The sequence below is a fragment of the Patagioenas fasciata genome, chromosome 27, assembly GCF_037038585.1.
Source record: "Patagioenas fasciata isolate bPatFas1 chromosome 27, bPatFas1.hap1, whole genome shotgun sequence".
NCBI classification, from domain to species: Eukaryota; Metazoa; Chordata; class Aves; order Columbiformes; family Columbidae; genus Patagioenas; species Patagioenas fasciata.
This window is the reverse complement of record NC_092546.1, coordinates 6,715,721-6,855,067: the sequence shown is the minus strand read 5'-3', so window position 1 is coordinate 6,855,067 and position 139,347 is coordinate 6,715,721. Positions and strand designations below refer to the sequence as shown.

General features: G+C 54.6%; 4 protein-coding genes across 28 annotated transcripts; all 4 read right to left on the bottom strand.

Annotated features, from left to right (window-relative positions):
- Nucleotides 1–2,565: 2,565 nt before the first annotated feature.
- Nucleotides 2,566–13,550, bottom strand: MEX3D (mex-3 RNA binding family member D). Of its 3 annotated transcripts, none has more exons than XM_071799526.1 (3): nucleotides 12,961–13,064; nucleotides 12,286–12,551; nucleotides 2,566–3,983 (listed from the first exon to the last, which is right to left on the bottom strand). In XM_071799526.1, the coding sequence occupies exons 2-3, from the start codon at nucleotides 12,503–12,505 to the stop codon at nucleotides 2,713–2,715; spliced, it is 1,491 nt and encodes a 496-aa protein (XP_071655627.1). In that variant the 5' UTR covers nucleotides 12,506–12,551; nucleotides 12,961–13,064; the 3' UTR covers nucleotides 2,566–2,712. The 3 variants fall into 3 exon arrangements, with proteins under 3 accessions (XP_071655627.1, XP_071655630.1, XP_065714302.1); XM_071799529.1 differs by lacking the exon at nucleotides 12,961–13,064 and adding an exon at nucleotides 12,711–12,954; XM_065858230.2 differs by lacking the exon at nucleotides 12,286–12,551 and having other exon boundaries at nucleotides 12,961–13,550.
- Nucleotides 13,551–21,268: 7,718 nt separating this feature from the next.
- On the bottom strand, nucleotides 21,269–39,817 carry MBD3 (methyl-CpG binding domain protein 3). 6 transcript variants are annotated; one of them, XM_071799749.1, is made up of 9 exons: nucleotides 39,427–39,817; nucleotides 39,208–39,349; nucleotides 33,833–33,889; nucleotides 31,497–31,656; nucleotides 29,711–29,848; nucleotides 28,175–28,265; nucleotides 27,560–27,737; nucleotides 24,727–24,924; nucleotides 21,269–23,106 (listed from the first exon to the last, which is right to left on the bottom strand). In XM_071799749.1, exons 4-8 carry the CDS (start codon nucleotides 31,596–31,598, stop codon nucleotides 24,732–24,734), a joined length of 702 nt encoding a protein of 233 aa, XP_071655850.1. In that variant the 5' UTR covers nucleotides 31,599–31,656; nucleotides 33,833–33,889; nucleotides 39,208–39,349; nucleotides 39,427–39,817; the 3' UTR covers nucleotides 21,269–23,106; nucleotides 24,727–24,731. The 6 variants fall into 6 exon arrangements, with proteins under 6 accessions (XP_071655850.1, XP_065714084.1, XP_065714086.1 ...); XM_065858012.2 differs by lacking the exons at nucleotides 39,208–39,349; nucleotides 39,427–39,817 and adding an exon at nucleotides 38,436–38,518; XM_065858014.2 differs by lacking the exons at nucleotides 39,208–39,349; nucleotides 39,427–39,817 and adding an exon at nucleotides 38,008–38,141.
- A 128-nt stretch (nucleotides 39,818–39,945) lies between these two features.
- On the bottom strand, nucleotides 39,946–44,602 carry UQCR11 (ubiquinol-cytochrome c reductase, complex III subunit XI). Of its 2 annotated transcripts, XR_010652968.2 has the most exons (4): nucleotides 44,538–44,602; nucleotides 43,467–43,601; nucleotides 41,980–42,075; nucleotides 39,946–40,531 (listed from the first exon to the last, which is right to left on the bottom strand). XR_010652968.2 is itself a non-coding variant. In XM_065858016.2 (3 exons), the coding sequence occupies exons 1-2, from the start codon at nucleotides 44,585–44,587 to the stop codon at nucleotides 43,481–43,483; spliced, it is 171 nt and encodes a 56-aa protein (XP_065714088.1). In that variant the 5' UTR covers nucleotides 44,588–44,602; the 3' UTR covers nucleotides 41,836–42,075; nucleotides 43,467–43,480. The 2 variants fall into 2 exon arrangements, 1 of the variants encoding a protein (XP_065714088.1); XM_065858016.2 differs by lacking the exon at nucleotides 39,946–40,531 and having other exon boundaries at nucleotides 41,836–42,075.
- Nucleotides 44,603–45,342: 740 nt separating this feature from the next.
- TCF3 (transcription factor 3) lies at nucleotides 45,343–116,280 on the bottom strand. Of its 17 annotated transcripts, none has more exons than XM_065858002.2 (20): nucleotides 116,212–116,280; nucleotides 113,369–113,464; nucleotides 106,712–106,784; nucleotides 80,209–80,282; nucleotides 79,081–79,177; nucleotides 74,701–74,768; nucleotides 70,887–71,016; nucleotides 69,339–69,388; nucleotides 63,736–63,838; nucleotides 63,387–63,526; nucleotides 63,111–63,237; nucleotides 62,172–62,230; nucleotides 61,719–61,797; nucleotides 60,621–60,694; nucleotides 59,836–60,039; nucleotides 58,518–58,641; nucleotides 57,450–57,612; nucleotides 56,515–56,753; nucleotides 53,012–53,156; nucleotides 45,343–52,308 (listed from the first exon to the last, which is right to left on the bottom strand). In XM_065858002.2, exons 2-19 carry the CDS (start codon nucleotides 113,441–113,443, stop codon nucleotides 53,014–53,016), a joined length of 2,022 nt encoding a protein of 673 aa, XP_065714074.1. In that variant the 5' UTR covers nucleotides 113,444–113,464; nucleotides 116,212–116,280; the 3' UTR covers nucleotides 45,343–52,308; nucleotides 53,012–53,013. The 17 variants fall into 17 exon arrangements, with proteins under 17 accessions (XP_065714074.1, XP_071655775.1, XP_065714075.1 ...); XM_071799674.1 differs by lacking the exon at nucleotides 116,212–116,280 and adding an exon at nucleotides 116,127–116,198; XM_065858003.2 differs by lacking the exon at nucleotides 116,212–116,280 and adding an exon at nucleotides 115,693–115,916 and having other exon boundaries at nucleotides 79,081–79,174.
- Between the last annotated feature and the right edge of the window lie 23,067 nt (nucleotides 116,281–139,347).

Genomic DNA, 139,347 nt, shown 5'->3' with positions numbered 1-139,347 from the left:
GACCGAGTGACCTGAGGGTGGTTGCCGTGCCGTTCCTGAACCAGGACACCTATGTTGCAGGGTGAACCAAAACACCTAACCCTAACCCTAACCCTAATGACGCTAACCCTAATGACCCTAACCCTAACCCTAAACCCTAACCCTAACCTTAACCCTAACCCCTAACCCTAAACCTAACCCTAACCCTAAACCCTAACCCCTAACCCTAACCCATAACCCTAACCCCTAACTCCTAACCCTAACCCCTAACCCTAACCCCAACCCCTATACCCTAACCCTAACCCCTAAACCCTAACCCTAACCCCTAACCCTAACCCGAGGGGCCTATACAGGACACGCCCCTCCGAAAGGGCACAGACTGTCAGGGGCGGGGTTGGGGTGTGGTTTTTCTCAGGCCACGCCCTTAAAGGGAGAAACCAGCCTGGATATCACTCTATAAAAAGTTAAAATGAACTGCTATTAATCAGATGTATTTTGCTGTCTTTTTATTTTAACTCAGAGATAATTAATACCTGTCATGTTTTTGCACAACCCCAAAAAGCTGTGGTTAAATTTAGAGAGTCATCACTCACTGTTTTCTAAATTCATTTTACATCTATATCTTTTAATGCTATGTTGGGAATCATTACCGCCTGGGAACTGTTTCATACCTCCATTTATAAACAGCCACTATTTAGTGATTCCTTCTTATTTCTCTTTAAAAAACAAAAGAGTCTAAAGTTTTGACTCTATTCGGTTCAGAGCTTTGCTGCCTCCAATCTCACTCATGGCTCTGTTATAATTTAAGAACTCCCATTACTTTCCAATGCTATTTAAAAATCTAAAGCTTCTTTACTTTTTTCCTATACAGCCACTCATGTCTGTAGTTTACTTCATAGCGGTTGTTCAAATGTAGCTACTAATGACTCCTAATTAGTTTTCTGCCTTTATCATTTAAAAGGCATTACAAACTATGCGGTTTTTTTAAACTATGATACTGTTTGGGAATAATTACTCCCTAGTTCACCAAGTAATAGCTGAAATTAAATTTAGTTATTACTCATACCTAAATAATTTCATTTATTTACACTTCAACGCTTTTATAATTACCTTACTACCAAGTGGATTAATCTTGCACACATTTCTTATTATATATATATAAACGAGTTTTTTTTTCTCTACAGGTATTACTTCAAGTTAATGTTCCACTATTTATATTCCACTGTTTTTAGTTTTATTGTATAAATTGGTGGTGCCCCGTTTCATGGTAATCCCGGGTAATCTGGGCCAGGCTCTCACCACCTTCAGTGTAAAAATGAGTCACCTTACCACTGCAGGGGGCGTCTCCCCAGAGCGGAGCAGAGGGGCAGAACCCCCCCAAACCTGCTGCCCACGGGGCTGGGGATGCAACCCAAGATATTATTTCCAGGCTGCAAATGCACATTGACAGCTCGTTCTAATTTTCATCCCCCAGCATGCAGGGCTACTCTCCATCCCTCCACCCCAGCGTGGATTGATACGGGGGGGTTGTCCCAACCCAGGTGCAAGGCTGCCAAAAAGCCACCCCCCAGCAGAGAGACGGACAGGCAGACAGACAACCCAAAAGCAGAGCAGGGTGTCCGGTCCCAAGGACCGTGGAATGGGCAGCGAGAGGCTGCGGGGAGTGAGACACTGTAGGCAGCACACGAATTCATATATAGTAAAAAGTCTTTATTAAGAAGGCTTTGAAGTCAAAAAATAAAACTCTTGATACAATTTTCATAACCGTCAAGTCAGCTCAGCAAATATATAATCAGTACTCTAGCCATGTAAGGTTAAAGGTCCGTTATTTTCTTTTTAAAATAAAATATATTTTAGTTTTTAAAATTTATTCAATAAAGTACATATTTTCCTATAAATTCCCTACATATACATAAAGAGGTAAAAAATAAAAAAAAATAAAACCTAAAACAAACAAATCAAAACAAAAAAAAACAACCACAAAATAAAAAGAAGATGGAAATTTGTCTGGTTTTTGTGACATGGCGTGTTAACCTCGCCCCCTCCACCCCACGAGCTCCCCGGCCTGGCCCCTCCAGCCAGGACCCCAACCTCTCATTACGCATTTCTGGGCAGTTTTCACATTGGCAAAACAGAAGATAGACCTGCATTACAAAAAAAAAAATATATATATATATATATATATATTTATAGAACCATCGAGAATCATCCAAAAAAATAACTACGTACAAAAAGGACAACAACAAAAAATTATAATAATAATAGAATGATTTTAAAAAAATAAAAGACAACCCTTGCGTGTCCTAAAATAAAAAGTGCAACCGGACCTTTTCTTTCTGTTTATTTAACTTTGCAAACTGAATACTGTTATTTGGGAAGGACTGTTGAAGAACAGCTGGGCTTCCTCCCCCTGGCCGCCACAGCCAGGCGAAGAGTTAAAGCTATTCTGTAAACATCGGAGATGCCTCCTCTCTGCAGTTTCACACCCTCTTCCTCCTCATCTTCGTCAGCCCCCTCCCCCACCCCTCCCGACCCCCGATTTTTTGGCCACCCCCCCGCCCCGCCATCCTCTCCAGCCAGCACACAGCAGCCTCTCCATCCCGCCCCCCACCCCCTGCGCCCACTGGATCCGTTATTAAATAAAAAGGTTGATTTAAACAGTTTTCCGAGTCCTTAAAAATAAGTGTTGGGGTGGAAGGGGAGGGCTGGCAGCCCCGGCAAGCCGCGGCCTGGCTAAGAGAAGATGTGGATGGCTTGCGTGGCGGGAGTGTGGCATGCGGGGCACTCGGGCTCGGCTTTGCCGCAGATGCGCATGGCGCATTCCATGCAGAAGAGGTTGTGGCCACAGGGCACCAGGGCAGCAATCACCTCGCTCTCGAAACACACCATGCACTCCCGGGAGCTCTTGCGGGGCCCATCAGAACTGCTGGAATCGGTGGGCGAGCCCGAGGTGGCGGAGATGCTGCCAGGCAGGGAGGAGGAGGAGGAGTAGCCGGTGCTGTGGGAGAAGGAGGACAAGGAGCCCTGGGTGGGCAGCCAGGACAAGGTGCTGACAGGGTCGCTCTGGATGCGGCGAGCTAAGGGGTGCTCCAGGGCCCCCCCACCACCACTCTCAGGGAGGGTGGGCGAGTGGCGTGGCGTGGCTGTGCTGCTGTTGCGTCTCTGCGAGCCGTTGATGGAGGAGCAGCTGCTGAAGGCTTGCAAGGGGTTGCCCGAGCGTTCGAAGGGTGACCAGATGGTGGTAGTGGGTGTTGTGAGGTCGAGGGCCAAGAAGTCGAAGCCAAAGTCGCACTCCTCAGAGCCCAGTGGGGCTGGGGGCTCGCTGAAGGTGAAGCTGGAGCTGGTGCTGTAGGGGCTGGTGGGGCTGGCATCCGCCACCCGCCCGCTGTAGAAGGACTCAGTCGAGGTGCTGCCCAGGGAGCTGAGGCTGTCGTTGCGCAGGGCGGCCGAGGGGCGGCGGGCAGGGTGGGGGGCTTTGGCCCACAGGCCACCCGTGCTGCCCTGTAGGTCCAGGCAGACGTCGGTGCCGTTGGAGTGGAAGTCGTTGTCGGCGTTGACATCAATGAAGGAGCCTGTCCGCATGGTGATGTGCGCCTCGATCTCCTCCCTCGCCCGGTCCACGTTCTCGGGCATGCCCGTCACCTCAAAGACGGGCTCCTTGTCCCGGCTGGGTGTCACAATGTAGGTATGAGTCTGCTGCTGGATCCGCTTGATGGTGGCTCCTTTGGGCCCCACCACCAGCCCCACCACACGGTACGGGACCCTGACCTGGATGGTGGTCTGTCCCGGCAGGTTGGGCGGTCCCTGCATCGCTCCCGTCAGCCCGTTCACTTTGTTGCGTGTCGCCCGGATCACAGAGAAGTGCTCGGCGGCCGAGAGGATCTCCCTTTTCGCCATCTCCACATCCTCCTTCCTCCCAGTCACAATGAAAATGGGCTCCTCGCCCCTGACCGGCGTCTTGATGTAGGTGTTGGTCTTGGCACGAAGGGCTTTGATTTTGCAGCCTGCAGAGCAAGGAGAAAGAGAAAAAAAAATGACACATCAAAGCTGAGAGCTCGCGCGGTCGCCCTGTTTGCCCAGGATGGGGAGATGCGGGAGCAGCCGGAATCAGCTAGTCCCTTTTGTTCTGCACCCGCGGCACAGACACCCTTGCAGAGAGGGGTCCCTCCTGCCCCAAAGGCAGCTGGGGGGTCACAGCTTGGTGCTGGGGGCTGCACCAGCTCATCTGAGACATGTCAGGTTCCTGGCACCAGCCTGACCCTCTGCCATCACTTCCTCTGTGCTGCTGTGGGGACAAAGACCTGCGGAACACAGCCTGACCTGGCTCCCGAGGCCTCGGAAAGGCTGGGGCAGAGAGGGGACAGGGCAGGTAGCCATGAGGGCACTGCTGGGCCACTGAGGGGATGGGAAGCCAAGTTTACTCAAAAAGTGTTTGAGGTGCAAAGAAAAGAAAAGACACTGAAGATGGAAGGGAAGGAAAAGGCTCATTGGGGTCCTGCAGGTTTGTCAACACCTCTCAGCCAGCAGATGAACTCAAGAAACAGCCCTGGCTGTGCCCCCAACGGCAGCAGTGATGGCCCCAGAGGAACGGGGGATCCAGGGCTCCCTACAACCAGGCAGCACAGGCCCCCCAGCCCTGAGGGAGGAGACCCCAGGCAGAGGTTGCAGCATCCATCAGGGACAAAGGGGCTGCTGGGACATGATATAGCAGGAGACCAGGGCTTTGATACTAGCTCTGCCCTCACCTGGCACAACGCTGGGCTCAAAGAATGTCCTGAGTTGGGAGGGACCCACAGGGATCATCGAGTCCAACTCCTGTCCCTGCACAGGACACCCCACAGGTCACCCCGTGTGTCTGAGCACGGTGTCCAGTCTCTTCTTGAACACTGTCAGGTTGGGGCTGTGACGCCTCCCTGGGAGCCTGTTCAGTGTCCAGCACCTCTGGGTGAAGAACCTTTTCCTCATGTCCCACCGACCCTCCCTGGCACATCCTCTGCCATTCCCTTGGGTTCTGTCGCTGGTCACCGAATCCCTGCCCCTTCCCTTCCATGTGTGAGCTGGGTTCCAGCAGAGAGTCCCTGCAGCTCCCATCCCGCTCCTGCTCCACCCGGACTGGTCACTGTGGCTCTCGTCGAGGAGTCACCTGTGGCCACAAGCGCAGCATCGATCCCTGGCAACCCCAGTGCTGCTAATTGCACCCATTCCACCTGTGGTCCAGTGCACAGGCTTAATTAAATTCACATGAGTCAGGTGCAGTGGGAGCTCAGCCCAGCCGCCCTCTGCTCCGGTACACAAGGGCAAGGGATCCCCCATCTCCCACCCCCACGTATCCCCTGAGCTCTGTGGGACACCCAGAGCAAAGCTGTGAGCCTGCAAGGAATGAGGCTGCTCCATCAGAGGCCTGAGAAGGTCCCTGAATGCCGCAAACACCGCTGCTGCAGATCCACATCGACAAACAGCCACACACGGTGAGGGCTCAGCTCCGTGCACGCACGTGGTCAAGGTGCTGCAAGCGCACAGCTGGCTCCTCCACAAACAGCTCGCTCGGGCACTCCTCATCATCATCCTCCTCATCCTCCTCCCAGCGCGCCCTGAGGAAGGGCAGACAGCTCTTCCAGCTGCCGGGCTGAAGGGAGAGGCCTGAGGAGGATAAAGGGACTCAGGATGATCAGGCAGGTTTGTCCCAGTCAGGGAAATTGTCCCATGCTCGCAAGCAGCTGGATTAGCGAGCAGAGCTGTGACGGGGCCATGCTGCTCCTGGCAGACATGAGCATGGTGGATTTACCAGGGCACTGAGAATCATGAATAATCAGAAGTAAAAAGCTGTCAAAATAAGTGACTAGCATCTCTCCTGGGTGTCACAGCCCAGCTTTTTGGCAGCACTAACCCCTCCGATAGCCACACCCAGGGAGCCTCGGTGTGAGGACACCGTTTTCTCCAGACATTTCCTCCAAAATCCTCAAAAGCAGCTTGTACCAGCCAGCGTGGTCCCTGCCCGGCGCCCTGCTGCTCCGGGTTGCTGGCAGCTCCACATGTGCCCTGCAAAGGTCCCAGGTTGGGGAGGATCTGGGGGGGGAACCAGCAGATAAACAGCCAGACAGAGACCTGCTGAGATCTCCCTCCTAAGAGGAGAAACCCTCTGGATTTCATACAAGCCAGGCTGAAAGCATTTGGCAGCCACCTCCAAGCACTTGTTGCAAATCAATCCAGCGCTCCTCTCACCTTTCATTGCCCCAGGGATTCACTCCTGGCTTGAGGCAGCGGGACGAGCCCAAATTCAATCCAAATTCAACCATTTGTGCAACCAGCTGGGCTGCGGACAGCACAGAGCTGCCCTATTACCCAGAGCTGGGGAAGCCACTGAGGAGACACATGGAGGAATGTGGGTGGAGAAGGGTTTGTCCAGGCTTTTCCTAATTTAAGACAACAACTGGAAGGTGTATTTATGGCCTGGGGCATATGGTGGGGACAGCAATGTCCAGTGACTGGGGCAGGGCAGAACCAGCAGCCATCAAAAAGGTGAATTTTTTTTAAGCATGTCCCAGTTTCTGCGAGGCTGCCCAGAGTGAGGTGCCCACGACTCCCACATCTCCCTCCCCAATTTATTCTGGTACCTGCTATAAGTTCATACCCTGCTCGGCAAACAGGGACGCAAGCGCTGGCATCGGGACAGGGCGTCACCATGGGTTCTGCCGGTGCCTCCCACAGATACCAGCATCGCATCCGAGGTCCAAAAGTCACCCTTTGGAGCAGGAAGCAGCAATTTCAAGATCCAAAGGTATCAGGCAGCTGCCAGAAGCTGCTCAGGAGCCATGTCCCATGGGGGTACAGCACAGCAAATCTCTTCTCGCCCTGCTCCACTGGTGAGACGGAACTGATGCTACGGCAGCGCAAAATGGAGAAGTTGCTACTTGTGAGCCCTTCCTAGGGGCAAAGTCAGAAACCTGGGTTCAAAATTGAAGGGGTGCCTGGCTTGGGCAGTTCCGCCCTCCTCAAACAAGCAGAGCAGGAACAACACACACAACCCACGGTTGCTGGATGCTGCTGGAGCCACCGCAAGGTCAGAGCTGGTTTTATCAATCCTGGTATAAAAGGACAGTGACAGGTCTGGGGCAGTGAGGGAGCTTGGTCACTACCCCACCTCGGGGGAAACATCGGCCAGGGAAGCTGCTTGCCCCAGGCCATGTGTTGGTATCTGCAGCAGGAGCCTCAGCACAAGGAGCCTCCATCACCCTGACGCACCGGTGACAGCTCCGATGGGCACACTGGGGACAGAGCGACGACAGCACCAGGGTCTCCCCAGGGACCAACCTGTCCTGCTGCTGCCGCCGATCCCAAACTCCACCCAAGTCACCCCCCGGGCTGCAGGGACTCCCAGACAGCAGGTCTGAAATGTCCCCAGTGGGAAGGATAAGTATCCTCTGGCTGGGATTCAACCAGAAAAGCATCTAAACCCAGATGGGCCAGTGAGCTGCAGGTCTTCAATGCCAGAACTGGGGAGGAGATACAACCTCCTGGCAGCACAGCCCCTGTCCCCATCACACCCATGTCTCCTGGCCACAGCTGCTCCTGCCCATGCCCAGGGACACACTGACACCCCACGGCCAAGCTTCCCAAAAGCCAGACATACTCAAACGGCACAACACAGGTGGTTTAACCAGCAATCTGCAACTGGCGGAATGATCCACACCAGTAGGAGATATTTCAGGTGAGTCTCCACAAGCCCCCACCCGAGCATGCAGTGAAAACACCATCCCTGACAGCTGCCCCCCTCTGAAATTGGTGCCACACAACCTCGCTGGAACGAGACCATGGAGAGGACCAGGGGCCACCTGGCACTGCCGGTGACCCCACCACAGACGCGTCCTCACCCCAGCATCACCAGATCAAACACCGTATCCCAACCACACAGCAGAGGTCGGTATTCCCACGTTTTACCTTGCCAAGGGCCGGCGCACAGCATTTCAAGTCATAGAATCATTTAGGTTGGAAGAGACCCTTAAGATCATCTAATCCAAACATAACCTAAATCTAGCACTAAACTATGTCCCTAAGAACCTCATCTACATGTCTGTTCAACCCCTCCAGGGATGGTGACTCCATCGCTGCCCTGGGCAGCCTGTTCCACTGCTTTACAACCCTTTACATGAAGAAATGTTTTTTAATATCCAATCTAAACCTTCCATGGCACAACTAGAGGCCATTTCCTCTTGTCCTATCAAGAGAGGAGGAAAACAAGGGGTCAGACTTTGCTACAAGTCTATAAGCAAGGTGGCTTTAAAAACACTTTTCACATTCAAAACAAAACATCCCCAGAAGTGGGGGCAGACCCAGGGGTGCTGCAGCCCCAGCAGACCCATTCTCAACACCAGAGCCCAGGAGCGGCTCAGTCACCACGTTACAGCCTTTGTCACAGCTCCATGTCCCCACGGGCCCAGACGCATCAGGACAACCTGAACATGACAAAAAACAGAATCCCAGGGGATTCTCCCCAGGATGATGCGGTGATGGAGGCAGCAACTCTGGAAAAGTGGCTGCTCTCCCTGAATATCCTCTCTTGGTACCACCAGAGAGGACTTCACCCTCTGCCAAGAGCCCCGGTCAGACCAGGGCTGTGACCATTGCAAGAGCTGATGAAAACCAGCCCAGCACAGGCTGAGGCGGCGGGCAGGACGTGTCTCTCCATCCTCTGTGCCCCTGCTGCTCCCCAGGCAAGAGAAGAGCCCTGACATAGCTCAGCCCACTTGCTGATCCCCAGCACCTGCTCCGACATCAGGAGTTCTCCTCCATGTGAGGACAAAGGCAGCAGACCCGATCTCGGCCAGATCGCATCTCTCCCCAGGGAATTCTGTGCTTGCAGCGCCCAGCTCCGAGCTGTGAAAACCCAAGAAAGAGCAAACAGAGCTTTTCTGGAGAAGCCTTTGATGGCATCAACCAGAACTGTTCCCAGGACCCAGCTGATGCCTTGCACCCAGCCCTCTGGAGTGTGCTAAAAAGACGCGGAAAAGACGTTACCCTTCCTAAAAGGCTGCAGAGGAGACATTACCCTTTCGAAAAAGAAGCAGAAAAGATGTTACCCTTCCTCTTTCCCAGCTCTGCAGCATCTCCTGGCCTCAGATCCGGCGTTACGGTGCTCCCAGTCCCCTTTGTTCCAGGCAAATGGCACAAGACGCACCAGCACTGGAGCCAGCCGTGGAGAAGAACACGTCGCATCTCCATCGCATTCACTTCCCCTTTCGTGGAGTTCTTCTTCCCACCTCTCTGCAAACAGTAATTAATTCATCCTCACAACCACAATGTGGGAGAAAAAGCACATCGCAACTTTGTTTCTCCTGCAGACGCTGGGAGAAGCCAGGCAGCTCCCGGGCTCTGCGCCGCAGGCGGGAGAGGAGGGAAGAGACGTGAAGGCAGATACTCCAGCGATGCGATCGATCTGCGCCACTGACTTCAGGAGTTTCTGGCTCTGCTACGACTCGGAGGAGGGAGGAGGCAGCCAGGCTGTCCCCGAAGGACGCGGCGTGATGGGCAGAGGATGGCAGAGAGCAGCAGCCCGGAGCTCAGGAACACGAGCGGATTCATCACAGCGCCAGCCATCCACTGCAAGTTTACAGATGCTCGGACTGGCGCAGAAACCGAGGCCCGTGATCTCCCCGTGCATCCTCCAAGCACCAAAATGCTGAGCTCTGGATGGGATGAGCTGCCGTGTTTCATCCTGGATCTCCCCTTCAAGCATCCCAGCGTCTGCCACAATGGCAAATTTCCCGAATCCTTCGCAAAGCTGCCAACAGCACCTGTGTGCTGCAGATGGGGAAGCGGAGCCCGGGAGACGAGTCACGGTGGGTTCCATCCCACAAGAGCCTGGGGCTCTCGGCTGCACCGGCCGCCTGTCACCCTCTTGATCTCGTTTGGGCAGAAGCTGCTGGAAACACAGCTCCAAAGCCGGGACGCCGGGGAGCAACACCGGCACGGTGCCACCATGCACGAGTCACGGCGATTCTAACGTCCAGCCCGCCCCATCTCCCTTTTCCTCCATAATTTCCATCATCCCCACTGCTCTTTTTGCTGGTTACTGGTGCGGTGAGCCCACACCGTAACAATCGATGCCCACAGCACTTTTTGGGGAACACCCCTCCCACAGCAGGCGTCACAAACGGGCTTGCATGCAAAGACACGGCCATGCAACCCTGCCAGGCCACGCTGCCTCTGGGCTGCCGTGCAGGCAGGGAGGAGAAAAACCACAGATCCCAGCTGGCAGACATCGCTACACACCATGACCGGTGCTGATCCGGACGGGGGGGTCATGGCAACTGCCCCTCCAGCTCAGAAAACATAGATTTGCCTTACACAACAAAGATTTACCTGCTGAGCTGCTGCTGCTCCCTTTTGGAAAGGGTTAAATTAGTGGATCTGGAGGAGAGAAATTGGAAGAAAAAGGAGAAGCAGGAGAAATTGCGACTGACAGCATCTGTCCCACCTCAGCCCACGCAGGGCAAAGTGCATTGGTCTGATGGGCAAAGCACTGCCCCAACTGCCGGCACCTCCCAGCCATGGCCCCGTTCACCCCAATGGCTCTGGGGACAGCAGGACCTGTCACGAAGTGCCCCAAGAGCTGCTCTGCAGAACATGGTGGACGGGGAGAAGAAAAACAGCCTAGCTCCAGCTCAAGACCCTTCCAGGGCACCCAATATCCACATCTTCATCGCTCCCTGTGTTCCAAGCGCAGCGGCAGCACAAGCGCCCGCTTGGTCCTCAGGTCATTGTGTGGTTAAGCAGCGCAGGACGCACTAGAGTGACATGGTGGGGACATGGTCTGACCCAGCCCCGCAGTGTCACCAGCTGCACATGTCCCCACCGGGATGACGCCAGGCCCGATGAAGCACCCCCAGGGCTGGGCTCCATGCTGCTGCCACGGGGCTACTGAAGACCGAGGGACATTCACACAGGAGGACCTGGGGACCAGAAGGACCTGGGAACCAGCATGGGTGCAAGAGGGTGAGGCGATCAAGGAAGGCTCTGCTTGTTTTCGAGCTCAGCACCAGATCCTGAGGCAAGAGCTGTGAACGACCTCGGCATCACCCCTGCCCGGGCTGCATCGGCCTCACATGTCCCTGATTTGAAAAAGCTGCCGGTAGCACCCGAGAGCAGCCAGAGCACAAAGACACTCTGGTGATAGCCCTGTCCCGTTGGATGCTGCCCAACTGTACCCCCTGTTAGCGAGAAACAGGGGTGCCAAATGCCAAGCAGCCCTTCATGCCAAATGCCCAGCACAACAGGGCCACGGGACAGCATCTGAACAGGCCAGGAGCTGCAGAAAAGACAAGATCAGGAGAGGGGCAGGAACCACGTTGGGAAAAACCCCTGGGAGAGCTGATCCTGCCCGGGGCCGGAGCAGCAGCAAGTAACTCCAGCCCATCGCTGCCCCGAGTCCCCTTCAAGGCCACCGGCAGAACACGGTGCCCTCCCACGTCCCTCTTCTAGCTGGTACAATAATTTCTTTTGCAGCTCTTTTCCAGGAGCCAATGGAGCTCAGCAAACACCCAAACTGTGCACAAGGTGTCTGGGGCAGGCACCCGGGTGCACATTTAACTTGTCGGCGTGCAGGGGCACAGCACTGGGACCTCATCGCAACCCAAACACTCAGCCTCAGCTGCTGCGAGAATGGGTGCTGACCCAAACACAGCCATCCCTCCAACCTCCCAGAACTCGCGGAGCAGAGGCTTTTTCCGAAACACAATGGATGCATTTACGGGTTCACTTTCAAGTTGCCGGACCCCGGGCCTCTGCAGAACCTGCTGGCGAGGCCACTCAATCCAGGTCCCCATCCAGCCCAGGGAGAAGTGGGATTCCCCCCGAGCAGGGCCGGTGCTGTGCTCCCCTCCTCCAGTGACACAGCCGGTTGTGCCGCCCGGCTGCCCCAGCCGCGATCAGGAGCCCGGGGGGACCCTCAGCTGGGGCAGTAGGACCAGCCAGGGGTGTGCGGAAAGTTGGGAGCCGCGAAGCGGGGCCGGCTGGGAGGCAGCGCAGGCCAATGGGAAGCGCAGAGCATGATGTCACCGCGCTCATCACAGCATGGCTCTGGCTAACAAAGAGAACAATGAGGCTGCCCAGCTCCCTGCTTCCCCCCAAGAAAATAATGCCCCCTAAGCCCCCCAGCCCGCAGCCCCCGGGCCGGGGAGGGATGGGAACCCCAAAAGAGAGGGCACAGCTGGAGTGCCACAGCCCTGCATGCACAAAACACCCCCCAGCTCGGGCTCCCCGCAGCCGAACTGCCCCTTGCCGGTGGGATTCCTGTGGGTAGCAGCTCACCTTTTTTTTTTTCCTTTTTCCCTGTAAATCCTCTTCCCTGAGGTCTTTTTCTTTTTAAAGGTGAAAACTCTGGTGAAGGGGTTATTTCAGATCTCCTCCAGACAAAGCCCACGTCAGGCACACCCACCGGGGACAGCGCTGGGGTACGCCCGGGCGTCCTTTTGTGACAGCTGAGAGTGAGCAGGGCTTCAACCTCATCAACCAGCGGATTAATTACCATTTCGATAGGAACTCTGAGTTATCGAGGATCAATTACACGCCAAGAGCTGGAGGAAGGGGGGTGGGGAAGACTCAACTACAATAAAATTAAAGCTTTCGTGTCCCGCCTGTTCCCACGGACTTGCACGGCCGGGGAACTTCCCGCGTATCTCTCCCCCCCGCCCCGTGCCGTTTTGCTGGCTTATTAGAGTTTAATTAATATTTACGGAAAAGCACAAAGAGCTGCAGCTTCGGTGCTGAAACCCGCGGCGAGGGCGCGTCCGCGGGAGGAGTTCCAGGGCCGCGGGATTTGTCGCCGTTAAGTTTCCGCCTCCGAATGGAGACAAAGCCCCAAAACTGACCCAAATGCAGCGGGGCCGGGCGGGTGAGTCCCGCGAAAGGCGGCGCCGCAGCCCCGGGCCGGACAAAGCGGGGCGGGGGGGGCCCAGGGGTGTCCCCACGCGGGGCGGCGGTTACCTTGCCGGCCCACGATCTCGGCGACGTGCTCGGAGCTGGGCACGGGCACGCACTCGGTCATGTTCACGCTCTTCTTCCTGCTGCCCAGCGGCTCTGCCAGCAGCGCGGCGGGCGGCGCCAGGTGCGGGGCGAAGTTCCCGAAGGTGGCCGGGGGGGAGGCGGTGCCGGCAGCCGGGGGGGAGCCGCCGCCGCGCTCCCGCGTCTGCAGGCCGCCCGGCCCCGCTCCTCCTGCCGCCGCCTCCGGTTCCTCCGGCCCCGCGCCGCCCGCCTCCGCCGCCCTCAGCCCGCGCTCGCCCGCCTCCTCCAGCCCCAGCAGCGAGAACTGGTCCAGGGCGAACCTCAGGGCGGCGGCTTCATCCTGCGCCGGCGGCCCCTCCCGCTCGGGCTCCGGTGGTGGCGGCTCCTGGCCGGCGGGCGGTGGCGGGCTGAGCAGCGCCAGGCAGCGCGGCGGGCCGCGAGGGGGCTGTCCGCCCTCGGGCTGGTAGATGGAGCCGGGCATGGCGGCGGAGCGGCGGCCGCGGAGCGGAGCGGGCCGGGGCGGTGGCGGTGCCCGCCGCACGCCGCCTCACTGCGCGCGCCCCCCGCCGCGCCGCCCCCGCCCCGCCCCGCCCCGCCCCGCCCCGACGTCAGCCCGTCCCGACAATGGGCCGCGCCCCGCCGCGCGCCCCGCCGCGCGCGTGCGCCCGCCGCGGCCCCGCCCCCGCCGCAGGAAAGGGGCGGGGCCGGGCACGCCCCGCCCGGCAGCACGGCGAGAGCTCCGCGGGAGAGCTCGCGCTGCCCACGCGTGTCCCCCGGCACCGCCCCGCCCGGGGTTTAAGGCACAAGGTCAGCGGCCGGAGCCGGGCGGGCGGCACCGGGCGCGACAGCGGCCCGTACGGCCAGCACGGGAAGTCCCAAGTGGGGACACGGACTGTGCTCGGGTGGGGCAGGATGGGCACCCCGGAGGGTCACAGGACACGCAGGATGCTCCAGATATCGCGGTTGCACAGCCTTTCACTCCTTCCCTCCACAGCTCAACTACCACGTGTTTTCTACTGCAAAGATAGAGCCTGACTGCATTCGCAGAGATGCTTTAAAAACGATGCTGAAATCGAGAAAGTTTGGAGAGGCAGCAGGCTCAGGGCTGCTGTCATTTGGTTTTTTACACCCAGCTCTCAAGCCAAAGGAGCCCCATCTCTATGAATTTCCACCAGAGTCACAGATCGGATGAGGCACATGCTGCTTTGCACAATCCTTATTTCCCAGCAAGAAAGCAAAACCGGAGCAGCAAAGCACCCACTGAGGACAGAGCAGCTCTGCGCAGCACCCAGGGGGGCCCATTCCTGTCCCCCTGTTCCACGCATACCAGGACCACGAACTGTTTGTCAAGCAGTCAAGGGTGTGGAGCTACAGCACAGCTACACTTTGGGTGCCAAAGGATATTTTCTTCTTCCTGAGTTGCAAAAGTTAAGAAAGCATAAAATCTTTATCCTTTCTCCCACCTTTTCCCCTTGGTTCTTCAGTTACTGTCTTACAAGGGTTATTTGCTGCTCATTGAGCTCAGCAGGCAGCTGTTCCTGCTTCAGAGTTGTGACAACAGCAGCCTGGATGCCCCAAGCCCACAGGGATCTCAGCCACCTTCCCAAGCTTCCCTGGAGGGAAAGCCCTGGCAGGAGGTCCTGCTCGGGGGTTTCCCCCCCAAAAAAAGGCAGTTGCAAAACAATCTCCTCCAAACTACTCATTCCACCTGGGCCATCACTTTCCAGGGACCTGCTGCAGATGGTGCCGCAAGGAGCCCCTTCCGCAGCGACGGCACAGCGGCTAATTCACTGTAACCATATGGAAACCGACTGCTAGCTCACCCGCTACCTCCAATGGCCAGATGCTCAAATTCCACAGGTCCCATTCTCAAGCTTCTTTTTCTCCATTTTCACATAATTGTCTTTCCAAGTCACTGGTTTTGGGACTAATTCAACCATTTGGCTTGGGATTGGTTTTAGGTGCAAGAACCAGTAGTGTCTGGTCTAGTAAACCCCCACTTTAAAATGTCTACATTCTGTTCCCGTTTCACGGGCCCTGGAAAACATTGAACTCCTGCTGGTCAGTGGCCCTGACACACGAGCCACATGGCTGTCCTTGTGCTTCCAAGTTATTATCCTTCAGCTGGGGACTCTCCTATGGAGAAGGACTTTGACCTTCTGATAATGTGAATCATAGAATCGTAGAATGGTTTGTGTTGAAGGGACCTTCCCAGCCCCCCCAGTGCCCCCTGCCATGACAGGGACATCTTCACCAGCTCAGGTTGTTCAGAGCCCCGTCCAGCCTGGCCTGGGATGTCTCAGGGATGGTTCATCCACCACCTCTCTGGGAACCTGGGCCAGGCTCTCACCACCCTCAGTGTAAAAATGTGTCACCTTATCATCTATGTGATCCTTCCAAGCGAGGTAACAGCCGCCAGGAATCAGTTCCTTCCTTCTTTCCATTTCTTTTACCTGCCAACCAACCCTGACATCTTCCAGCTGCTGAAAAGTTTCATGAAAACAGGCAACAAGCTGCTTCTCCTCCTGTTCTACCTTCAGAGGTCCTGGCAGCGAGCTCCCACCCGCTCTTTCTCTGGATGGCTGCTGCAGACGACTGTAGCAACTTCTGGTTTTCCCCAAAGCATTCACAGCTCAATTTCACAGAGATCTGACCGCATCCATCCAGACTCCTCAGTGCTTACATGGATGCATCAGCATGAGTGCAGCTCTGGGAATCCTCCCACTTCGGACTTGTCTTCTCCATGTTGCAAGCTGTTCAGAGAATTGTTCTGCTCCAGGCAAGGCATAGAAAGTTCGCAGCTACTGAGGATCGAAGCTTCTCCTCCAGGCACAGACACAGCAAAACCAGACTTGAGCCACACAAGCTGGCTGTGAGACATTTCCCCTGCTCACTTCTCAAAATATTTAACCTACTAAGCTGAAACACCCCACCGAACTACTAAAAATAGTGGGTTTTCCATGACTTGAGACAGAACAGTACAACCCCTCCCTCATGAGTTTCTCTCATTTCCAGAAAATGTAGAAAATTCCCATCAATGACCAGCATTGCAAACTTCTCTGGCAACCTGCACCAACCCAGACGACACCTGTACCTGTGCCCATCTGAACGCTCCGGATGTTCCCACCGCAGCTCCAGTGTGACCAACACACTCCTTGTCACCACCAGCCACCATCTCTCAAGCCCCAAGAAAAGTGCTGGTTTCAAACTGACCTCAGGAATTGCAAAAATCTGTCTGCAAACACTGCCACTTCTGTCTGCTTCGCACGTGAGAGAGTTCTTTTGGAAATCACTGCATCGACTCCAACAACACCTGGAGAAACTGCCCGTTGTTATTTTAAGCGCTTTTGGCAAACTTGGTTTGTAGACACGAGGTTTTGTTCAATTTTCTGCAGAACTAGCTCACACTTTCTTCTCAGATTCTTAACTTCACTCAGGACACCAAGCTCCCTTTGCATTTTTTTAGCCTGAGTAATTAGCAGATCTTTAAGAGACAAAAATGGATTACACAACTTAGAGGAGATCTCCAGCAGAACTCCCTTTCTTTACCAAAACACAACCATACAGAAAATCTGATTTCCTTGAACACAACAGAAGACAGAAGGCACATGCTTTTGGTTTCCAAGCCCATCCCTCCAGGCAGCTCATTCACAATTACTCCTGTCTCTTTGTGCTGCATGTAATTGTTTGGTCTCTGATCCTCCATAGAAAAAAGATGTTCCATAAAGAGACCGAGACAATCCCCTGTACATATACCGGGAATTAAAGAACACTGTGCTAAAGCAAAGCTGAGGTGGAACAGCCCATTAAGCTGTTTTCCGTATGGAGGAACAGCAATGCAGCTACAGCAGATTCATTAGTGCCACCACAGCTGCATGAAACAAACTCCCCCAAGCACAATTCTGCAACAGCTGCTCTTATTCCAGGTCAAGTGTACAAAGGCACAAGTTCCAGCATCCTAACTAGATCTATTTGGCTATAAAGACCATTCTTTTGCAAACCAGTCCCTGAAGAGCGGATTACTGAGCACACTGGGGAAACCCTGTCTCCCCAACAAACAAAAAAAATCCCCAGTTATCCATCTGCCTAAATTAACCAAATGCTATAAATGTGATCCAAAGTTTAGGGGCAAAAATTACTGTTAGAGAACAATTGTAGTTGCTCCTCTCACTCTCCAGGAGATCAGACTCTGCTTCTTCAAGCACATGCAAGCATCATGCAGAAAAAGCCCGGCTTTGAGCACGGCACAGAAGGTGATGCGGCCTGGAGAACAATGATTTAAAACAAAAAAGGTCCTTCCTCTTCCTTGTGCGTGGGAAGGCTGAAGCGAGTATTTCAGCACATCAGGAGCTGAATCACTGCATGGAGGTGGAGCCAGACAGACTGACAAGATCTCCACGTTGAAAAGTGACCTAAGTCTGAGATCAATCAGCTCCCAAAGTAGCTGACAGAGGCAACAACTTCCTGAGGTGGCTCAAGGGGATGAGGTTCAGTGTCAGCATGACAGGCAAAAACTGAATGAAGGGCACATGCTACAACTGACCAACTGCTAAATAACTCAAAATGCGAACAACTGGGATCCTCTTGGCACCAACACACTGAGAAGGCTTTTTCTTGTTACCTCTTTATATCACCAGCACCACATTATATGTTAAAAAAAAAAAAAAAAAGGCACTTTGGGGGAAACCACTCGCAAACATCTCTTTCACGCTTTCAATTAATGAAGAATCCAGCTTTCAGGTAACAACTTCTGAGAAGTTGTGGAGCAGCCACTTGATGCAAAACTAAGAATTAACTGCAGATCAAACAAAAGCATGAAAAATATCAAAGATGGAGCACTAAGCTTTCAAGTTTTGCAGCCCTTCAGATCACTAAACCCCATAAAATGTGCTTGATGGGCTAATTCAGGACACACAACTGGACCCAAATTACAAAAAAAACCAATAACTTTTTGGTGTTCATCTCCTTCTGAAAGCTCAGCATTGTGGGTCTATGTGTCAGAGTGCATATGCAAATGACATCAGATTCCTACAGCTGAGCAGTTCCCAGTTCTTGCCACCAGAAACAAACCAGTTCAGAGGTTGCTCACTGCCCCGCTGTTCCAGCTCTGTGCGATCTCAGCTCCAGAAGGACAGGGAACTGCTGGAGAGAGTCCAGCGCAGCCCCCAAGATGTTGGAGGGAGTGGAGCATCTCCCGTGTGAGGAAAGGCTGAGGGAGCTGGGGCTCTGGAGCTGGAGAAGAGGAGACTGAGGGGGGACTCATTCCTGGTTACAGATATAGAAAGGGTGAGTGTCAGGAGGATGGAGCCAGGCTCTTCTCGGTGACAACCAGTGACAGGACAAGGGGCAATGGGTTCAAACTGGAACACAGGAGGTTCCACTTAAATTTGAGAAGAAACTTCTTCCTGGTGAGGGTGGCAGAGCCTGGCCCAGGCTGCCCAGGGAGGTTGTGGAGTCTCCTTCTCTGCAGACATTCAAACCCCCTGGACCCCTTCCTGTGGAACCTCAGCTGGGTGTTCCTGCTCCGGGGGGACTGCACTGGATGAGCTTTCCAGGGCCCTTCAACCCCTGACGTTCTGTGATCCCAAACTATCACCACTTTTGACTTTGCAAGGAAAGAAAAATCCACTAAGCAAGATATTTGTTTAATTAATTAAATAAATATTAATCTACTATTCTTGGTAAATGTTATTTACGACTAGCAGTCAGTACTAGACCAGTATTCCTCAATACTAAATTCAATTGCTAACCAGTAACTCTGACAATTTCAAGTACAATTTGTTGGGTCATTCTGAAGTCCAAAATGTTGGGTTTTTTTCCTCCTCATTCTCAAATGCTCTATCACTGTAAACGTCATCTGGCAAATGCTGTTCTGTGCTGTTCTCTCATAATACTCCAGCCAGTCGTGGGGTCGGGCTGAAGTGGAATGGTTTTCCCTCATTGGTTAAAGGACACAGGGTTGATCCTTGCTAATCCGAGTACAAATCCACATTTTTAGGTCCAGGCCATGATTTTCTGTGCTGCAGAATTAGCGCACCACCTTCTCACAGCTGTGTGCACACTTATTTAAATCAGGGTGCTAAAATACGCAGAACCAGGAACCTCAACCAACCACAAGACTTATTAAGATGTGGTTCCAGGACACACAGAAATTTCTGTTCAGAGGGACAACAGCTGAGAAGATGCATTTTATACTTTTATTAAATAAGTGTTATCACCCAAGGATTTGCACGGGCACCTGGATTCTTGGAGACTGTTCTTCTGGATGTAATCTTAAATAAATAGGATTGTTTGACTGGAGAATTAATCCTGAAAAACTTACTCTTTCTTCATTCAAAAAAACAAACACTCTCCTGTCTTCTCCCCCTTTAAACATGTTCTCCTACCTTCTTTTTGAGGATCAAGAGCATTGGTCTAGACAGAATGTGCTCTCCCTAAAGCCAGGCAAAAAGGACAGGACTCAGAAGTGTTCAAAGACCTGTCACCCTTTCGGATGCTCTGCTTCAGCTGCCTCCTGCAAAGCAGCAAAGAGAGGGAGCAGAGCAAAAACAAAACAGAAACCACTTGCAACAGTTGCCGTGAAGCCATCGGTTCTGCCGGGGAGCCTGGATGGAGTCACTGGGTAGGAATTCATCGGTAACTTGATAAAATGCATTCTCGAGTAAAAAAGCGTCACAGTTGCCACAGAGGTAACGTTCAACAGCAAACAGGAGGGAAGAAAGGCAAAAATATATTTCATCATGATCTTAAAAGAAGAATTTGAACTTGATAAGCAGGAGCCAAGACAAAGTTAGACAGGAATGAGTAATTTTAAGGATAGAATATTATAAGTAATATCCAATGACAGAAATAAGTCTGGGCAGAAAGCTCCAGGTGAACAGCTTGTCTGTTCTGAGGGATAAAATCTTAAACCAGAGAGACCGAAGCACAGAGCTACCCGGCACAGGGCAGGGTGACCCAGCAGCTCCACGCGGCAGCATCGGTGGATTTAATGTCTTTACAAATGCGTGGATGCGGCCTTGAGCTGTGCAACCCGGCCCCAGGCTGCCAACAGGAACCACACCAGCCCACCCCCATCTCTAGCCTGTCCCCCCAGAATTCGGCAGGCAGCCATTTTCTGATAAAACAAGAAAAGCCTGAATGAGCATGACACAGCAGAAGAAACGGTACTTTTGTGAGCACCCGCGGTGCTCAGCCAAAATTACACCACCTACAGAAAAAGATGCAAAACCTAGCTACACTGGATGAGATCCCACCCCTCAGAAAGCTGCACTAGGCCCATTAGAACACACTCACATATCGTCTCCAAAGAGGATTCAACTATCTCAAGATAACTATCTATCTACAGTTTGGTGCTACTGTTTTAGTAGAAAATAATCAAAATAATTTACCAGTGCAAGTAGGGCAAACCTATGGCTATTTCCTATTGTGGCTCCGTATTACATTTATGATATTTGAGTGCAACAAGAAGGTATCATTAACATTGACACAAAGAATTATTAGTTTCAAAATTATCCCCTCACTAGTACTCTTCAAGTATTGCACTTTATCTCAGACAGAACAGGCAACGCCACCGTTAAAATGTTTTCATGTGACAACTGCTGTATATTATAAACAGTGAGTTTTACCCCAATTCCACTCAATTACTTTTCTTAAATATGTTCTTTACCCATCATCTGCTCAACAAGATACCTCAAATATCACCTGCTGTCTCCATCCTGGGGATACATTCAGTGATGGCAAAGCACTATAACCCCATCGGTCACATCCATGGCAATAGGCTGTGATAAGACAAACTAATCCAGTTATTATTGCAGCAACATGAGCAAGATATCGGGGTCATTTAAATGGAATATTTTATTTACTCACCTGTCCTGATAAGCAGGTAGAGTTATTTAAGTTTCTTTCGATGTGATAGGAGCCTTGGGCACCATTTTGATACTTTGAACAATCAACTTTTCCATATGAAAGAAAACATTAATCAACTTTTTACAGGACTGAAGGAAATAAAGAGCTGGATGGGGACAGTAGGGTGGTGAAAACAAAAAAGCTGGTACACAAATTGGCAGTAATTTAAACCTGATATCAAATGCATCAAAATATCAGTATCAACATCTCAATTATCTAAGTTTTGGTGCTATTTATACTTATAATATATTCAAATTCAAGTAAAAGCAAATAAAAAAATCACTAGATAGTATAAAAATTCCAGAGTGTCTCCGCTGCAATAACTGGCAGGAGCAGAACGCACGACTGCAGGGGGGCACTTGACGCAGACCAGAGGAACCTCTGCCTTGTGAGAAACATTTAATTCAACATAAAGAATTACAAGAGGACAGATTTACAGAATAACCGTAACAGACTGTTCAAAAGGAAATCATTGTCACTGGCTGCAGCACCAGGTGAGGTTCCCCACAGCAAACCCTGGTAGAGCAGCACGAAGCACAACTCAGTCTTCTTGCAGTACTCTGAATGAGCAATACCAAAGAATTTTGCATTTTCGAATCTCTACAAAAAGAGTTAAAATACAGTATATCAATCACTTTGGCATGGGATATTTTTCAAGGAGCTTAAACCTATTCCAATCCTACACTGAACTACACCCAAAGGTGACGAACTGCTTCCTGGGCAGTTCCCTGCGTGTCACCACTAATTCCTACCTGATAACGGCTCTGGGAGCTACTTTCTTCCCCAAGTTTGGGGATACACAATATTCAATCCACCACTTTACACTGTACTCTCAGCCAAGACGTCCACGCACAAATTATGCAATGGATACCCTAAGACTAAAATAACTTTTGCAACCCAGTCGATGCATTCTCCAAGGTATAAACTCTCATCTTCCTCCCCTATCCCTATCCTCCCTCCCCAGATAAATCCATGCGTAGCCCCAAGTTACCCCAATATGCTCAAAGACGTACTAGAAGAGACCAAGGAATCAATCAAGGTACCCACGGTGAAGCCAAATACTTATAAAAACACATTAAGGCAGGTTTCGCACCATTTCATTTTGGACACAAAATCCTGGTCACTTCACTGCACATGCAAATAAGAAGGATTTCACACTTAATAAAAAGCTTTAAATTCATTCTTTTAGATATCAATTATAGAAAAATCAACCTTTTTTCCTTTCTTCTTTTAAAAGAGGTCAGAACATACTGCAGAAGAAAGCAGATGCATAGACACACCTAATGGAATGGATCCCCCTTCCCTCCACACGCACAGACACAGAGGTCAGGGTTCTTGGCACCAGAAGAGCACAGTTTTTCCTCACTGTCAGTCAGAAATGACTCATCCTTCCATTCTGAGTTGAGAAGGTCCTTCTGAGCAGACTTAAACCAAAGCAAAATATACCACGGAGCAGGAATACTTATCTTCGGAACTCTATTTGGATCAGAACCGCGCACCGCAGCGCGTTCGTGTGGCGCTGGAACTAACTAAAAATAATTATTGCCATTGATGTAAGATCAATTCCTCGAGTTAACTTCTTCTAGTAATCAAAACCTCAGGTGGAAGAGGCACCGGCAGTTCATCTCTGAGATGATGCTTCCAAGACCAATGTGGTCTTGCAAGGAAAAGGAAATTTGGTGACCCAAATTGACATGGGGAATGACAATCCACAACATAAAATGACCTCCCTACAGCCCGGTACAAACAAGGAGCCTACAGCAGAGTAGCCAAGGAGTGAAACAGCTCTCGCGTTGAAGATAAAATTGTTTCAATGGGTCATTGTTAAAGGTACTTCGATAGAAAAAGCTTAAAAAAAAAAAAATGTATCACCCATCACTGACCCACAATTAAAAAAAACAAAGGACAGGAAATTTGGTTCCTAGGATTTTCCCTCCCACCATTTTATATTCCTTTATTCCCTTCCACTTTTGCATTCCCGATTACCCTACCCCTTTAGAAAAAGGAAGGAGAGTAGAGCTTAGTCAAGTTCCATCCTCAAAACTACCCGGCAGTGAATTAACCATCAGCTTCTCGATGTTTCCTGAAGCGCACGTCAAAACGCTCGTAGGTTCAATTGGACTGTTGGTGCAATACACTTAGCAGACACTCTTGGCTTTGTAAATCGTTGTGCTGACCCTGCTGATAGGGTTTATTCTGGGAATTCTTACATGGAACTCCCTATAAAAGAAAAAAAACACTCTTGTAAGTCAAGAACAACTTTTTATTAATATATCTTTATAGCTAGTGAGCCCTTAAAAGAATAAAGCACCATTGCCATAAAATATCTATTTCTTTATCTCGTGTTTTTCACTTTCAGCAGATGGTTTGTCCTGGTTCTTCGCTGTTGCCAGATCTTTGTCCAAATAAAGCTCCTGCTAGTGATGTGGTGAGACAGCTCAGATATAAGATGGTATCTCCCAAAAGCCAAACAGATCTCGTGTCATAAACCTTCCAATTTGGAGGATTGCTGAACAGAAATCACCCTTCTACCTGAAACACAGCTGCCGCTCCCTCCAAAGGGGCTTTTCTTCTGTTAGTCCTCCGAAAAATTCCTATTTTTTCCCCTCCGCATTCTTGGTTCTTGCCTCCCAGGCTCTGGACTCTACATAACAAAGCACTCAGGGTACTGGCCACCCTGTTTCCGTGACAGAACACTAATTGCTTTTCTTAGGCTAAAACTTCAAATGATCAAAAATTAAAATCAGCATGAGCTCCACCGATGACCCATATGGTGCTCGTGGCTGGGGTTACAGCAAAGGAACCAGCGAGGAAAAAACCCTGCTTCACAGCACAGTGCACTGTCCCCAAATGCAACATTGAACAGTTGCACTCCATGATCTTAAAGGTCTTTTTCAATTGGTGCCTCTTGACTTGGCCTTAGATATCTGCTTTTTTCTGCATTACTACACAGTAACAACTCATTATTAAGCGCTATTTTTGGTTTACATGACAATTAAAAAAAATTCTACTTGCGCCTTTGAAGAGTATCACAGCGTGTTTGGGACTGGAAGGGGCCTCAAAAGATCATCCAGTCCAATCCCCCTGCTGGAGCAGAGGCCCAGTGCACAAGTGGAAGGCAGAGATGTTCTCGAAAACAAGCCCTTTGCAATGTTTTTAAGGGACGCACAACGTAAAGGCACATTTCTGCGCATCCTGCAGTTACTACTATCTTCCACTTTTCAGATGTTTCCAGATGTCGAATACATACACTTTTCTGTTATTTTCAGTTTATAAATTCCCACCACACAGAAAGCTTTTAACAGCTTCCCTCTTCTGATAGTCAGGTTGCTTTTTTCTAACTTTCTACAAATATTATCTTAAAAAATTCCACAAATGTGCCCTCTAACACAACCTGCAAGAAAACACGAACTAAAAACGTGAAAGTGAAAGAAAAAGACAGGCAGGGGGAGAACCTGAGTCCATGAGCCGGCAGCTGCCCTGCCTGCTCAGGGTGTCCTCGTGCTTGTAATAAGAACAGATAAATAGGGGGAAAAATGACATTACAAGATAATTTTTGAAGAATTGATGCTCAAGATAGAATCCTTCAAGCACTTACATACATTCTGGTTACACATTTAGCCCACCTGACACAGGTATAAGGCTCGTGACAACGCGAGGACTCACCAGACACCACACACATCAAAATATTTTATTTTTTCCTGTAAGCATGGCTACTCCACAATTTAAAGTGCATACTAAAAAGCAAAGGTTTGTCAATATAGACTAAGACTCCTTCTGAAATTATTTCTGCCTTCAGTGAAGTCCAGTTTAAGGAGAGAAGAGATGCTGTCACGTTACCTGGACTATAAGTTCTCCATCTCCTGGTCAGGGTCCTGCTCCTCCTCCTCCTCTTCCTCTTCTCCTTCTTCCTCGCCTCCTTCTTTCTCTGAAGGAGCTTCCCCATCTCGCGCTATTTCCTCCACGTGGGCGAGCATGTCAGCCATCAGAGCTTCCTCCAGTCTCTTCCTCACCTGTTGCACCAGCTCCTCCTGCTTCCTGCCCCAAATCAACCAACACTGACATCAATCCTCAATCCCTCTTTCAAGGGCAAGGAATCTTCTTATAAATAAGGGATCTGGACTGGCTGGATCAATGGGCTGAGGCCAGCTGTCTGAGGTTCAACAAGGTCAAGTGCTGGGTCCTGCAACTGGGTCACAACAATCCCCTGAACACTTCAGGCTCGGGGAAGAGTGGCCGGAAAAGGACCTGGGTGTGTTGGTGACAGTGGCTGAACATGAGCCAGCGTGCGCCCAGGTGGCCAAAAAGGCCAACAGCATCCTGGCTTGTACCAGGAATAGTCTGGCCAGCAGAACTAGAGAAGTCATTGTGCCACCATACTCAGCACTGGTGAGACCACACCTTGAATCCTGTGTTCAGTTTTGAGCCCCTCATCATAAGAAGGACATTGAAATACTTAAGAGACTGCAGAGGAGGCAATGAAGCTGGTGAGGGGCTGGAGCACAAGTGTGATGGGAGTAGCTGAGGGAACCTGGGGGGTCCAGTTGGAGAACAGGAGCTGAGGGGAGACCTTCTGATCTCTGAACTGCCTGAAAGGAGCTTGGAGCATGGAGAGTGTTGGTCTCTTCTCCCAAGTAGCAAGTGACAGGACAAGAGGAAATGGCCTCAGGCTCTGCCAGGGGATGTTTAGATTGGATATTAGGAAAAAATTCTTCCTGGAAAGGCCTGTCGGGCATTGGAACAGGTTGCCCAGGGCAGTGGTAGAGTCACCACCCCTGGAGGGGTTTAAAAGGTGTTTATACAAGGTTCTTAGGGACATGGGTTAGTGCCAGAGTTGGTCTAGGTTATGGTTGGACGCAATGATCCTGAGGGTCTCTTCCAACTGAAATGATTCTGTGATTCTAATCCTTGTATGTGAGGCTGGGCAGACAAGCGCGGCTTTGAAAGAGCCCTCTGCAAGAACTGAACATGAGCCACCAGTGTCCCTGGCAGCCAAGAGGGCCAACCACGTCCTGGGTGCATCCAGCACAGCATTGCCAGCCAGCCAGGGAGGGGACTGTCCCGCTCTGCTCTGCACTATTGCGGCCTCACCTCGAGCACTGTGTGCAGTTCTGGGTGCCACAGGTTAAAAAAGACATTAAGCTGCTAGAGAGTGTCCAGAAGAGGTTATAAAGTTGGTGAAGGTTTGGAGGGGAAGCCATATGAGGAGTGGCTGAAGTCCCTGGGTTTGTTCAGCCTGGAGAAGAGGAGACTGAGGGCAGAGCTCATGGCAGCTGCAGTTTCCTCAGCAGGGAGCAGGAGGGGCAGGGCTGAGCTCTTCTCTGTGACAGTGACAGAGCCCAGGGAATGGCAGAAGATGTGCCAGGGAGGGTCAGTGGGACATGAGGAAAAGGTTCTTCACCCAGAGGCACTGGACACTGAACAGGCTCCCAGGGAGGCGTCACGGCCCCAACCTGACAGTGTTCAAGAAGAGACTGGAGACCGTGCTCAGACACACGGGGTGACCTGTGGGGTGTCCTGTGCAGGGACAGGAGTTGGACTCGATGATCCCTGTGGGTCCCTTCCAACTCAAGACATTCTATGGTTCTAACTGCACGGTAAAAAAATCCTGCCTGGTATTATATTAGAAATGAACGTGAAAGAAACACTTTAAAAAGTTGTCCAATGCCTTCTATTACAGGTCTTTAGCACTGATTGTACCATTTTTAATTCTGGCAGCTGACTCAAGACCTTATCTTTTTTTCTTTTTTATTTCCAGTACTAATATTAATTTAAACAAGAAAAAGCTACCCTGCTCAGATTTCCAAAAATGAGACTGGAGAAAATTAAGTTTCTGACCATTTCAATCTTTTTCGCTCATTCTCCTTTTGAGTCACAACTTTAAATTTCACAGCCCCTTTTCAGTCAAGTCATAGTAAAGAAGCAATAAACAATCCAGCTCTCGGTACTCCTATTTCATCTCAGCCACAGGAAATCATAAGGTTATAAACAGACCATTTTTCCTGGTCATTCATGTACAAATCAAGTATTAAAAAAGTCATCCTGTAACTCAAAAAGATTTAACAAACAGTCAAAGCAATTCCTACCTGCTTTCAGGTTAGCACCCTTGATATATTAAGTTCTCTATGAAGTGCTTAAAGCTGAATTTCTCCAGTCTTGATTTAGCAATATAACTAACTACAGAAAGCAAGGTACATCTAAATAAACTGCATCCTTGTTCACTGCCACAGCAGCAGTTAAATGCTTTTCTTTAGTCCTGTGTTGAGACAGTACGGTGACTAGAATCGAATGGCACTGTTCAGGATTTCTTCAATCCCTCCGTTACTTACAAGTGCCTTATCAAGGTTACTCAAATTCAGACATTTTTTTCAATAAAAGGAGAGGTACTCTGACATGAAAAACAAATACGAACCTGAAACCTCAGAGTAACTGAGCATGGGCAAAATAAAAACTAATGGGCTTTAAGTACACGCTTGTATGAAAGCAGCTTCATCTAACAATTCTTTTCTACTCTACCGATAAAGCAGTGTTCAAATAAATTCAGCAAGCCATAGTGCTCCACCAGACATCTAAACTTGTTGTTGAACAAAAAAAAAAAAAAAGGCAGGGGTTGAAACTTTTTTAGCACAAGAAACCTTGTTCCAAGACAGTAAGCGATATTTCCAGCAAATACCTAATATCTTCATCTGTCACCATGAACGCTTTGCAAAGGGGCTGGGAGGTGTTGAGCCAAACGCCTGGGTTTTTCTCCACGGCTGCAGAGAGCTGGCCGGTGATGGGCATGGTGCTGGTGTGCAGAGCACTGGCGATGGCAGAGAGAAGGGTCTCATCAGTGCAACCGGGTCCAACTCCTAAAAGTAAGAGGAGAAACGATAACTGACATTGCAGCAGACACAGAACAGCAAATCAAGACAACAAGCGTTATTTAAATTTGAATGGCAAGGCACGTACTGTCATTTAGAGAGCTAACACAACAGAAATCTTCAGGACAGATCTATAACAGCACCTGTACCACTCCCTGCAAGGTTATTTAAACCTAGATGAATTCTTCCTTCTGTTACATTAAAAAAAAGGGAATGGAAGCTGCTTGCATTCTGCTTCTGGAAAATGAACAAAAAGTCAAGAAGTTTTGCTCCAGCACCCCCTCGGCACGGAGGCTTTCATCCAAAGCAGGAACGGTCCACAGCACCAGGAGCACTGCAGAACACGGATGTCAAACACAATACCTTCCAATCACCACTGATCAGATCAAACGCCACCCCCGGGGTTAAGGGCAGACTCCAATTACCTTGTAAACCTTTTGGAAGGTCCATTGTTTTCACCAGCTCCTCTGCAATGTCAAAAGCATTCAGTCCACTTAATTTCTTCTCCCAGAAGAGCTGACAGCAAAGAAAGCGTTTAGTGGCACAAAACGAGAAACAGAACTGACAACTATACAGAGCACCTGCTTACTGTCAAAAAAAGAGAAGAACGCTGCTGCAGACAGTTTGATATTGGATTTACGGCAGAAGGGTCTGCGTGCCAGGGGACTGCCCCCATTACCAATAAACCCCATGACAACTCTGTCCTGATTTGCTGCCTTGAAAAATACATATTTTTTTTTTTTCATCCAGGGACTGGTACTGAATTGGAACAGCAAAAGTGCCCTCCTCCAAAGCACACTCCTTTTCCTCTTGCTGTCTCAGATCTACCATAGAAGTTAAGGAATATATGGATTTTCTCCAACCTTTTTCTAAGGTCAAACATTATTTTATTTATGAATCACGAGAACAAACACATCTGGTCGTTCTCCACGTTTTAAATCACAGATTCTCCTCAAGCTTAAGAACATGTAAATGTCTGGTTTGGTGTAAAGTCAGATACTACACCTAGATACACCTTCAACTCTCAATCTATATGTACAAGGATGAGCAATGAATATAGACGGAATACCATTTGTCTTGAAAGAAAGCAATGTAAATTTATAACCTTATTCATACAGGTAGAGTTAACTACTAATGAGATACGCATCTGAAAAACAAGGCCTGTGCAGTCAGTACAATCCCTTGCTCTACACGTATGTGGTCTGTACAGGAACAGGGATTTCTCGAAACACAGACTTCTTATACAATTGGAACACAAGATCTACGGGGAGAGGTTGAGGGAGCTGGGCTTGCTCAGTCTGGAGAAGAGGAGGCTTAGAGGTGAGCTCAGCACTCTCTAGAACTACCTGAAGGGCAGTTCTAGCCAGAGGGGGATTGGGCTCTTCTCCCAGGCAGTCAGCAATAGGACAAGGTGGCAGGGGTTGCAACTCTGCCAGGGGAAATTGAGGCTGGAGATTAGAAAGCAATTCTGTGCAGAGAGTGGTCAGGCATTGGAATGGCTGCCCAGGGAGGTGCTGGACTCACCGTCCTGGAGGTTTTTAAACTGAGATTGGCCATGGCACTTAGTGCCATGATCTGGTCAATGGACTGGTGTTGGACCAAGGGTTGGACTGGATGATCTCTGAGGTCTTTTCCAACCCAGTCCATGCTGTGATTCTGTGTGATTTGACAGTGATTCTAATTACAATGCAAATGTCCCCTGAAGTGGTTACACGTGTCTAAATTTGTAGATAATAAAACACAGTACAAACAGCATATTAATTACAGATTGGAAATAGGGTTCCCATTTTAAAAGCTGGGAGCACTGGAAGGTCTTGTTTCTGAAATACCAAGAGACTTCAAATCGCCATGGACCCTTTGTTCAGCACCACAAACTTCAAGTGGTTTATTCTGGGACCCTCCCAGCAGCAAAGCCTGGAGTTTTCTTAATTTCGGAGAAGCTGCTAAGCTGCCATCCTCACCTGCCTGGGCTGGTCCACGGCTTTCTGTGGATCGCTCTTCACCTTGTTGCTGGGATGGTTCGTGATCTTTGTGACGGGTTGTTTGAAGATAGACGCCGTCTGTCTGACAGGCAGCGCTGTGTTCAGATCAGGCTTCCCCTAAAGTTTTCAAACAAAAGGAGAGAAAAACAAAACAAAAATATGTTCAGTTTGCTAAAATGCTGCTGCAGCCATAAAGATGTACAGCAGGGAAACAAAGCGTTCGCGGACTTGAACGCTCAGCTGATCTCAAGCTGTACGAGTTAGACTGCTAAAAATGCGGAACTATGTTAAAATCTTGCCTTAAATCTATCAAAATTAAAATAAGTTTTCCACTCTTCCACATTTTACTTAACATCCTCTCACGCCAGTTTATACACACTGGTTTTATCCCAATTTTGACAGAATTTAGGAGTAAGAACACTGAGTTTTCACTTTGACAAGCCACCTGTAGATCACTAAACTGGAATATTTCGATACAATGTTTGTAATAATTAGAAATAATAACTAGAATCCAGAAGCCATTATCAATCATTCTGCTTAAATCCTGTCGTGGACACCAATAAACAGATCAATAGAGCTGGAACCTTGATCGCCTTGTTTTATTTTCAGTTAACAAAACTCAGGTTTTAAATGGAGCTCATAAAAATCAAGTTTTACTGCAAGACCGCATTTTATGCCAGTGGGAACACAGGAAAACTGTTCCACGCTCCCGAGATACAGCAGGCAAGTCTTGAAACAGCCTCAGGACGCACTTCGTTCTTGAGGATGCAGAGATCGCCTCTGCTTAACTTATTTATTCATGAGATGTCCTGAACAGATGTATTCAGGACAAATATCATTCTGAATCATGTGTGCTAATCCATTTATAAGGCAGTGGTAACTATTCGTACATTTATTGAAAGGTTTGGGCCGAATTTTTAGCCTGTGAGATGCACGTTAGTTGCTGCTCTCTGCAGCAAGGAACGTTTTCAGATCTCACAACAGCACCTAGTGCTGTAAGTAGATGTTCCGATTGCTCCGATGATGATGATTCCTTAATGGCTGACATAGCTAGAAAATAAGCACGATGCTGTTTCCCAAATTTAACATTTAGGTGCACAGACATAAGCTTTTGGATTCTGAAAAAGCTTTCAGCACCCGAAGAAGGCAATTCAGGAATGGCTTGAGCCAATCTCTGCAGACAGGCTGTATGCCAGTGTCACTGTAATCTGACTAAACCTTAACGACTGAAATCACCAGGTGCCAAACACAGACCCTTTCATTTCGTTCTAAAATCAGACCTTACCATCCTTCTGTCTCTTCAGCTTTTTGCCCAAAATGTATCCCCTCCTTAGACCAATTCCAAAGCCAAGATACCGGCACAGCCGAGGTCCCTGCTGTCCCCTTCCCACTCCCCAAAAGCAAATGTCAGAGCAGAGCTGCTGCCCAATCACCAGACCAGCTGGAGATGTGTGGCTCCAGAGGAGATCAGAAGACAATCTCACTCTCCAGGGAAGGGAAAAAAGAAAGATGCCAGCCCTCTCTTCACAGTTTTTCACAGTTATCACAATATTCTTCCATGGCATCGCTACCCTAGAAGAGTCAGGGAATTGCAGTATTTGTCCAACACCCCATAACAGAGATGTTCTTATTTCGTATAACCCTGAGTTTCAAGCATTAATTACAAAATGCTTAATTTTCACAGTGGGACATCATTCTGAGAGGCAGCCTGGCCACTCCGCCAGCAAATGGAAAAGTAAAAGCTGCCCATGCCTCTTGGTCTTACTTTGGTTTGGTTGGAACAGTCATAGCGCATCCTCTGCCTGTTCTTGTTCATTTTATTCATCAACATCTTCCCTGTGCGGAAGTCGAAAGTGCCCAGGTCCATGGAGCTGCCCAGGTAGCGTGCCAGCTGGGGCTTGCTTCGGAACTTCTTACCGCTTGGGCTGGAAAAAATACAGAAAAGAAACAAGGAGGGAAATTAAAACCCCCTGGACTTCAATTTCAGTTGAATAGGCAGGAGAGGCAAGTTTTATTTCCTTCTTAAAAAACATGTGCTGAACTCCCAAGAGTGAAGCTCACATTAAACTCTCAAAGGATATTATGGCTTTTGTATCAACTCCTTCTCACGATTACTGTGGAAGAGACAAGCACAGACCACGTTAAAATGCTTTTATATGTAAAGAGGAAGATTCGGACCAGGTATAAACGAACATAGCATAACTAACACAATAACTGACACGGGAGATATCAGCACAGATGTACTTATCACTCAGCTGTCTCAAATAATAAATGTCTATTTCCAACCATAATTTCTTCTCCCAGGAGCGTTACGTTTGACCAGCACCACAAACGTCTCCTCCGACTCCCTTTCCCCCTCCTTGAATAGCACTTTCAGGTTTGTTTAAATCATCGGTGGAATTCTGAACACTCCACTTCAGGATTACACAGCAGCAAGGAGCAAGAGCAGAAATTAAGTGCTGACAAGCCACAAAGCAAAGAATTACAAAGCTTAAGCGATGCAAAGATAAAGGTCAAAACCTTGGAAAACTTTCAATTAATAGGAAACAGAAGAGATTCTTTTTTAAACACCTGGTTTCTCCTGAGAGCCAAAGCCTGGCAAGTAGGCACAAATTACTCCAACTCCTCCTTGTTGTGTTTATTTTCTTTTTTAATATAACCTTTTCCACTACTACAAAAAGCAGTGCTAGGTTAAGCTCTCTTGTTTTTTATGCGTAAAGCAAAAAGCCGTCAATGTGTTATGACTAGAGCGTAGAACTGAACAGACCCTAAGCACAAAGGATTCTTCATGTTCCTACTTAGCATAATAACGATGCCTCTTTATTCCCTTAATTTCTCTCACTTCTGGTTTTCTGCATCTTGCAGTTTGCATGTTCAATCTTAGCACCCATCTGGTAGCAGGTCTTTCCATGTATGTCATGCTAAACACAAGTTAATTGGGTTAAAGACCAAAAATGCCAATTACCACCCTGCTCCTAATTATCCATTTTCTTATTTTAAAGAGCAGTTAGTGATAGAATATTTGTTTTTTTCTGCCAGATTGCACGATGCGGGGTGGTTTCTTCCCTAACCTGCAAACACCTTCCGTTCTCAATGCACCACGGGATCTCGTTTAGAAAACGTCAGGTCACATCCCAGCAAGACCTCAGGAACATCATCGTACACAACGGTGGCACCTGCAGGTTCAACTCAACTCAACGCAACTTCACAACGTCCAAACGGTGAACTTGAGACGTATAGAAGCGGTACCCAGATATCACCCTGAGCAGATCCTAACAGCCTCAACAGGGTCTTATCAAAGATTAAAAAACAGAAAAAAAGCCTCTTTACAACACATTATCTGCTTCCCTGAAGCTTTTAATAGGGGAAAGGTCTGAAAAAAACAACGTGAGAATAGAATTTCTAGTACGGGACAGCGGCAAACCAATTAGTCCGAGTCAGGCTGAGCATGCAAAAAAAATACATTAAAACAAAAACCAGAAAGAAATGAAGTATTAAAAGCTTGTATCTGCTCCCCACTACTGCTCAGGCATGAAAGCATCCATGCAAATGCAGAGTTAACCACCTGGGGAAAAATCATCCGTCTTTAGAGGGCAGAAAGAAGGGAAACACTTTATCACTGGTTATTCCTCAGCTGGACCATTTCACTACAGAACTGCACAGGCAAGAAGGCGACAGAGAGAGCAGGAATAAGTAGAGAGGAACAGAGACCGGGTCCAGACTCAAATTTGAAGCCAATTTTAAAAATATAAAGGGATTTTTATGCCTCAATCTATGAAGAGGAATAACCAGCTCCAGCAGCTTTTCGGCCAGAGCCACCTCTGCCGTGAGCAAAGCCAAGAAGAGAAAATCCGAATACATTAAGAATACAACATTGCTCCGCAGCTCCGGTTTACAGTTCAGTGCCTTAGTAATTTTCAAAATAATACATTATAGTGAATTCAAAACACAGTGTAACTTCCAGAACAGAGCCAGATACACTCGGAGACAGTATTTTAAATGAACATAACCCTTCGGCTTTTGTGTTTTGTACATGTTGTAGTGATTTTGCAATGGATTTGAAAAGCTGCTCGAAGTCCACATACATCTAAAAAAACCCACCTGAAATGACTCAGAGTCCTTTCTCTTCCTGGGGAAGCTTGGCCCAAAGGAAAAGCACTGAAATGTTCAGAAGAAAAACTTTTATTCTGATTATGTCTTGAAAAAGGTAATAACCGTCCCAAGCTTTTCTGGAGCAACAGCAGAATGGGGAACAAAGCTCAAACTCAAACTGACAGTGAACTTGCTCAGTAAATACAAACAGCTCTGGAGCTCCTGGGGTCCCTCTGGCAGGAGCATCCTTGGTATGACACAGCTGTTGAGGGCACCCATAGACACCTGAGAGGGTCAAAGTGGGGAGGGGAAAAAAGAAAAAGGCAGCCAAAACCCACCAAATTTGAGCAGTGGGATTGCTCACTGCACATCACTAGGCACAGAAACATTAAACCAGCAGTTATGAATTCTGAACGTCATTAAAATGCTTGTGTGCCATTTAAATGTCACAAAATATGAAATTTCCCTCCCTCCACTTGGAGTATAAGCTTTGTTCTGCACTCCTGGTTTTGATGTACAAAGACTTCGAAACGACTCGGAAGAAAGACATCTTGGTATGAAGCTGGAAAAAAACAACCTCTTCTAAATAATTCTGCAATACGCTGCGCTCAGGTACCGAATTCAAATCTTTCACACTTCACTGTGTTACAAACAAACAACGCAACTGCAAAGTTGCAACCGATTTGACACACTCGTCCATCAAAAGCTCCACAGTATTATGTGCCCGCACGGCATGAACAAAACGAGGAGCGAGGGCTGGGGTGATCCAAGCCCAGCCGCCCTCATTTGCTGTTCATGGACTTTCTGGCTGTGGATTGACACAAATTAGGCAACTGAAGGGCCGGGCGCTGCCAGGTGCCCGCTGCTCTCCATGTGCAGCTCAGCCTTTGTTTCCTGCCTTAGATTCTTAAGGAGAGACAGACTGCGAGCCCAGGCCCTCTCTCCTCCTCCTTCATTACACAAGTCTCCTCCCCTCCACTCTCCCCATTTAGCCTATGGAAGATCTGCACAACTTGGAAAGTGAGGGACAAAAGACAAAAAGAACCCCAAACAAACCCAGGCATCACCTGTGCCTTTTAAAGAAATGGAGACAGGAATCACCTGGGTGAAAACAGAAAGCAATGGTATATCCCTCATGCATCATTTCCTCGGTGGGAGGTGATGGGTATAATGAAAAAGGTTTCTCCTTCCCCATTTCAATCATGCTCCTTCCTGGCAGAGCTGGGGAGTCACAGCCCCTCCAGCTCTGCCCCAGGTAAAGGCTGATGCCAGGGGCCCCGTGGGTGCTGCACAACCCCCAACACCACATCCTAGGGAGGGACAGGCACCCTGGGACACCTCGCACCCTGTCACCGCCAGCATCCCACGTTATCCCTGGCTGCAGCACCTGCACCAGGTCCTGCCTCAGTGGCCCCAAACTGCAACAACTCGGTGACCCGGGGACGGGCTCGCACAAAGCACCAGTAGGAACAAGGTGACAACTCCAGCTGTCATAACCCACCCCACATCTTCACACGCCCCTCCAGAAATGGGTGTCCTCGGCTCTGTACCAAGCAGCCTCGGGGGATCAAGCTGTCCCCTGCCACTGCAGCTGTCCCCAGAAACATTTCTGTGCATGTGGCCCCGCACCACTGCCAGCAGCAGCAGGCAAGGGCTGCTCGAAGGGCAGTGTGGCTGTCTCTGTCCAGTAACCTGGGCTCTGACCACGAAAAAAACCAAAATCAAACAAACCAAACAAACACCACCACCACCCCCCCAAAAAAAAAGAAAAAAAAAAAAACAAAAACCAAACACCCCCAAAAACAACTTTGATACATATGATAAATACACCAAAACCTCTCAAATTCCCAGAGGCACCCCACTGCTAAAGAAAAGCCCGAGTGGCAGGAACAAGCACAAATATAATGAGCCATTTTTATAAGGCTCATCTCAAACATCATGAGAGTTTTCCTAGGGGAGCTGTAAGTAAAACAGAACAACTGAAAAACAGCAAAGTACGAGCTCAGTAAAAAAAAAAAAAAAAAAAGAATATAGACCAAAATATACTTGGGGGAGTGTTAAAAATGTTCTCTTCAACTTCTTACATAGGTGCTGCATAGGTAAGAAATTCACAACAAAATAAGCTTCACCCAAGAGATCCTTTAAGTTTTCCAGAGCAGCGATGCCACCAACTCCTTGCAGCAGAGGAACAGCAATCCCAGACTTCTTGGACAGTTGGTCACTGAACCTTCAGCAGAAAAATACTATGAGGAAAAGCATCACAAAGCAGCACTAAATTCTCCTTCCCCTCAGTGAGAACACAGAGTTCGAAAGGAGCCTTTGTAGCTACAACTCTCTCAAAAAACAACCCACCGCTTTCACAAAATCCTCGATACGCTCCTCAAAATCCTGCATCCCTGCCCCTTTCCTGTTCTCTCCGAAGCCAGCCCACAAGCCCCACATCAGCGAGACGCCCTCTTGGGTTTCCCAACTCTTAAGCCACAGTCAGATGAGAAAACAGAATCCAGTTAAAAAAAATTCTGCACAATCATCCACTGGTAAATGCAACATTGTAGAACTGCTGCTAAAAATCCAGCCAGGGACTTAGACCTCAGAGAGGGTTTAATTTCCAGCCAGCAACAGGCTCGCACACGAGCTGAACACACTTGGCACAACTCATTTGTCTTGTCGCCCAAAGCAGAACTTGTCTTCAACAGAAACCTTCCTGCAGAAAAATGTGCTGCAAGCACTCGGGGCTACAAAAGGAACTCTCCAAATAGAAAGCACAACAGCCCTAAAAAAAACAGTTTGGAAAGCGTTAACTGCCACCCCGCTGCTGGTTCCCTCAGCTCCGTATTAATTCTTAAGGCTGGTGGTTGCACAAGAGCGCCCATTCCCGAGCCGTGTATGAAATTTCCCACAAACACACACTGCATCTGTACATTCAGGGCAGCCGGATTTAAAAAAATCATCATCCAGGTAAACAACATGCAGAAATAGTAGAGGGATTAATCAATTGCCTGACATGTATTTTCCACTCTGAGGTAATGCAAAATGCAACAGTAACCAAAAATCAGTGCAGCGGGCCCTATTCTACCTTTGATCTCTGTCCAAATTGATATAAAAGAAAAATCCATTATAACTTGGGAATGAAAACATGCTACTGATCCTCTCTCCCCCTCTTTTTTAAGCTCAGCTCCAAGACCACAACTTTACAAATAAAATAAGTACATGGAAAACCAGGGTTGTTTCAAGCTTTCAGCCGCTGATCGTCTGCTCCTCCGGGATGAAGCCGTGGAGCCGGCACTTCCAGCTTTACGCTCTCGAGGATGTTTGCCGGTTCCGTCACTGCCCAGCACCGCACGCTTTTCTCCCAGCTGCAATCTGATTTCTTAAAAAAATGAAACCTAACACATGCAGAAAGTTGATTGCATGCATTCTGCTGACTAGAGAAGGTCGGATAAGAACACCTGGGTAAGTTCTGCTACACTCTTGCAGCTCCCAAGTTTCATCTGTCAGCCCGTGGGTGCGCTGGGCAGCCCTGGGTGGGTGCAGGAAGGATCCATATGGCCCACACCTACAGCCATAAGACATGCAGCAATATTTATAGAAATTTGTCAGGCAGAGTGAGCGGCTCCCCAGCCATATGTGCAGGATAAGGCACCCAGAGCCCTGGGCTCTTCACCTACAGCTACACCCAGCAAAGCAAATGCTTCTTTCTTTGCCTTGCCCCAAATTCCTTAATTTACAGAAAATGCAGCAGATAGAGCCCCAGGAAAGCAGGTGGCCGCTCTCACTAATACCCTGGCTACTTTGCAAACACCGCATTTATTTGACATTAAAAAACCAAAAAACTATTTGCAAGGTACAAACCCCTCTTGAGGGCCAAGCTGGGCTCCCGAAAGGCCATCGTCACGTTCCGTGGGGCTCATTCCCTCACGGTAGGTCGCTGGCAGCAAGAAGCGGGGTGGCAGAGCCCCCCCAGACCCCGCACGCACCCCTACAGAGCCGATTCCCATAGGTACCAACCGGTACCTACAGCCCTGCCGGCCCCCCCGCCACCTCCACCTGTAGCGCCAGGCGGGGCCGGGTCGGCCTCCCACCCACCGGGCGCCTTCTCCCAGCCCCCACCGCAGGGAAGCACAACCCAAGGCTCCCTCCCAGGCCCAGGGCAGCGGCGTCGCGGCCCGGCCGAGTGCTCCCACCTCTTCCGCTCCATGGCGGCCCGGCCCGCTCCCTCCGGCCGCCGGCTCTCCCCCGCCGCCGCGCTCTCCTCCCGCCGCCGGCCGGTCCACGCTCCGGCCGTTCACGCCAACCCCCGCCGGGCTCCTACCCCCCCTTCCCCGGCCCCGGGAGGCGGCGCTGAGGCCGCGGCTCGTCCCGCTTCCCAGTGCAGCGTCCGCCGCCGCCCGCCGGGCCCTGGCCCCGCTCGCCGCCGCGCCGCGGGCCTCCCGCCTCCTCCACGCCGTGAGGCGGCCGCTCCGCCCGCTCCCGCCCCTTCCACCGCTTCCCGCCTTCCCGCCGCGGCTGGATCCCTCCGCCCGCGCACGCCACGGAATATAGTCCCTCCCCGCCGCCCCGCTCGGCGGGCAAAGCTGGACCCACCGCCCTCTCCGCGGGTTCCCCACCTCACCTCAACGCCGGGCGCCGCGCCCCTCCCCGGGGTCCCGGCAGCGCCGCTTTGGGCATCTTCCCCCGAGCCCGCCCCGGCCAGACTGGCGGCCCCGCGCCCCCCGCCCGCGCCCCCTGCAGGCCCGGCCCCGCGCCGCAGCCCCCGCGCCACCGGGACTCCCGCCCTGCACCCCGGGACACGGCGCCGGCTCCCGAGCCGTGAGGTACGGACGGGCTACCCGGGCAGGGGCAGCCTGTGTCCCGGTGACACGGACTCTGCTCGGAGGAACCGGCCCGTCCTGCGACGGGGACCCTCCCCGCGGCGCTTTTTCTGAGGGGGCTCCTCCGGGTTCGTTTTGCGCGTTCAGCAGCAGCGCCCTGGGAGCGGCCGGAGCCGCCTGCGGAGACCACGGGCAAAAAGAGACCCATGAAAAACCAAACGACAACACGCCAGCACAAAACAAACCAACAAACACAAAACACACGCACAAAAACCCACCAAGAAACAAACAAAACACAAAACACACCAAACAAAAATCAAAATTAAAATAACCACAAACACCACTACCCCAACCCAAAACCCGAACAAAACCAACAACAACAGAAAAAAAAGAGGAAAAGAAAGGGGAAAATTGCCCAGGGAGGTTGTGCAGCTTCCTTCTCTGGAGATATTTAAAAAAAAAACCCTAAACCCTGGCTGCATTGCTGTGCAATTCGCTCTGGGCACCCTGGGCTGGAGGAGATGATCTCCAGAGGTCCCTTCCAATCCCAACCATTCTGCAGTTAAAACTTGCCTTGGAGAAGAGATGGTGTGAAGAGAAAGTCATGAAAAGGTTTTCAGGAACAAAACAACCTGAATGGCCAAGTCACCCACTGTGGTTCCCCCAGGGCAGCGGCATCACCTCCTGCAGCTGTTTGACCTCTGCTGGAAATCCTCTATTGGAAAATAACAAAAAAAATCACCCCCGGTCCGAGGACGCACAACCCAGCACCCCTATTTTGGCATTACGCACTGAAAAACACGCAGCTCCACGAGGCAGCCCACCTTCTGAAGCAAGTCAGAGTAATTCATTTTCCTTTGACAAACAAATGACATAGTGTGAAGGATTTTGCTCGGATCAGCTGACCTGAGCAATCACCATCAGATTCCAAAGCAGCAGCACCCATGGGAGCCCAACCAGATCTGTTGAGATCAAAATAAAGAAAAAATAAAATTATGAAAAAAAAACCCACACAAAGCCCAACCAATCAACAAAATATGAGTGCAGCTCTGGCCACCACTCAGTTCTTCTGCCACCAAACTTATTTAGTCTATTCGAGCTTCCAGTGCTTCCTTCAGCCCACATCTGTGCAACAAGCTGTCGGTAGTTTTACTTATTTTTTTAATATTTTTACTCATTTGTTTCAGACTCCCTTGTTTGGAAGCAGCAGGGAGCGCAAGACATGAGAGGAAACCCAGAGTCCCCTGTGCATGGGGCGTAAATTGTCCGGACTCAGGTAGAAATTGAAAAAAAAATTCAAAGAACCAGATGTGCCAGTAAGTGCTGGGTTGCATTTGCTTTGTACAGGAAGATTTTTACACTTAAGATACATGACGGTGGGGATTTGGTCTTCAATCTCATCAATACGGAGCTCTCCGTTGCCCTGAAGATGCTCCATCTCTTTAGGGACTGGTTTTGTTCATTTGTGTTTAACATTGTCTCCTTCTGGGCTCACACTTATGAAATATCTTGCTCTGTTATCGCTGTTATTTCCTGTGATCTGCAACATGCAGATCAGAAAAGTTTTAATTGCCAGTATTGATCAAAACCACGTTATTTTTCATAAGTGCACTTTCTGCAAACACCTTACAACCCAGCCAAAATCCTGCTACCCCTAACCAAAAACTTGTCGTGAAATACAAGTTCTTGATTAAAAATAAGTGCACAAAGGGAAACTGAGGCACGGTGCAATGCAGTTTGCTCTGGTTTAGCACAGCAAACAGGGAAACCGGCAGCAGAACTCAGTCGGGGTGACGCTGCAGCGCCATGCACCCGACAGCTGCGTTCTGAGGGAGACGTGGAGCAAGTGGAAGCCAAGAGGAGAGTGGTGAAAATCAGCAGCTGTCTGCAAAACGTCCTGTAAGGAAAGAGGAAAGAACTGGTGTTAATTAGTCTTGAAAAAATAGCCTAGATCTCTTAATAACCTTCAAATACGTAAAACGGAAAGAATTACTGAGCAGGAGGGGAGAGAATTTCTTTTTTACACACATGTAAACTGAGAAATTAAGCACAGAAACGGACTACGTGAACTCTTAATGGCATTTTTTAAGACTAAATTGGAAAAGATGGGGAGCGGATCCAGCTGCAGGGTGGGAATGGAGAAGGTTGACACTTAAAAATCCAGGGAACCTCGAACTCAGGCTGACAGGAGTTAGAAAATCAGTTTCCGCTGACAGCCGGCGCAGCAGCAGCTTACAGAAGGGAAGACGTTGCCAAGGACTGCATTAAATGTTTGGGTAGAAACCCTCTCTTGAGCCCAAGGGAAAAGATGCCTGTGTTCCTTCAGGAACACTGCCAAGGTGCAGAGGACGAGGCATTTGCAGATGTTGCCACCAGCTGAAAGCGTATTCAGTGGCCAGAGAGTCCATGTTGTTCCAGGACTAGCAGATAACTAAAAAAAAACCACCAAAAATCAGCCCTGGAAACAGGCAATGGGACATTCTGACAGAAAAAAACTCTCCAATTTTAGCCCTGAAGTCAAAAGCTTTCTGCTCGGCAGCCAAATATCCCAGCGCCGGCAGAGGAGCTTATTTCAGAGCAGAACTGGTCCAGGAGACAATGGCAGAAGCGACCAGCGCAGGCTGATCACAGCAGAGCGACAGTGCCGAGGTGGCTGCAGTAACAACGCTCTGTCCCATCTCCGCTCAAACCTTTCATGACAAAAATGAAGATCCCAGCATGGCCAAACTCTCTGAAGAGGCAGGTGGGAATCCAGACGAGCCTCCGTTTTTGCACAGATGGTTTTGAAATCACATCATAAACCCAGAGCTGAAGGCGCTTTTTGATTTCTGCAGCTCCAAAGCCCCGTGAGCTTGGCCATACCCTTTCCAGGTTTTTGCTCTGTCAGGTCGTTATCTTTTAACTAGTTTGTTCATATAATGGATGTGACATTGGGTTAGTCCACACTGAAAAATAACTAACTGTTAGAAAAGAGGCACTGCTCAAACACAGAGTCCTGGCAGCTACCAGCTGGTGCCCAAGAAAGCGGCATGAGAAGCCAACATGCAGCAGGATGTCCATAGGACACACATTTGAACAAGCTGACAACAGAACCCAAACCGGGAGTCTGGCCTAAAGAATGTGGACTAAGATGTTAATGCAAAAAAAAAAAACAACCCACCAAAACAAACCAACCAAACGACAACAAAACAACACCAAAACTATCATTCTCTTTGTTTATTTTGTACATCAGGTTTATAAATTATTCCCATGAGGACAAGATCTGCTGTGAAGGCGATCGGAAGATGAGTACAAGGCAGGCTGGTCAGTGAAGTCAAATTTTTTCCCAAATTTGTTCATGTTCACCTGTCACAGAATCTGTCCTGGGCATTGCAAGGTCACCTCAAAGCAGGGGCTCAGTGGACGGATGGCTCCAAAGCATGCTATCCAGCCATAAATTTCCTACAATAAATGCAAAGCAGTTATTCAGCAGCACTTTCCGCAATGTGCTACAGATTTCAAAATCCTCAAGTATCCAGGCATGAAATTTCCGGTTACAGAAGCAAATCAGGCGCAGAACACAGACGTGTGCCTGGAGTCTCTTTGGGAGGGATCAAAAGCCACCACAGAAACATCCTCTTTCTTCCCATAGAGAAATATGGTCTTTCAAGATGATTTATGCACAACGACACATCAAAGCTCTCGCTTCAAAACAGAAAACATATGCTGTGGTCTCAAGAAAGCATTTACATCCCTGCTACTGGCTAAGACCATTTTTAAGTTAAAAAAAAAAAAAAAAAAAGAAAAACCCATGGCCAGGTAATTTAATTAATTTAATCGCCTTTTCCACTGACTTGTCCAAAAACATCTACGGCCACCCGAGATGCTACGAGTGCCGCTGACTTTCATGAAAAGCTTCTTTCATCCTTTGGTTACACCAAGAATCTGTGTGATACATATATTGAAAACAGGGAAGGGACAGTAAATTATTCTAACTGCAACAACCACCTCTGGAAAAAGTGACTTACAAAAGTACAAACGATTCACTCTGCGACTTCGAGACTCTGTGATCTCCCTATAAAATACTGTGTAGCGTGAAGGCAAGTATCTCACTTTCATTTAACAACATTTAAATGTAACTGTTATTCTGACTGGAAGAAATTATTGAGATTTATGTAGTTTCCTCTGGACCTTCTCCTGCCAGCATCCTTTAATGCAATGCAAAAAAATAACAAAGTTCTAAGCCTGCCTACTACACAAATACACATTTAGAAGCCTAAGAGAAGGTCTTGTTTAACTGCTGCTCTACGTTTATGGATGGTCAGTCTTAGAGGAGATTCCGAGCAGCACATTTCATACGCTACTAAAGGAAAAAAATAAAATATTGAGAGAGCCAATCTGACAGTGAATTTGTGATATGCAGTAACCACCTCCAAACATTCAACTTACTTTTAGTAACAGTTACAAGGAACAGAAAGGAGTCTGAATTTGCCTTGCAACAAAACTAGTCACCAGCTTGAAGTCATTCTCCCTAGGAGTAGATGTAAAAAGATCTGTCAAACGTTCCAAATTACCACAAAACACTTGATTGGACTTTTCAGGAACCACATTACACTGTGAAAAATCCACTGCTTGCAAAATAATCTCTTGAAAAACACACTCTTATTAATATTTCACCCTCTGGGCACTCTGTGAAGTACTGTATTTAAAAAATAATAATAATTTTTAAAAGCCCTGAAGGATCAAATTGAGCAGTTCTGTTTTGGACCAACAACATGATTGTGCCCCAGACTGACCAGACACATCAACACAACGCTACTGCTTAAGCCAAGAGATGCACAAACAAAACTTACCATGAGAGGAAAGCTTAGTCTTCAGTTTTATACTTGCCACCGACGTAGGGAACATATTGAAGCACCAGCTTCCAATCTGTGACCCATATTACACCAACACCTGCTACACCACCCCATCTAGCGAGGGTGGGAATCCTAAAAAAAGACACACATACATGCAGGTAAACAACGTTAACCAGGGGAGGTTGAGGTTGGATCTGGGAACAATTCCTTCCCCAAAGGGCTGTGGGGCATTGAACAGGCTGCTCAGGGCAGTGCTGGAGTCACCATCCCTGGAGGGCTGGACAGACGGACATGAGGTTCTCAGGACATGGGTTAGTGCCGGGGGGTGGGTTAATGGGTGGACTCAATGGTCTTAATGGTCTGTTCCAACCAAAAGGATTCTGTAATTCTCCACGACAAAAGGTCTGACAAACGTTCATCACTAAAGCACCTGGGAAAGTAATTTCAGTGAGAAAAATGCTTGGCAGAAATCTTGAAAGAATCGCACATTCATAGATAACTATTAGTCCCCAGGGCAGTCAAGATATTTTACAGGAAAGCATAGACATGCTTTTTATTCAAAAAGAATGTTACCAAGTTAAGAAAAGCTGTGGTTAGTTGTTCAACTACTCCACTGCTATCACCCATGTCCCCGTTATACCCATTAGCTACTTCACATCCGCTCACACAACCCTGCAAACTGGCACCCACTGGTACCGTCACACGCATTTACAGCTCTGAAACACTTTGAAAATGGTCAGAACAACCCGGAGGCGAAACCCCCGCCAGGCAAACACCCCCTCAGTCCCAAACCCGCCCCCTCGGCGCCTCGAACCCAACCCGACCCCACACGGAACGCAGAGCAGCGGAACAAGCCCGAAGGAAACTGAAAGGGCCCGGGAAGCCCCTCAGGCGCCTGAAGCGCGCGGTGGGGGCTGCGGCCCGCCCCAGTGTCCGCGGTGAGGAGACCGGGACAGGCCGCGCATCCCCCACTGCGAACCCCGGGAGCAGCTGCCTCCCGCTCCGCACACCCAATGCCCACCGTGCAGGAGCCCGTAGCCGGGCAGGCAGCCCCGGGCAGGGCCTCACCAGTTCTGGAGCAGCTGGACATAACGCGGCCCCACCAGCTTGCTGAGCATCCCGCTCTCTCAAAGTCACCCCCACTGCGCAGGTGCGGGCCGCGGGGGCCTTTGCGACACTGCAGCGCTTCCGCATTGTGCGGAGCTGCCCTCGGCAGTGCCTGAGCCGAGCGGCGTTGACGTGGCAACACCCCTCCTGTGGCCATGGTCGTACACGGCCCCGGGCGCCCCCCGGTCCCGCCCGAGTGGGCACGCGATGCCCGAGGGGATCATCGAGTCACAGATGGTTTGGGTTGAAGGGGCCCTCCCCCGCTCCCCAGTGCCCCCCCTGCCATGACAGGGACATCTTCACCAGCTCAGGTTGCTCATGGCCCGCCCAGCCTGGCCTGGGATGTCTCAGGGATGGTTCATCCACCACCTCTCTGGGAACCTGGGCCAGGCCCTCAGCACCCTCAGGGCAGCAATTCCTTCCTCATGTCCAGCCTGAATCTCCCTCCTTTAGTTTAAACCATCACCCCTTGTCCTGTCTCAACAGGCCCTGCTCAAAAGTCTGTCCCCATCTTTCTTATCGGCTCCTTTAAAGTACGAAAAGTTCACAGTAAGGTCTCCCTGGAAACCTTCACCAGGGGAGGCGAAACACTCGGTGTGTGAGTCCAGGGCTCAGCGAATGGACCGTGTCTGAAAACCTCTTCTCTTGTCTTTTCTTTCAGTTTTTTGTTTGTTTGGGCTTTTTTGGTACAAGGTAAAGCTTTTATTACAACTTCTCTTTCATAGGTATACAACATCTGAATGACATATATGGGGGAAAAAAGTAATATTGTTATAAAAAGTGACATTTATTGCTACATTACTGTTATATACAGGACAGTTCTCAAAATCTACTTTAAAAAAGTTAGGATTATTTAAAAATTCCAAATAACCCAGCCAGCTGTTTTGACACTTGTATAAAATTATTTAAAAAAATGAAAACAATTCATATCTTGAGGCACTCAGAAACACAATTTCATCCCCCAATTGTGATTCATTTCAAAGAAGAATGCGTTTCCCCACCCCCAAATACTTTATTTTTTCTTTTCTTTTTTTCTTTTTTTGTCTTTTTTTTTTTCTCTGGGTTAGGCATATATATATATTTACTATATATATAGTTCAAAACTATAATGTGTATCTGATTTAAGAACAAGGATTTCAGCCACTTAAGTACATCTGGATTTACAGGTAGGCAGCATAAACATCAAAAGCAAGGACTTTTTTTGTTTTTAAAGGCCAAAAACCAATAAAACAACCCAAAACTTTCTACAGGGTTAAAAATAAACAACTTCCGCAGGCATCTCCCAGCTGTTCTCCCCCCACCCCTGCCCCTTCTACAAAAATATATGGAAAGAGAAACCCAGTAATGCTTCGTTTCCCCCCCGAGCTGGAGCCCTCCATGAAACACGGATTGCTCCCTGCAGCCCGTGGGGTCCCAGCCTGTGGTCGGGGCCACCCCTGCTCTGCTTCACCAGGTGCCTCTTTCTCCTCCCCAGCAAAGTAACCCCCTGGCAGGGAGGTGCACGGCTCCTGTCGTTCCCACGAGGCCCTAATCTACACATTTTGCTCAAAAACTGGTGGTTTTCAAGTGATTTGGGAGGATGTGAGGTCAGGAAGGGGGACCCATGCTGTCCCTGGTTCCCCAGGGATGCTGGGTACAGGGATGTTCTTTGGGTACCTGCGACACCACATTTTGGCGCACAAACCCCTTTGCTCTCCTGTACTGGTGCCCACAGCTGCACCAAGATTTAATAGGGCGCGACTTTTATTGTCTCCCAACGTGGTGGGTGCTTGGCTGGACCGGGGTGTGGTTCGGCAAGAGCTGAGGAGTGAGAGGCTCCAACAGCAGAGGAACCGAAACAACCAGCGCGGAGACCCCCGGCAGCTGAGACACGAGATGGACACGCAACTTTTGGTAGAAAGGACACTGGCGACCTGCGCTGTTCTAACCAGAGACCTCCTCCTTGCTCAAGTCCCACAAGCAAAGGCGCTGCAGCTGCCAGGGCTCCAAAACGGGTGAATCAGCCTCAAAACTTCCATGGAGAGCACCGGGTCCCTCCATACCTGTGCCAAGGGCTGTGGGACCAACCTCCCAGATCAGCTGGTGACACGGTCCTGCCCTACCGCGAGGAAACCTGCGGATGAAGGAAAACAGCTCGGGGGCGCTGGCTGGAGAGATCTGGGGTGCGCGGGAGCAGGGCAAGAGCACTTTCAGGCTTGAGGTGGTTGAGGGAAGACCAGCCAAGGCGAGCCTGAGGCTCAGGGCAGAGCCGAGCAGCAGCAAGGTGGGACACGATGTCCCTGTTCAGGGGCACTGCGAGATGGGGCGAGATAAAGTACACCAGCAGCAAGCTGCCCAGCATCGAGCAGAAGGCACGGAGGGGCGAAGGGTGCGCGGAGGAGCTCCAGGACCAGGCCTTGTCCCTCCAACTCAATGCTCAGCTCTTGCAGCGCCAGTTGAAAGGATGTTCCTGCCTTCTCACCCCTCGTCTACCCCCTCAGCTCCAGGGCACAGGTCTTGAAATGCTTTTGGAGCCGCTAGAAATGAACCTGGATCCAGAGAGCGGCAGGAGGAAGAAGAACTTGGCAGTCGTGGACAAGAGCACAGAGAACGGGCTGGGATCTGGAGAGTCCCGGAGAGAAGGAGGGGGTTGCATAGGATTTCACAGGGCAAAGACCTTGTGCAAGCCTGTAGGAGGGAAAAAAGGTCTTGCTATTGCTGGTGATGAGCAGGGACAGGGCATTCCAGTGGCCACAGTTTGCTCCAGGTGAGCCAACACGGCACCACGGGGGCTGGAGGCTTGTCCTGGCCCCAGCTTTGCCTCACTCCCCCATTCTCAGCTGTTCTCTAAAACTCCAGGCCAGGGCCTTGCTGGAACTGGAGCTGGCACAGGATCACCAGCACGGCACACAAACAGGACCATGGGCACTGATGTTGGCCACATCCCCACGGGAGCAAAGCTCAGGGACACTGGGGACGGGGGGTCCAAAAGCCTCTTTCACAAGTCTAAATTGCCCCAAGCCCGAAGGCTCTGCTGGCTTCAGCAGGCACATGTGTGAGACGTGAAGGACCTTTGAGAGCAACTTCTGCACTGAACCTGAAATCGCGGACTCTGGGGAAACCCCAGACTGATTCTGTCCTTCCTGTTCAATTGCTACAGAGCAGCAAGCGCAAAACCTCTAGGAACTCATCTCGCCATCGACCCACGGGCCAGGGGACAAAGCCGTTCACTGAAGTCACAGCTGGGGAGGTTTCACATCACATTTCTGCATTTCTCTGGTGGAGAGCGCAAAAACCCCAACTGCAAAGCAGCCAGGGCCCTGAGGCACACGGAAGGGGCAGCAAGTTGTCCCCACCGAATGGGGCTGACACGGACCCTCTCCCCATGGACAGATGCGGATTTAAGGGTTCCCAGCTAACTCGACTGCTCTGATTCCTGCAAACCACCTGCTTGGGCTCCCAGGCTGGAGGTCCATGCAGATTGGAGGGGCACAGACTGGGATCCAGACGTCCCAAGCCCTGTCTCTCTCACCAACATCCCTCCCTGTAAAAGCCGTGGAGCAGAGAGCCTGAGGAGATGCTGGCAAAGAGCTGAACTCCAGACAGGTTTGGCTAGCAGGGCGCAGGCAGGGGAATGGCTGCCAAACAGGGGTTTGCTGGAATTGTCCTTCCTGGGGTCCGAGTGGGCCGGCTGCCACGACCTCCCGCCGCCACCCTGGACCATCAAGTCTCTGGGAGGCTGCAGCTGTTTTGCTCTGGGGTGAAAAGCAGGTGAAAAGGGAGAAAGAACAAAAAAAATCTGCAATTTTATACTGTTAATAAACTGGATTCCAGCCACTCACCGGCGCCTGGCAGCAAATGGACTGGGATGTGCAGGGGCTGCTCGAGGGGCGAAACAGAGTAGGTCCCTTGGGTGAGGGACCTGAGGACGGCACCCCCACCACGCAACAAGTGTCCCATGGACCCCACTTCTGCTGTTCAACTGTGATGCGTCTCAGCTACTGTGCCCTGGACAGAAAAACCCAGAAAACGCACACGGGGAAAGCGGCTTCTCCTGATTCTGTCTGACGAAGGACCTTTGAGGGGGCCCTGTGACCCCCAATGATGAGGGACACACAGCCCGGGAGAACCAGCTCATGCAGGGCTGAGAGAAGGAGCAGAAAACCACGTGCCAGCCTGCAGTACATCGCCCACACATGGCACCTCTCTGTGCGGGACCGCCAGCACCAGCAACGCACAGAGAAGCAAATTTGGGGAGAAAAAGGATCTAGAGCTGAATGCCAGCAGCACTGTGGGCCAGAGAGTGCACAGACCCCATCTCTCTCTACTCATGAGACTTAAAGACCAGAGTTTCATCGTAACAGGCTGATATTTCAAGGCTGACCTGGTGGTATTTTGGGCACAGCACCTGGCAGCGCTCATTTTCAGAAAAGCCACTTTCCCTGCAGGTCACAGGCACCACGTTCATGCTGAGCCAAAACACTGGGTGACCCAAAATCTTTCTGTCCTTGCTCCTGGAGAGCACGATGGAATGTGAAGCACCCTGAGCCATCAAGGCAGCTCCAGGGCACAGCACGACCAGCCCCCAGCACATTTCCTGCTGGAGGAACCAAGATCTCCAAAGGTGGCAACAGGGGTTTGTGCTCAAGGACCAACATTCAAGCCTTGCCAAGGAAGTTCCCTGGTTTTCTGTCAAGAAAACAGCATCTAAACCACCTAAACGCAGATAAAAAGCCCCATCTCTCTTGCAGTGTTTGGTGAAGCTCTGTCCCACCATGACTTGGAGGGGATGAAGGACTTCAGCAAAATATTGGGACAAATCATAAATTTTGTCAAGTGTCTGGATTTTTCTTTACTACAATCTCTTTTTTCTTTAAATCCCGCTGTACATGACTGCCACCTCAAATTCTTGTTGCAAAACTAAAGTGTTGGGGAAGCACTTTCTCATTTTTTTTGTACCGTTTCACACTTGCCAGGGCTGGGACACCGCTCGATCCCTCCCCGGTCCTGTGGTGGTGACACTGAATCTGCAAAAAACCCCGAGCAGCGAGTGCCCTCCCAACCCAGCACCATCCTGAGGATGGGACAGAGATGCTGGTGGGATGAAACAGCCTCTCGCAGCCAGTGAGTCCCCAGATCCTACCTCAAACCACGAATAGGGGTTTTCCAAGCATCCGGACCCAGCCGATGGGGTACGGAGGGACACTGAGACCTTCCTGTGCATTTTACCACCCCCAGACTGAAACTCCAGTGTCTGAAGCACATGAAGATGCCTGAGGAAGACAAGGACCTGCCTCATGGGGACACAGCTGTCACACACGGAGGAAAACCTCATCCGTCTAAAGCTGCCAGGTGCTTAAGCAGGCAGAAGAACTCAAGGGAGGGAAGAGCATCATAACGTGACGAGCTAATTAGGCTGAAACTCCTGCTGACACAGGTGAGAAGAACATGTGTCCCTGGGTTGCAGGAACCTGGAACTGCTGCGGTCTCCGGCCTCACCCTGCAGAAGCACTGGTGGGAGCAGGGAAAGCCTGAAGCACCCCAAAGCCCCAGAGCTCGGCTGGACCTTGGTGAGTCCTGTGGCAGTGCCAGGGCCGCAGGGACAGATGGTCCCGTCTGTTCCCACACTTGTGAGCGGTTCCTTCTCGAGGTGCTACAGAGGCTGAGCCCGTGGGACTCGGGTGCAGGCAGGAGATGAGCAAAGTCCTGAGCATTTCCAACGGCTCTGCTGGAGGACAAAGCACAGCTATGAGCGCAGAGGAAGTTATGCCAAAGCCTGGGGCTGCTGGAAGTGCCACAGGACCTAACTCTATTCCAGTCGTTCCCCTTCTCTGTGCCAAAGCAATGCAGCTGCCTCAGGAGCACAGGCCAAAGAAGCAGAGGGTAGAGATGGACCCTGCTGCTGGGCTCCTGCAATACTCATTGTCCCCTCGACGCCCTCCGGCCACCAGCAGCCCCTGAGCCGTCCTGCCTGACACGGCTCTGCCGGGCAGCTCCGGGCAGCAGCCACCCCAGCTCGAGAGCGTCACAGACACTGAGCTGGGATTCACCATCTCTCGGGGAGCTGCCTCGCCTGCCTGCAGAGCTGGGAAAGAACCGGGCACAAAGCGTTTCAGAAAGGGAAGAAGCAAGAACACATTTCCCGGTGGACACTTTTCCATTGCCAACTCCAGAACGGCCGCAGCAGCTCAGCACCACCGAGCAGCTATTTGTTTGCTCCCTCACCTCGTGGCTAGGTTGTTGGGGACTTCCCTCCCGCTGAGCTGCTCTGGAGTGACACTGGGAAGCCCTTAGGGTGAAGGCCTTGATGGCCCAGCTTGGCTGCTGGAGCAGGACAGGCACTTGCTGCTCCCCTCCTTTCCAGCACCCACATGCAGGTGACAGTGGCCACTCTGTGTCCCCATGGCGAGCCAGGTGGCAATGCCGAGCTGCGTTTGCCTCCAAGGATGCTATGGAGATAAGGCAGTGGGCGAAGGTGCGGTGTGAAACCATCCCTCTCTTCCATGGTGCAGGGAGAAGCTGCGAGGAGACAGGGATCCTGCTGATGCTCGGCAATTGCTGAGTGCTGGAGTGAGCGCACGGGTTGGGGAGCTGCTCCGCATCCTGCCGCCACCTTGGACTCTGCTGCCTGTCACCACTGTCCACGGGTCCATCTGCTGCAACGCTGCTGTGTGTCCTTCCTCAGCCTTGTCCCTGTGCTCCGGCTTCGTTCCATCCGTCTTTGTTCAGCGCTGCTCTGGAAGTGTCTCTGCCAGTGGGCATTTGCTCAGACATGTGGGCAAGAGGCATTTTCCTGCACCCTGGGATTTCCTCTTGCATCTGTGGTGCTGCTTTGGCGATCCTGAAAGCGCCTCGGTGCCTCGATTCTCTTCCACCTCCTTGTCCTCCCCATCATGACGCCCTGGGACGACCGTGGGGCATCTCCTCCTCTGGCAGGACCATGTTCCCCAGGATTCTCAAAGAGTAAAGCAAATCTTGCAGTGCCTTGACGGGGCTCGGTCCCCTCCCAGGAGCACCGCTGAGGGACACAGCTGTGACTCACTTTGCTGTTTAACTTCTTTTTCCCATATCAGAAGTGTCCAAAGCAAAGAGATGGTGAATTCAGCATGAGTTTGGTTTTTTTTTGTAATGGAAGGTACAAGCCAGGTGAGGAAGAACATTCCCTCACTGCGGTTACATTCGCTTTTAGTGGCTTTCAGAGCCGAATCTGAGAATTCCTCTCTTTATATCCAGTCTCTCTTAATACAATTTTAATATTCTGGTTGATCCTAAAGATGCAACGTTAACTATAGAAACAGCAGCAGAAAAGCGTGGGGTACAAGACATTTTTTTATACAAAAAAAATTTCTTTTTGTTGCTTACAAAACATATGCAAAAGAAGCTAAAAAAAACCAAAAGGCATTGCTATTTGTTCTACATAAAAAATCTCATAACTAATGTTCTTTTTTTTAAAAAAAGAAATATCAAGCTTAGGCACAATTTTGCTGCTGGCTGCTTGTGAACAAGCCAAGAGAACACGCCACCCTCTCCTAACTGAGTGATATGTATTGACTGTTCCGCACTTTATACTTAAGGCAATATTTTGTTTTCGTTTTGTTTTTGACAAAGTGTTTTTTTCCACTCCTTACGTCACGCCAGGATCCGTCCATGTGTGTCAGTATTAGCAGTACTTCAGTTTATGGTTCGAGAAGGTTGCAGGTCACACCGAGGGTTTTCTTCCTACAGATCTCTGTATCCAGAGGAACAAAAAGATCTAGAAATAATAATAATCAAAAAAAAAAAAGCCTGAAGTGAGAGAAACGCAAATGAGAATAAAGCCCTGTTCCTTGCGCGGGAGGAGCACAAGTCTCGTCTCTGCAGAAAACAGCCCTGAGGGCCCAGCGTGAAGCGAGACGGGAGCTCGCGATTCTGCCAAGACGTCGGCTTTACCTTTTTTCAAATGTTTCATGGCAGCCCCAGGCACCCACTGGCGCAGGGGACACTGGGGACAACGGCCCCTCCATGTGCCCCAGGGCCCGCCCCCGCAGTGTTTGGTCCAAATGGCGCGGCTGCTCCTGGTCAAGCACGAGGTTTTGGGGTTTCTTTAAAAATCGAGAGAGCCCAGGAAAGCTTGCACTTGCCATGGCCTCACCCAGGGAATTTCACCTTTTGTGTCATTTCTGGCCTGTCTGGGCGCTGCCCATTCCCTCCCATAGGGCCACCAGGCAGAGTTGCTCGTTTCCCGTCACCAACTGGGGCAGGACTGGGAGGCGCAGAGCAGACCTGAGCTCACACAGGGTGGTGAGAGCCCTGAAACCTCCGTCCCAGAGACGGGGCTGCCCATGGACGAGCAAACAACGCACACATAGAAGTCATTTAATAAGGCTGGTGCCAAATGAGCCGGCGCCGAAGCAGAGCTGGGTGCCTCAGCTGGGACCTGCAGCCGGGTGCCGGGATCGCAGGGCGTGGGACGGTACCTTTACATGTGTCCAACAGGGTTGTGACCATCTCCTAGACCGGGATGTGAAGCTGAAAGCGTCATCTGGGGATCTCCCGCCACTCCGGACACTTTCTCCTCTTCCCGACGCTTCAAGCAGGCAGCTTTAGGGTTCAGATTGCGCTCTAGGCCAAAAAACAGCAAGGAAGTGATGTTGGTGTGGGCAACAGCGTCACGCAGCAGCCAAAAGAGAGAGCGAGGACAGAGTCCCAGGACAGACAGACGGACCATGCGAGGGAACAGCCCCAGTGAAGCAGCTCGTTACAGTGGCTGCAGTAACTTGGTGGGACCCCCTGCTCGAGCAAAACCCCACGCCCGGCTGGGCCAATTTAAACATGCGCTGGCTCAGAGCAAACCCCGAGAGCCTAAGCCGGCTCCCAGAGCTGAGGACTGAGTTTCCAAAGCTGATTAATGGGATCCAGGTGCCCAATTCTCATTAAGCGTTGAGGAAAAACGGAGAGAGCAGCCTCGAATCCACCCCTGGGCCGGGGCTTTGGAAAGCGTGGAGCACCCGAGGGTGCCACTGGTGATGCCGACACGCACCCTCACACCGAAAGCAGGAGTCACACTGGAGATACACACACAGAGACGATGGGGGAGGGAAATGCACCTGCCAGCTGGTACCATACCTCGTACTTGCTGCTCCAGGCCCAGAATGACCTGCACCGCTTGCTGTAGGATGATCAGTTTGGTCTGTGCTTTGTCCGTTTTTAAGTGCATCTGACACATGCGTCCCAGTTCTTTAAAGGCCTCGTTAATGTCCCGCACACGCACCCTTTCCCTGGCGTTATTGGCCATTCTCCTCTCCCGGTCCCTCAGATCTTTGTCCTCCAGTGACAAGGCCTCGTCTGTACTGCTGGGTTCATAGCACCATAGGGGTTAGTCAGGGGGGCGGTAGCGACTGGGGGGACTGTATGTTGCCGTGCTGGAAGTGCTGCTGGCGTCCTCTGGAAACGGCTCAAACAGCCTCATTTTGCAAAGCCAATTTGTCTTGGGCGATTCTCTCAAGCCCCAGGAAGGTGCTGCCAGCGCGGGGCCAGAAGGCCTGCCGGGGGCGAGAGCGGATTTGGTGATGGCCATCAATACCTTCTCCCCTTCGGCAAAATTTCGCCTTCCTGCTGATTTTTGGCCGCAAGCTAAAAGTTCAAGGTGGGGGTCTCAGCCAAAAACATTGGCTTTGTGCCCCAAGGAAAGACTTTTTGGCAGAATGCAAATCCCTCTTTTTAAGATTTCTTTCAAAAATGCCATCTGCAGCAAAATCCTCCCAGGGAAGGTGTTTTGGGCAGCCTGGCCCAGGAGCCTCTTACAGGTAGTGGCAGGAGCCAAGTGCCCCCGGCTGCTGCTGAGGGTCGGTCTCGGATGCAGACACGGAATCCGAGTCTTTCGACACAGCCAAAATCACACTGGAAAGGGGCAATTTTCTTTTCCAGACATGGTCAGAAGCTTTGGGACAACCTTTGGCAGCACCCTGGGGGTGCTAAACAGGCAGAGTTGGGGAGAAGGCAGAGTCATGCTGGCAGCACCTTGAACCGTGGTCTTGCCCGCAGTCCATCCCCTCCAAACCCCCAATTTTCTGTACAGACGACCTTTTCCCCCAGAGCAAAAATTCTTGCAAGAAAGACACCTATCTGAGGAGGATCCCTGGGTGAGAGCTGGCACTGGGACAGACTGTGGCCTTCAGCTCCAGGGGACACACGTGGGGACAAACCTTCACTGAATAGTGGCTGTGGAGTCAGAGCTGTGCTGGGGGGTCTGAGACCCCCCCAGATGCTGGCCGGCTGCATGAAGGGGTAGTGAGGGCTTCCCAGGCAATGTCTGCCCGCTGTCCCTGACTCGTCCTCTCCCCACTGCCTCGTCCCTTTCCATGTCCCCTCCTGCCTGCCACGGTGTCTCAGCCAGCACTGCCACCTTCTCCCCAGCACGTCAGGGGGCACACAAACCCACCCGTGGCACAACCCGGCTCATTCCTCTGACTCCTGCCAGCAGAGACATGGCTCTGGGAGCGCCTCGTATGGTACATGTGGGATCCTCCGTGTGACAAGGACACACGGTGCCTTAGCTGCCTTGTGCCTCACTCAAAGGGGACACTGACCTGTCTGCTGCGCCCCCTAACACCCCTAATCTTCTCCTTCCCTGTCAGCTGCTGATGGCAATGAGAGGATCCTCGGCTGGGCATGCGGGGACGCAATGGCCGCAGTCCTACCGCTGGAGGGGACATGGGGGTCGGCTTCTGTCCTGCGAAACGGCCTGAAGGCCAAGCCCCCCAAGAAGGGCCACCCTGCCTGCCTGCACTAACGCCTGCCAACAGCAGCACGCGGGACTTGGCTCACGGCCCTGGCTGCGTCCTGGAAGGGTTTAAAAAGGGACAAGCGTGGGAGACCAAAGTGAACACGGTGCCAACTCTGTCTAAGCCCCCGTCGCCCCTCAGCTCCTGCCTCCAGCCGTGAGCAGCAAGTACAAGGTAGAGAGTGGGACCACTGAGAGGTCACGGCTGGGGACTGTCTGTAGGAGATCGGAAAGAACAGAACTGAAAAATAAAAAACTCAAAATAAAAAAAATAAAATAAAAAGGAAGGGGAAATTAAAAAAGAGACAGGAAAAAATATACATGTTATGAAAGGCAAAAAATTACAAACTGAAGAGAGGCACAAAGGACTCCAACACCAATGCAACAGCAGAGGCCAGCAGAGAGGAGCAGAGCCAGGCACAAACCACCGATGTGTTACAACAGCCTCTGCAGAGAGAAAGGGGGTTAACCTGTGGCAGAGTCAGCCGGGAGCACATGCACTGCAGGACGGGGACAAGCGGAGCCCCTGCCTCCCCACACGGCGGGACGGGCACCGCGGCACACGCGCCTGAGACAGGAGTGAGCGGAGCCTGCGCACGCCTGCCCGCGGCTCCAGGCTCTGTGGGGATGCTCCGGTGCTCCCAGCTTCAACTGGGGACCAGTCTGGAGCAGCAGTGAGGGCTGCCCAGCACTGGGCTCAGCGTCTCCATCCCCTTGTACAGCTTCAGCCATCCCCAGGGGTTTGCCAGCTGCCCCCAAAACTGGGGGTGCAGCGGTGGGGACAGGAGCACAGAGAGGACGGGGCACTGCTCATGTCAGATCTGGACCCACTCAGAGAGATTTACTGGGTTTTTGTTTCTTTTTGTTTTCATTTTGCGTGTCAAGCAGCTGAGCAGAACACCTGGCTGCAGGAAAGAGAGGACGGCGCAGGTGTCCCTTGGGGACCAGCATGCAGCACACGCGGTGGCAGTGGGGGACAAAAGAGAGAACAGCAGGGATGCAAAAAAGGAAAAAAAAATTAAAAAATAAAAGAAAATTAAAAAAAATAAAAGGACAATCAACAGCCTTGGGAACCCAAGGCCACAGGGGAGAGAGACAGTGCGAGGCACCACAGCACATGTCACAGGAGACAGACAGACAGACAGCCCCGTGCCGATCAGATACATAAAATATCACCACTCCGGGACCCTCACTGACCTCTAACTTGTTGCTCCAGGTTCAGTATGACTGATACGGCCTGGTGTAGGATTAGCAGTTTGGTCTGCGGTTTTTCGCTGTTTAGGTGGAGTTGGCACATGCGTCCGAGCTCTTTAAAGGCCTCGTTGATGTCACGGACCCGCAGGCGCTCACGGGCATTATTGGCGACCCTCCTTTCTCTCTCTCTCTCGGCTTTTTGCTCTGGGGGAAGAAGATCGTCCTCCTCATCCTCATCTTGACTAATGGTTTAAAATAAGAACGAGACAGGGACATTCCTCGCGTGCACTCTCAGCACCAGTCAACTCACAGAAAAGAAACAGAGGTCGAGGCACCGAGAAGCCAAACCCCACGCATGTAACCACGTGTCCCTGCCGGCCCGGTGCCCTGCGCCCAGACACAGGGACACGCAGCGACTTTGGACAGAAGTAATTAAGGCTCTTCTTCTGCCTCTTTTTTGTTTTGTTTTGGTTTGGTTTTAAACAACAAAGAAGCAAATCACAATGCGATTAAGGCCTGAGCTGGTTTCTGGGAGGTTACTGATCTGCTGCCACATCCCTGGCTGAACGTGACAGAGGATACGGGAACCTGACGCAGACCACGAGGACGACCCAGAGCAGGGAGGAGGTTCAAACTTCTCCCTGCCCCTGAGCGCTCGTCCTTCCCACACACGGGCACAAACAACAGTCTGAGCGACCCCACAGGCAGGTGCAGCTTGTGTGGCCAAGGTGTGAGGCCTCTGCTTTCGAAGCAGAACGAAGCCCAGAGGCCAAGGGGACAGGAGCCAACAGGGACCGCTCCCCGGTATGGCCCACGGTGGACACGGGGAACAGCGGTAGAGCAGCCTGTGCGAGGCCAGACCAGGCTCTGTGGTGGGACACCACAGCCGTACCCCAGCCCAAACGCCCCCAGCCTGGTAACAAAGTGAAGGGAGAGACCTGTTCAAAGAGCACCTTGTTCTGTTCCGGGAGGGTTTCAGCTCCTTCTTCTCCTCTTCTGAGTTATCCGCCACCGACGTGTTCTCTTCGTCTTCCTTCTCTTCCCTCTTTATTTCGCTGTTTCCCGAGGAGATGTTGCTTCGCCCTAGTCCCCCCGACAAACCTGTTGAGGAAGCAGAACCACATACGGAGGTTGGAGGGGCCAGACCTGCATGGAGGGTGGGGGGTCCCCAGGCCCTGTTCCTGCTGCGCAGCATTGTCAGAGCATCCAGGACTCATCCTGCAACCACAGCTGCAGCAAGAGGAGCCACAGAAAGGATCCGAGGCTGGAACAGCTCTGCTGGGAGGGCAGGCTGAGACAGTTGGGGTGTTCAGCTGGAGAAGAGAAACTCAAGGGAGACCTCATTGCAGCCTTTCCAGACTTAAAAGTGGCCCAAAAGAAAGATGGGGACAGACTTTTGAACAGGGGCTGTTGCAATAGGACAAGGGGTGATGGGTTAAACTAAAGGAGGGAGATTCAGGCTGGACATGAGGAAGGAATTGCTGCCCTGAGGGTGCTGAGAGCTTGGCCCAGGTTCCCAGAGAGGTGGTGGATGAACCATCCCTGAGACATCCCAGGCCAGGCTGGATGGGCTCTGAGTAACCTGAGCTGGTGAAGATCTCCCTGTCATGGCAGGGGGGGCACTGGGGAGCTGGGAAGGTCCCTGCAACCCAAACCATTCTGTGATTCAATGATTCTATAAGGGACACTGGAAGGGCACCAGCTCTGCCCAGCCACCACTCCCCATTCTTGTCCCCCCACCTCCCAGACCCTCCAGAATCAGAGCCCAACCTCCCCCCCAGCAGACCAGGGCCCAGGGACATAGTGCACCCACAACTGGCAGGAAGGATGAGAACATACAGCTCAAACCTCTGCAAAAAGCTCAATGCAGACACTGCCCTGTGGCTGCTGCAAGGAAGCACCAGCCTTGCAAGAGCACCCACCTCCCCCCAGCTGCTCCTGGACCTGCGGGGTCATCCCAATCATGCCCCCAGCAAGGGAATCTCAAGTGTGCCGAGCTGCCTTACCGCTGAACGTGTCCTGCTGCCTGCTGAGGTCAGGGAGCGTGCTGGGCTGTGACGGAAGGGTGACGTGGTTGTGGAGCATGCTGGGGTTGCTGGACAGCCCATCTTCAGGGTGACCTCCTCCCACCTACAGCAAAACAAGCAGAGTGAGCCTTGAGAGAGGAAGTGTTACGGCTGTGGGTCTGGGTGGTGTCGCGCCCCCTGAGCACGGCCACAGGGCTCTGCAGACCAGACTGGGGTGGCAGCCACGTGCACTCCTCACACAGTGCCACCTCTTCGGGCACCGACATGCAGGAGGGAACAGCCAACCTGCTCCAGTACCAGCTCTGCTCTGGGGACAGCAGTGGGGACACCTCAGAAAGCAGCTCCATGCCCTGCACATCGGTAGGACAAGCAGAAAGCCCTGTCAGTGCTGTCACTCCCCACCATGGTGCAAGGCTGGCACAATGGAGAGAACACCCTGCCTGGGCTGCACGTGTGACGTGTCCATCAAGCACTAATGTTTCTGCCACTTCCCCAGTGCCACCAGAGCAAGGGACATCCCAGCAGCGTGAACATCACCCCAAAGGGCCTGGACACAAAGGGCAAGGATCAAGCAGCCTCTCTGTGCCTGCACCCCTGAGGCTGCACCCATGGACCGGCAGGACCGAGCCAGCTGCGCTGCAAACACCTGCGAGTCTGCTGCCAGCAGCAGTTTGCAACAGAGGACACGATTCATTGCTTCGCAGCAGAGTTTGGGGAGCTCAGAAGGGAAGTAGAGCTGGTTCTCCAGAGAGATCACAGCCCAGTTCTGCCAAAAATCTGCTCCTGGGGTCACCAGCCTCTGGATAAGTGGGGACCCTGGTGACCCAGCATGGGACCACAGCATCCACATGTTCGGGGCACCTCCCATCTGTATGGAGGATGCAGTGCCTACCCAAACAGTGCAAAGCAGAGAAATCCTGGTGATACCTGGCTCTCTAGAACCAGCACCAGATCCCTCTCCTTCTCCCTGCACACCCCAGGTATGGCTTAAAGCTGTTTTGATGGATTTCCATCCATGTTGCAGGGAAAGAACTGTCTTCACCACCTCTGCATGCAGGGCTCGTGCCTGAGCGTCCACCACTGTGCTGAGCACGATTCAAGCCCCCTGCACAAAGCCAGCAAACCACCGCACTTCTGTGCACATCACCCCTGCAAAGCTGCCAAGAGCTGTCCCAAGCTGCACCACACTGAGCTATTTTCACACCAAAAGCAATGCAATGTCCCTCTGGATGCCAGGGACACTTTGATGTGGGTCCTTTGAGTGTCTCCGCCAGCTGCCGTGATGTTCCGCGCTTACCAGGCTGGGGTGCCTGTTCCCCAAGGACATAACAGCAGCGGGGAAGGCCTGGCTCAGGCTGCCCACTGTGGCACTGTGCGCTGGCGCCGAGCCCAGGAGCCCGTGCATGTCCCCGTGGTTGCTGGGCATGGCAGCTGTCTGGCCCACGGCGTGATTCCGCAGCACATGGATGGCTTCGTCCAACCTGTCTTCCATTTTGTTTTGCTTGAAGGGCGGGAGAGAGAAATAGGTCTGTGTTAACACCTGTAAAGCCAGCAGGCAGCTGTCTGCACTAAAGAATGGTTGTTGGCAACCATACACCCAACTAATGCGGGGCAGGTACAGTGCCACTCCCTTAAGGCATGAGGGGTCACACAAGCAGAACCACCCTGGAAAGGGTAGCAAAAACTAGACAGAAATCTGGTGTCCAACCAAAAGTCCATCCACCAGCTGACAATCCTCCTTCAGGCCCCAGGTGTTTGGGGACAGGAAACAGCCTCAAGTTTTGCCAGGAAAGGTTCAGACTGGATCTTGGGAACAATTTCTTCCCCAAAGGGCTGTGGGGCATTGAACAGGCTGCCCAGGGCAGTGCTGGAGTCACCATCCCTGGAGGGCTGGACAGACGGACATGAGGTTCTCAGGGATGCGGGGTAGCGCCAGGGCTGGGACAACAGTTGGGGACTCATCGATCTTAAGCGTCCCTTCTAACCAAAATGATTCTGTGATTCTATGATTTACCCAAAGCCCTTTACCGCCCAGCGCACAGGGATGGAAAAGGAAAAAGACAGATCTTTAGTGACACTTACTAAAGTGTGGAGGCTCCCTTCATAGCTGGGAGATAAGGCACCCTGTCCACTCGCTCGTGACCACTGGGATGTGCCTGCAAACAAACAGGGACAGAGCTTAGGACCAGGTATGGCTGCCGCTAGATGGGGCTGGAAACTGGGCCACCATGCTGTGCACAGCACCACACGGGCCACCACGGCACTACATGGCACTGCACAGGCCACTGTGGCACAGGGACAGTGACACTGTGTGTACAAAGCCAGCCAGGGGTTTTTCCCCAGTTCCCCATCACCACTTGGCATTGCCTTATCTCACCACGATGCTGCGAGGGGACACGCTCTGACCCCACCTGCCTCCTGTGGAAATCTCTGCTCAGTCCCTGCTGTGGGCTCAGCCTCACTTTGCCTTAGCAGGGAACTGAGCTCAGGCCTTCAGACCTCAAGAAGTTTTTAAATTTGCAGCTTGGCAGCAAGCACCCCAACCTCCGGGGAGCAGCAGGCTGGAGCGTGACTGTCACTCTGCACCTCAGCACCAAGGAGCTGGGCAGAAACCAGAGCTCTCCCACCGACGGGAGCACAGACGGGTGTTCATTGGGTGCTGAAAATGGCTTTCAACTAGCCGGTTGCTTCTCAGTTCCCACTGTGCTGTTCCCACGGGTGACAGAACCAGGGACAGGCTCTCCAAACCGGGACACACAGGGACACGGTCTGAGCGGAAGGAGTGGGTCTCAGAAGTGGCAGCGATGCTTTGACTCAAGTGCACAGAGGTGCTACCGTGTGCACCAGGCTCGTGTCTCCAACTAAAACCCCTCTGCAGACAGAGCCAGGCGCAGGCAGAGCCATCACACCCGCGTACGCGGTGTCACCGTGTCCGGGCACTGCTCAGCTCCCAACGGGGGAAAAGCTACAACTGATTAAAGCAGACAGACACGCAGTTTCACAGGAGACATTTAAAAATTATCTTCAAGTTTGCTTGTCCTCCCTGCTTTTAACAATAAATGGGATTTGGTGAGATAGCCAAAAGCATCGCTAGTGAGGGTTTGGGAAGTTCAGTGCCTCAGATCTCCTGAAGTAAACCCGACACCCCCCTTCAGACAAAGAGCGTCATTTTTCACCTACCTGCAAGCCCCTGAGGGGAGCCAACCGGTGTAGAGGGGTTTGATGAGAAGTTATTGCTAGAGTGATCAGGGGAATAAATCTGAAGGGACAGAAGCAGGACACAGTCAGCAGAGCCCACCCCTGCGACGGTGTCCCCTGACCAGCAGCTCCACCGAGCCCAGGACCCCCCGCAGCACCTCCCTTCCCAACCAACACCAGCTCCCAGCCGGCGTGACGGGCCAGCCTCGTTCCCCTATCTGCCATAAGGTGCTTTTGCACAGTGCCAGGACTCCACGGCAGCACAGAGAATTAGGAAAACCCTCCCCCCAGAGGTTGCCGTGTTTTTGGGGTGCATTCACTCAAACTTCTCCATTTGCCCAGCCTCCCCACGGCCCAGAGGGTCCCTGTGACAGAGGGGAGGTCCCACGCTGTGACAGGACAGGGACCAGGTCAAGTATCCGCAGAAACTCTTACTGAAGCTAGTGCCTTCCCAAGCGCATCTCCCGAGCTTCCAGCTGTGGTTCCTCTGTTACCTGTCAAGAGAGGACACAGATGCCACTACCAGGGTGCCAGAAACCCACACAGCGTCCACACGAGACCTTCTCTGAAGACTGGAATTTCTCTCTCTTATTGCTTTGCTTGAAAATTCAACAGACACCCAGCTCAGAGCAGCCCGGACGAAAGGACACGTGGCCCAGCAGCTTTCCTGGGCTTGCACAAATGTCTCTATAAAGCTGCTGGTTTGAAGGTGTCACCACCAGCAGCAATCAAATGTCTGCTGCAGCACAGTCCTGTTTTCACAGGGCATCTTAAGCCCCTACAATCCCAAACTTGTTTCTCCTCCTCTGAACAAGGGTTTTTCTAAGAATAAAGGCCAGGATCCTCATTTTCAGGGGAACACAAGTTCATTTCAGTAACAGGTTTTGTAACAGGTTCAGCAGGGCTAGAGATTAAAGCACTCAGGGGTTTAACGTGGTATTCAAATACAGCACAAACATTTCTATTCCGGGTTCAGACAAACGGCTTCACACATACTCCGCCTTCCCGCAGTGCAGGTGCAAATCCCTCCTGCAACTCATTGAAGCCACAGCACCTCCAAGAGACAATGTCACAGGTCCTGGTCTCCTCCCAGAGCCACCAAGTGAGGTGTAAACCCCCCAAACCAGCCCCTGCTTCCCTGCTACAGCCTGCCCAGGTACCCATCAAGCAATAACCTCACTGCCTCTCTTCCTCATGCCATAAGTCCATGGTGGGTGACACACAAGGGACAAAAAGTGTCTGGGTAAACTGGACATTGATATCGCAGCCCCGGGTATCAGAAGTTTGCACAAGACTTTGATTTTCCAGTTGAGCCCCTGCGTGGCAGCGGAACAAGGCGGGTGACGCTGGGGACAACTGTGTGCCCATACGTACCCATCATAGTGTCCGTCCCACTGATGGGAGGTGTGTGGCTGGAGACCCCATACGGTGTGGAGGCGGAGGAGAAGCCGGACACAGAGGGGAGCCCGCCGTTCACCTCTCCTGAGTGCAGCTGGTAGTTCTGCGAGACAGGGGAGAGGGGTGAGACGTGTCCCCAAAAGTCTCCCCTGCCAGCAGCTGCCCCAAGCTGGGGTGAGGTGACACATTGTCACTGAGCCGAGCCCCTAGCCTGCCCACAGGGACAGGTGGGGACACGTAGGGACACATTACCATGCGTTCGTGCTGATGTAAACTGTTGAAGCCGCTGGCCTGCGGGAGCGGGGAGGAGGAGCTGCCCAGCATGGCACCATAACCCGACTGGCTCATGGCACCCGGGGAGCTCCACAGGTCAGGCGAGTTGTGGAGCCCGTCTGGAAGGAAAAGCAGAGCTGAGGGACCGTGTCTGTGCCCACCATGTACCGCCTACAGTGAGCATCACTGAGAAAATCAGAGCAGTTTGGGGGCTGGTTTGTGTTTCATGAGCTCCTGCCCTGAGCTCCCTGTTGCTGTGCAATTCCTCCTGTCACTGGTGCCAGGCCAGGTAGCCCCTGCACTACGCCGGGGATTGTTCATAACTCACCTGCCATATAAAAAGCCCCGGGATATACAGTGCTGGGAGGTTTCGAGGGCGTATATCCAGCTGGATCCCTGCTGTAGTCGTCACCTGAGTTGGATGGATACACCTGTGGGGCAGGAAAAAGGGGGTGAGAAGTGCTTGGCCCCCCCATTGCCCCACATGTCAGCCACCCCGTGCACAGAATTGTTTTGCTTGGTAAAGCCCCTTAAGATCAACGAGTCCAACTGTTTCCCCACCCCAGCACTAACCCATGTCCCGAGAACCTCCTGTCCGTCTGTCCAGCCCTCCAGGGACGGTGACTCCAGCACTGCCCTGGGCAGCCTGTTCAATGCCCCACAGCCCTTTGGGGGAGAAATTGTTCCCAGATCCAACCTCAACCTCCCCTGGTGCAACTTGAGGCCGCTTCCTCTCATCCTGTCGCTTGTCACTTGGCAGCAGAGACCAACACCCTCTATGCTGCAACCCCCTTTGCTTTCATCCACGGCACCAGATGCCAGAGTCACTCCCACAGCGAAGTCGGGGGAAGCAAAGCAGCTCAAAGTCACGGTGACAGCACCAAGCACGGGGAGCGGTGCAGAGGATGGGGCTGTCGCACAGACGTGTTCCCTCTGCCTTCCCGCAGCAGTGCAGATCCCACAGCCCCTCTGGCACCGGCAGGAATTTCAGCTCTCTGCTCTAGTTCCTTTTTCTGCAGTTACAACCTTTTCTGGGTAACCACAAAAGCCATTGTTCCCGTGTGCTGACCCCGCACCCACGGGCTGGGTGGTGGTGATGGGATCGGCCAAGATTTGGGACCTGCTCAAACCCTTCACAAAAATCAGTCCGTCCCGCTCGAGGGGAACCTGAGGAAAGGGATGTCACACGGGAGGGGGTGCTCTCAGACAGCTTTGGGCCAGATTGCTGTTAGCGACATTATTTAACAGCATAGCAAAAGAAAAGGCTTTTTTATTTTCTTCTTAAGTAACCAAACCCATCCTAGAAAGCTCTTACCAAAAATCACCCTGTGCCAGTGCAAAACCACACTTTTTTATCTTCAAGCAGAAATTCAACACGCAGAGAAATGGAAACACCACTCAAAATGACACGAGAACTTTGGTTACAGCTTATTTTCATCCCTCACCGATTCATTCTGAAACTTGTAATGATTTCTATTTTACACGCAGCCGCGAGCAGGGGCGGCTGCAGGGCTGGGTTGGCTCTGAGCACCCAGCTCCCTCTGGAAGGGAAACCTGCCCGAGTTTCCGTTTCCCCACACCCAGGGAGCTCCCTCCGACCCCTCGCCCTCACCCAGTGAGAAGAGCCAAAATTACTCTCTATTAATGCAACTGGCCAGAACACCAAGAATTACTTTTTTTTTTGTGGGGTGTAATAGAAAATAGGGGTCTTTTTGTTAAAAAAAATGCTCTGAAAAGTACCAGTGATTTCACTTAATATATTGCTCTATTTTCCCCAGGTTCCTGCTCTGAGAGCAGATCCTCTTGAAGCTGGGGGCGCTCAGAGCTCCCAGAGGCAGCTGGAACCTGAAGGGCAATGGGGAGCTGAAAGGAACTTGTGGGTATCAGTGCTACAGATTGGGTTTGGGGTCTCTGTAAAATGAAATAAATTTAAAAAATAAAGAGAAGGGGAACGGGAAACCCTGAAGATGCCAGCAGCTGCCGTTCGTCCCCTGCTCAAAACAGAGAATGCATGACACAGCACCGGGTGCCACAAGTGCCGGGAGCCACGCATGGGCAGCGCGTGTGGCTGGGGAGAGCGGGGGAGCAAACGGAGGAGGCTGCAAAGGACGAGGATCTGGTAAATTGACTTTTCCTCTAATTTGATTAAATAGCGGGAGCCGGGCTGGGGGAGCGCAGCGCAGAACGTCCAACAGCCCCGCGCCATCTGCCGGGGCTGGCGGCCGGCCAGCGCGCAGCTGCGCGGCAGCGACGGGGGCACCGCGAGCTGCAACGTCCAGTCCAGTAACCCCGACTGGAAACAAAAAGAATAGAATAGCGGGGATGAGTGGAGGGGAGTTGCAAAGTAGGGGGGAGTTTGCTCCGTTATCCCTGACCCCTACATCTCTTGTTGGGTCCTGAGGGGCAGGTTTCAACGCAGGGGTGCTCCTCGTCCCCCTAAATCTTCAATTCTTCTGCTCAGCGGCAGGGAGGCTGTGAAAAGCCAACTCTTCTTGCCGGTACCAGCCAAGCCGGGAGCATCCCAGCCCTGCGGTGTGGAGGGACCTGGCCGAGCCGCAGCCGCCAGCCAAGCGCCAGGAAGCGGTAAATCAGCGCCGGCCCCGCTCCCCCCGCGGCCCCAGCGCTCGGTGGCCCCGGGGACCTCCAGGTGAGGTAATTTCCTCCGACTGGAACTGCCAGCAGAGTCAGAGAGCAACTGCACAGTCCCATGCTGCAATTCGCAGGGCTTAGCGGGTGCCGGGGGTTTTTTATCCCCCTCTGCCTGTTTTCCTTGAGCTGGGGTGGGATGTGAGGCAGACTGGAGCCAAACAGAGCAGGGACCAGCCGGCAAATTCACAGGGTGAAACGGATCCCAGCCACAACGCTGGCTGCGGCAACTGATCCTGCAGGAACCAACTCGCACAAAATCCCTCCCCAGCATCCTCCAGTGCCTCATCCAGTCTGAGGTCCTGTGCCGGGACACGCCAGACCTGGGAGACGTGGCCACAAGCACAAAATCTGCTCCGTGTCACAGGGAGGGTGGAAGGAGCTCTGTGTCCCAGGGGCAGCCCTGGTGTGTGACACTGCCCCAGTACAGCACCTATTCCATAGAACCACAGAACCATTTTCATTGGAAAAGCCCCTCAAGATCATCACATCCAACTGTTCCCCCAGCCCTGTCCCTGTCCATGCCCTGAGAACCTCCTGTCCGTCTGTCCAGCCCTCCAGGGATGGTGACTCCAGCACTGCCCTGGGCAGCCTGTTCAATGCCCCACAGCCCTTTGGGGGAGAAATTGTTCCCAGATCCAACCTCAACCTCCCCTGGCGCAACCTGAGGCCGTTTGCTCTGCTCCTGGCGCTTGTTCCTGGGGAGCAGAGCCCGACCCCCCTGGCTCCAAGCTCCTTTCAGGCAGTTCAGAGATCAGAAGGTCTCCCCTCAGCTCCTGTTCTCCAGCTGAACCCCCAGGTCCCTCAGCCGCTCCCATCACACTTGTGCTCCAGCCCCTCATCAGCTCCGTTCCCTTCTCTCCACTCGCTCCAGCACTTCAAGGCCTTTCTTGGTGTGAAGGGCCCAGAACTGCCCCAGGATTTGAGGTTTGGGCTCCCCGGTGCCCAGTACAGGGATGGTCACTTTCACAAGAGCTCAACCCAAAAGGTCGTGGGTTTCAGCACAGGTTCCTCTGTGCCCGTCCACAGTCTAAGCTACTTGGTCCCTGCCCAGCATCACCCTCCACATCCCTCTTTATCCATCTCATGCTGTCAATGTCTCCTGGTGCCTTTGGTAGAATCACTCCCCTTTTAGCCACTAGTCCCATCACTGACCCCTCCGAGTTTCCCAAGCAGCTAGGAAATTCCTGATTAAAGCACTGTATTTCAATTAGATGCTGATTAACCTAGTTATTTTGCACGGGGTCCAGCAATAACATTGGGTGGGTTCCTGCACAAGCGAGTCAGACAAAAGAGCCTTTGATCCAGTGCCTTTGAGGCCGGCAACTCCTCTTGCTCCGCGCTTCTCTCGCTGCCTTGATGCTGATTTCTCTCCCCAGGTGTGGAAGTTCAAAACCAAACCAAGCTGGAAGTCACAACCAAAAGAGGGTGGCGGAAAGGGGCAGCACGGGCCCGTACAGCAAGAACTGGAGCTTTGTGGGCAAGGGGTAGCCAAGGTGGCAGCCAGAGGGAGGTTTCTGCGCTGGGACAGCCCATGTGCCAGGGTCGGCTCAGGCACAGGGATGGGGCTGAATTGGCAAACGCCGAGCGGTTCTTCCCGCGGGAACCGGGGCCCTTTGGGGCACCACGGCCTGTGACCTTTGAAATCCGAGGCCAATAAAGGGCCATTTGTTGGGACCGATGGTTTCCCCACATGTCAGCTCAGGTTTGAAAGCTCTGAATTTCACATATGTGACGCAGCAATATGGATCCTGCTTTGAGCAGTTTTTCCCTGTTAAAACACTGACTCCTGGAGCAACTCAGCACTGTTGACTGGACCTGGTTTCTGCATGATGTGGGTCTACAGGAACAGCCCTCGGTGTCTTCCTCCCCCTCCGTCCTCCCACATCAGCAGCTCAGGGTCCACCTCTGAAGGCAGAGCCCGTGGGGGAGACGACTGAGCGAGCTTTGCGCAAACGGTGGAGAAACATTAGAGCATGAGATTTCCCCCATAGGTGGATGCACACGGGGTTTGCCTGCAGAATCACAGAATCGTTTTGGTTGGAAAAGGCCTTTAAGATCATCAAATTCAACTGTAAAACCACCACTGCCAAGTCCACCACTAAACTGTGTCCCTAAGACCCTCATCTCCTTGTCTGTTCAGCCCCAGTTTCAGCTCCAGCACAGTCCCAGTTTCAGCTCCAGCACAGTCCCAGTTTCAGCTCCAGCACAGCCCCAGCCTGAGCTCCAGCACAGTCCCAGTTTCAGCTCCAGCACAGCCCCAGCCTGAGCTCCAGCACAGCCCCAGTTTCAGCTCCAGCACAGTCCCAGTTTCAGCTCCAGCACAGCCCCAGCCTGAGCTCCAGCACAGTCCCAGTTTCAGCTCCAGCACAGCCCCAGCCTGAGCTCCAGCACAGCCCCAGTTTCAGCTCCAGCACAGCCCCAGCCTGAGCTCCAGCACAGCCCCAGTTTCAGCTCCAGCACAGCCCCAGCCTGAGCTCCAGCACAGCCCCAGTTTCAGCTCCAGCACAGTCCCAGTTTCAGCTCCAGCACAGCCCCAGCCTGAGCTCCAGCACAGCCCCAGCCTGAGCTCCAGCACAGCCCCAGCCTGAGCTCCAGCACAGCCCCAGTTTCAGCTCCAGCACAGTCCCAGTTTCAGCTCCAGCCCACCTGCAAGACACAGCCTGCTCATCCCCCTGCAAACACGCAAACGCTCCAGCGAGGAATGCAGCCTCACGCAACCAGACAGCTCCCATATTCCTGCAGGAACCCTCCAGCCTGCTCCAATCAGCTTTCCCGGAGATCCCATTACTTCCAGCCACAAAGACATTGTTCAGTGTATTCCCCCAGACAGCTGCGGGAGCATGGCTCACGTATTCCTACAGCCTGCTTGGCTTTCTTATAAAGCAGCCCAGGCAGCGTGCACACCTGGAGCAGCCCCAGCTGCCCAACCGCGTTACAACTGCTTTGCTTTCCCTTCTGGAGTGAAACCCGATAACGCCGAATATTACATTTCACTGGGGTAACGGCGACATAACATCAAACATCAAACAGACGAGAGACAGCGAGGGCAGCGGCGCTGGGGCCGGGGAGCCGCCAGCTGCTCCACACGGGCAGGGTCACGGTTCCTTCTCCCCGATGGAGGAGAAGCTGAGAAAACCCTTCCTCATCCTCCTAAAATCCAAACCCTCCACGCTTGGGTGGTTGGACTCACAGGGCCAGCTGCGCTCGCGGCAGAGGGAGGAGGAACAGGCAGGGGACAGAGTACGGGGAGGGGAAAACGGGGAAAACGCTGCGGCCACTTACCGAGGAGGGGAGTCCAGGAGGCACCTTCCGAACCTTTTTGGGCTGCCCATCTGGTTTAATGAAAAAAAGAAAGGATGTAACTTCTGAAGGGGGTTAGCGGGATGGAAAACAACAAGCTACAGCTAAAAGTCTCCCATGACGGAAGATGCAGGTACAAACAGGGCTCAGATCCCAAACGTCCCATCACCAAAGTGTCAATAGTGAAAACGTCTGAACTTCTCATCTCATCTGTGCCCTTTGAGGGCAGGTTTATTTAAACAATTTGACTTTAAGTGGGTTTGCAGGGAGAGGATGCAGAAAGAGAACAAATGCAGGGATGGGGCTGTATTTCCATTTATTCCTTCTACAGTGACATACTTGGGGAAGCTTCGTGTGGGGGGAGGGGGGACGGTCCCTCCCCTAACGCTCTCTCCAGGTCCAGCTCCGAGCAGGGAGGACACGGAGTCCTGGGAAATGGAGAAAACTCCAGGAGGAAGTGGGGGAAACATCCCGAGCAGCAGCGCATGGGGAAGCACTGGTTACAAATTCACTTGGTTGGTTTGTCTGTTTGGTTTTAATTAAGGACAGGGGGTGCAGGGTGGTAACACAGCGAATCTGCCAAGCCAGGGACTCTGCTGGGCTTTAGCTCAGGAGAACAAATCATCGCACAGAATGACCTGATGCAAAAGAACAATTCTCCAGGCTGACAACGTAAACCAGCAACGTGTCAAAAAGGCAACAGCAAAGTGGATGGGCTTTTTTTCTGAAAAGCACTGGAAATAAAAGACATGTAACACTGGGTCACTTCTGGTTTCGTTTGTTGAGGAAAACCCAAAATAGCAGCAAGAAAGTGACTTTGGAGGGTGCGAGGGGGAACTGTGACAAGAAACACAGGTTCTGGAGAACTCAAAAGTGAAATTCACACCCAGCCTTAACCTCCGTTAAAAGCAAAACGGCTTATTCCTGGGTAGATCCAGGCACAGACGAGTCCTGGCCCAGAATGTTTTATACATATATATATATATATCTGTATGTATATATCCCTCCTCAGAAAAAGCAAATGGCCGATTCACACCTACCCTTTTCCCAAAAAAAATAAGACCTACCCCAAAAATAAGCCCTAGCAAGATTTTTGAGGATGCTTGAAATATAAGCCCTACTCCAAAAATAAGCCCTAGTTACAGTTCATTTAAAAAGTCAATTTAAATAATGTCCAGGCAGCTATACAAGAAATTCACGATGGAATTTAAGTTTGGAGAGTTATGATGATGTTCCAGATGATGATGACATGACTGTATTTGAATAAATGTTGATTTTTATTCAAGGATATATGCAGATTGTTGTTCATGGAAAAATAAGACATCCCGTGAAAATAAGACCTAATGTATCTTTCAGAGCAAAAATTAATATAAGACCCTGTTTTATTTTCGAGGAAACAGGGTATGTGCACACATGGCAACGCTGGTGCTCTCAGACCTGATGCGAGCGCCCGTCCAGTCTGCAGTTACTTGACCAAAGCACAGGACAAAGCGGAGCAGTGGCACCTGAGGGTGACACTCAGGGACTTACCCATGCCGCTCTCAGCACCTCTCCTGCGAGGATTGCTGGGGTAAGAAAAATACTGAGACCCCCCTTTGCCCCCGGTGGGGGAAAGCGTGCTGGGACTGGCGATCCCCATGTCGCTGGGCAGGAAACCGGTCTGCAAACAAGGAGACAGAGAAGCCCTTCCATGTAATTACGCTGCAAAATCCACCGCACTCGCTGGGAGAGAACAGAGCCGCCTTGAGCCACCTCTGCACTAATGCAGCCGCAGGAAAACAAACGGACAAGTCAAAGAGACAGAAGGAAAACCAAATATGTAAACATGGGGGGAGCGGTGGGAGAGTATGTCTGCAACTAGAAAAGGGTCTTTCAGGTGGTGTCTTCTGGCTGGATCCCAGTAAGGAACCTCTCTATCAACCGATAATGCGAAACAGCAGGTGCCACTGAGGGGAGCGTCACGGTCCCACGGTCCCCTTGAGAGCAGGACGGGACCTGGCCAGGGCAAGGCACAGACCCAGCACTCACCAACCAGCAAACCTGGGGTCCCCCCGGCTGTCACATCCCTCGACCGTGTCTAAACGGCAAGAGACAGGAGAGGTTTCACAGCCCGTCTGCCTGTGCCTGCCCAAGTTTCCCCAGCCATAACACCCAGCCCAGGGTGCTGGCACCAGTGGTTTCTCTCCCATCCCCAGCACCGCACAGCTGGACCCATCACAGATCATTGAATCATAGAATCATTTTGGTTGGAAAAGCCCCTCAAGATCAAGTCCAACTGTTTCCCCAGCCCTGTCCCTGCCCCATGTCCCGAGAACCTCATGTCTGTCTGTCCAGCCCTCCAGGGATGGTGACTCCAGCACTGCCCTGGGCAGCCTGTTCAATGCCCCACAGCCCTTTGGGGAAGGAATTGTTCCCAGATCCAACCTCAACCTCCCCTGGCGCAACTTGAGGCCGTTTGCTCTGCTCCTGGCACTTGCTCCTGGGGAGCAGAGCCCGACCCCCCTGGCTCCAAGCTCCTTTCAGGCAGTTCAGAGATCAGAAGGTCTCCCCTCAGCTCCTGTTCTCCAGCTGAACCCCCAGCTCCCTCAGCTGCTCCCATCACACTTGTGCTCCAGCCCCTCACCAGCTCCATTCCCTTCTCTCCACTCGCTCCAGCACCTTGTGTTTCACCACTGGAAAGTCAAATCCCTTTGTCTAAACAGAGGAAACTCCTCCCTCACATTTATTGCCTCTGACTTTGGACACGGAGCTGGCAGGAGTAGGAGCCCTGGGTGCTTGTCAGCTTCTGGCATGGAGCAAATGTCCCTTTCTTCTGAGAGACACCCACTGGCATTGCCCCTTCCACCGCTGGAGAGAGTTAAATGTATTTACGTGGAGTTTAAGAGAGCTGGCATAGAGCCTTTTAGTTAAAAAAGCTTAGCTTTGACCCATCGTCCGAGGGCAACACGTTGAAATAAAGGAGGATTTCAAGCTTTTGAGAAACTGGAAAGCAAAACCCACTGTTTTAAAATTCCACCTCCTCCAGAAAGGGGTCAGGGAGGGAAAGAGGAGCTCATGTATTCGCAGCTGGCGAGATTCCTGCAATCTGTTCCCCTGGTCAGGTTACCTTGCCGCACTGAATCCACCACGTGCTGCGGAGCAGCAGAGCCAAGAACAGCGTGGAGCACAGACCCAGGAGCGCATCCTGCGGGCTGAGCTGCTGCCGCCTCCGGAGAGGCACCGAGGCTGTAAGGCAACTTCTTAGAAAAAAGCATTTTCTTCCCCTTCCCTCTCCCTGGGGACAACTCCAGGGGCGGCGAAGGATTAAGCGAGGGGGCAGCCCCAGCTCTGCCCCGAGGACGGCGTTTTGGGAGGATCGTGCCCCTCACCCAGGGCCTCTGCCACTGGACCACTTTCCACAGCTCTCCAAAAAGAAAAAAATAAGTTCCGCCCCCCACCCCCCCAAAAAAACCAAAAAAACCCTGGAGCCAGAAGCAGCGACTGTTCCGGGCTGAGCCTCCCAGCGCCCGCACAAGAGGGGTTTTGTCTCCCGTGCACATCAAACGGGCTCCGTCTCCCATTCTGCCACCTGATCTGCGCCTGTGCGGGGCCTCCCCACCCCCGGCACTGCCTGCTCACCCTGTTTCTGTTACCTTATATCTCCCCCTCCTCCACGAAACCTCAGCAAAACCATAACATTAAAAAGCAAGGCTTGGCATCCGTCCCGTTTCTATTTTAGCAGCTTCAGTGGTAAATGAAATCCACTCTGGCACAGCCAGCCAGCACAGCTGTTCCAGCAAAGGAAACATCCTCAGTTCAGAGAAGAGGAAATTATGACAAATTTGTGTAAAATTAAAACATGTAGTATATGTGTGTGTGAATGTATAAAATAAAAAGCTGTCCAGCCAAAAGCTGCTCCCTTGAATAAAATGGTGGGGCTGTTTCCCTGGGGCCATGGTCAGGCACTGATGGGGCAGTTGCAGCAGCACATCAAAGCGGAGAGGTGCTCGCTCCTTCCCGAAAAACTATTTCTGGATGCCGGTGATATCAGACTGGACGATCCCAGGGCTGGTCACCGCGCTCCTGGGCTCTGATCTACACTTGCGGTGCTCCCCGCGGGAAGCAAATGCTGCCCCGTGGCACAGCCCCGGTCCTGCCGCCGTGGCTCACGTGGGCTGACCCGACAGCAGGGACGCTGCTGCAAGAGGCAGCTCCTCACACCATGTCCCTCCCCGACTGCAGCGCTGAGCGTCTGCTGCAGGTCCTGCACCAACACAATGGCCATAAAAGCAAAATACTGCCAGATATCACAATATCGTTTTGGTTGAAAAATACCCTCAAGATCATCATGTCCAACTATTCCCCCAGCCCTGTCCCTGCCCCGTGTACTGAGAACCTCCTGTCCATCTGTCCAGCCCTCCAGGGATGGTGACTCCAGCACTGCCCTGGGCAGCCTGTTCAATGCCCCACAGCCCTTTGGGGAAGGAATTGTTCCCAGATCCAACCTCAACCTCCCCTGGCGCAACTTGAGGCCGTTTGCTCTGCTCCTGGCGCTTGTTCCTGGGGAGCAGAGCCCGACCCCCCTGGCTCCAAGCTCCTTTCAGGCAGTTCAGAGATCAGAAGGTCTCCCCTCAGCTCCTGTTCTCCAGCTGAACCCCCAGCTCCCTCAGCCGCTCCCATCACACTTGTGCTCCAGCCCCTCGCCAGCTCCGTTCCCTTCTCTCCACTCGCTCCAGCACTTCAAGCCCTTTCTTGGCATCAGGGGCCCAAAACCCACCCCAGGATTCGAGGTTTGGCCTCATCAATGGCCAGCACAGGGGACGATCACTGCCCTGGTCCTGCTCACCACCAAAATGACGCTATAACAGCACAGAAACCACCTTGCAGACTCTCCATCCTGTTAACTGGCAAGTGGTGGCACACGGGGATGCCGGCCGGGGAGGGGAAACGTGCAGAGGCGGGCACGGCGAGAGCCCCACAGCCAGGGGCAGAAGGTCCCTCCTGCAGCCCCCATCACAGGAAAGGTGTTGCCTGGATCCCTCTGAGGGCAGCATGGGCGGGTCTGATCTGATTAAACGCAAATCAGCTAGAAACAGGATTGACAACAACAAAACAAGTGAGCCTGAGGGGGTTTTGAAGAGAACTTAGAACCGGATTTGCTAAACACTGACAGCTCTCCTGAGCCAGTACGGCAGACCCACGTAAACCCCGGCACTCCACAGAGGTTTCTGAGCAGTGCAGATGCTTTCCAGGACCTGGTGCAGAGGCGAGATGCAAACCCCCAGGTTGCTTTTCATTCCTGGGCTCTCACTCCTCACAGCTTAGCCAGCAAATGAGCCAAAAATGTCAAAGTATTTATCATTACCTGGTTTAGTCCCGGCATCCCTGTCTCTCTTCCAAACGTGGAGTATGAGGCTCTTTCACTGCTCTTCCCTACAGTGGAGAAAAGAGAAGGGCTTGTGTAAGGGGAAGGGGAGGTTCTGCCCCCCCGGGCGTCCCGCCGAGGTGCGAAGCCTGATCTCATCGCTCAGCGCCCTCCCTGCAGCACTGGCTGCCTCCACAGCAGCTTCTGCTGAAACAGAAGCTCTTTTCAAGTTCACAGACAGCAGGACTCAGCTGGTCCAGAAACGGCAAAACCCCAAAACGGCAGCGATGCAGGGAAGCGCTTGTGGCCATGGAAACCAGTTGTGTCAGCCCAGGCGAAAACTACCAAATAATCCCTCCAGACACGTTAAAAAAAGCCAGCGGAATCTGGCGCAGAGGCAGCGGCAGAGTGAACCGAAAGCCAGGCACAGGTGACCAGACTCTGCGAGTGCTTCCATACAGCAGGAAACGCCATTCCAGCGCACGCCGAGCATGCGGAGCCGAGCTCCTCACAGCACCGGGATCACCTTCTTCCCCTTTTCCCAGTGGAGATTTAACTTTCAAAACCCCCTCCAGCTGTAAAGAGCAGGAATTCAGCAGAAGAGCTTCTCCATCCTTTCAAAGCCCCCCTGGTTGGGTCCCCCCGCAGTCGGAGCATCCCCATGCGAGCCAAGCCCACGCGTCCCAGCGCTGCCCAGGGAACTTCATTACCCACCAACCGCTTCTATCAAACACGCTCAGCCTCACCCTGCCCACATGCTGCTGAACACAGTGATTTCAAGAAGGAGAATTTAAAAAAAATACAACGCACGTGGTGAAATGCTTCAATTTGGAAATGTCTTTGAGGCATCATCCTTTGTGGCTGCACCGTGGTCCCCGGCATGCAGCACCCATGGGTGCCAGGGCAGCGTGGCCACCCCGGGGAAGGGCCCCAGGGACAAAGGGGGCAGCCCCAGGGCAGGCAGCAGCACGAGCCTGCCTTCCCCACTGAGAGCAAAATCAGACATTTTTCTAGTGGAGAACAGGTGGTCTTTCATTAAAAAAACAAGAAAAACTGGACTTCAAATATATGAGGAACTTTCCCCTTCTGCTAATTACAGTCACCATGGAAAAAGAGAGGGCAGAGGGAAATGGAAGATGACGATCTAGAAGGGCTCTGAACCTGGGCAGGACGGCCCCCGCACAGGGGACTCTGCTCACGATGCCACCGCGGGTGTTGGGCTCTGCCAGCCCCCCCTGCAAAAACCCTTCCCCAAAAAGGGGCGGTCGCATCCAGCCGTTGGGCTGGCTTAGTGAGCAAAACTGAGAGAGGGAGGATTTTGCCCATCTGCTTAACCTAAAGCTAAAGCTCACCGATGAACGGTAAAATGCAGGTTAATGCACTGGGGCGACGTTCAGACTGATCCACACACGGTCAAGAGGTTTTGGGGAGCAGGTGAAGGGGAGGGAAGAATCCCAGACTTACAGGACAGCTTGGGCTGGAGGGACCGCCCCCGTTCCCCAGTCCCCCCTGCCATGACAGGGACATCTTCACCAGCTCAGGTTGCTCAGAGCCCGTCCAGCCTGGCCTGGGATGTCTCAGGGATGGTTCATCCACCACCTCTCTGGGAACCTGGGCCAGGCTCTCAGCACCCTCAGGGCAGCAATTCCTTCCTCATGTCCAGCCTGAATCCCCCTCCTTTAGTTTAACCCATCACCCCATGTCCTATCACAACAGGCCCTGCTCAGAAGTCTGTCCCCATCTTTCTTTTGGGCCCCTTTTAAGCACAGAAAGGCCGCACTCAGGTCTCCCTGGAGCTTCTCTTCTCCAGCTGAACACCCCAGCTCTCTCACCTGTCCCCAGCAGAGCTGTCCCAGCCTCGGGTCGCTCCTGGGGCTCCTCTGGCCCCTCTCCAGCAGGTCCGTGTGTGTCCTGTGCTGAGGACCCGGAGCTGGACCAGCACTGCAGGGGGCCTCACCACAGTGGAGCATCCATAAGCCTCAATTACCACATCTGTGCATCCCAGCTGAAAAGAAATCAGTACTTTTCCTTCCAAAGCACGCTACATCAATTCAAACCCATTTCTTCCTTTATCCAAACAGCTACTACACCCAGCAGTTCCCAAATCTCCCTGCCCACACCCCTGCTCTTGTTAGATCGGTTTGTGCGTGGTAAAACAGCCTCATTTAAAAACTCATCAGCTGTACTCAACTGGCCCATCAGCACGAGCGGGCCTGGTGCCCCCCAGGCCGCGCTAGAAACCAGGCCCGGCAGCTGAAGGACACAATCTCCGAAACCCGCCCTTCCCTCCCGCTTGGCCGCTGCTCCTGCACCGGTGTGTGCAAGAGCTTGTTTTATTCTGCTCTTTTTTCTCTCCCCTACCAATAACTGTTTTGCTACTTGAAAAGTTTTCAGAAGCAGCTTGGTAATGAGGAAGAGCAAATCCCACCCATGATCTTCCTCTGGTCCATCATCCTCCATAGACGCAGGCAAAATAAAACTTACGTATTTTGCAATCTGCCCCATGAGTTGATGTCTCCTGCTTTAATCCACACTCAGTTTTAGGAACAAAACCCCTCCTGGCTGCTCTCTCCCGGCCACCCCAGCTCCTGTTTTGGTGCTGGAGCCCCTGGTCCCACAGCCAAAACGACCAGGCCGGTGGCTGAGACCTCGTGCTGGCGGGAGGAGACGCAGCCCGGCTGGTGCTGAGCCTGAGGCACAGTGCGTGGCCACCATCCTGCGGCCACAGGGCCAGGCTCGTCCCCCACGGCAGAGAGGGTGGAAACCACCCGCTGGAGCAGCGCGGGCTCCGGCTCCACGTGCTGGAGACCGGCTGGGCTCGCAGCCTCGCCAGGGAGGGCCGCAGCACTTGCCAAAGCCTGGGAGCCCTGACTTTGAGAGGAAGCCAAACGTGTCTTCCTCGCACACATCAAAGGGGAAACCTCCATGTTCCTCCCCAGGCAGCTGCTCCATGGCTGGAAACTCTCAAGGTTGCCTTGGCCCCGGGCGTGGGGCGGGTCGGGATGGGTCCCCCCCACACACTCCCCCAAGAAACCTGGCTGAATTGCATCGAGGCGCCCCTGTCTGACTAAGAAATATCTCTTCTGCTCTGCTTACAACCTCCTGGGGCGGAAAACGCGAAGGAATAAGCACCCTTGCAGAAGGACAGTGGGAAGCTGCTCAGAAATGCTCTTCACGCCTGCACACAACCCGCAAGGGATGATTAAACATCATCCCCCGACAGCAAGAGGGGTGACAGCAGGACCCTTCCACGCTCACTGGGGGTTTAATCACCGCTGCGTGGGCAAAGGTGGGGAGGACTAACCCCAATTCCTGACCTAATGCCATTAGAGCTCTCTCTAAGCCCTTCTGGATGGATATTTTCTGCTCATAATCTCTCCTCCCACCCCTGAGCTGGGAGAGGTAACTGGGTGAATTGTCGCACGCATCTGGTCACGCACGGTCACCGTCCTGGCACTCACCGGTCCCCACCAGCTCCTCGTGCTGCCTGGTCGCAGCAGGAGATGGAGGAGCCAGACGGGGCTGCCGGAGCCGGGCAGGACACAAGAAGGACCCCCCAGGCGCCACTGCAGCAAAGTGGGGGCACCTCCAGCTCCCCGCAGAGACTGCACTGCCCAGGAGCGTGGGGCTGGAAAGCAAAGCAGCCATCAGCCTGTTGGAAAGGCCTAACAATGAGCTGGGGCTTTTCTTCCCCTCTCTTCTGGTTCTTTTCCTCCCTTGATTACCAGCTCCCAAAAGCAAACTCAGCCCATCCTGTGCCAGCACAGCAACAATCTCCACTATTGCCCCTGGGTGCTGCTGTAAAGTTGGGAAAAATCACAGAATCATTTTGGTTGGAAAAGACCCTCAAGGTCATCAAGTCCACCCATTTCCCCAGCTCTGTCCCTGCCCATGTCCTGAGAACCTCATGTCCGTCTGTCCAGCCCTCCAGGGACGGTGACTCCAGCACTGCCCTGGGCAGCCTGTTCCAATGCGCCACAGCCCTTTGGGGAAGAAATTGTTCCCAGATCCAACCTCAACCTCCCCTGGGCAACTTGAGGCCGTTTCCTCTGCTCCTGGCGCTTGTTCCTGGGGAGCAGAGCCCGACCCCCCCGGCTCCAAGCTCCTTTCAGGCAGTTCAGAGATCAGAAGGTCTCCCCTCAGCTCCTGTTCTCCAGCTGAACCCCCAGGTCCCTCAGCTGCTCCCCAGCACACTAATAAGATAAATAATCACAAATACAGCAGCTGTCATGCATGCCAGGCACTGACGAGACCCTCTGGACAGCAACTCCTCCAAGCACAGCCTTGAGAGCACCTTCTGGAGCAGGTCCAACACGCGGAACAGAACGCCAGCCGGTGCTCCCACCACCACACGCCATCTCCCCGGCTTTGGCCACTTACCCACCAGCCCAGCTCCCAGGAATGGCGATGACGAGATGCTGTTGTGGGACGGCAGGTCCCTGTGCTCGCCGTAGTGGGGGCCTTCACCATAGCTCTGCTGGAAAACACAGGAGAGTCATCATCGGGACGCTGAGCGGAACGCCAAGCAACACGAGCTCAGTTTCTGCCATCACAGGAAGGCTCGAAGCCAAAGGCTCCTCGTGCAAAGGGCACAGAAATGATCTTATCCTCACACAGGGGAGAGCAGGGCAGCACAGCCACAAGCCTGCAGCGCTGGGAGGGGATATGGCACCAAAACAGGGACATTCAGGGGACGGTGCCACACTGGCAGCGCTGGGGCTCGGGACCCTCCAGCCGAGCCAGGGGGGCAAAGGGGCGAGGAGAAGACCTATAAAAATGAGAAATGACTCCACAGTGCCTGCTCCGGCACTGACCTAATGGAAGGGAAAGATGTCATTGCAAAGATGAATCACACAAACCCATTAAAACACAAGCATCTGTCAAAATAACACCATTTCAATTAAGGTAATGTCTCTCCTCTCTTCCTCTCCTCAGGCCCCAGTCAGATGCTGCTGCGACCTCGACTCATAGAGCGACAGAATCACAGAACGTCCTGAGCTGGAAGGGACCCACAAGGACCAAGTCCAACTCCTGTCCCTGCACACGACAACCCCAAAACCTTTTCAAAACCTGTCCCATGCTCTCCATCTCCACCTTGGGCACCTTGGCCGGCCAGTGGGGTTGATTCTCCCCAAAACAAGCCCCAGTCGGTGCCTCGGGCTCCCAAAGCCCACAGTGGGGGCACAGCCCATTGGGTGACATCCCTCAACCTGCTCCCCCATTTGGGGACCCCACGGCCAGGAGTCCCCGCTTCCTACACCAACGCCAAGGGTGTGGGTCTGGGGGAGGTGTTTGGTGGAGAAGCCTCTCCAGGGGGGACCTCGAGGCAGCAAAACCCGGGGAGATGGGGATGGGTGGTCGCTCTCCCCGCTGTCACCCGCACAGGGCGTCAAAGGTCCAAAATGGGCAAGAAAAGCTGCTCCAGGGTTAGACCAGACCTGCGCACAAGCTCACGGTAAAGCCCCTGTTTATTTTGGTTGGAGCTCGGTGTTTGTGCTCTGTCCTTACCCTTCCTTGGTCAAACGTGGAGCTGTTTTGATCCCCCGTTCCCCAGGAACCTGATCCCGGTCTTTCATCCAAACCTGCCAAAAAACAGGAAGAACAAAGGTTACTCTTGCTTTATCAGCAAAGCCTCAAAGGTGTTCTCGCAAAATTAACTCTTCCTTCTACAAACAAAACAATATTTTCACTAATAAACCACTTCCATTTGGCGTGACTGATCCTCCCCTCTCCCTCCTCATCCTTCCCACTCCAGACGGGAGTTTATTCCACAAACTTCAAAGCAAATCCCACCACAGCCTGGAAACTCTTCAAAACACAGGGCAGCGGGAAGGGGAGAAATGAGTATTGCAGTTCGTTTTACTCCAGAAAGTGTCATTGAATCTCTTCTCCCCAGAGGCTGCTGGCGAAGAGCAGGACGAGTTAAAAACGCATCGCGTACATCCTGGTGCTCCAGCGGGATCTCATTTTTGCCCACAGTGCTGCTATATCATGGGCCAAACTCTGCCCTTCATCGCACCCCAGCAGATTAAACGAGTGCCCAGACCTGAAAGCCCCAGATGGAACTGCTGGGGGTACAACGTTACCTGTGGCTTAGCCACGCTCGTTCAAGCGCATTTGCTATTTAAGAGGAAGGTGCACTGCCAACACAGGGACCATCAGAGCAGACTCCTATCCGTCTCATTTTTAGCCCTCCAAGTGTACCCTCGGCAAAGCGGATTCGACCCAAAAATGGCAAAGGAACGAAACAGGAGGGTTTTGCAATGTGCGGTAGGAAATCATCTTCCATCCTCTGCCAGGTCTACCCAGGCTGCATCTTGGGCTGCAGGCACACAAGGGACCCAGAGGAGACAGTGAGCCAGGACAAAAGAACCCAGAGCCACATCGAGCAAAGCTCTCACAGGTGAAGCTGGTGCCACAACTGCACGGAAGAAACCTCTCCCGGCAGAGCCCCGACCGGCCCCGGGCTTCCCGACGGCGCTGGTCCGCGTCCTCTCGAGGAGGCATCTCCCCGTCCCAAGGCGCTGGCACGGCCCGACACGAGGTTTTCCGCCAGGAGCAGAGACCCGCGTGCAGCAGCGGCGACAGGGACAGCGACAGGGACGCGTGCAGGAGCAAGGACACAGGGCAGGGGCAGGGTTGCAGGGCGCACTCCAATTTAATTTTAGCAAAGCTGATTATTATGGCAAACACGCTCTGTATTTGTCTCCTCCGCTCCCCTTACTGTTCATTTAACCAGAAACTTCTTTCAAATTACATCCTTCTATTTCTGTGCCTTTGTGTTAATCATTTCCCCAGAGAATTGGTGTTTAATTGCTGTCTAATTTGCATAATTATGCATATTAATCTCAACACCTAATGAATATTCATAACTCTCATTTAGATTTTGTTTTCTAATCAAAAATTTCCAATGTGATTACTGTGCAGAGCAGGGATAAGCCTCTAATAATACCTTGGATACTAGGGAGAATTACTGCCAATTCTCCCACCTCCTACTTCCTAGAATAAACTTTTGCTTTGCTAATGTGTTTTTCTAAAGCGATTCATCTGCATACCCTGCAAACACCAGCGGAGAACAGGAGGCAAAAATGCTCCTCTCTATTCATTTTGCTTTCACGGGTGTTTTTAAAGTTTCCCAACGGTCACAGCGAAGACACGAGCAGGAACCGCAGCCTCAGCCACCCTCGGCAAACTCGCCCCTTCGCGCTGGAAGGGCGAGGACAGTGGCACCGGCCGGGCTGAGGCTGAGGCTGGCGGCCCCACGAGACGCCTCAGGAGCCCCAGAGCCAGCCGGGAAGCTGAGGCACAGGCGTCCTCATCCCTGCACTGGGCAGGACGTGCGTTCGCCGGCCCCGGATCACCCTGTCCTCCCGCAGAGCCACCCGCACCTGTCCCGGACCCATGGGTGGCAGAGGAGCATCCCCAGGCCGGGACGCACAGGGAGGGGCGCTCGGCAGGGCCGGGGGGCTCTGAGGAGATTCGGGTGCCTAGAAGCCCAAGATGAATTTTTTGCCAAAATTCCCGAAAAAAAATCAGTCACTGCCAGGCCTCCACAAAGGAGGGAAGAGGAGACAGCGGGTGGTACAGGAAACAAAAGCTGAGGCCAAGAGGCTCATGCAACCCCTGAACGTGGCAAAACCCTCTGCACAAGCGACCTCCACAGCGCGGCGCCACCAGAGGGGACAACACCACCTCGGGGGCTCCAACGGCACACAGCACGGCAGGCTGCGAGGGACGAGCCGCTTGCGCAGAGACGCTGCGGGCCCTGGGCGCTGCGGAGATGGCGTGAGCGGCCCCGACCCCCCGGGGAAACCCCCCCGGTGCCAGCGACCTGTGGTCCCGGCTGCCGCGGTGCAGTGAGGCTACTGCCCTCCCATGCCAGCAGCAAAGCAGCGGCACACAGCTCTGCAAGTCAACCCGAAGGCTCGGCCACCCCCAAACGTGCCCGTGACAGCAAACGCCTGAAACCTGCTACGAAAAAGGTCTCGTGCCTTCCCCAAGCTGCAGTCACCAGCATGAAAGGTGCCGGCAAAAACCAAGTCAGCCTGCAGGTGTTTGAAGGAGTTGGGGACTTCTGGGATGAAGCCAGGAAAAAACAGACTGCCCGCTTTCGACTTCTGGCATCTGTCCTACATTCAATCCCAACCTGCTCTTCCCTTTGTACGGGAGGAAGGATCTGAAATTTGGCAGCAAAACGCCCTCTGCCAACCCTGCAAAACCCCGCAGTTTGGCCAAGGGCAGGTGCTTCTGGAGAACCCCCCCAGCAGGGTTTTGCTCCACTTGCACCACAAGATCCCCACAGAGGTGGCAGCGCCGAACGCGGCCACACTTTCCAGGTCACGCTTTCCACCGGCAGAGCCCTTGGCCTTGACCTTCCCACAGGCATCGCCTGGCACCGAGGAGGAGGAGGAAGGAGAGAAGACAGGGAAGCCTGGTCACGGCCAGAGCCCCGACATGAGCTGGAGGCACCTTTGCTCCAATCTGTGTAACTGTTCCTATGCCTTTTTTGCCCTCTTGTATTAACTATTTTAAATCACTAGCTGTCTGGAACTGGGATCTTTGTGTATTTTTCATTCTAAAATGAGCAGAACTTGAGCTGTTTGGGGCATGCAGAAATCACTAGTTTGTTTTTGCTGGTTTAGTTTGGTTGTTGTTGGTTGGTTGGTTTTAACTTAGCCCGTTCATTTCTGTAGAGGAAATGGAGGCCTCTGCAGCCCTCCATAAGTGATCTAAGTGACCAAACCTGGGTTTTAGCTGACGTCTTAAGGGATGATAACGGGGTGAGGACCCGGCTCAGGTGGTCCCACAAAAGATCTGAAATCCGAGCCACAGATCGCGTCAACACTCGCGTGGCGCGGAGCTGAGCGACACTGCACAAGCGAGCTGAGCCCCGCGCACCCCGGTTCCTGCGCGCACGGCTCCACAGCGCCCGCAAGGCTCCGGCTGCACGGGGCACGCGCGCAGCTCCAGGGACGCCCCCGCGCGAACGCTGCTGTCGGGAGCCAACTGCATTGTAAAATAAACCCGTTTTCCAACCAACCAAGGTGAGGCACACTTTCCTACTCAGAAACAACAAAAATAGGAACAACCTCCTCTCTCCATTAATACAGTTATTAAAAAGCGTACAGATTAATTGTGCATTTTAATAAGCCTGATCATGAATATTCATAACATAGTTCTTGCTCATGTTCTAATTAAAACATACTAATAGAATAAGATGTAGCTGTCAGACCGTAATTCTTTTCCCTGACAGACAAAACCCTCCTAAGTTCTCAGTGCGGATCAAAATGATTTGTCCACATTTAGTCTCAGCAAAAACCCCTTCACCCAACAGAGAGACAAAGGCCACACACAAGCGACCAGTGACATCAGGCACTGGGAGCCGTTCCTCACCCAGGAGAAACCAAAAACCACTTTAAACACAGTATTCTTCAACAAGGAAAGGCACTAAGGAGGGTGGTGCAGGGTTCTCAGCACCATCCCCACACCACAGCAGCCATGTGTGGTCCCTCCTGCCCAGGTCCTGGGGTGCAGCTTCCAACCCCCACCCATGGGGGTCTCTGGAATCCAAAATGCTGCATCAAGAGATGCTGCTCTGCTTTCAACAACCAGAGCCCCCAAAGCCCCCCGGGCACAGTGCTGGTCTGGGGGTGGGCAGCTGTCCCTCCACACCCAGAGGACTCGCAGGGATGCAGAGCAGGACATTCTGCCCCCAAAACAGGTTTTTTTCCTTGGAAACTGTTTGTGCAGCAATATCCAGAGATTTTGCTCTTATATCCTGCACCAAGAACGCCCACAGGAGACCTGGCACTGCTGCAAAGCTGCCATCTGGTTCAAATACAATCACAGAATGATTTGGGTGCCTCCCCTGCCATGACAGGGAGATCTTCACCAGCTCAGGTTGCTCAGAGCCCGTCCAGCCTGGCCTGGGATGTCTCAGGGATGGTTCATCCACCACCTCTCTGGGAACCTGGGCCAGGCTCTCACCACCCTCAGGGCAACAATTCCTTCCTCATGTCCGCCCTGAATCTCCCTCCTTTAGTTTAAACCATCACCCCTTGTCCTGTCTCAACAGCCCTGCTCAAAAGTCTGTCCCCATCTTTCTTTTGGGCCCCTTTTAAGTCCCCAGCAGAGCTGCTCCAGCCTCGGGTCACTCCTGGGGCTCCTCTGGCCCCTCTCCAGCAGGTCCGTGTGTCCTGTGCTTGAAGGTGTGCAGTTCTCCACGTCAGGAGGATGCAGCAAGGGGAGCCCCACAGCAGCCCCACCGGTGACAGTGGGGGACACCCCAGGGATGCTGCTCAAGCTGCGGTTGAGCCCTTCCCTCCCCCAGTGCTGCCTCTGCAATCTGCCAGCACCAGAGCACCCTCCCTAATCTGATTCCCATGAAAATCACTAGGCTAGGCTTTTTTTTTTTAAAGTCTATTAAAAATATTTAGGCCAAGCCCCTGGTGTGGCTGGACAAGGCTCAGGAGCAGCCACAGCTGCCATGAACATGGACGGTATCTTCCATCCATGGCACTGGGGAGCCCAAACCTCAAATCTGGGGCCAGTTCTGGGCCCCTCACGCCAAGAAAGTCTTGAGGTGCTGGAGAGAGTGGAGAGGAGGGAACGGAGCTGGTGAGGGGCTGGAGCACAAGTGTGATGGGAGCAGCTGAGGGACCTGGGGGTTCAGCTGGAGAACAGGAGCTGAGGGGAGACCTTCTGATCTCTGAACTGCCTGAAAGGAGCTTGGAGCCAGGGGGGTCGGGCTCTGCTCCCCGGGAACAAGCGCCAGGAGCAGAGCAAACGGCCTCAGGTTGTGCCAGGGGAGGTTGAGGTTGGATCTGGGGAACAATTTCTCCCCAAAGGGCTGTGGGGCATTGAACAGGCTGCCCAGGGCAGTGCTGGAGTCACCGACCCTGGAGGGCTGGACAGACGGACAGGAGGTTCTCGGGACATGGGGCAGGGACAAGGGTGGGGGAACGGTTGGACTTGATCTTGAGGGGCTTTTCCAACCAAAATGACTCCGTGACCCTATGATCCTCACGGGTTTACTGATGATCGCACGGTGCCCACAGCGAGGCCTGGGAAGCCGGGCAGTGCTCTCAGCTCTGCAGTTGTGGGCTGGGATGTGGTGGCAACAGAAACCGTGCAGCCAGCAGCCTCCGAGCGTACCTGACGAACACGCTTAACCTCAGCTCGTCCTGAGCCGGAACGGGGAGACCCTGCTCCCCATCGGCCTCCGTCAGAGGTGGAACGGTACGAGGCCCCACGGATAGAGACACCGGTGTCACCATAATTTGATTTGAAACAGAGGTGACAGAAGGCTGCTTGATAAACACTTCCAAATTAAGCAGCTTTGTGTCCTAATCGTTCTGGCGATCAGCCTCACAGCAAAATCTCTGCTAAAAGGGATTTGAAATCAATAAAATTAGTCAACTAGTAATTAGCTTTAGTCCCAGTAAAACTAGCAAAGTTGTTTTTTCGCTGGCTCCCCAGGCCTGTGTGCCAGCCCTTGGCAAGGAAAAGCCCACAGATGCATCTCGGCATCCAGAGACCCCCCAGGAATGGCCCTTCAGTGCCGGCACAGCCCCTGCAAGGGGACAACTGGGTGCTGGGAGCAGCCACCACCTCTGCCTGCTTATCTTCCAGCCTCATCCACCCCCAATAGGAAAAAACAGCTGTGAATGGAAGGCAGCCGGTAGCTGTTTACAGGACATCAATTGTGGACAGGACTATACAATTTGTTCACTTCCCTTTCCCGGCGCACGACAAAACAATTTAAAAAAAAAAAAAAGAAAAAAGAAAAAGGGTCCAAAAATTCCCCCAAAAGCAAGTGGTGCCAAACACCTGGAGGGCAGGACAGGAGCCCTGGCGATGCCACCCTTGCAGCCCCTTCTCTTGCTTTGATTACTACTGGTTTTCACCATCACACCACCTGGAGGCCTTGCCCCAGGCAGGGGAGCTCCATCCCATCCCCTCCACCACCTCGAAAACGGAGGCTGGACCAAGGCTGCATGGCCAAGACAGCAAGGCCCAGCTTCTCTGCTGCCTGGGGAGAAATCAAGCATTTGGGTGGGTGCCACAGTGTCATGCGCCAAGAAGGGGACAGATGGAGCCACGCTGCTCTCCAGCTCGGTCCTGACCCCTGCCCCTCCGTGCTGTCGGCTTCCCGACCTGTCCAGGAGGAGCAAGGGGGCCAGGAGATGCTTTGGGCAGTGATCACAGAATCACAGAACGGTTCGGGCTGAAGGGCCCTTTCCCGCTCCCCAGTCCCCCCTGCCATGATGGGGACATCTTCACCAGCTCAGGTTGCTCAGAGCCCATCCAGCCTGGCCTGGGATGTCTCAGGGATGGTTCATCCACCACCTCTCTGGGAACCTGGGCCAGGCTCTCACCACCCTCAGGGCAGCAATTCCTTCCTCATGTCCAGCCTGAATCTCCCTCCTTTAGTTTAAACCATCACCCCTTGTCCTGTCTCAACAGGACCTGCTCAAAAGTCTGTCCCCATCTTTCTTTTGGGTCCCTTTTAAGTTCGGAAAGGCCACAATAAGGTCCCCGGAGCTTCTCTTCTCCAGCTGAACCCCCCAGTTCTCTCACCTGTCCCCAGCAGAGCTGTCCCAGCCTCGGGTCACTCCTGGGGTTCCTCGGGGTACAAAGAGTTTAACAAGAAAACCCAACAAGCAAATTCAACCACCTTTCCCTTTAGAAACAAGCTTTGTTTGCAGACCCTACAGAAAGGTCCCCGCTGTGTTTTGGGGAGTGGCTTTTTGGTAATCACCTGCTTAAAGTCATCATTAGGGAAACAAATCACCCAAACCAGCCCAAACCTCATCAAGGCCTTGTAAACCAACTGCACGTGGTGCCAATGGTGGGACCGATGGTGTCCACAGCGTGGCCAAGGACCAGACCCAGAGCCCTGCAGGGCACACCAGTGGCAAATTGCAGGGCTACCCTCTACCTGGAGGACAGGTCAAACCGGACAGGATTCATTAAACTATCAAGGCCACAGGGCCTCTGCAGGGCAGGGGAGAAGGCACAGGGAGCAGAGAGGGCCCAGCCCCTTGGAAAACCCGCGAGATGCCAGGGGAGAAGGAAAACAAACCTGTGACGACAACCAGAGGGAAGAAAATAAACTTTAAAGCTCAAAACACTTCCCCCAGCTGTAAAAACAAAGGCACAGCAATGACAAAACAAGAGCACAAAGGAGCAGCATGAAAAAGAGATGGAGGATAACACGGGGCTTGACCAGTTGGAGCTTTTGAAAGGTCAGCAGCCTGTGGGACAAACCCACCCTGTCCCTTGTCCCCAGCCTCTCCGGGACGGACATACCCATGTCCCTTGTCCCCAGCCTCCACCCGAGCCCAACAGCTCACCCACGCGCTGCAGGAAGCAGGACAGCAAGGATGGTCTAAGGAACAAAAGCGCAGGGAAATGGGCCAAGAACAACACGGGTTTGAATCAGACTGGTAACAGGTGAATTCCCTTTTTCCTTGCAAACGCCTTGGATCAACACGTAGTTTAGGGAGCAGCTCTGCTACCACCCTCCTCGTGGATGGAAACAGAGACCTGACATGAGGCGGCAGCAGGAACCACATTGCCACCAGCTGGCCCTGGGGTCCTCTGCACGGTGACACGGCAAAGCAGGGGCCGCAGGGACCGCTGGGCACGGCGGGAGCCCCAAGGGCCGCTCTGGGTGTCGGGGATGAGCCACCAAGCTGCTGGAAGCAGTTCATGGTGACACCAACCCCGCAGAAGAGCAAGACGCAGGCCCTCAGCGTCCACAGGAAGGATTCACCGTGCTGAGCACGCACGGCCCCCAGCGCCAGCGAGGACCGGAATCCGACGGCTGCGGGTCCCCCAGGATGCCCCGTATTGACCCTTCATATTTTGCAGGCGATTCTACATTTTGCACACAGGCACAGATGCACAGAACAGGCACCTACACCCCCGCTACTTTACTTAGACGCATACACCTCTATTTCCGCTCTGATTTGCATCTTTCCAGGTATTGTTTCATTTGCAATGTAAAATAAAATTACGGTATCAGAGACTTAACCAGACCACTGTCCTTTTGCTGGGGGATAGAAATCTCTTCCCACTTGGTTTCCATTACTCACCAAGCAAGAAAATAAGAGACAAAAGCCTGTTTACTTACACCTGGCCAAAAAAAACCACCCAAAACTTTGCAAGAGAGACATTTCAGACCAACCAAGGACATGAGTCCTCCCAGCTCACCCAACACCAGCAGGTAGGGAGCCCAGGGGCGGTTAAAAATTAGACAAATTAAAGACTGCTTCCAAATTACGTGGAAATTAAACAGGGAAACAGTCAAATGCACGAACACGCGACCACAATGGCCTTGGTAGTTTATCTGTGAGTCTCCTCTCACCGGGGAGAGCGATGGTGGTGAACGGCGGCTCTGCTCTATCGCTAACACATCCGCGCCCACTCCGCAGAGCTCCCTGGAGCCAGGGGGAGAAACAAATCCCGAAGGGGAGGTTGAAGCGAAGGCACCTCCCGGAGCCTTTATTGCGAGCCAGCTCGCAGGGTCTGCAATCCTGCAGGGTGCTGGACAGCCCAGCACCACCCAGCTCAGAATGCCCAGACTGTGCAGGATGTGACCGAACCACCGTGTTCCCCCAGACGATGATTCAGCCCACAGGAAGGATCATCTAAGAAGAATTGTTCAACACAATGAGACAAACTTTCCCAAACAGTGTCCTCCCCGCCACCTGCGTGGCTGCCCCCCCGGGCCCGCTGCTCCGGCTTCTGCTGGCAAACAGCTCCGAGACCGCGGTCGCCACAGCCAAGACCCCTCCTTTTGTGTTCTCGTTCCTCCCGGCGAGCACCGCGCAGTGGGACCGCGGCTGCCACCCGCCCGAGAGCAACTGGTGGGCAACACCGGCACCACCACCCCGCAGCCAAAACCCCCAGGACCGCAGACCTCCGCATATCCCCAGAATATGCAAGCCAGATTTACCAAGGCGCCTCCAAAGCAAACCCAAACCAGCAGTGTGCAAGGCACAAAGGCTGGGGGACAACTGCACCCACAACCATGGAGCCTTCCCTCCCAGGCAGCAGCTCGTACAGAATTTGGTGAATGTGACACAGCACAGGGAGATATTTACCTTAACAACAGTTTACGGACAGATGTGACCTATTTAGAGCTCTGCCAAATATTTGTGTAATTGAATATACCATCGATTATGTAAATTGCATTAAAAAGGGCTGCATTCGATCAACTTGCTACTAAGAGCACCATTTCCAAGAACCACAACTCTTTCCCCCCTCTTTAAATACAAACACTTCAAGATGCTCACTTGTCCCTTCCCCTGTGCAGAATCCACACCTTTGCATAACCACATTCTGTGCCTTGACTTCCCCGCGCACCCGCAGGGACAAGTCACGGGATTTGCTTACCTGAAAGAAAAACATAAAACCATCAGCTTTTTGTAAGCTTTCCAGAGGCTTCTGGTGTAGATGGAGCGGAGCCCACCAGGGAAGGTCTCAGTCGGCCTCCTGACCTCAGCAGGAATCAATGATGCATGGAGCCTGTTTCTAGTCACACGTCGGCCAAGGGACACCGGAAAGCTGCTCCAGTCCCTCGGCCCCTTTGTCCCTAAAACCAGATCACAACCCCTGTCCCGACACAGCGCATCAGTGCAGATGCTGGTAAAGAGACTGAGGGACCAGGGGATGGCGGCTTGGTTGCTTTTTAAAAAAATCCAGATCTTGCCCAGGGAAGTGGCTGAGCCGCCATCCCCGCAGGGTTTACCAGGTGTATAGACGAGGTTCTTAGGGACATGGTTAATGCCAGAATTAGGTTTGCTTGGACTTGATGATCTTAAGGGTCTCTTCCAACCAAAATGATAGCATGATTTTGTCACCTGATTTGGTTCAATGTGTAGATGAGAATTTGGGGCCAGTTCAAGGAAGGGGACAGGAATGGCTTCAGCCACCAGCAGCATGGACACATCCCACGTTACATCAGCCACAGAGGTGCATCCGGCGCAGGCTGGGACGTGTCACCCTCAGCAGACACCTCCTTCTGGGATCACAAACTGCTGGGACAATGAGGACATCGCCGAACAAGCAGAGGGGACCCATCACCACCAGGCAGCACAGCGCTGGCCCTGGTGACACCTCTCCCCGGGCACACACGTCAATGCCACGGGTGAGGTGCCAGTAGATGGCACTCAACATGTACCATGGCATTCAACGTGTACCACGGCTGCTCTGTTTTCTAGGATTAACCGACACTTTTTCCCTGTGTGTGCATTTTAAACCATTTCCCGGGTGCTACTCGAGCATCACGTCAGGACACTGAGCAGGAACTGATCCGAACAACAGCAAAAGACCCTGAAAAGCCCACTGCACAGTTCCCAGGAAGCCCATGAAGATCTCACGAAAGCAGCCTTTATTCTTCTGACCATTGCAACACCAGGGAGCAACATTTCACGGCACGCGCAGCCCCGCTGCTGCCGGGGAGGGGAATCGGCCGCCTGCCCCGCCTGAGCACCCAGCCCAGCTTCCCAGCGCTTCAAACACCCTTGGCACCAGCGCTGCGAGCTACCCAGGGCCACAGCTTGGAGACAAAAGGGGACCTATTAGATTATCTCGTCTGTCTCTCCTCTACATGATGTTTTCTCTTCTATTGCTTTTGTCTAGACGAGCGGTAACACTCCTTATCAGGAACACCAATATAACCGTCTAGAACAATTCACCATTTAGAAGTTTCTCTAATATTTTGTCTGAAGTTTGCTCTCTCTTACCTACAAGAAGCTTGAAGGATTTTTTTCCTCCGTGAAAACCCACAAGCACAGAAGCTTGTGGGGCTTTAAAGGGGCTTAAAACCTGGAATTCCACATTTTGTCAGGATGGTGAAAGCTGAGCAAAATGCTGAGAGAAACTGCTGCCTCGCAGAAAACCGGCTGCACGTTCAAACACAACTTTGGAAAGAATATACATGTATAAAAACGAGAAGAAGGAAAAAAACCAACAACCCTAGCTTGAGTACAGCGAGGAAAGCCTGTGAACGTGCAGGATGAAAGCCATCACCGAACAACTGGGCTGCTTCCAGCACAGGACCTCTGCTCCTGGGAGACCCCGGGACACCCTGGCCATGGCCCACGCTCCTGGCTGCACCGGGCCCATGGGGCGGTTTGAGGCATTGCTGCTCTGGAAGGAAAGGGCCCTTCCTGCTTTGCGTTTACCTTGAGAAAGCTCTGGGGCTCACCGAGATTTCCAGAGGCTGCTGAACGCATAAGACAGCAGGAAACCCAACGAAAAATCCGTTCCCCATTTGGAGCACAACGAGCCCCAGCAGCCCCCAGGACGGGGAAGGGGAGACCTGAGTGACCCTTGGCCTAGCTCTCTGCAAAACTGCAGCCCCCATCTCCCAGCGAAACAAGAGCCCCGTCTGCTCCTGCCACCGCGGCAGGGGGAGCAGGTCAGAGGCCGGAGGGGACAGCCACCTCCATGCAGCTAACGCACCGCACCCTCCTGACAAGCAGAATGAAGGCGAAAACCCTTGTAAAACCCCTCCAGTGCCTGAGATCCATCACACTCGAGGATCTGGCTGCTCAGCTCCTGCCCACGCTGCGCTGATCAGGACAAGGAGCACAGATCTACCTCTGGTGACCCCAGGCACGGAGGTTTAACTCTCGTGGGAAGCTAATTCTGGGTTTCCAGAGGTTTTGTCCACCCTGTCTGTTCCCCCTCATCTCCACAGCATCCCAAAGCCTCCATTGCCCCAGAGCGTCCCAAGGGAATTCTGTCCACTTCAAAGCACACAGCACACTCTTCACTTAAATACAAGCCCGTGTCTCTTTCAAACTAAGAGGTGGAGGTTTCTCAGCCAGAGCAAGAGCCCCTGTTGCCCACCTCATTTCAGCACCATTTGTAGCCATCCAGATAAACTGCTTTCTCTCAAGTTAAAACTAAATACGTATGAGCCACTCAAATCAAAGCAAGAGCATCTCCAGAGAGCTGGGCATCAGTTTGATTTGTTTCTAAAACCGGCTGCAACAAAAGCCATGCAACAAGCCCTCCGCAGGGGAAGGAAACCCCCCCAACCCAGGTCACGTCCCCCAGCTGGTACCGCAGTTAACAGGCACAGGGACCAGGGGTCCCTGCCTCACCCCCAAACCCTTGGCTCGCAATTCACTTCGTTTTGTGCTGCAGTTAAGCATCCTCCTCTGCTCGCCCTGCCGCGGCTTGCTTTAATGGGTTTTGAGGGACTTGCACGTTACGGGGAAGGCAGGGAAGCAGCAGAAGAAGCTGAGCTACCCTTGCAGAGGCACGCGTCCTGTTTCCAAAACAGGACCAAGTGTCCTCAAGCAGCGTTAACACTCTCCACTCCTGCCCAAGAGCTGAACAGCACCCAAAAGCAGGCACCCCTGTGGATTTCCAGCCTGCCTGCCTCCAGATCCCTCGAGAGCAGAATTCCCAAGCGAGCCACTCAAAATTACTCCTCTGCGCTCCATCCTCACACCCTCTGCCAGGAAAGCCCCAGACGTCTGGCAGGACACCTACCCCAATGCGGCTTCTTCGGGGATGCCATGTCCACGGAGCGGCTGGCGGCCGCGCAGCCCCAGTGCCGCGCAGTCCTGGCCCCGCGCGCTCCTCCCACCCGGGTCCTCGTCCCTGCCCGCCTTTGTTCGGGGGACTATAAAGGAGTTCACTCTAAGGACAAGCACAGGCAGTTAAAAGAAAGTTAACGAGGTTTATGGAGTGGATTAAGTTTACCAGGGGATTTTATGATGCGCTGCCCAGAGTGCAAAGAGCGATTTGGCAGCACCTCATCCGGACCCAGTTCACTCCCAGGACAGCCCAAGAGCACCGGGGGGAGAACTCACCCAGGAGCCTCAACCAGGCCCTCATCCACAGCTGCTACCTCCTCAACACAAGCTCTTTTAAACACCAGGGTCAGGCTCAGTTGCTGTTATAGGGGGTCCCAACCACGTCTGAAGCAGAGGCTCCCGGAGCGGTTGTTCGCCCTCTAACAAAAGGCATCTCCACCCAATCCTGCACGACTCTGTTGTGCTGATACAGGGTATTTCTTTGGCACAGCCCCAGTCGCTGTTTATTGTCTTGCTTTCCTTTATCTGCAGATCTCAAAGCATTTTATAAATGTTAAACCTCAAAGCCTCTCTAGGGAACAAAACTGTTTCTAGCTATTGTACGTATGGAGAGACTTGCCCCAAAAATGAGGGCAGAGCGGGAAATGCAGCAGCAGAGACGGAGCTGAGACAGCCTCTCCCGGCATAACATGAAGCGACACAGGTTATCCCTGAAGTACTTGCGTGGACAGACACAACTCCAGCTCTTAACCCACCTCCTGGAGCGAGCACTTGTGCTCACCAGGCCTGAAAGCCTAATGTGCCAGAGCGCGCTAAGATCCTTCCAACTGGGGACCCAAACCACAACGCCTCACTCATCTTTCAGTTTTCTTCTTTGGTTAAAAAAGCACCAGTCCTGCAGTTTCAACTCTTTAGAGAATTATTTAAAGAAAACAGAACAAAAAACCACAAGGCTTTTAAAACTACCAAGCGCGCTGGGGGAGGTCTGCTCTCTCCTCCCGCGCCGACCCAGGAGGCTGCCGCGGGAGGCGCTCGAGGCTGCCCCTGCCGCGCGGTGCGTGTCCTGCTGGCAGAGCCCCTGGGCTGCCCCGGTTCCACAGCAGGGAGCGAGAACGGCAGCTCCTCATCTTTTTCCTCGGCTTTATCTTCCACGCACTTCGGCTGAAAGGAACCTGAGGAGTAGTGGGAACTCAGTACCACCCAGGCTCGGCTCTCCCACCGCTCCAGGGAAACGCTGCGGTACAGGAACCATAGCGGCGCTTTACTTGGGAGATCGCTGCCTGCAGACTCCAGCAAGGGGATAAAACCAAATAACTGCGTGTCTGGGATGAGAAGGGTGCCCTAGGCAGGGGAACAGCAGCTCAAAAGCCTCACAGGAAGGAGAAGCACCAGCACAAGCATCATCTTGGATGCACGAGCTCCTGCGCAACCCTAAATGGCTCCACTGGGGCTCTACCGTCTTTGGGACCAACTCCGACAAGACACAAGTTCAGTGCCTGGTCCAAAAAACCTCCAGTCTGACTGCAACGAGCAACCCAGAGAACGGTCCAGGAGCCCGCAGCGAGCCACTGGCTCCAGACGCCAGTTTCCTGAGACGCCTCAGTTCCCAGGTCCTTCTTGGAGCACCACCCCGAGCCCAGGACCTCACTCGACACTCCAGTTTCTCACCCATATCCAGTGCCCTGCACCACAAGAAACCTGGAAAAGCAAAACCAGCTCTAAAGATTATGTAAAAACCCCACAGGACAGAATTCAGGACTCATTTTCCACTCCTGGCTGCTCACACCTGAGCAGCAGAGCTCTATTTGGCCCAACTTCACGTTTCCTTGCGGGTCCTGAGCCAGTGGGGCCACGAGGTACCTTCTACCACCAGCCAGAGGACAAGCAAGGATTTGCAGGCACCTCGGCTAGAAACAGGAGCTTAAAAATACACCAGCGCTAAGTTTTGAGTTCTGAACTAACAGAAACCGAGAGGACTTGTGCAGGATCTCTGCTGGTCACAAGGCAGCAAAGACTGGTTCCTCTTCAGCTGTTTCAGCCCTGGGTGGCTTTTGCAGGTCGTGGCTACAGCCGCATTACCTTAGCGGCTGCTCGTGGCATCACGGCCGAGAAGAAGCTAATGAAGCTAACGAAGGGAACGCAGCCAGGACGGGCACCACCTCAGAGCATCCTGCTCGGCCAGGAGAACTAGACTAAAGCAAACCCAAAACAGGTGTCTTGTGCCACAATTTCAAGCAAGAAGCTCCCAAGCAGACCTGGGCTGTACAAAGAGGAGCCGTGGACAGCAGCTGCCGGGGTCCGAGGTGTTGCTCCCTAAGGAAGCTCAACCTCCACATTCCTCCCAAAGGTTCAGATGGGCTGAGCAAACCAAACCACCCACGTGTCCTTTTTCTCCATTTTGCACACCTTTACCCCCCACACTAATTTCCAGAGAAGGGCTTAATTAAAATGGTGGTGACTCCTGGGTCTTGCAGTATCAGCAGTGAATTAACTGCAGGCAGATGGAAAAAGAGGAGGAGGACAAGAACCAGGAGACCTCCAGGACTGAGGGCGAACTCTGCCTGGATGGCATCATCGCCACTGGGCAAGTGGCTGTACACGCAATGACAGGAGCTCAGGACCCGCTTCATCCATCCCCACCATTGCCACGTCCCCAGGGCTGGATGTGCCATTCCACCAGCATGGAAATGGCTTTTCCCTGAGCAGGCTCAGGTGAGACCTTTGTATCTCAGCAGTTAACACCCTGAGCGGGGCAGTGATAAAGGGTAGAACCAGAGCACCGGGATGCAATCCTGTGCTGGCGGCTGGACTGGACCCACCCCGCAGCATCCGCGGCACAGGGCAACTCCTGCCCCACTCATGGCGGCGCCAGAGCCTCGTGCCGCGGTCCCCGGCACCTGTTGGGCAGGCGAGAGCCCCTGTGCCACCCCAAGGTGCCCCAGCCCTCCCGGGGCACAGACCCCGGTGTCTCCTGGGAGACTTTGCAGAGTTAAAGCAACACCGACAGTGGGATTGTCAGCGGCACAGACGCACGATCAGGAGGGGAAGATGTGGGGGGAAGAGCATCCAACTGGCGAATATAATACTTGGAAGGAAAAGCAGATTTAAAAAAAAAAAATGAGGGGGTGGTAAGAAAAAAAAAATCTCAGGAAGTCATCTAGTCATTCCTGCTCCCTGCCGAAACAATGGGCTCGGGATGCTGGCTAAGTTATAAATAATCCCACTGGCTACACAACACAAACACAAGGCAGGAGCAGGGTAACTATCGCTCGGTGGAACGGTGACTCACCACCTTTGTACAACATCCCCAAAGAAGGGCAAACGCCGCCGCCGGCTTGTGCGGCTGCGCCAGGACAGGGGCTCCACCGCGCGGTGCCCCGGCCCGGGGAACACGGTCCGTGTGCTACGGAGCCAAAGCCCGTGCGGCTCCGAGACACCAGCACCCTGCACCACAGCGCGCGCCGGCAGCGGTCACATTGTCCCCAGACCAAAGCCGACCATGCAGCCCGGCGCTGGGGACCGGCGGTGAGGAAGCGCTCGAAGTGGGGAAAATAATGGGAAGCCACGAACTCCACAACATCCTTCTCTTTTTAGAAAGGAAATTGGCGTTTGCGAGATGATTTGGCTGAGCTGTTTTCGAGATCAGTCCTCTGAAATCGGAGATGGGCAAAGCCAACGCACCTCGGGATGCTGGTGAAACCACTCCAAGGGACACATGCAAGGGTCTCTGCCCCAAATACGGCACTTGGGGGATGTATGCGGCCCCTCCAGACCATGAGGAAGGGCAGACCCATTCTTTTGGGCACCCAGGACAACCCCGTGGTTGCTCCGATCCTGGCGCACCGTACAGCGTGTGCCACACGCGCAGCCACGCGGCAGGGAGCCCTCGTGCCGAGAGCAACTGAGAAAGACCTTCCCAACGGACACTTGGAGAACTTGGAAGTGACATAAATTATCCTATTTTTTTCCTAGGAAAAAAAAAAAAAAAGAGCTTCCTGACTTGTTATTCCATTACCCCAATCTGGAAATGCAATCATATTAGTTCAGCTGCATTAACACAAAAAAAAACCCAACAAAAACTGTCTTAAAGGCTGAATTGATGTCCAAGGGGCTGAGCAAAGGAGAACAGAAGTCAGAAGCTGCGGCAAGCGGCTCCCCCGCGAGCACCGCAGCCACCCCGGCCCCGGCCACGCTCCGCACGGCGCGGGGAGCGGTCAGGACATCAAGTGATTTCTCATGAGATTCTTCGCCAGGTAGGTGAGGTAAAAGGTCCCTAAGAGCTGTGTGAGCAGACCCAGCTCAACAGCGTCATGCTGAGTTTGTTACAGAGCTTAAGCCAGTTTAAAAGTACCTCAGACGAGGAGAAAAGCCCAGCTTCGAGCCAAGTGCAAAGTCCAGGCAACAGGAAGATGCTGTGGGGATGCACTGCCCAGACCCAGCTCTAAACCAGCTCTTCTTGCAGCAGCCGATGCCACCCGGTCTGAGCGCACGTTGGAAACACAAAGGGCTTGAAAGAAAGAGTGGCTGCCGAGACCAAATCTCTTCTTAAAATCAGCAAAGGAGGTTACAGAGCTGCGAGGACGGAGCAGCCGCGGCTGAAAGCAGAAGCACAGGAGGTTAACAGGACTGTCTCCTTGGCCACGAGCGGAGCTGCCACCAAAACGTCGTTTAAAGGGAAATCGAGTAAATTCAATCCCTCTCCTTTGGGGCCTGGAGCGCCCATAGTCCAGAGCTCACAGGAATGGCCACCCAGCCAGACACGTCCACTCCAGACTCCAAAGGAAAGGTCTGAACAGCCTGAACCACGGTACAAGAAATCAAGGAAATTCGCTTCAACATTTTGTTCTTAAAAATAAAAGAACCCACCAAAGCAAACACCAAGCACATCCACCTTCCCACAGCCCCTCGGGCCATTCATCATCTGGATAAAATCCAGTTTCACATTGAAATTCAGCCGGACTTTCAAATGCAAATACAAGGAGAAGAGCAACATATGGTAGAGGTTAGTACGTATTTTTTCTAATTAAATGGCACGCTGCTGTTTTGTGTAACAATGTTAATGGGGCATTAAGGAGTCTTTGGAAGAGAGACCACCTCATTCTTTCTTATTTTTTTTTAAAAAAAGGTCCCAGAAAGCAGAAGGGCCCAGGGCCTCCCTGCAGCCGCACACTCACCACAGGACGGGTTTGGTCCCTTGTCACACGTCAAGTCACCTGTGTCCCCCCGGGTTCTGCAGGACACGGCAGAAAGGTAAGAGGGGACAGGCAACCCCAGTGTCCCCCTGGCTGGTCCCGCTGGGCCATCACGGGTTGTCCCTGGGACACTCCTGGGTGCCACCGTGTCTGTACCAGAGAGTGTCACGATGCAGACAGCAATGGCTTTTGGAGGGGGAAAACCCTCACTGATTCCTTATCCCCAGGGATGAAAGACGGGCAGAAGATGCTTCAAAACTTATCATCCACTTATTTTTGGTCCCTGTCTAACCATGAAGACTCTCCCTGCCAGAAGAACTTGTGCCACATTAACTTCACCTCCCTCCTGCTCCTCTACAGCTCCATTCAGAGGGAGACGCTGCCCCGGGTCCCTGCGGAAGGCAGGGAATGCTCCTTGGGTCAACAGAAGATGGACAATGTTTGTAATGTTTCTTCTCCCTGCTGGCTCTGGAGTTGTGCTAAGTGGATAATTAATTGAAAAATTCAAGATTAAAAAAAGGGCAGCTGTTCTGGACTGCGCTTTTCCCCCATTCAATGAACAACATCCTCCCACCACAATCGTTAACCATGGCAGCGAAAAGAGCCTCAAAACAACCCCTACAGAAATTCTCAACAGTCGAATCAAGAAATCTTCACCCCCAGTTCAGCTTTTTCCTCTTCTGATGTTCCCTCATGCCTATTTCCACCCTACAAGGCCACCCAGGACAGACAAAGCCAGAATCTCCACAGCCAGGTGACCAAACTGCCAAGCGCCCCCGGCTGAGCCGGACGCTGCCGCTGCGCCCCCAGCGCCGCCGGGCGCCAGGAGCGCTCCGCGCCCACCCCGGCCCTCCACGCACGCAGTGCCACAGTATATTTCACACTGTATCTCATGCCTCATTTGGCAACAAAATTAATTAAACATTAAGTCACCTCTGAAGGAGCACAGCACCTTTCTTCCCCCCGTGGCACACATAACTCGATTTGCCTGAGCTAATGTGCCCAGCAACACCTGCAAAGTATTTGGAAAACCTTCGGCAGACAGGTCCCCGAAGCCAGCAGCGAGACGCCCCCCACGCCATGGGCCTCTGCTCGTGGGACATCGCTGAGCGACAAACAGCTGTGCGCAGCCACCCCTGGAAAAACATCTTAAAATGCAATAATCACAGAATGGTTTGGGTTGCAGGGACCTTCGTGTCCCCCAGTGCGACACCAAGCAGGCCCCTGCCCGTCCTCGCCTCCCATGCTCATCGTGTCCAGGCAGCTGCAGGGATCCACGCAGCCTGCAGGTCGCCCCCTCCTTGCTGTGCTCCAGGCGTTTCTCAGCTATTTGGAGACCTGCAACAGGGCAGGACAATCCAACCCACACGGCTGGGAATCCCAGAGGCAGATGTGGGCAAACTTTTCGGCATAACTGATACAACTGCCTCGGCCACGTGTCCACCACCAGCCCATCGCTCGGCACCCTCCTCGTGATGGAAGGGGTGCCAGGAGCCACCGGCACGGGGCAAATCCCTCCAGAGCAGGTAAAACAGGCTGAGCAAAAGCTCCAGGAGCCTCCGGAGGGAGCAAGCACCAAAACAAAAGAGAAACCAGAGCCAGCAACCAGCGACCCGGGGTTTACCTGCAGTGATCCCCGCACCACGGGCAGAGGGACCAAACCCGCCTCCAGGAGCCCAGCGCGTTTTTCAGGTCCAGCCTGGTTAACTGAGCCCAGGCCAGGTTTCCAGCCAACGCAGGAGGATCAGCCCTGCTCCCGGCGTTCACCAGCCAGGCTGCCAAGGGTTTACACATCATCTCGCACCTCATCTGGGGTTGAGCACAAGTGTGATGGGAGCAGCTGAGGGACCTGGGGGCTCAGCTGGAGCACAGGAGCTGAGGGGAGACCTTCTGATCTCTGAGCTGCCTGAAAGGAGCTTGGAGCCAGGGGGGTCGGGCTCTGCTCCCCAGGAACAAGCGCCAGGAGCAGAGGAAACGGCCTCAAGTTGCACCAGGGGAGGTTGAGGTTGGATCTGGGAACAATTTCTCCCCAAAGGGCTGTGGGGCATTGGAACAGGCTGCCCAGGGCAGTGGTGGAGTCACCGTCCCCGGAGGGCTGGACAGACGGACAGGAGGTTCTCGGGACATGGGGCAGGGACAGGGCTGGGGGAACAGTTGGACACGATGATCTTGAGGGGCTTTTCCAAACAAAATGTTGCTGTGGTTCTGTCTATGAGGGGATGTGGTGTTTCCTGAGGGCCTCACCCGCCCATCAAGTTCAGACCACGGTCTCTCCTCGTGCTCTCGAATCTGCGGCTCAAAGCGCTCAGAAAGAGACGCTGATGACCTCAATGCCCAGGGGAGGCTGTGTCAACACTTCACTCTCCCATGTTAAGGAGCAGATCACCATCACTTTCCCACTCGGGAATAACATCGGTATCCAGAATCTGCTCTTGTATTAGAACAGCATCGGAAATATCAATTTGCCAAGTGACTTTGGGTGCTAGTGAGCAGAGAAGATGCCTTTACAGCATCCTCCAGCTTTAACACTGGAGAATGTAATGCCAGGTAGAGAAGAAGCCATCCAAGTTAACAAAATACACTTTGCATTAAATTCACCCCCTTAAGACACCCACTTGCTGTCTCAAACTGAAAAAAAAAATAAAACAATAACAATCCAACTTGAGTTTCACTGCACGCAAACGTTAACCAGGGAGACGCAGCAGGCAGAGCGACGGGCGACGCGGGACCCGCGCTGCACCAGGGCCCCGGGAGCAGGGACACAGAGACCCCAGACACAGCTGGGACGCGACGTGGGTTAAGGGAGGCGGCTGTGAAGACGCTCCCTGGCCGTTTGCTCCCCTGCACTCGCCATCTCCTGCGACCCGTGTTCCCTGCCCCAGCTTTTGGGCTCTTTTCTTCAAACCCCGTTTTCTGCATCCCAACCCAGCCCACGGGAAGAACAGGGAGCGGAAAGGGGAGGAAGGAGAACAGGAGAGGTGAAAACAAAGCAGAGAGCTGCTGAACGCACCTGACCAGCGTGTGGGAGACAAACTGCACTGAAAGCCCTCCAGGGTCTGTTACTGGAAAGGCTGCGGCACCCAGGGTGTTTCCCTGCAGAACCCTCCTGCTCCCGGCCCAGCTCCGCGGGACAAACGGCCCTGGGACAAACAGCCCCGGGGCTGCGGGGAGCCCAGCCCAACGAGACCTCTGCAAGCTTCACTTGTCCACGGCAAAGCTTTTTGATTTTAATTATTTTTCCTTCAATAACGGCTAACAAGCAATTTTTTTACTTTGGAGGAAAGTCACACCAATAGGTAGGCAAGTACATTATTCTGCTTTGCCTCTTCTCTGGTGCAGTGGCTTTGCGTTTAGTGACAGCTTTACAAGGCCGCTGCACGGGCACGCGTGCGACCGCGACATCGACAAGCGGCCTCACGTACGTACTTCACGGAAAGTGCCAGTTTTAAATATCAAGTCACATATTGTGCACCTCATGTCTGCCTTTCATCATCTATCAAAATAGCAAGCAAAGCCCATCATTCCCACTCCAGCATAAGCAAAACATGTGGGAACTAGAGGGACTTAGTAGGAAAACGTGATATATCCTTACTAATAAAAGCTCCTGCTTTCCTCACTGTGGTAAGCAGTTGCAAATGCGTTTCTGCAGCCCGAGACTCGACTGCTGACAGTTCGGATTGCTCAGCTCTTCCCGACCAACCGAGATGCGTTTACTGCGAGCACCAGGGCTGCTCCACAAGCTCCGGGCCCTCCCCACGCACAAAGTAATTGAACCTTCAAACAGCTCACCCCTAGCACCAATTAAAGAGACAACCCTCACCTTTCAGAGAATTTATTACTTTCAGTGCCGTTGCCACAGGTATCCAAGTTTGAATGTTGTTTAAAGCAGGTTTTCAAAGGGGATACAGACTCACCTACCTCCAGGGAAAACGCGTTTACTTTGTTCAGTAGACTATAACTTCAAATCTGTTACATGCACCAGCTTGCAACTCTTTGAAAAACCTCCCTGGTTAGCTGGCTTCAAATGTGCTTTCTGAGCTCGCCCCGATCAAAGCAATTCCCTCAACAAGGAGCCTCTCACCAGGAAAAGGCACCCAACGCACGCTGGGGGTGGAAATCACAGCGCAGGGCAGGAGGGGACTCTCCCTTCCCAAGCCGCCCCAGAGACCCCAAGCGCCGGGCTCCCTCACCACAAAGCGAGAAGGAAAAGACATTTAATGGTGAACACGCTTACTCGAAAGGAAAGGGAAAAAAAAGGGAAAAAAAAGCACTACTTTCTTTAGCAGAGTTTTTGTTTGCTGAGCAGAACTGCCCCTTCGGCGGAGAGCGCCGGGCGCCTGCTCCATCAGCACGCAGACCCGGCACGGCCAGCGCTGCCGCTGAGACGGGGGTGTTTGTGCCCCCCACGCAAAGCGCTGCTCCCGAGCCGTCCCTCGCACGCCCCTTCGCCCCAGCCTGATTTCCCTTGGTCATAAAAGCAAAGGCCCGCTGGGCAGCCACCAGGCGACCGCGCCGGGCCAGGCTGGGGAGGGACAGTGACCCCTCTCTGCCTCCTGCCACTCCCACTGCCTTCATGCCACTTAAAAACGGTGATTTCCATGTGAAATGCAGCACACGCGGTTTCCTGCTCGAGGTGCAGTTTAATTTAGCGCGCGAGGATGGAGCTTGTTTCTGACCAGATGAGTCACTTATGAACCGTGACATGGAGGGGGACACAGTTTTAAATACTTTGCTACTGCAAATAATAAACAACCAGTTTGGCGAGGGGACGAGGAAACCGCAGCCCCCAGGAGCAGGACAATAGGAATACAATGAGCACCCCAGCTAAAGTAAAATATGAGCAGCAAATGCCACGGCCTGGGTTGGAAAACACAAGTTGTAGCCCGAAGCCCCAGGAAGACCAACTTCCCCGCGGTGACCTATATGCGCTATAAATGCCGCAGACCCGGTCCGCGTGACGTAAGCTCCACCCGAGCGGCAATCGCTGGGTCTCGCCTCGCCAAGAAAAGGCAAAGCGGAGGTGTGGAATCATTGTCCGTGCGGCGGGGGAGCGAAACCAGTTCCTCCCTGGTGCATTTAAGGACAGAAAGGAGGGAAACGGTGGCAGAGCTTAAAATAAAACCGGGAGACAAATATAAAAGCCAAGGGACCTCAAAGCTGGAGGGCTTGTGTTGGAACGTTCCTGGCCTAGCACAGAGAAACAGGTTCCCCTTTGCAAAGGGGCCACCGGCACAGGCGCCAGGGCAGCTATTGGGATTTGGAAATTGGAATCTGGGGAAATTTTATCAGCGTGATTTGCTAGCAGCGCTGTTTCAAATGACTGCACTACCTTTATTCAGTGCTGGTTAGGTTAACCTATGGTTGGACTCAACGATCCCGAGGGTCTCTTCCAACTGAAATGATTCCATGATTTCCCGCTGGAAGCAAGAATCTGATCTTGGCAAGCGGGGCATTTCGGCTGGGGGTCCGCAGGTCGCTGCTCTGCCCTTCGCTCCCAGCCTCCCTGAGCAGGAGATCGCTCCTCCGGAGGGGAAAACAGAAAAGCTACATATTGCCCCAGGATCTCCCGAGAAGGACGGAGATCAAAAGTGGGATGCCAGGAATTCCCGTTTCCAAGGGTGGGCAGAAGCACAAAACACCAATTTCCCTGGCACACAAGACAGCATCTTGAGTTACTACAACTACCCCAAATAATGAGATCCTGACACTGTGGTGCATGTTACTGAATCAGCACTGAAGTCAATCACTATTTGCTTCCCCTTTCCAGGCAGCAGAGGGGAAACACTGCGCTACCTTTACTGGTGGATGGGACAGACACGAGGAAGGAATTGCTGCCCCGAGGGTGGTGAGAGCCTGGCCCAGGTTCCCAGAGAGGTGGTGGATGAACCATCCCTGAGACATCCCAGGCCAGGCTGGACGGGCTCTGAGCAACCTGAGCTGGTGAAGATGTCCCTGTCATGGCAGGGGGGCACTGGGGAGCGGGGAAGGGCCCTCCAACCCAAACCATTCTACGATACCAACTGAACAGGAGCGTTTGAAAACCATTAGGCACATAAAGACGAAGCCCAGTCCTTCCTGTAGGGCAAGAAGATTTAAGGAGGTAACCTCCAGGTGCAGATGAGGGCCTGGCTGCAAGGTGCTCTGCTCCCCCAGCAAGTCCAGGTCCCCAAACCCAAGGACTACCTGCTCTCCACCCCCCGACACTGCCGGGTTGGTAACAATTCAACTTCAAATCAAATGTGGAGCCAGACGGCTGGTTGTGCCTTTGGGGGTGAACCAGTATCTGATCGTACCTTGCTGCCAGTTAGTGAATTAAGCTAAACCAAACATTACGAAACTATAAAAGCAATCACTCCAGACTATTTAAGACCTAGCTTAGAGACTCTGGATCCTTCCAACAGACACAGCGCATCCTTGTGCTTAGCACATCTTGTTAAGGTCTCACCGCAGTTACTCATCCCACCAGCAAAACTCAATCGTCAAATATGCAGGACCAGAGAGAAATCACAAAGCTGACACACAAATTAAACATGGCCCTGCTCTCCAAAGGTGAGGCCCTAGGGATAACTCCACACCAGAGAAAAGACTTCCCCTCCACCCAACCCCGAGCTGCGTTTCAAACCCAGGATGCCCAGGGCAGGACGAAGCAGCAGCCGCAGAACGCGGCCGGCGGCGACTGCGCAACTGCCTGCAGCCGGAATACCCGGCCCTGTGCTCCATGGGCTGCTCGCAGCTGGACCCAGAACGCAGCAGCCCAGAGGAAGGGTGGTGTCAGCACTACCTTACACCCACCCGAAAGAAAAGGAGGAGCAGGGGGAAATCAAAGATTTTGGGTCATTTCGGCTGCTGTACAAGCAGAGGGGGTCCGGCCAGCGCTGTGAACTGGCAGCCGGTCGGGAAACCAACTAACACGAGCTAGCTCCGTTAGCATCCTCCCACCGGCACTTCTTCTGTGGATTATTTTAACAGCAAAATTCACACGCGGGAACGCTCGCTGGAGAGATCAGCCTCCACCTGCCTTAACCCAAGAGCCTTCTCCCCTTGAATTTCCTCCAGCGCCCACGCGACAGCTTCCCTGCGTGTAAAAACGTCTGCTCAAAACCACCTTGAGGTGCAGCCGAACAGCCCAATGTGAAAGCATCGGATTTCAGGGTACGCACCTCCCATCCTCGCTCCTGCAGGCTTTCCCAAGAGCCGCCCCACAGCTTGCTCCGGCATCAGCGCTGCAACCCAGAAATCCCACCCGGCCCCCCGAAAGCCACCCGGCGTCGGGGCACGGGCATTCCGCACGGCCAGGACCTCCCCGGACAGCTCGTGGTAGCTCAGGGCAGAGGAGGTCAAGTTTTAACTATCCACAAAGCAGCGGCGTGTTCCGGCAAGAAGGACAAATTACCCGAACTTCCCGGGGCCGCGCTGAACCCGGCACAAAGCGTCCTCCCCAGGCATCCAGCGCCCGCAGCCCGGGGTGAATTCTCCGCTTCAGCCTCAAATAAACCCGCGCCACGTTTCCCAGTCACACATCTAAAGCTCCATGCCCTTCAGATCGCCAGCCCGCTCCTCAAACCCTTCCATGTCCATACCCCCCGCCCCTCCTTGGCAAGGATGCAGCCACTTGGTCCTTCTGGGGACCAGGACCAGCTGATGGCTTCACAGACACCACAGCATGGAGGGGAAGGCAAGGTTGTGCTCACAGCACCCCAAAAACCACAGCGAGGTCCAGCTCGGTGGCTGGTGACACAGCTTCGGTGTCCCCGGGGCAGCCCGGCGGCATCTGGTCAGGGTGGCTTTGCGAAGGTCCCTTTGGGAACGCCAGGATCCACCATCGGCAGGGAGCTGCACAAAGCAGACACCCAAACCGCGCCAGGGCCTCCCTTTGGGCAGCCGAGCCCAGGAATTCACCACCACGTCTTCTCGCTCTCCCAGGGCACACATCTGCAGATGCTCATTCGAACAGCTCAAGAGATCACTGAGTGTCGGGTCCTGTGCTGCTTCAACCAGAGCAGCGAGACAACCACCTCCAGCCCAGGTAGTGGCTCCTTAATTGGAGACAGATTGGCAAGAGCAGCTCTGATTATCCAGAGACACGTGGAACAACAAGAAAATCATCTGGAGAAATAGTAGCAGACCACCACCAGAAAAATGCATAACACAAAATGACAGAAAGCCCTCCTTTTGGGTCGCTGGAAGCAAACACAAATTTACTGCAAGAAACATTACAGTTTCAAGAAAAATAAAATATATGTAAGATGACAGTACCTGATCCTCCAAACTGAGTGCTCGCTAGGGTCGTGGGTCTGTTCTTCCCATTAGCCACGGGCAGGGGAAACATCTACAAAACAAGATGAGAGAGAGGGGAGAAAAAGGAGATTTCAGTACGTTAGTTTCAGGGCACCGCTGCAAGGGGTCAGCCTGGGCAGGCGGGGGAGGAAAGGGGCAAGAAAAGCACTTTGTTGATGCAGAAAATGTTCCGTGTGTCCCTGCCGCAGAGATCGGGTGCAGGGGGAGCCCTGCTGCACACGCAGCGTGCACGGGTCCTATGGGCACCCGAAATCCACCCAAGAAGCACCATCGCTTGGGCACAAGCGACCGCTTCTTCCCCGATTTCTTCGCCAAGGCCCCGTGCAGGCGGTGCCCCCAGAGAAAGGCCGGTTCTGTTCACAAAACACAGCACCCACCGACACCACAGCACACGGAAAAGCCCAATTCATCCCTCAGCACTCGCAACGCCCCAGGTCTCAGCCAGACGTGATCGACCGGAGCGCAGGAAACCCCACGGCATCTCCCAGAGGTATTTAACTCGGGATCAGAAAGATTAACGTGTCTTTGGCATCGGTCACTCTGGCAACCCGTTTACTGCTCCGGCCGTGGTACCGCAACGGATCCTCTCCCTTCAGAAACACCGCACGGCTCGTCTGCTAACCCCTATAAATACTTTTAATATAAGTTGGGAGGGTTTCAGAAGCTGTTATTTAAAAATTTATATGCACTTGTGTGCGGCAGAAAACTAATTCTTCTCCACACAAATGGAGCTCCAGCCAATAAAACAACTGGTGGGAAAACGCTTAGTGAATTAACATTTTAATATCCTTTTACTACTCAACTCAAGACACTTTCACCACCGAGTCATTTGAATTTTTATTATTTTTAGCTTTGCAAGGTCTGAGCAACTCAGAAGTTTAATGCTTTGAAGATTAAACAATGCAATGGCACAAGAGCTTAAGAAACACAGCGTTTCATGCCCTGACAGAGCGGCCGTCTGGCTGTGGTCAGACTCCTCTGCACAAACCGGCTGCCCGCCTTTGGCTCTGCTTTGTTTTTACAAACGCTGGGGACAAGAAAGAGAAAAGGCAGTTAAATGTGGTAGAGATGCAAAGCGAGCAGTTGAGAAACCAACTGCCATTCAAAAAAAGAACACAAATTTGGGATCATATATAGGCACACGCACACCATGTATATGTAATATGTATATTTAAACTAAGGTGTGAGGAGCGTTTAGAGGCGCAGCGTGCGCGCAAACGACCGCTCGCCAGCAGCACCCGCCCTGCTGCGGCTTTGTCCCCCGGTATGGCCCTGCGCCCCCAGCCCCACCTGCAGCCTGGGAGGCGCTGCTGGGGGGGCACCAGCGCCACTCGGGGACACCGGCAGCCCCCACATCGCACGCACCTTCTTTCCTCGGGAAGTGGGGCTAGAGGACACAAGCAGCCCCGCGACAGCCCGGTCTGCAGCCAGCCCCCCCGCCCCCCTGCAGGGCAGCGCTGCCTTCTGCAAAGATCTCCAAAACCACTGAAAATGCATTTTACACGGCTGATCCCACCCGGCTTGTGCTCGCTACTGAGGCACGGAAGAGATTAAGTGAAGTGGTTTGAAAACCCTTTTCCGAGTTCTGCATATACGAGCTGCGAGGGGGAGATGGGATGCACGAACATAATGGTACCAAGCAGCAAAACGCAACAAAAACAATTAAAAAAAAGCACTGCTAGCTCTTTTTCACAAGCATTTCTGCTTATTAACTTGCTGATGCCGAAAAACCCAAGGTCTGAGCAGTAAACGTGAGTGGAGAAAATGAACGTCCTTGTTCCATTGTGCAACGAGCGTGGGTTTTTACTTCTGCAAACACGGGGTCCCCCCCGGTGCGTTCGGCGATTCCCGCCGCCCCCAGTGATCCCCACCACAATATCCCCCGCAATCCCCACCCCCCAGCCGCCCCACGGGGGTGCCCTCCCCACCCCCAGCCGCCCCACGGGGGTGCCCTCCCACCGCCTGCTTCCAGAGATTATTTCGAGACTGACGCAACAACACCTTCCTGCTCGGATTTCGGAGTCACCGACCCCCTCCCATGCCAGGATGCTCAAGCAGGGCAAGACAAGGGGAACCCCGGGTCACCCCTCACCTCAACGCAGCCTCCGAATTTATCTGTCATTTGCCAGCTCCAGTAAGCGTTCTGGGTTGGTTTGGGGTTTTTTCTGCCGTGCAGCGTGGGCTGAAGCCGCGCGGGGCGCTGCCCCGGGAGCCCCGGCTCCAGCCGCACGTGGGGCTGCCGGCCGGCTCCGCGGGCACCGGCAAAGTTCACCCACCCACTGCAAATCTCCTCTCTGCTGGGGGACGGAGGAGATGAACTGAACCCCAGGCATCAAGGAGGGACCCAGGCACAAGCTCTGAGGAGATGTAATTGGGTCATTACTTGGCCTTTGTTGAATTTGAATAATGTAGATTTAAACGGTTACGTAAAAATCTCCCATCTTAAGTCGCTGTGTTTGGTTTCTCGAGTCCTGTTCTCCAGCCTCCCTGACCGCTGACAACTTCTGCGTAACCTCGCAGCCCAATTTCCACCCCCCCCAATTCCTCTCCCTCTCTTTCTCACAGGTTAGAAGATGTAAATCCAGTGCCTGAAGATCCAAACACCCGCCCTCTTATAGCTCAGAGATCCCACAATTTCAACGGCAAACTCAAAAGCGAGAAAGGGAATTTGTCAGACCCAAGTGACAACACCAAGCAGCATTTCATGCGTTGTGCCCTTGTACCAGTGCTTCCCAGTTAAATGGCCGTTTTCACTTCCTCTGCTCTTCCACCTCGTGAACTCCAGGCTGAACCAACCTCAGGCCTGAACTCAAAACCTGAGATCTATTTTTCACCATGGAAAGCATCCAGCTGCTAATTCAGGGAGAAGAGGGAATTCAGCCCAATAAACGTTGCCAGCAGGATATTTCATACGTGTTCATTAAGAGAGACCTTCCTGACTGCAGCCCCAAACGTCCATGGAGGCGTAAAGTCAAATTTTACAACAGTTTCACTTCAGACAAAAGCGAGAGTTGCACCATGGAAGCGCGGGCTGTGCCGCGGCCGGGCTGGTCCAGCACCCTGGGCACCGGGCAGGGCAGGTCCAGCACCCTGGGCACCGGGCAGGGCAGGTCCAGCACCCTGGGCACCGGGCAGGGCAGGTCCAGCACCCTGGGCACCGGGCAGGGCAGGTCCAGCACCCTGGGCACCGGGCAGGGCAGAGGCTGCTCCAGCCCCGCTCGCTGGGAAGGGTTTGGCTCCCGCCCGGCTCAAGGGCAGAGCGCGGGAGCAGGTCCTGCCCGCCCCGCCGCGTCCCAGCGAGCTGGAAACCCACCCGACAACCAGCACCCCGCAGCATATGGTTAATACTCTGTAATAATCATGGTTGTTAACAGCATCTCACTTCTGCCAGAGACCCGGGCTGGCACACAGCCGCCCGCCCCTATCTCGCTTGGCAGGAACACTGCGACACAACAGACCCCAAAACCCATCCGTGTGCCGCTCCATCCCAGCTCCCCCACGCCACAGAGCGTTGCTGCCCCCCGCGCACCCCGGCCCGGATCCCTGCCCAAACCTTCCCACAACGCCGGGACGACCACGGCGAGTCCTCACGGCCGAGCGGCTCCCGACAGCCACCGGCCAAAAGACAACACCAAAACCCCAGCCTAATAAATGGGCTGAGACAGCAACTGGGATCTATGGGCAGGATGCTTTCCTGAAAGCTCTCCTCCAGATCTGCAAGCCCGGCCTGGATTACTGCCAGGGAGCGGTGGTGAAGGAAAGCTTACAAATTACCAGTACTTTGGGGCAATTATAAAAGGCAATTTGTCGGGAGGCAGAGGGAAGCGAGCGCCGTGCACAGCCCAGAGCAGCGACCAGACCACAGAGCTGGGGCTTTGGCTCCGGCTCACTTTGATCCACGTTTCAGATTCCTTTGATTTTTCGCCCTTATTGGCAAATTATATTGGCACAAAGCTTTGGGCGAGCACTTCGCAGCTCAACAACCTCCCAATCTATTTATCTATTAAAGAAGGCACAAGTCCTTCTCTTCAGGACTGCGAGCCTGACTCACAGCACCCCGCACAACCCTGCTACTTACTGACCCCAACAACTCACGTCTGACTATGCTGTGACCTTAAAATTCACTCACTGCACAGCAAAACACGGCAGAGCTGGACCACGGGCTGCTGGGGTTTAACATGTTTTCCCTAGAAAAAAAGGAGTTGAAATATTGACCTGAAGTAACCACTTCCAACTGCTGTGAGTCTCTCTGGTCTTCCATCTACTCTCGTGGAGAGGATCAGCAGAGCAATGCTCCACTCCTGCTTATTGAAAGAAAAACATAAATATGCTTGAAAGAGCAAGGTTTGTGGTCAGAAACGCTGCATCCCAGCAACACATGGAGAACAACCATGGAAGAGCCTCTTCAACAGACCCACATCGCACACAACACGCTCACAATGCCCAGGTCAAGATCATCTCCTCGCTAGGAAGCTTTCCATTTGACCTACTCATCCTCTGAGAGAGACGTTCACGTTCCCTTATGCGAACTCAGGAGAAGGGCGTGTGGAGCGGAGGGTTTGCGAACCAGACCTGGCTCAAACCCGGGCTGCACCAAAGCCCATCGGCCAACTTACCCTGGACGGAACGTCTTTGAATCGTGTGCTGGCAACTGACACCTGCGAGCCCTGACCCACAAGAGGCGCCCCTGGTGCCGCCACCGAATGCACGAGCCTTGCACCAACGAGTTCCGGGCATTCCCAGGTTTACACCAGTGTAAAAGTGCTGGAGTTGAACCCAAATTCAACCGTTAGGTGTAGATTAATCTCCAAGGACAGAAACATTATGCGCAGAGGGAACAGGTCAGGACCCCTCCATGCTCTGAGCATGCAAATGAGGATGGTTTGTTAAATTTGAAAATAAGGTCTTGGGTTTTTTTTAAAGCTCTAAACAGTGAGTGGGTTTTTATTTTTTTCTAAGGGGGAGAAAAAGTGAAGGGGGAACCACGGCAGCCCCGGCAGGGCCCGTTCACCGTCCACCGACCCGAGGGGCAGCTCGAAACCCGCAGCTCCGCGGTGCAGGAGACAGGCAGAGATGGACCTCGCGACAGAGAGAGGGACAAACGACCACGCACCGCTCACCAGCAAACCCTCAGCGTATTCCTGCTGTTAAACGCACACCGCCACTGCAACTGGAAAAATACAGCGCTGTTAACGTAACAGAACTGGCCCCCCAACAAAATCCTGAAACTGGGAGAACTGGGCCTGCAGGACCCCGCTCCAGCACAGAGTCCTGCTGGGACAGCTGCAAGCCCCAGCTGTACCAAAGTTCTGTTTTTCATTGCTAAACCTCGGTGCTCAGATGCGGAAAAGGGGCTGAGCCCCACCACCTCCCCGAGGTGTGACAGCTACCAGGTCACTGGGTGCCCTGAGCTCTGCCACCGCTCTTTCCCCTTTTATTCCCTCTTACAATCATAAAATGCCCTGAGTTGGAAGGGACCCACAAAGATTATCCAGTGCAACTCGTGTCCCTGCATAAAACAACCCCAAAATTCACACCCTGTGTCTGAGGGCCACTTGTGACTTGCTGACACTCTTGGCAGTAGCAGTTTGACCTGTTCTGAATCAGCATTTCTAAAAAGCTTTATGGACTTGAATCTCCAAGGGGCAAGAAAATCAGCCCCGCAGGACCACGGGCCAGGTGACCCGGGAGAGCGCGGGGCCACGCGGGTGACATCCGCGGCTACTCCTCCTCGCGGAGCTGGGGTTTCTATCTTCGCAGCACGTTTGCTTATCTAAAGGAGCAAGAAGCACGCGCCGGGTGCCGTGAGGGTGCAGCACACAACACAGGAACCCAACAGAAAGTCATTTTCTTTTGAACACAGTTCTCCTCTCCACAAGTCACCTGCCAATGACAGCCAGCACCGGCGTGGCACGGCACCAAGCCCGGACGGCAGGACAGACGGACGTGTCGGGTAATCACCCCCACCCTGCCACGACTAGAAGGGACTTCTCCTCCCCCCGAGCCGCACACACCCTTCTGGGGGAACGCTCGGGCCCTGTTCCTCTGGAAATACACAGCTCCTAAAGGCAACCAAAGGTTTCCAGGCTACAAAAGAGAAGAGCGCGGGGGACACAAGTGTCCAGCTCCTGCAAAATAATGCGCTGGAGAGCCTGGACACATTTCAAACTGTGACAACATAACCTGCGGGAGCAAAAGTTTAATAGGCTGGGTCTGGGGAGAGGAAAAAAAAAGCCTGATTAATCAGCTACTGAAGTTACATCTTTGAATGGCTTTAGAAACAGCCGCAGTTCAGGGTGAGTGTTTAAACAGAGAACACACGACTCGTTACATTTCCCCAGAACGTCCCATCCAACAAAACCCACCCCCGATGCACCTCTCTGTGCTCCTGCAGGAAACAGAAAACGATTGAGGGAAGGTGGGGGGAGGAGGGGCAGAGGCTTTGCTTTAACTTGAAAACAAACAAGTTGCAGCACATGTGCACGCACACAAACACGGGCACATCTGAAACCCATCACGGCCAATTTCCAGTCTCACGTTTCCTCCCTCCTGCGGCTCCGAAACACCGCGCAACCGGAGCCCCCGGGACCGCGATCCCCGGCCACGCTCGCTTACCATGCTGAAGTCCAGCAGGTCACTGAGCTCTTTGTCTGTCCCAACTGCGGCCATTCTCTGCTGCTGCTGATTCATACTCCCTGGGCCTCAGCAGCCCTGTGGAAAACCAGGGGGAGGGGAAAAAGAGATATTTTAATGACTCCAGCAAACTACCCACCCCATTGATGAATATTTTAAAAAGACAGAGCAAGGGGCGAGAAAAATCCTTTTTGCGGTCTCCAGCATCCGAGTCCTCGACACAGTCGGAGTCCTCACAGCGCGCCTGGAGGCAGAACAAGCGCTCTATTGACCAGACACACTTGTATGTTAGTTTTTTGCTGCCAGTTCCACTAGTTCGGGCCAATTCTGTTCCTGGCGTGTGGCGAATGAAGAGAGAAAAAAAAAGGGGAAAAAAAAAAAAGAGTCAACTCATTTATCAAAGGGCTCAGGCAAGTTATCACCCAGGCCTTGTCTGGCCCGGCCCCTCTCCTGCCCCCGCGGGAGGCTCCTTGTCCTTGCCGGGTTTTGTTTAAGAAGAGGGGAGCGCTGGTCCTGCGCCTCCTTCCTCGGGGCTGCGAGCACCTGCGGCGGCTGCTCCGGGGATGCCGGACCTGCTGGTTACGGACCCTCTCTGCTCCCAGAGCCACCGCAAAGAAATCGGTTTAAAAACTGGTTTTGGAGGGTTCTGCAGAAATAAAGCCCTTCAGGCAACTTTGCGAGATAGGTAAATATTATTTTTCCTAATTTTACAGATTATTATTTTTAAAGGGAGGTTGACCTTTCTGGCCAGCTCGCTATGATAGAAAAATATTTCTTTGGAAGGAAGAGAGGCCTGGGATGAGATAAAACATTTCTTTTTTTGTTGTTTTTTTTAGGAACTCATTCATGGTTACAAAGGGCCGCCGGCCAATGAATTTAACTCGTTCATCATCAGGTTAAAAGGAATAAAAAACCCAAGCAGACTCCCAAAGCGCCGCTGGGCTGCGCCGGCCTGGCCGCCGCGCTTCAGCGAAAAACAGAAAACAAACCCAACCAAACGCTGAAATCAGCCCAGCACCTGAACCCTTTGTGACGATAAAAAGCAAACAAACAAAAACAACCAAAGAAACCCAAAAACAACAGCCAGGAGATGTTTTTTCCTCCTTTCCTTCTCTTTAGAACGCCTTTCCTAAGTGTCATCGGAGCATCTGGCCAGCACTTCTAAAGCAACTTTCCCAACCTCCCACCTGGGCACCTTGACCGTAGGGGCTGGGACAACGTGTTCGCCCCCGTCACACCCCAAAGAAGCCCCTGGTGGAACCGGGGGGGCAGTTCCCTCCCCTGAGCAGCCCCCCCAAACGCCACATCCCGGAGACAACAACATCGTGGACAACTCGAACAACACACGCTCGCCACCCCAAGCTCAGCTCGGGTTTTTATTTTACCCCCCCCGCCCCAAACTGTCCTATTTTTAACTCCCAACCAGCCCCCCCGGGCACCCAGCGCGGGGCGGGCTTCACCCATCCCGAGAGCACAAAGGCCGAGGAAAACTTGACCCCGCCGGCAGACAGGGCGGCCGCGCCGGGCTAACGCGCAGCAGATGTCCGCCGCTCCCCCCGGCCCGCTCGGGTTTCCTCCGGCGGGCCCGGCGCTGGCGGCACCTTCTCTCCTCGGACAAAGGTTCCAGCACCCCCGGGCTCCGCTTCCCGCAACTCCCGGGGCGGCCGCAGCAGCGCGGCTGCTCCGGGACACGCGTGGGCCCGGCCTGGCTGGACCGGGCTGAGCTAGGCCGATCCGGGCTGCCCCCCCACGCAGGGGGAAGGGCGAAGGGGGTCCCTGCGCACCACTGGGTCTCCCGTGTCGTTGTGGGGGGAATCACAGCGGGCTGCCCTCCCCTAAAAGTAGAGCCCCCCCCCCCGGGCTAGACACCACGGGACGAGGCCGAACAATCCCCCACTGGCGTCGGGACCCCCAACTTTTGGAACGGCCGGAGCCGTGAGCCCCAAGCCGAAGAGAGGGACCCCCCGCCCGGGGCGCTGGAATTCGGGCCCCCAAACTTCGCAGCGGGACGGGGCAGTGCCCCCCCCACACAGACACACACTCACTCACTTCGAGGCGGCCCCGCACGCCTGGGGACCCCCCAGCACGGCCCGTCCGCTGCCCGCCCCCCTTCCTCCGGCCCCGGCAAACTTTGCTGGGGACAAAAGAGCCGAGCCCGCCCCGGGCAGCCCCGGCGAAGGGAGGCGGCCGGTGCCCCAAGTCCCGCAGATCACGGGGCGCTGCGCCGGGACCTCCAGCGCCCGCAGCACCGGGGGGGAGGGGGGGCGCCTGTTTTATTATTTTGTTTTATTATCATTATTTTTTACCTGTTCCGGGGCAGGCGCGCACCCCCTGCGTGCACAGGGGAGGGAAGCGCATGAAGGTCCCGCGGGCGCTGAGGGCCGGGGGCGGGCGGGCGGCGGCCGCGGCGCCCAGGGCCCGGCGGGCGGCGGCGGCGCCTATTGTTCTCGCGCCGCCGGCGGATACAATGTAGCGAAGCGGCGCGATCGCCCCGCACCGGGCGGCGCGTGCGCCCCGGCCGGCCCGCCCCCACCTCCCCCCGCCCCCCCGCAGCCGCTCCGGGTCCTAACGCTGCCGCCGCTCCGCCTCCCACCGCTGCTGCGCCCGCCGGCCCCGCTGCCTCCGCATGGTCCCCCCGCGGCGGCGGGGGCGTAGATGCGGCGCCCCCCCCGTCCCGCGCACACCTCCGCCTCCCCCCTCACGCCCCGCCCCCTGCGTGGCAGGGCACCTCCCCCCTCACCGTATCCCTCCGCCGACCGCGCGGATTCCCCGCGCGGCGCTCCCCACGGGCACCCCGCTACCGTTAGGAGGCAGTTGGGCAGAACCTGTTGCGGCGGAACGGGGCCCGACGGCAGCGCGCGGGCGGAGACGGGGAGGAGGCCCGTCCGGTTGGGGCACTATGTTTCATGGCGGAAGGGGATGGGTCATCGCACGCCGTATCGGGGGCGGGGCAGGAGGGCCGTGACGACACGGGAGCTCCGGGAGATGGACTGATAAGGCCGAGGAGCACCGTCCAACGGGAGAGCTCCGCTGCTCTGAGTGGCAGACGGCCAGGCCAACCAGAGTGCGCTTTGTCCCTGTCCCCGCCCACCGAGCGCGGTGGGCGGGGCGCGGAGGAGACCGGGGGCGGTCGCTGTCTCGTCACTGTCCACAGCTCCCCCCGCTTCGCCGACGGGGCACCCGGCGGGTTCGGGCGGGCAGGGCCGCGCAAGCCGCGGGCTGGTGCCGGGGCGGAGGTCCCGCTGCGGGGCTGGCGGCGCTCTGGGAGCAGCCGCCTCGCAGCTGGATGCCCCCTTGTTTCCCGCCGTGGGGCAGCTTCCCCCGGGGCAGCCCGCACTTGGGTCTGGAGGGGCCCGGTGGGCTGAGGGGACTGCGACCTGGCCCCACCGCCCCTCGGTGCTGGGGACATCGGGTCCCCGACCACAGGGCAGCCCCGAGTCACCCGGGCAGCGCTGCTGCCGACACCTGCCCACGCTGCCTGTGCTCCTGCCCACCCGCAGCCTCAGCGCATCCCCAGCAGCGCAGCGGGCATTGCGATGTGGAGTCCATGCTTTATATCCCCGTATTTACATCTTCCTGCCCGTTTACCCCCCTGGTTTAGCTCCACAGCTGGCTGCCGGCGCTCGGAAGCCCATCACGTGTGCTTTGTATCAAAGGTGCCGCCTGATGAGCCCTGGCACCTCCTGCAACGTGCGGCCCATCCACCCAGTTCACTGAGGGCCAGCAAAGCCGCCCCTCAGCTGGAGCTGTCCCTGGCACCCAGGGAGCTGCGTCCCCATGAGCATCCCTGGCGTTGCAGCTGGGGACCTGGGCCAGCTGGCACAGGGACCTTCGAGCCATTTGGCTTTTTGGAAAGAAGTGCCTGCCTTTAAATGGAGTTAGTGACCAAAGTCATCTGTCTTACAGTCACAGAAGAGTTTGGGTTGAAGGGCCCTTCCCCGCTCCCCAGTGCCCCCCTTGCCATGACAGGGACATCGTCACCAGCTCAGGTTGCTCAGAGCCCGTCCAGCCTGGCCTGGGATGTCTCAGGGATGGTTCATCCACCACCTCTCTGGGAACCTGGGCCAGGCTCTCACCACCCTCAGGGCAGCAATTCCTTCCTCATGTCCAGCCTGAATCTCCCTCCTTTAGTTTAACCCATCACCCCTTGTCCTGTCTCAACAGGCCCTGTTAACCCCCCTGCACGTGCTCCACACTCCCCCTGCTCCCGAAGGATGGGAGCTCAGATTGCGTCATAGTCCTACCACACCAGGAGCAGTGGTTAAATAATCTCCAGAAGCAGCAGTGCTGCCGGCAGCCAGAGTGGGTGGGGGGCAGTGGTGCCCTCGCCAGCCAGCACAGCACCGGCTCTTGTGCTTCCACTCCGGGGATTTCCCTGTCTTAAAACTTTTCGCAGAGGAACAACATCCCTGCATAGCCCGTGACTGCAGCCCAGGGCTCCGACCAGCTCAGGGCTCCGGCTGCAGCGAACTCCCTGCCCTGGGTCTCGCTCCCTGCGTGCGAAGCGGAGCCTCCGCGGCTGTGGTCGTGGCGCTCCTGGCGCAGCCACCCCCTCCTCGCCGCTGGGGCCCGGACAGGCCATGACACGAGTGGGGCAGCAGCCAGCAGAGGCCGTGAGCTCCGGCAGAGCCACGCGCCCTCTGCACGGGAAGACGAGCGGTTACTCCGCTTGGATCTTTCTGTTCGCCTGCGGCCCCCATCTCTGTGCCTCAGTTTCCCCCCCATGTGATGACAGCAGGGCCAAACTCTGCTCATGTGAAACCCTTGAAGCCCTTTGTAGGTGCTGCTGGGGATACGGCACTGATGTGTCAACCCACGGCAGAATACCCAGGCAGGGGAGCCCCGAACAAGCTCTGTGTCCAAAACCTCGCGACAGAAACCTGCGGGAACCCAGGGGGCTGCCCCGTGTCCCGGCGTCATCCCCAGAACCAAAAACCAGCCAAGACGTTTCATTTCTCACCAAGGAGACGCCAGACTCATCGCCATTCGCAGGGAACGGGCTGCTGGTGCGGAAGAAAAGGCTGAAACCTGAAGTGAGGTGGATGGAGGCGTGGGGCAGGTTGTTCTGCCTCTGAGCCCCCAGCCTGGCCTGTCACTGTCCCCATGTCACCTCCCAGTGGTTCAGGAGGGTCCAGGAAAGTCCTTGGCCAGGGGGGTTTGGGAGAACTGAGCTGCTCCAGCCAAAGTGTTGTGGCCACATCTGGGGCGGCTCCAGCCCCGGCGGGGTCTGCAGGAATAAGTAAATAAAATAAATTATGAAAATGAATAAAAATGTAGGTCAGTGCTGGCAACAAAACAGGCTTAAAAAAATAAGATACTCGGGAAGAATCCCCATTTCCCTGGAATTTCCTTCCAGTGGGGCTGTTTTCCCAGGGTGTCATGTGATTCCCAGGGTGCGACACAGTTTGCTGGGACCTGCCCCCCGTGTGGGACCCGGACTCGTACCCAACCAGGGACACCATGTGACAGCCTCCTGCGCCACAGGGGACCTGAGGAGATGGATGGGCTGGGACCACCCAGCAGGGCCAGCGGCTGTATGAAGTCCTTGTGCACAGCCCCATGCCCCTAAAAATCAGGGCAGCCCAAGGATGTCCCCTCGTCATTGGGGGCAACGAGGGACACGACCGGGTGAGCATCTCCCTCTCTCAGCCGAGGTCTGGGGGTGCCGTCCCCCCCCAGCTCCCCTTTTGGTCCCGTTTCAAGGAGGTGACACAACCCGGGAGGTGCGGACATCGCTGGGCGCTGTCACCGCAGAGCGCGCTGCTGCCGCTGGCGGCCCCCGAGCCGCCAGGCGCTGGCCGGTGGCAGCCAGGCTGGGGCCACCCCGCTGGGGCGAGGGGGCAGGGAGCGCGGGGCTTCGCGCTGGGTCCCAGCAACTTTAGGAGCAAGTTTGAGTTCATATTTGCATTTAGTCACAGTGTGAGTCAGACATTCCAGCCCCGGCTGCCGAAATGCCTCAGCTCTGACTTCTGATTTCCCACTGCAACCTTGGGCTTTTTTCCTTTTTTTTTTTCCGTTTTTTTTCCCTTTTTTTCCTCCTTCCCCCGCCTTCTCTTTCCCTTTCTCCTCTTTTCCTCCCTCTCCTGCCTGTCCTTTGTGAACAGCCCCATCGGACCGCGGCCGGGCTCCCGTGGGAGCACATTCGGCTCTGGGCGCGGACCAGCCACGATGCTCCGGGGCTGCTGCGGCGGAGACGCGGTCCTGGGCAGCCCAGAGAGTTCCGTTTTTCCCTGCAACACTGGGGAGGTGAGGGGAGGTTAAACCCTTCCAGATGGCCCAGCCACGGAGGGGATTGAGCCAGGGACACCCCCAAATCCCTCCAGCAATTGCAGGGGGACACGGAGGCATCAGGAGCTCTGCTGAAGCCACCAGCCAGGCTTACGCAGGTTTATCTGTCCTCAGCAAAGTGCTGTTTCTTGATTTGTAACACTAAAAAAGACTTGCAGCCCAGCCAGCCTCCCTCCTGCCCCCCAGCCCCTCTCCTGCCAGCCTCGGGCACCCCGAGCTCGTCCCATTGGGGACACCCAAGCCCGGGGCTGGCGGTGGGAGACGTGCTGAGTATTTGGCCAGAAAGCAGGTCTGTGTTTGGCTTCCTGGCTGATGGGTTCCACATGGTGTTGCATCACACACAGCTGTTACATCACTTTAGCCAGGAAATTTTAAACAAGTGGCCTCGGCTGGAAATGGAGGTTTAATTATTATTTATGGACAACAACAACAACAGGGAGAGGAGAAAAAAAGGCCTCAAAGCTCTTTTTTGTCTTTTCTTTTTCTGAACCCGCCCATATCTCACATTACAGTGACTTTGTCCTCAGCTCCCTCTTAGCCCACGTGGCCCACAGGGACTGGCCTTGGTCACAGCCATGGGGGACATCGGCGGCAGTGACAGGTCCACTTCTCTCACCTGTTTTCCTCCTTTTCTTCCAGCTGTGGGGACAGAAGTGATGCTGAGAGTGTGATCATCCTCCCTGCCTTCACTTGGGGCACCAGGGCCCCTCTTCTTCCCCCACCTCTCTTTCAGGCACAGCATGGAGCAGGGACATCAGTGACACCGGTCCCCCATTGCCAGCACCCCAGGGGTCCCTGTCACCGTCAGGCTCAGCTCCAGGCACCGTTTGCAGATGGGGAAACTGAGGCAGAGGGAAGGGCCGTGGCTCTTCTGCGGGAGCACGGCAGCTTGGGGTGGCCATCAAGTGTCTCCACTCAGCTCCCAGCGCGGGCAGAGTGGCAAAGAAACTTCTCAACCACACAGTGAAGAGCACTGAGGCAGCTTGTTGCCTGGGGGTGTTATCGTGCCTGGGGGAGCTCGGAAAAGCTGCCTTAAAATCGACCGAAACCAAACCAGAGTCGTGAGAGCGCCCTCGGAACGGAGCGCTGGAGGCAGTCACACGGGGTCCCCGTCCCGGGTGGAACCCTCCCCGCGCCGCTGCAGCCGCGGCCCAGGATGGCACCCGCCTACGAACAGGAAACCCCCTGTGCGCGCTCGCCGGGCGGGGGGGCCGGGGAATCTCCTCTGAATGGAAAGAAAAGTCGCCCCCGCAGCCAGAAGTGTGGGGGTGGATCTCCGGGGTGCCCTGCCGGGGTGCCCCAGGCGCCGGTGGGAGCTGTCTTCCCCAGCCAGGACGCAGGGGAGCCGGCTGCTGCCGGTGAGACAGCTCGTGGGTGGGAGAAGGTAAATGTGAGGGGAGAACCTGCCAGGAAAAGACTGAATCAGTCATGGAATCATTTTGGCTGGAAAAGCCCCTCAAGATCATTGAGTCCACCCGTTCCCCCACCCCTGTCCCTGCCCCATGTCCTGAGAACCTCCTGTCCGTCTGTCCAGTGCTCCAGGGACGGTGACTCCAGCACTGCCCTGGGCAGCCTGTTCAATGCCCCACAGCCCTTTGGGGGAGAAATTGTTCCCAGATCCAACCTCAACCTCCCCTGGCGCAACTTGAGGCCGTTTCCTCCGCTCCTAGAAATGCCTGTCCCGCAGCTCCTCACGCTGCCAACAGCAGGACGGGCAGCTGCTCAACCTCGGGGGTAAATATTCCCCATGGACAAGGAAGGCGGCAGAACCTGTCTGAAGAACTGCCCATGTGCCCCCTCCCAGCTGCAGAGATCCCCCACACCCACCCCAAAAGTCCTGGTGAGGAAGGGGCAGGAGGACACAGGGCAGGCTTTGTCTGGATTTGGGGGTTCGAATGCTGCTGGGATATAAATGTGTCATTAGCGGGGTGAACTTCCAGCTTCTTTGAGGTAAACAGGTTAATAAATACCCCATCATGGCGGGTGAGGCTCAGAAGGTGCCTTGTGCCCGGCGGCGGAGCTGCTCCAAGGGCCAGGACGCCGGGGAGCGCAGCGGTCCCTGTGCTGCGGGGAGGAGGGGAACGCGAGCGAGTGGGGCTTCTTGGGGACCGCTCTGGGGATTTCCCTTCCCTACCCAGATTTCTTCCCTTAGTGGGTTTCGTGATATAACGTCAAGTTTCAGCATCATTTGAAGAGTAACAGAAACCTCCCGGTGAGGTGAGTCCCTGCTCCGCGCTCTGTCCGCCACCGCGGGACACGGTCACGGCCGGGTCGCGGTGACGCTTCACACCACAGCAGAGTTTGCAGTGAGTCCCATCTCAGCCAGTTTTCCATCCTCCCTCTTCATGGTCTCTGCCCAGGGGATGGTTTAGGCACTGCCTGCCCCCCCAGTTTGCCCCCCCAGCTGCCAGATCCAGCCCCCCCAGCATGGGGAAATCCCTGTTTGGCTCCATCCTCTTCTATACCACCCGGTCCTTCACCTCTGTGTCTGCGCCGAGACCTTGTCCCTCTGCATGGGTCTGGTGTGGGTGGAAGATGCTGAAAACTCCCCCAAAACTCGGGCTTGGGCACAAGAGCAAAGACCAACCTGAACATGAGCGGGCACCTAAAAACTGACCCTGTTTCCTGGAGAAACTGGCCCTGAGTGACCTAAATTGGCCTCAGGATGCGCCAGGGGAGGTTGAGGTTGGATCTGGGAACAATTTCTTCCCCAAAGGGCTGTGGGGCATTGAACAGGCTGCCCAGGGCAGTGCTGGAGTCACCGTCCCTGGAGGGCTGGACAGACGGACAGGAGGTTCTCAGGGCGTGGGGACGCTGTGGCTCTGCCGTAGCTCTGCCAGCTCTGGCCCATCCTCTGCCGTGGCTCCAGCTGTGTCCCCCCCGTGTCCCCCACCCGGCCTGGCCCGTGGCACCGTGGCATCGCTTCCCTTTTGCTTCCCCGGGCCGACGGGGCGCGTGGGCGGGGGAGCCAACCACACGGACACGGGGTATAATTAGACACCAGCAATTTCGGGAGCTCACGTCACTTCGGCTGAGGGAAAGGAGAAGCAGAAACTCCTGGGGGGCTGAGCTGCCAGCGAGGGGCCTGGGGAGGCTGCACCTTGGTGGCCTGGGGATGCGGGAAAGGGCAGTGGAGGGGACCCATCCTTCCCCTGTCCCCGTGAGTATGACTGGGACAGAGGGTGCTGTGGGGAGCGTCACTGCGCGATGTCCCCGCACAGGCACCAGACGAAAGTCCTGCAGCCCGGCTGTGAGTGCGTGTTCTGCAGCTGAAGATGTTGGGTCCCCCCCCGGCATTTTGCAGGGTGGTCCCCATCCCTGACACCTGCGGCTTCACTCAGTGTTTGGGGAGCTGGGAGGCGCAGAGGGGAGAGGAAGGAAATCCCCTGGTGGGTTAAGGGAGAGGAGGAGGCTGGAGAGACACTGAACCCCGGGCATGTCAAAGGACCCAGCGGCAAAACCCATCTCCCCCCAGCCACGGCCAACAGACCACAGAGGGGTTTGCCTGTGGGACGGGGGGACAGGAGGGGACACGGGCACCCCAGGGCTGGGTTTCAGGCCATACCCGGCTGACAGGTGGCACTGAGGACGGAGCAGGGTGCTGTGGCTGTGGGTTCCCACAGCCCTGCCGAAGGCTGGGGACACCCGGTGACCCCCGTTGCACCCTGTGTCCCCGCGGGCCCCTGCCGCCCCCCCAGCAGTGGGGAGCCTGGGTGCATCCCCTGGCCGCGGGGGGTGGGCTGGGGGGCGGGGAGGGCGCAGGAAGCCAGATTAACGGCAACCAGTGTGAAATCTGGGGCAGCCCCATCTGTCAGGCGTCTCCCGTTCGGATAGGGCTGCGCTGCCTCCCCCCGCATCCCCCCCACCTCCTGCATCCCCCACCCCTTCCTGTGAACCCGCATCCGGGGGGGCTGCGGGGAGCATCCTTGGTGGGGGGAGGAGGCCTTGGGTTGGCAAAGGGACTTCTTACTCCTATTAAACCCTGGATGTGCCCTTTGTCCCCACCGGCAGCGCCCAGCCTGGGCTCCAGGCTCTGCTCCGACCCAGCTTTCAGACACCTGGGGGGCATTTCTCTTCTGTTTGAGGCCTCTGAAACGCTCCAGGTCAGGCAGTCAGGGGGGGTCATGATGGTTTTGTTTAAAATAAGGAGTTTTAGGGGGAAAAAACCAAAAAGACACATTTGGGGAGGGGAGAGGACAGGACAGAAAGGTGGCCGAACCGTTCAGACGTGTGGCTCGGCCCCAGCTCAGCGCTCTTGGGCATCCCGGGTTTTGAAGCTGCTTCCAAAGCTTTCAGTGGCGGGTGGTGTTGGAGCCCCCCCAGGAGTTGCTGGGGAGGGGGTGACAGACCTGGCAGCCCCAGGAGGTAACAGGGGTGTCACCAGCAGGACTGGGAGCCGGCAGGATTGTGCCCTGAGAGCTGAGCCCCACACCAGCCCCACGTTCACACCCCGGGGGGAGCCCCTGACACCTTGCTCAAACTGTGAAATAGAAAAAACCTCCCTGCCCAAGAACTTGTCCCTCTCCCACAGCGTGTTTTGCTCAGATTTGGGGCAAAACCAGGCTAAAAGTGGCTCAGAAGCCGCCAGCCGTGCCGTCAGCTCTGCTGGCCGCGTGGTGCTGCGGGAAACGGTGCCGTTTCACCAGGCTGGGCAGGAGAGCCCGGTGGAAGGACCCAAACCTGCCTGAAATGACCACGTACACCTGGCTGCGTGTGTGACCCGGGGGCACGTTCGCCCGCCGGGGTGTGCGGTGACCTCGGTTTAACTTGGCAGCGCCAGACGCTTTATCTTATCTCGCATCGCGCCGCGCTGCAGCTCGACGAGTGCCGAGCGCCTCGGCTTCCCCGGCCCCTGCGCTGGGGAGCGCGTCGTGCAGACACAGCACCCTGTGCTCAGCACCGCGGGGACCGGCTGCTCCGCGCGGCGCTTGGGGCTGGCACTACAGTGTCCCCATGGGAACGGGGACTGCTCCCATCCCCGCGTCCCTCTCCATCCCCACATCCCGGGGAGGGGAGGTTGAGGCACTGGGTATCATCCTGGTTGCTGTTTTCAGGAGCTGTGGTGCTAACACTGTCTGTGTTCTGGGTCTGGAGGTGCACAGGGGATGTGGGTGCTGTGGGTGCCCTGGGCTGTGGGCAGAGTCCCCATGTATCTCTAATCCTGCTCACACATGCTCCCCAAACAAAGCACCCACGCAAAACTCTTCACCTGCTGCTCAGCAGAGACAATGTCACCCTGATTTACAGCTTGCTATTTTCCTTTCCTGGTAGCTTATAAACCCAAATATTGGCATTTTTCCCCCCAGAACAGGAGTGGGGAGCTCAGGAAAGGAGCCTGTGAGCTCCTTGCCCGAGAATGTGTCCCCCATAAGGAGAATGAGGGGAGTCACTGTGCTTGACTCATCTCTGGTGCAGACATTTGCCATTTTTTGGGTGAAGCTGAAGCTGGACCGGGGGATGTGCCCCCCCAAGCCTGCCTCCGCTACCCCTGCGGTTTCCCTACCTGCTCCCAAGGCCCCGGGCTGGGGTGACAGTGAGGCGCACAGGCAGGATGTCACCTCAAACCTCAGAGGAGCTGCCGAGGGGGAGGGCGGCCGGGATGCCAAGGGGGGGATTTGCGAGTCACCGCGTGTAAACACGGGTGCTCCTCTCCCAGCCGTCCCCTCCCGCAGCCCCCCAGCCTCACCAGGGACCATGGGGCTTTCGTGTCCCCTCGGGGGACAGGGAACGGCCTCAGTGCACCGTGAGCTCCCAGGGCAGTGGGGACATGACCCCGCAGCCTGACTGGGGCATGAGCCCCCCAAAAGTTGGGAAACCCAGGACCCCTGATCGCATCAGGCTCTGCTGTCCTGGACATGGGGCTGGGACACAGCAAGGAGGTGTCTGACACCCCCTGTGCTCCCCTGCCAGCACCCACCGCCCTGAGGGGCCCAGGAGGGTGCCAGGGAGGGGGACACCCGGGTGTGACAGTGCCCACTGCAGCTCCACAGCTCTCATGCTGTCTGGTGGCGGTGTCACACGTGAACAGCACCCACTTGTGCACCCACAGAGCACCCAACACCCTTGTGCTCCCACAGAACACCCGTCACACCCACTCGTGCACACACAGAACACCCAATGCACCTGCTTGTGCACACACAGAGCACCCCCAGCACCCACGTTCAGGCACCCACTTGGTGTCCCACCTCCCCAGGGAAGGGGCATCGGGACTTCCAGCCCCCTGTCAGGAAAAGACAGCAATGTCCCCACTGCCTGACGGTGCGGGGTGAGCAGGAGCAGGGGAGATGGAGGCAGCCCCCTCCCCGGCCCCCGCGCCCCACTCCGGGCTCCGCTGGGGAGATGAAGGTTTCCGGCTTCGCAGGTGCGCTGGGGCTTGGCAGGGGGGGCTGGGGACACGGCGGGTGGGGGCCCCAGGGACCGCTGGGCTGCGTCTGCAGCACGGCCGTGAGACCCACACGGCACCCTGGGCACAGGCAGGGGCACGGAGCCTTCAGCCTCGCCGAGGGTGAGGAGGGTCCCGCTGGGTCCCTTTGCCCTGTGTCCCCAGCCAGCCCCGGTGACAGAGCAGGGATGTCCCTTCCCTCCGGGTGAACCCCGGGGATGCCCTGGGGCGGGACGAGCTCAGCTCTGCCTGCCCGGACACTCACACGGCAAAAGTGGCTTCGAGCTCTGGCCGCCAGCCATCAGCCGCCCCGGCCGCTGCGGCGTGGGGCAGGAGGGGCCACGGGAGGGGGAACGAGCCTGTGAGCAAGAACTTTGTGGTTTTGAAAGAAAGAAAAGCCCCCGTCCCCGAGGAGCAGCTGCTCCTGTTGCCCGTTTCCTTTCCTGCTTTTCTTTTCTTTTTTTTAAATTTTCTTTCACCTCGACCACAGCGGCTCTAAGATGGAGCCGGTTCCCCCACCTCACCCGTAAACGGCTCCTCCTGCCTCCCCCAACCCGCCGCCTCCACCGCAGGGATGGCAATGACAGCTGCAGGGTTGGGGGTCCCCTCCCCCTCTGCACCCCCTCCCACCCGCATCCCCCTGCCCGTCCCCAGCCCTCCCCAGCGCTGAGCCCCCGCGCTGGGCTGCCTCTTGCCTTGACATTTGAAGCATGCCAGGCCGAGCCGGGAGGCGGCAGCTGCAGGGTGGCACCCAGCCAAATATTTTGTTTTGGGTGGGTTTCGGTTTGTTTTCCGTGGCGGCCGCCACTGGCGGGAATGAAAGGGGAAGGCTGCACCCTCCGGGCTGGGGGCTGTGGTGGGGTCTACCGGGGGGAAGTGGCACCCACGGGTGGGTCAGTTTGACCTGCGGACGGGGATCGACCCCGTGCCCCAGGGCCCTTTGGCTGGCACATCGTGCTCTCAGCTCAACAGTCCAGCTGCCCCCACCACCCCAAACCCTGGGGGAACCCACGTGTCACCCCCCTGGTTTGGGGTCCCTACTGTAACGCATGGCCTGGTGTCCAAGGGACATGTCCAGCGCCAGCTTCTGTGGGGTCCTGTCCCCGTATGGACAGAGATGGACAAAGTGCTGCTCAGCATCCAGCTCTCTGGGAGTTTGGCCAGGAGTGGGATCCCAATGGGTTCAGAAACCGGGTCCCTGCGGTGCCACTGGGGGAGCATAACCACACAGGACCCCCCCCCGGCCTGGGTGTCCCCAGTCCCTCATTGTCCCTGGGGAGACGGAGAGCTGACACAGCTCTGGCACAGGGCTCAGCACTGGTGGGCACCACGGGGGACAACCAGTGCGCTGCTGGTTGGTTGTGGGTTTGCCAGGGAATGCGGCACAGAGCGGGGGGGGAGAGGCTGTTTAACTCCCCACTGCAGGTGCCCCAGTGCCCCAGCCGCTGCCTGGCCCTGGCGATGGGCAATGCCAGCTGGGATGGCACCAGAGACAGGGACATCGTGCCCTGTGCCCTCCTCTGTCCGAGGCGGGACTGCAGCAGCCCCGCGATACTCATATTTTATATTCATGTAAGCAACATAAATCCGCCTGGCTGCTCTTTCCCTGACAATAGAATTCATTATGATGGAAATATCCTCCGGAGGACTGCAGCTTAATTACCTCCTGATTTGCATTTTTGCATATTAATGACTGCAGAGCTGCTAATTTTGCTGCATTATTTTAAAGGCAAAGCAACCCCGCTCCTCTGCTGTCTCACCTGCCATTTTCCTTCCCCCTCACTCTCTCCCGTTCGGGCTGGAGGTGGCAGAAGCCTCGGGCTTCGCAGGCGCCACTCTGATCGTGACCCCAGCACCAATGCCCAGCGCTGTCCCAGTGCCACCCTCAAAATGTCAGGCCATCCTCATTGGCACAATATCCTCGCCACCCAGTGCCGTGGGATGTCCCTTGTGTGGGATGTCCCCAAGCCGGGTGCCCTTGGGGGGTGTCCCAGGGATGTCTTCAGCTCCTCAGCAAACGCTGGGGGAGCATGGCCGCCCGTGCTCTCCGCGCTCCCGACTGTTGTTCTGGTGGCAGCGCTTTCGGCAGTCGTGTCACCGCTTGTCACTTCCACTCCACAGCTCCAACCGCAACGGGCTGGGGAGGAGCGGGGGGGTTGTCACCCCCGTTCCCCGCTGGTCACACTCGCTCGCCAGCTCTGCACATCCTGCTCCTGCTGGCACCCAGGACAGGGCAGCAGGCTGGTGTCACCTCCCAAAATGGCTGATGGGAAAAGGATGCAGGGGCTGGGAGGGATGGCTGAGCCCCCTCTCCTGTCTCTTTACAGGACAGCGAGGCTGCAGGTGCTTTGCCCCTGGACCACGTCCCCTAGTGGCATTGAACCCCATCCCAGGTGTCGCTGTCCCAGGGTGATGTTCAGGGCTGTCAGGAACCTACTGCCTGGTCCCCAAATGTGTCCTGACAGAGCTGGTGTTCGCTCCCCGTCCACGTCTCAGCCCACATCGGAGGAGCAGAAGCAGAACCGAGGGTTTCCCGTCGCTGGCCGAGCCCGTGGTGTGGCCACCAGCCAGCTGGCCCAGGTGCCACCAGCCCGGGGCTGCCCAGGGTGACTCAGCCTGCCAGGTGCCACCAAGGGCTGGGCACAGGCAGAACCTTTGGGGTGTCACAAGCCCATGGGATGCTGAGCATCAGTCCAGCATCAGGCAGTAGACTGGGGAGTGCAGGCAGAGCAGGGGACAGGGACGGGGACAGGGCTGGGCTGGGGCTGGGGACAGGGACAGGAACGGGATCAGGCCTTAGGCAGCACTGGGCAGCGGGGGGGGCAGGTCAGGCGGAGCAGAGGGACGAGGACAGGGCTGGGGACAGGAGCGGGGACCGGGGCCGGGCACCTTTTCGTGGCGCCACCTGGCGGCCGAGAGATGCGCTGCGGGGGGCGGGGGGGCGGGGGCGCACTGGGTGCCAGGCAGGGGACACGGGGGGCAGTGGGAACTGCTGGGTGCCAGGGAGGGGACCCTGAGGGGGTGGAAGTTCAGTGGGACGCCCGGCAGTGGCCCGTGGGTGCGTGGGGCAGGACCCCGGCGGGTGCCCCCGCACCCGGACACAGCTCCGGCCGGAGCGGGAGGCCCGGGGGTCCCCCCGGAGGTGGGTTGGTGGTTTCACCCCCGGCCCCGCCCGCAGCTCCCGTCCGCGCTCCGTCCCCTTCACCCGCGGGACGTGTCCCCCCCGCGGGGGTCACCATGGCCCCACGCAGGACCCAGCCCGCCCGTCCCGCTCCGCCACCCGCCACGACACGCGAGACCCCGTGTCCCGTCACCAGCCCACGGGGACACGGGGCGGGAGCGGCAGCCGGGACCCCCGGCGGGGCAGCGGGAGGGGGGCCCGGGCGGGGCCGCAGTTGCCGCTAGAGGGCAGCGGGAGCCCAGGAATCAGGGCCCCCGGGCGGGACCCGCAACCTGAACCCCTCACCCCCCACCCCTCACCCTGCCCTGTACCCCTCCACCCTTCATCCTGCCCCCCGCCATCCCCACCCTGCCCTGCGCCCCTCCATCCTCACCCCCTCCACCCCACACCTCTCCACGAAAACCTCCAACCTCTGCTCTACACCCCCTCCCCTCCCACCCCTCTCCACTCCCCCCGTCCTTTCTTCCCTCTCCCTGCCAGCTCCCACCCGGGACCAGCACTCCTGGGTTCCTGCTGCGTCACCCAAGCATCCCTCCGTGCCTCAGTTTCCCCAGGCAATGCACTGCACCGACCCTCGCCTGCAAATTCTGGCACCCCCTTGCAGCCCGGTCCTGCTCCTCTTGGAAGGGACCTCCCCCTTGGGGTGCCACCTGGGCCAGGAATTTAACCCTCGCCCTCCCCAAGCCAGTAGCATCCCACCAGCGCACCAGCTCTGACACCAGCTGACCTGTCCCGGCACTCCCCTGCATCCTGGAGCCCCCCATCCACCCCTGGGGACCGCTGGTGTCACCGTGGCAACCGGTGATGGTCAGCAGCCGGTGACCTGGGCGCCCTGGAGGGAGCCCTGGCCCTGGCCGGGGTCACTGGGGTCAATCAATCTCATTGCTATGCAGAGAGCCCTTCGTTACCGCCAGCGCTGGTGACGAGTGCCAGGGCTGGCAAGGCACAGGAAAGGGAGAGAAGAAGGGACAAAACGGGGAAAACCGAGGCAAAAGCAACTCAAAGTATTTTGTTTCAAATGCCTGGCCCAGTCCCCCCTGTCCCCTGCCCCATTAGGGGACCCCTGAGATGGGTCCCTCTGGAGCTCCGCAAACACCTTTGGGCTGGGCAAGGTGGGTGTCCCCAGGCAGGGGGGGTCTGGGTGCCCCGGATGGTGCCAAGGTGGTGGGGCAGCTGTGCTGCCCGGTACAGCAGCATCTGGCAGCTGCCGGTTCCCGAAATCCCCTGCCCGGGGGGCTGAGCCCACTCCCCCCGCGTTACCACATCCTGCCGGAGAGCATCAGCCGGCGGCTGCGGGAACAGGCAGGGGACAGGGCGGCTCTGCTGCACCCCCGGCCTCCTCCCTGGGGTGGGACAGGCAGCCGTGTGCCCCCAGCAATGGGGAAACCATCCTGGGGAGGGCTCAGGGGTCCCTGCTTGCCCAGGGGGAGGGCAGCCTTCCTCCACCCCCTTGCTCTGAGTCTTCCTCACCCTCCTGCCAGCCCGCTCCGGCGCTGGGCTGGGAGCCAGGGCTGTGGGGCCTCCTGGCCTGGCTGAGGCCCAGCAGACTCCTCTCCCAGCGGGATCCCTGCCCGCAACTCCAGCCTGCGCTGCCCGGGCGCTGGCGGGGTTCGATCGGCCGCTGCCCGCCGGCCCCGGCTCCGGGCGGTGCTGGAGCGAGTCTGGGCAGCAGAGCCCTCACCCAGGCAGGGGGATGGGATGAGGCACCCAAATCTTCCCCAGAATGGGGTCCTGCCACCTGGGAGCTCATCAGCCTGGCAGGGCAGACAGGGACACCCCTGGATGTGTGGGGACCAGGTGGGAACTCAAACCTCTGGGCCACCTCCTGTCTTGAGATGCTCCACAGCACAGGGACACAGCCCCTCCTGGATGAGGTCTCAGGAGGGGCTGCTCAGGGTGGCCAGGGTGGCATTGCCGCCTCCTAACCCGCACACCAAACTCCAAGGTCCAGCCTAGAGCCAGGTCATGGCTCTGGAGACCAGGGGGGCAGCCATCCCCGCATCTCTGCCGCTGCCCGCCGCGGCCCTGCTGGCTCCCCCGCTGCTCCGGGCTGAGGCTGGAGGCTGCAGAGGACAGACATGGTGTCTCCAGCGCACAACCACACTCACCTCGGGGAGGGGGGCTGCTGGGAAAAGGCTCCCCTTGCTTCTGCCGGGGCGCCCGCGGGCAGGGGCTTGTCAGGATTTACCGGTACTGGGTTAACAGCACCGTCTCGGGGCCTTCCCGGTTCCTCCTGGGCCTCCCCAGGGAGGTCTGAGCCCATTTGGGGTCCCGTGTCCTAGGGGTGGTGACATCCCAGTCACTCAATGCTGTGGGGACCCCTTCCTCCTTCCGCCGAGGTGTGACGGACCAGCTGGCTGGGAGCTGGGTGCCATTCTTCCTTCCCCCTTAACATTGCCCCAAGCTCCCATTTTGGCTCCGGCCTCAGCAGGGACACCCTGGGACCAGCAGTGCTCCTGCGTCTGCCCCCAGCATCCCGCCCGGAGCCGCACGTGAACGGCGACGCAGGCAGATTGCAGCTGACGGCTGGAAGATGGATTTATTGCAATGATGCAAAAATTAGTTTATAGAATATATATAAATAAAGATTTCCTTCCTTGATGGGTGAACTCAGCACAGCAGCAGCTTCTCTGGCAGGATTTATTAATCACCCCAGCGCGCTGCTTGTGCAGCGGCAACTGCTTCCCTGGGTGAGCAGGGCTGGCGGCGCCCCGAGAGGGGGCAAAAAATCCCCAATCTTAGCTCTGTCTTCAGCCCGGTAGCGTTCACCAGCGCTGCGAAGAGGCCTGGCCACAAACCAGGGCAGCCTGGCAGAGCAGGCTCCCCTCACCGCGCAGCCCGCTGGGAGGCATCCTGCTAGTTCAGCACGGGGAAACTGAGGCGTGAAGGCAGCGTGGCTTGTCTGAAGCTGACGAGAACCACAGCGGGGAGGATATGACAAGGGGTGATGGGTTAAACTAAAGGAGGGAGATTCAGGCTGGACATGAGGAAGGAATTGCTGCCCTGAGGGTGCTGAGAGCCTGGCCCAGGTTCCCAGAGAGGTGGTGGATGAACCATCCCTGAGACATCCCAGGCCAGGCTGGATGGGCTCTGAGCAACCTGAGCTGGTGAAGATGTCCCTGTCATGGCAGGGGGGGCACTGGGGAGTGGGGAAGGGCCCTGCAACCCCAACTGTTCTACGATTCTATGATACAGGAGCCTGTGTTGTGTAAAGGGGGAGGTAAAAGAGTGAAAGGGGAGGTAGAGGCAGGTGTCCGGGTGGGAACGCTCCCCTGGCAGCCCCCCTGCTCCTACCCAAGGACACACGCTGCCTCCCAGTCCCCTCATCTTGTCAGAAAAGGGGGAAACCCCCCCAGGGCAGCTGCACCCTGACACCCCCATCTCCCGAGCACCGTCACCCCATCCCGCAGAGGACCGGGCTGAGGTGGGGTGGCAGCGGGGGCGGCAGGGGTGCAGCAGGGGGCGGCAGGGGGGTGGCAGCGGGGGCGGCAGGGGTGCAGCAGGGGGCGGCAGGGGGTGGCAGCGGGGGCGGCAGGGGTGCAGCAGGGGGCGGCAGGGGGTGGCAGCGGGGGCGGCAGGGGGCGGCAGGGGGCGGCAGGGGGGTGGCAGCGGGGGCGGCAGGGGTGCAGCAGGGGGCGGCAGGGGGCGGCAGGGGGCGGCAGGGGGCGGCAGGGGGTGGCAGCGGGGGCGGCAGGGGTGCAGCAGGGGGCGGCAGGGGGCGGCAGGGGGCAGCAGGGGGTCGGCGGGTCCCCTGGCCGCCCCGCGGGGCGCCGGGCGCAGGCAGGGTGCGGGCTCTGCTCTCTGTGTCTCCTTGTTGCGCGGTCGATCCCCAGACAGACTCCTCGCCTTGCTGCGTGTGCTCTTTCGAGCCCATTGATTTCCCTGAGTAAGTGGGTTTGTATGGATCCTGCAGGCCGGGCTGCCCAGCGGTGCAGCAGCCGGCGGGGGGGAGGGCGTGCGAGGGAGCGGGGGGAGCTGGGGAGAGAGCAGAACCGATCAATATGGACAGTGTGAAGTGAATTAATGGAAGACGTAGGGGCTGGCTGACAGCGCTGCCGAGGCCGCGCTGCCCTTCGGGGGCTGCTTGAAGGCAGCTGGTGATGCCGGGAGGGGTCCCCGGGGACCCGGCTGCAATCCTGCCTGGGGGCCGGGGGACACCCGCCGGTCGTAGGGACCTTGTGGCTTTAGAGCTTCTCCCAGACAAGAGATTTGGGATCTTCTGGTAGCTGAGACGGCCCTTGCGCCCGAGCCCCAGCTGCGCCACGCCAGGGTGCTGGAGGGGGCCCAGCTCTACAACAGTATCTGTGGCCACTTTCCCCTCAGCCAGGCATTTAAAAAATGATATTTTCTTCTGACAAACAAAAAGGGGAGGCTGCTTGGTCAGGATTTTCATGAAAACACCTGGTGGGGTGTGCTGAAAATTAAAGAAGGGGACAAAAATCCCCAGCTTCTGATAAAAATCTGTTGCCTTTTCTTTCATGAGGGCTCCGTGCACCCTGGGAAGCCGGGTGTAACCAGGACCTTGCCTACAACCAGCTCAGAGTAAGCCCTGGGGTTTCTAGCACCATATTTGCCTTTGCAGAATATTTGGTAGCGAGCTCACAAAAGCTCAAACGTCCCCCAGCAGCGTTTCCTGCGGTGCTGGGGGGCAGGAGCTGCGGGGCAGCAGCGTTTTTAACCCACAGGTGGTGCCCGTTTGCTGCTCCGCCCTGGGTGCAGGTGGGAGATTCCAGGTCCTTGTAATCTGAGTTAAATAGAATGCGAGTGTGAGCACGGGGAGGCTCTTGGGACGTCGTGGTTGTGCTGAGGAGGAGAAGCTGTGCCGATGGTGGAGCTGCAGAGGAGGGGAGGCGCTGCCGAGCGGTGAAGATGGAGGTGTGCGCCCACCTGTCGTCATGAGCGAAGCGACAGAGGCGTGGCACAAAGGGGATGTGATGGGTGAGGAACTGCATCACAGAACTGCAGAATCAGAACAGTTTGGGATTGAAGGGCCCTTCCCCGCTCCCCAGTCCCCCCTGCCATGATGGGGACATCTTCACCAGCTCAGGTTGCTCAGAGCCCATCCAGCCTGGCCTGGGATGTCTCAGGGATGGTTCATCCACCACCTCTCTGGGAACCTGGGCCAGGCTCTCACCACCCTCAGTCAACGATTCCTTCCTCATGTCCAGCCTGAATCTCCCTCCTTCAGTTTAAAACCATCACTCCTTGTCCTATTGCAACAAGTTCTGCTCAAAAGTCTGTCCCCATCTTTCTTTATGGGCCCCTTTTAAGTCTGGAAAGGCCACCATCACCACCAGCCCAGCATCATGTCCTGGCTGGCAGTGCTTGGCACGAGGACCTGAGGGCAAGCGGTGCCTCTGGACCTAGCACTGGGTGACACGCGGTAGATGGACCCAGGGAAGGGGAGGAAGAGGTGTGCTGGCCCTTTAAGAGAATAATTTCGGAGCTGGCCTACTGCGTTATTGATTGGCGCTATGGTAACGTATATTAGATTATGTATGGCTGGAAATGTGTTGTGGACTGGGAGGCTTGTTTGGGAAGCCAGCACTCTTCTTGTAAACCAGCTCCCCGCAGAGGGGTTGGCTTGGGAAGGGTCTGCAGCGCCTCAGCTCAGCTGCGGCTGAGGACGGGCAGCACTCGGCGCACGCGTGGGATCGGGCGCCCCAGGGCACGGCTCTGGGCAGCTCTGGGTCCACGGGATGGATGCTGAAGGGTTTGTGTTCAGAAGGGTGTTGTCAGATGGATGGGAGTGTCTGTGGAATTGGTCATAAGTGGGAAAACTCTCCTAGCTGTCCCTTTCCTTCCCAAACCAGCCACCAGCAGCTCCCATCACCCACCCTCCTTGGAAGAGCTGAAACACGTGGGGAAGGACCCAGCCCCGTTGAAACAGTTTAGGTGAGGCACCCGGGGTCACCCCGGCCCCTCTATTTCATCTGCCAGGCTTTGGCTTTGGTTTATTTTCATGAGCTGGCAAACCATAACGTTTTTTCCTGTTGTCATAGCACAGAGAGGTCAATGTGCTCTGAGGGAGGTGGGTTTACCAAAAATCCTCCCTTGCCAACCAATGGCTGCTTGCAGTCCAGGTCAGCTGGCGACTCCCAGCCCTGCAGCTCCACATCTCTGCTGGATTCTCGGCTTGCAGAGGGGGGGCCTTCAAGGCTTCACCCCACGAATTTGTGGAGACCTGTGTCACTCGATCACGGAATGGTTTGGGTTGAAGGACGTTCCCATCTCCCCCAGTGCCCCCCTGCCATGACAGGGACATCTTCACCAGCTCAGGTTGCTCAGAGCCCGTCCAGCCTGGCCTGGGATGTCTCAGGGATGGTTCATCCACCACCTCTCTGGGAACCTGGGCCAGGCTCTCACCACCCTCAGGGACAACAATTTCTTCCTCATTTCTTCCAGCCTGAATCTCCTTTAGCTTAAAACCATCACCTCCTGTCCTATCACCACCAGCCCCATGTCCCTCCCCAGGTAGCACAAGAAGAGCAGCTCCTGTTTGGGCCAATAAAGCTCCCAAATCCCAGCAAACGTTGATGGGACAGGACGTGGCTCGTCCTGCTGGTCGTCTCCATAAGAGGAGCCCAGAGGGGTGCAGACCATGATGCGCAGTGGGGCCGGGAGATGAAGGCGCTGTATTGATCCCGGCCTCTTGCTGTCGCCTCTCGGCGCTGACCGCGGGGCAGCTCGGGGAGGCAGCGGACCGTGCTGCCGTGCTTGGAGCGCAGTCGGGGGCATTGTGCCGGAGTAATTGGGCTTAGAAAATGAGAGGCTTTGCGATCGTTTGAAAGCAGAGAGGGAGGGGAAGTTGATGGGGAGAGGCAGCTGCTGGAGGAAGGAGGGGTCAGCCCAGGGGAGGGTCATGGAGCTGCTGGGTGGGGGGGTATATTTTGGGTGCTTGGGTGGGAACTTTGCCTGTGCCCCTCTTCTTCCATTCCCACTTGCCCTGAAGATGCCCTCTTGTCCTGAAGTCACCCAGGTGCCCCCCCAGTGTGGGGGTCCCCAACCATCCCCACCACAGCTCTGTGACTGACCCCTGCCATGTCTGGGGTCAGGCCAGCAAACCTGGGCAGGGACACAGTGGGGACAGTGAGCAGAGCAAAGGGGACGGGACCCTCGGGGCTGGGACGCAGAGACCAGCTGGAGATGGGACAAGCGAATTTCAGGAGGAAAACAAAGCTATGTCTTGCATCTTGCAGCGCCGCCTTTTGCGCCCAGCACCAGGGCTCACAGCTGGTGATTCGGCAAGAGATGGAGATCTCCGGGTCCCCCAGCCACCAGGTATTGAGGCATTTCCCTCCAGGCAGCTGTCAGCCACTGCTCCAGTAGTGCTAAATGCACTGGCATCTCCTCCCTTGCCCTTTTTTTTTCTTTATTTTAATTCTTCCTCCCAATGTAACATAAAAACCTATCGATCGCTCAGCTGGGCACTCGGAGCATGTGTGAGATGGGAAGGGGACAGATCCCACCACCTGTGCCACCTCCATCCCGGATGCCCAATGCATCTCCCAACTGTCAGGGGGACAGGCAGGGACGGGATTGTCACCTTGGGCTTGAGTCAGACCCATCGAGTCCAGTGTTGGTCCCACAGCTGTGGGGCTGGAGCTCCAGCCTGGTGCCGTGGCCGTGGGGAGCCCCGAGATGCTGTTCCTCTTCGGTAAGCAGATGCAAACATCTGGGGGTGCACACAGATGCTCTGTTCCAAATCCTGCGGGTCCTGGGGAACTGTGTGTGGTTTGGGGTGGGTGTTTTTTGGTCAGGGGGGTGTGTGTGTGTTGGTCCTCCCAGCCGGCTTGAGCTGCTGCCGGGAACGGTCCCTGGTGCCAGGGCCGGGAGCGAGTCTGGCAGTGCCCAATCTCCTCTTGGGCGGGGGAGAGCGGAGCCGAGGACCACGGGTGGAGACAGCCGGTGGCGCTTGCCCCCAGCACATCTCCGATTCACAACTTGGAGCAGCACTTGCCAATTAATTCAGCCAACACGCTCAGGCTTCCGCAGATCTGTTATTTTTATATTAATATTTTCTGTATTTGAAGAGTTGGACTGCCTGGCCCCAAAAGGGAGAAGCTGGTAATGACCCCCCTGCCTTCCCCTCGCTCCCCCAGGCGGGAGGGGATGATCCCCACCAGGGTCAGCTGTGGGGACATGCCAGCCTTTCCCTGATGTCCCCAAAGGTGTAACCCCGCTCAGTCCCTCCTAGACCGGTGACAACGGCCACATTGTCCTTAAGCTCCAGTCCCTGAACTGAGACAGGAAAGCGGAGCTGCTGGGGTGGCCTGTGTGACACCAGCCTGGATGTCACCTGCTTGCTGCGGTCACAGCTCTGGGAACTGGGAGAACCAGCTGCAGCTGATGGAGGGACAGGAGGGGTCCCTCTGGTGACCGTCTCCATGGGGTTAGTCCTGCCTGGGGGTCCTGTCTCGCTTGTGCCCCCTGGGGCGTGGGTACAAACGCCCACCTCCCAGGGGAGAAGGGCCAGCAGGGCCGTCATCCCACCACGTGCGGTTTGGGGACAAGCACCTCTGGGGACGGACAAGAGCAAAAGGGTGGTTAAATCCTTTATCTTTAAATGTTCCGTTTTGCCTGTGGAGCAGAAGAATCCTGCAGGGGGTACCCACAGGTGCATGGGTTTGATGTCCCCGGGGCACTGAGACCCGCACCCCTCAGCCTCCGGGGAGCCCTGTCCTCCTGTTGCTCCCAGCACCACACCCCAGCTCTCGTCCCCTCACCCCCTCATCGGCTGCAACAGGGAAAGTGTTTTGAAACCTTTGCAGAGGGGTCTCTTCCCCCCCAGGCCTTGGCCACTTTTCCCGTCAGGCTCATTAGAGCCCTGAGTATCAATCAGGCGGAGATGAAAGGCAGCTGGGGATCCAGCACAACACCTTGGAAAGGGATGAAAGGGCCTCTTTAGTCCTCGCAAACCTCTCCGAGCCGAGATGCACGGGCTCGCGCCTCACACGCTGCCTTTCATCTCCGCCCGCCCTTTGGGCTGCCTGGCTCTTTGCCCCCGCAAAACGGGCGTCCCAGCACCACTGCGTGTGTGACCAGCAAGGTGGCCCCGGGGTGCGGGGCAGGGGGTGCTGGACGCTCCGGGAAGGTATTAGGAGATTTTAGGGATTTTGCTTTGCCCGTCTGTCACCTGAGGACTGAGAGGATGACCCAAAATGTCACCGGCCAGCAGGAGCCACCGCGGCATCTGTGGGTGCAGCACTGACCCCGTCCCAGCCCCAGGGACGGGTCCCGCCGCGGGGGGGCAGGATGAGGCCCTCGCTGTGTCACGCTGTGCAACGGATTTTAAATTTAGAAATTGTTCAGTTTCCTACTTTGAAAAAAATGCGTGGGGCATTAAATATTTACAGAAAATCAGCAGCTGCGTAAATAATAGAAAAATCCAATATTCTGTGAGTGGACCGGTTTTCAATAAATTTGAAAATTTTATGATATTGTTATTATTATTTATTGCCTATTTTATTTGTCGGTGTCTCTTTTCACAGGCTGCATGGATCGGGTGTTTGACCACCTCGTGCGGTGCCCGGAGCCGTCGGGCTCTGCCGCGCTGTGCGCCCATGGGCGGCGTGGGCGCCAGGGCGAGGGCCCCTCTGCTCCCGGCCCCCGGTGCTTCCCATCCTGGTAAGGCCCTGTGGCAGCGGGATGCGGTGTCACGGGGGGCCCTGGGGGCACCGAGGGCGCAGGGAGTCCTAGGGGGGTGAAGGGCTGCGGAGGGCGATGGCGACACAGCACCTACTCTAATGGGATCCTCTCCACAAGTAATTAAGCCTCGGCTAATGCTAACCGTAATGTGATGTATGTATGCCTTTAACTAATCATTTATTAGCCTCGTTGATGGTTTGTCAATATTAATTCATTTATTTAAACAACTCCGAGCTGTAATGAAGATGTTTGCTTTAAGGGGGGAAAAAAGAGATGGAGCTGCCAGGATATTTTTTTGTTGACTCCATGGATGTTGCCCTGTCCTGGGTGACGGGGCCGCGGTGGGACGAGGAGCTGCTGCCACCACTCGTCCCCAGGGCTGGTGGCACCTCCTGCAGCCCCAGGGTGGGCGGGGAGCTGCCAGGGTGAACGTGGGTGGAACTGGGGGAGCAGGATCGGGCC

What these genes read in the sequence shown, in the direction of transcription:
- MBD3 (XM_065858012.2), bottom strand. Translation starts at nt 38,491, where the DNA reads ATGCCCAAAGCGGCGCTGCCGGGACCCCGGGGAGGGGCGCGGCGCCCG. An exon ending in CCTTCCAAAAGGTTTACAAG is followed by an intron (nt 27,738 to 28,174) that starts GTAATTGGAGTC and finishes TCTTACTTTTAG; the next exon opens with GAGTTGGACCCGGTTGCACT. An exon ending in GTGACAGATGAAGATATTAG is followed by an intron (nt 24,925 to 27,559) that starts GTATTTGCTGGA and finishes GATTTGGGGCAG; the next exon opens with GAAGCAGGAGGAGCTGGTGC.
- TCF3 (XM_065858002.2), bottom strand. Translation starts at nt 113,443, where the DNA reads ATGAATCAGCAGCAGCAGAGAATGGCCGCAGTTGGGACAGACAAAGAG. An exon ending in CGGGGCTTTTTATATGGCAG is followed by an intron (nt 63,527 to 63,735) that starts GTGAGTTATGAA and finishes TTTTCCTTCCAG; the next exon opens with ACGGGCTCCACAACTCGCCT. An exon ending in GCAGCAGGACACGTTCAGCG is followed by an intron (nt 57,613 to 58,517) that starts GTAAGGCAGCTC and finishes CTTCCTCAACAG; the next exon opens with GTTTGTCGGGGGGACTAGGG.
- UQCR11 (XM_065858016.2), bottom strand. Translation starts at nt 44,587, where the DNA reads ATGCTCAGCAAGCTGGTGGGGCCGCGTTATGTCCAGCTGCTCCAGAAC. An exon ending in GTCCAGCTGCTCCAGAACTG is followed by an intron (nt 43,602 to 44,537) that starts GTGAGGCCCTGC and finishes GTCTTTTTTTAG; the next exon opens with GATTCCCACCCTCGCTAGAT.
- MEX3D (XM_065858230.2), bottom strand. Translation starts at nt 13,459, where the DNA reads ATGCCCGGCTCCATCTACCAGCCCGAGGGCGGACAGCCCCCTCGCGGC. An exon ending in CGAGATCGTGGGCCGGCAAG is followed by an intron (nt 3,984 to 12,960) that starts GTAACCGCCGCC and finishes CTTGCTCTGCAG; the next exon opens with GCTGCAAAATCAAAGCCCTT.